Source organism: Aspergillus tanneri (genome assembly GCF_003426965.1).
Source record: "Aspergillus tanneri strain NIH1004 chromosome Unknown AapTan_3_pilon_pilon_pilon, whole genome shotgun sequence".
NCBI classification, from domain to species: domain Eukaryota; kingdom Fungi; phylum Ascomycota; class Eurotiomycetes; order Eurotiales; family Aspergillaceae; genus Aspergillus; species Aspergillus tanneri.
The window spans coordinates 4000502-4118174 of NW_022984630.1; the positions used below are offsets into that span (position 1 = coordinate 4000502).

Genomic DNA, 117673 nt, shown 5'->3' on the forward strand with positions numbered 1-117673 from the left:
CATGTAAATGACTTTAAGTGTGCCACTATTATTGCATTTCTAGGGATACGAAGCTCTGATAATAATCCTGAGGTATAAAATATTAGTAATATTTTATTGTAATCACAGCTAATTTAGTGTGACCCCGGAGACGGTAGATAAGTGAATTGGGAGCCAGACTTGGTATTACCAAGTCTAGTTGACCTTTTTGCAGTGGCGTGGCAATTGGGTGTACCCTGTAACCTAGTCTTACCCTTTTCGGACTAAGGAGATTACATTATAATTAAATTCCGCTCCCCCCAGGTCCTAAGACCAAATACTTTAATACAGCTGAAAATATTATTGATTTTATTAATTAATAACTTTACCCAATATTATCGCTATGCAGTTGCTAAAAAAGTTAAATCAAGCCATACTAAAAACTATTCGTCCAAAGTGCGATGATAAAGTAAATATAAAAATCGCGTGGAGGGCTACTAGGGCCTATCCTTATTACAGGAGGCAGTATCATATTTTCTTAGGTAATTAAGGAAAAAATTAGAATATGAAAATCTACCATACGGGATAGATCGTTAATCAGGTAAGAAAATTATAATAGTCCTAAGTAATCAAGGTGGGTGTAGGATTATTTCTAGACTAACTTTTAGGATTCCCAATAGAACCCTAACTCCCTAAGCGAATCCCTATATAGCAAAAAGGGGTAGGCCAGAATTATTGTGTAATCCATTACAGAGAGGCCATACAAGCCAATTCGTCTGGATATCTAAAGATAAGTAGCTGGATACCTTTAGGATGGTTCCCCGAGAACTTGGGGGGTGGTTGTTCCGTCCGAGCTTGGAGCCCCATTAAATCCATGGCACTTTATACCACCTATTTTTATTAATGCCTGGTGTTAGCTGGCCGTTGGGAGGGGATTTTCCCTTGGGATTTCCCTCCCGAACGGGACCAGGACGGGAACAGGACTAATTTTAGGAAATTTATAGGAATTAAAGATCTTAGGGAGTATACCATTCCCTAGGTCAGGATTTTTTTTAATTTTTATTTAAAAATAAAACAGGAAATAGGACCAAACTTATAAATAAAAAAATAGGAATATCCTAATTCTAGGGAAAATCCTATAAAAATTTTTTTTATTTTAATTATATAATAAATAACTACTTTATATTTTTTTATATAGTAAAATTTTTTTTTTTTTATATTATATAAATTTTTAAACTAATATTCTATTAGAAAGTAGGACAGGATTCGGGATTCTTTATTAAAAAGTAGGATAGGATTCAGGATCTTAGGTTAGGAAATAAGACAGGAAACAGGACCTAATTTTTAAAGTAAGTAGGAATAGGAATCTGTCGGAAATAGGAGCCTAATATATCAGGCACCAATTACTACTGCAAAATATCAGCAAAACCATGGAAAAATTATGAGTCATAATTTATGAGTCACAGAAAACTATAAAATATTTCAATCTATTTCTATGAGATTCTATGAGAAATTGATTGGTTATATGACTCTGTTGATTTCAAAGCAAGTCTTACCTGAACTTCAATACAGATTTAATTACCCAAAAAGGAAACCAAAATGCGAATATAAAAGCAGTTCTTTGGAAGCAATTTTTATGATTAGGAGACGAGCAATTCAATCCATTCTTTCTTCAATATATTATTATTATAAGAATATAAGAATCTATTAAAGATATTACTAATATTCATTATACCTTACTTCCCCTACCGCCTTCCTCCGACAGAATCTCCTATCCTAAATCCCTTGTAATAGGAATCCCTTCCCAAAAGTCTTGGCATGGGGTGGGAATCAAAATGTGATTCCTATGGGAATATAGGACGGGACTGAGACTTGCCCGGGATCCCAAATCCCGTCCCAACGGTCAGCCTACTGGTGTACAGGGATACTAGAGGAGGGTTTATAAGAACCCTAAATAAAGAAAAACTTTTGGCCCTTTTCTTACCCAAAAAAGAGGACAGGAATATATATTTTTAAAAAAAGGAATAGACTGTTACTAGACAGTTGCAATAGAAAAGAGTATCGCGGTAGAATAGAAGGGATTAGTTAGTAGAGGAATAGAACAGTATTCAACAATACTCTATTTTAGGATTAGATATATATAGAAACTGAAGCTTAAACTCCTTAAGCTAGGGAACGCTTGTATAGGTAATAGGCACAACAAAGATAAAAGTAATATAAGCTATAAACCTGTCACGGGCTAAACCCAGTATGCTGCTTAGACTAAAGCCTTTGTTACTATATAGGGCGTTAATGCGATTGATTTGTCAATTAGACTTGTACTTTTTATTTGGCCGAGTCTTTTTTTTATCTCTACTAGCGCAGAGATAATCAAACCATCACAAAACCTTTCTATATTATCCCACTGTAGATTAACGAGATAGGCAAAGAGTAAAAAATTTTTAAAAAAAGTAACAGTCCTAGGCTGTTCTATCTAGAAACTTTATAGGCCATTTACATATATGTATTTTTAGTTATTTTAGGTAGTTTTTCTCAAAGTGTTATTTTTGTATATAGTATTTTTTTTAAAAACCTATTAGCTATATTAGCAGGCTATGTAGTTTATCAACGAAATGGTATAGTTATCTATTAATAATTGCCTTGTTTTTGGTTTCATTTAAAATTTTATATACTATTATTATCCTCCTAGTCTGGTATCAGCATAGTGCCATAACGTAAAATAATATTTCTTTAATAAAAAAGTCAGTAGGCCTGTAATATAATTTGTTCAAAAACTTATAATAATTGTTAAACCAACAGGGCTGGAGTTTCTTGTCTTTTAAAAATGGATTTCTTATAAAACGTTTAACACCGTTCCCTTTCTTAAATGCTATTTTTATATTACTAATTATAGTTTTTGCCCGCCTTTTTTAAGCTTTTAAATATTTTTCTCGGATTTTTATAATACATATAGTTGCTTAACTCAATTCTGTGCAGCTGGTGCCTCCCTTTTATAATATTATTTATAATATTAAAGTATAGTTTAGAATTATAAATATATAGGGCTTTAAAAGGGCTTATTTATGTTACAGTATTTTTATATAAATTTAGCTGCAGGTAGGAGCATTGTTTAATCTATTTAAAGCATTTAGGGGTATAAATGGTTTTGTAAAATTATTTAAAATTTTAATTAATTTATGGGTAAAAAGCAATGCTTATCCCTATTTAAATAATTAATTTTAACTACGGCATAAATATCAGTTTTTTTTGGTACATTGAATTTTTTTTAGTCTACCTGTATATTTTCTTGCTAAGCTTATATTACTAACGTGACCGAACCGAGCTGAGCGCTCTGTATAGAATATAAAATAGCACTTTTTATGGCCTTAATATTTTAACAACATAGAGTTATATTGGAAGTATTCCTTAATATTTATATATTTTAGAATGGTTATATAATTTAATTAGAATTTTTAAGATTTTTACTGACTTATATGGCAATATTATTTTAAATACCACTTTATTTAAATGTATTTTGAAATACAGTAAACTAGAAATCCTACCCTTGAAGGATATACTGTAGGCTTAGTATTTATATATTTAATAGATTTTAGGCCCTCTTGTCATGTTATTGTTAAGATATTGGGCTTGTAAAAAGTGCTATTTTATATGCAATACAGAGGCGCGCAGCTCGGCGGCCGGTCACGTTATATGTAAAGATTTTAATTTATTAAACTCTTTATTTCCACCCGGCTTGGCAATGATTAATCCGTTCATTATCAATTTGATTACAGTGATTTTGTGTAAGATTTGTATTTTAGCCTTACCTTATGCATAAATTTGGCAAAAATTTTATATACTATAAATTGTTGGAAATCAGGATGCCTAAGGCACCTTCGTATATCCTAGTCCCGCAGCGATGTGATATATTATATTCAGGGGCTAAGGGACATGTAGATATAAGGAAGCGTTTGTCTATACTCTCTCTCCTAGATAAATAAATATACTTACCATGCGATACTAGATTGCACTAATAGTTTAATATACTATCTAGTTACTGCTATCCTAGCACCTCACGACATAGCTTCTTCCCCGAGATTCTTAACAGGTTATAAGCCCGGCTGCGCGCTGGGTACTGCTGAGGTTGTAAAGCTAGTAAATAGTTGGGCCTAGGTAAGTCTGTAGTAAACAAACTACAAAGAGTTATTATTAGTGTTGTCAAAGGGCCCTAACTTTGGTAATAGACTGCGGAGCTAGGAGTTTTGGTTAAAGAAGGTTATATTCCCTTATTATTAGCTAGCTTTTATAAGGATATAATATTCCCTCGAAGTGTTTACCAGCCAGCAAAGCCTATTATAATATATAATTATATTACTAGGATAATAAAAAAATATTCGCACCTAGACACTCCGCATTATTTAGTTATTAATAAAAATTACAAAGTCAGATGTACACAGTGTTTTAATAAAATAAATAAAGTATACAAAAAATATTCTAGTAATTTTATAAAAAAAACTAAATATTATACTTATTTTATTATTATTTTACTTTGTTACTCCTAATATCTAATATATATAATTTTACTGAACTATAAAAAGTTATATTATTAATTATAGAATTAGACTTACCTAACTTGCCTATTAAAAACTATAGTTTATAACCCCCTACTATACTAGTTCCAGAAATAACAACACCTGCATTAAACATGACCTCGCAGGTTTAATCTAATTATAATAAAAATAATACTAAAAGGCCTTTTATAACTAATACTTTACCTCTTTAAATAATATCTAATAGCGTGAACCTAAATAATATCTAAAAAATAGTCCCAAAACTGTTAAAAAATAATATAAACTAATAGTTTAATATCTTTAAAAAAGCAGTGGATAGTAAAAAACCTCTAGTAAATTATTATAGGTCCTAAATAATTAGACTAATATGCGAACAGAGCTATTACTGTAGTGGAGGAATTCGGGGGATTGGCACGTGACATTTGTATGGATAGCTATTATCTTCTCGTTCGAAGAGGTAATAGACAATCAACAACCTTCTCACAGACCACGGGACGCAGTTGCGTAAAGGGCATATTCGGGACGCCTATAACTAGCTTTGTAAAATAGTATAAAAACTACAAGCCAGGCTACTATATATATAAGAAGCTTTAAATAAAAAAATAATATTTAATTAGCTTCTTGCATTACTCCTGGAGGAATATAAAGTAGTGCGAGATATATTTAATATTTAAAAAGTTTTTAAAAAAAATATTAATAATACCCTTAAAATACTAGAAAAAAAAAATTAATTAAAAAATATAAAAGTTAAGAATACATACCTAGCTTAAAACTACTAAAAAGGTTAAAAGGGATTTTAATACTAATAATATAATCGTGATTATAGCTATTTAAAATACTGAGATATATATAATTAAAAATATAATAAAAAATTATATTAGTAATATAGCATCTCTAGTAAAAGCTTTAACTACAAGCTAAAAAAGCAATTGTATTAAGCTGCTACTAAAAAAAATAAAAAACCTTATTATATTATATATAATAATAAATACCTATAGGATAAGTACCTAGATTACTCTAAACTTAAAAAGCTATATATAAAACTTTAAAAATGCTGCTAGAAAAAATAGAAAAAGGTATATATATATAATATAAACTTGTAATCTAGCTTTAAAAGGGAGAAATTAAATTTAGTACCTAAATTATTTTAATTAGACCCAGATTTAATTTTAACTTTAATAATAAAAAAATATACCTAATATAGCTTATAAAAGCTCCTAAATTTACCTATAAAGCTTTGTCGGACTTAACTATGTTAACTAATAAGGAATTTATTCCCTGTGTTAATAAATATAAATAAATTATAAATACTAGTGTAACATCGCATATAACTAGTAATTAAAAGCTATTTACTAAGCTTTATATAATTATAACTAAATACAAAATATAAACAGGTGCTGGATAACTACTAATCTAAGGTTATAGTACTATATAGCTAAGTAATACCTATTATAATAAGATTATATTGCAAAATATTCTATATATTCCTGGCTTAAGTGCAAATCTAGTTTCTATTTATATTTTATACAAACAAGGACTGCGAGGTATTATTACTAAAAAGGGTATATTATTTTACTGCAACTAAATATTAGTATTACAGGTAATAATTAAAAATAACCTGTATATTATTAAATAGTTTTTATTAAATATTATAAAATACGCCTATACAATATAAAAAATTAGTAATTTACTAGAACTAGGACCCCATATATATTATAATAAAAAGAAAAAATATATAACTTATAGTATTAATAAATAGGCTATTTTTATAAAAGCAAGCTGTAAAACCTTTATAAAATTATAAATTTTAAAAAACTAATTCCTTGCTAAGCAGAACCTAAAGTATGCAACATCTACGTGAGGATAAAAATAATTAAATATAAAAGCCAAGAGTAAAGTAATAAAAAGTCTAAACTACTAAAATAAATATATTTAAATATCTGCAGCCTTTACTAATAATAATTAATAGCAATTACTAGTTTATTAAATTTAAATAGCTATACCTGCAAGACTAGTACTACTAATTTCTAAAAGAGAGCACCCACAGTACTAGAAAAATAAAAAGAAGCAATTAAATCTAATTAAAGCTAAAGCTGGCTTATTAACAACACAGGAGAACTTATAAAAAAATACAAAGTATAAAAAAAAAGTAATAAACTAAAAATTTAATTAATAGTTTTATACACCTTGTACTAAAATAGTCCAGCTAAATATATAATATAAATAACTAAAAAAAAAATATAAGCTATATTTAAACAGGCTTTATTACTAATAAAGTTTTAAAATAAAGCTGTAAAAATACATGTATATATTATAATTAATCTAAAGCTGTAAATTAAGTCTACCTTTATTATATTACTAGATAGATCCTGTAGGTTAACTAAAAAAGCAGGATAAAAGATTACTAACTTTGCAGGATAGCTTGCTAGAACCAGCTAATAATAAATAATACAAGACAGTAGCTAAGAGTTTTAACTATAATTACTTGGATAATTACTATTAAAAGTATTAAAACTTAGTAGGAGCTAGTAACAAAAAGCTGATTCCTGTAAAAATACAAGAAATACTAGAAGTTTATATACTAAAAAAAAAAAAATATACTAATAATAAATTAGTATAAAATATAAATCTCTACTAATTAAAAAGATTAAAACTAAAGAAACAAAAGTAGTAAAATAAAATTAATAAAATAATTTATTTTATATTATTAGTTAAAATTATCACGAAAACCGTGCCTAAAATTAATAACCTAATTCTAATCCCTTGTATATACAAAGAAGCTATTAATAACCTAGTTTATAAACCCAAGTAAAAAAAAAGGCTATTTAATTAAAATTTTAATTATTATTAACAGCACCTTTTATAAGACCCACGTGCCTAACAGCGCTAATATTATTACTATAAAATAGGTTTTTATAGTTAAGTATGCGCTAAATAGGGGAGTTAAATAATTTAAAATATAATTAATTATAAAAGGTTTTATTAAAAGTTTAAAAAGTTAACTATAAAAAAACCTTTATACTAATAATTTATATTAACTCCCTGCGAATTATGCTAGCTATTATTATATTTAAAAACCTTAAAATATATTAGGTTAATATTAACAATACTTTTACTAAAGTAATACTACAAGAGCAAATATATATATATTTACTAGCTAGTATTAAGCTATTTAATAAATATATACTTAAAGTAGAGCTTGTATAGTTTAAAATAAGCTATATAAAATTAGTATAACCTATATTTAAAAATACTTAAAAAAATAGGATTTAAAGCTATCCTAAGTAAACTATATATATTCTGTAACTATACTATAAATATTTTTATTAGACTATATATAAATAACCTGCTTATTATTACAAAGAATATACACAAAATTAATAAATTTAAAGTAAAATTCACAGAACACTTTAATATTAAGGATCTAGGGGAGATTTTAAAAATCCTTAGTATTTATATAACCCGTGACTATTTAAACTATATAATTTACCTAGACTAGTTAGTATATATCAAGCAAATACTGTAATAGTATAATATAAATTACAAAGTAGTTATACTAACCTGTTCCCTAATATTAAGTAGTAAAATATTATTAAAAGTATAATAAGATAATAAACTTGTATTTAAATAAGATTATTAGCAAAGAGTTGGTAGTATAATATTTATAATAGTTTATTTATAATCTAATATTATATATATATAACAAGCGTGCTTGCTTAGTTTATAAATAAACTAATTAAAAAGCACGCTTAAGATATAAAAGCCCTTTTATATTACCTGTAATTAACAATTAACCTAAAGATTTACTATGGACCAGGTTCTAGGTATATAAATTAGGTTATTAGCTATTTAAATACTAATTATACAAGAGATTATTTTAATTTAAAGTTAAAATCTGGCATGCTTTTTATACTAGAAGGAGGACTAATTTTATAGCAAAGCTATAAATAACCTGCAGTATTAATATTAACAACCAAAGCAAAGTATATTATATTAGCCTTATATATAAAATAAACTAAGTGGATTATATAATTTATAATAAATATAGGCTATTTAAAGTATATTAATAAAAACCAGTGTACTATTTTAATATATAAAAATAATATTTCTATAATTATACTTATTAATTAACTATTATTAAATAAATATTTAAAATATATTAATATTATATACCACTTTACATGTGATTTAAAGGAGCGTAATATTATTACTACTAAATATATCCAAACTTGTAAAATACTTGTAGACAGTACAACAAAGCTACTACTATAAAAGCTACTAGAACAACATCGCAGCAAGATAGGATTGGTAGACAGTGGGAGATAATTAAAAAAAAGGTAGAGAAAATAAGTGTGCTGGATAAAAATATATAAGCTATATTTTACAGGACAAGTCTAAGTAAGAGTGTTGGAAATTAAGATGCCTAAGATATCTTTATATATCCTAGTCCCGCAGTGATATAATATATTATATTCAGGGGCTAAGGGACGTGTAGATATAAGAAAGCGTTTGTCTATACTCTTTCTCTTAGATAAATAAATATACTTACCATGCGATACTAGATCGCACTAATAGTTTAATATACTATCCAGTCACCGCTATCCTAGCACCTCACGACATAGCTTCTTCCCCGAGATTCTTAACATAAATAACTATAAGAATCACGTATCTTAAAGGTATTATAAAAAAAGACTAAAAATTGGCTGAGTAATAAGGGAGCGAACCTTGGGATAATTATCCCGGATTAAACTGGACAATACGTGATTCTTATAGTTATTTATAGTATATAAACTTTTATTGTATTTAAGCATAGGGTAAGGTTAGACTACAAATCTTACACAAATCACTGTAATCAAATCGATAATGTTCGGATTAATCATTGCCATGTGATGGTTTGGTTGTCTCTGCGCTAGTAGAGATAAAACCACTTGCCCATATAAAAAGGTACAAGACAGTCTAGGAGCGTAAGGCCATGCCTGAGAAATACACTGGGTTCAACCCTTGACATAGTTATCAAATTAATTAAATACTAATAATACTAACTGTCAGAATATAAGATATTCTAATTATCTAACAGAAAACGGAAATCTCTATAGTTCGGTCCAAAGAAACCCAAATGTGGTATGGGCTCTAATCCCGATTCCCAAATTAATTCGGAAAGAAGCCCGAGGATTTTAAAGGTGTAAAAGCAGCTCAAATCTCTGCTCAAAAGAAGGGAACAATTATTATTTAATATTCTTAAACAATATACCTTCCTGAATGGGAAATATTAGTTATTTTCTGTTATTATATTATACATTTATTATATCTTACTTATACTTGTTTAATATAGGTTGATAACTTATCTCTCTATACTATTATAGAATAGTATTCAAACCCTATATCCTCTAAGCTAGTTCTAAAAAGGTATATCTTTTAGCTATTCCTATTATGGTTAGTATAGTGCTTCAACATCCTCTAGCTTTAACTTTATATGTATATTAATTTAATTTAAAACTATGAAAGATTTATCAGTGGAGATAGAATTCCATGGGTTTATATAATTTTTATAACAATTAAATTTTTTTAAAAGGCCATTAAAGGTTATAAGTGTTGAGAATCTCGGGGAAGAAGCTATGTTGTGAGGTGCTAGGATAGCGGTGACTAGATAGTATATTGAAACTATCGTGCGATCTAGTATCGTGTGGTGAGTATGTTCTTCTATCTAGTAGAGAGAGTGTAGACAAACGCTTCCTTGTGTCTACGTGTCCCTTAGCCCCTGGATATGATATATCACATCGCTGCGGGACTAGGATATACGAAGGTGCCTTAGGCATCCTGATTTCCAACAATAAGTAGTTTTTAAACCACAAGGAGTTATTTATTGGGCTGTAGTTATGGTCTGTTGGATGCTCACCGAATAATGGTGTTCTCATTGATTAAAATGTGAAGCGTAATAGAGGAAAAAGTTGGATCCGCGACGGCAGATCAGCATCTATGTGGGTTAGTTACGTGACACTCAGCCGAGCTGGAAGTATGTTGAGGCGCAGGGCCCTACATTTAAAATTATTTATATCTCTATATATTACCCTGTGAAGAACTGTACCCTAGAAAACCTGTAAGTTATATTTTTTATTGGTAAATTGAAAACAGCCTGCTGGCATTGAAATTATTGGGGTTTACTACCCTGGCATTTCGTAAAATTACCAATATGAGGACAGGGACTGTATGGAGTGGAGCCAATAGCGGCGCGTAGTCACACTATTATTTCTTTTTTTAAAGGAGAAAAATAAGATGGTGGTTAAGAAAAAGTAAAACTTCACTTTGAACAAAATCCAGTATAAGCAAATTTTGAGCTATTCTGTTTTCATTGCTTATATAGGGATTTACTGTACTCATAAATTATATGGCCTCATATGGAGAATTTAGCCATGTTCCAATTCAAAGTTGGAGTCCGTTCCACTCCCACGATTGGCTAGAACTGTACGACTTGCAGACCGTACCCGTCCATTTTGCGTCCTTTATAAATATTTGCTTCCTTTCGCTCCACACTTCGTTACGAACATCGATTTAGACTACGGAGCACCACCGACTTTCTTTAGGTTATCTTGATAGCCTTATGGATTACGGCCGGGACCATGGCCTTGATGCGGCTCATAGTAGCGGAACAGGAGGCATGGAAAATAATGTCACTACTTCTGGAAATACAGTTTCTGATCAATCAGACAAGCCACCGTTTAGCTTACTCTACGATTCAGCAGCTCCCATCTCGCCAAAGGAGAATTCGTACGGTCTGCAAGCCAATCAATCCAGGATGCACAGGCCTGACCTTGGGATGGAGAACCAGAATATGGATCGGGGCACCCACCCCTCTACTCGTTCTTCCAGCCGCGCAGGGCGACGTTTAAGTGGAAGCACAGCCACGAGCTCTGTCAGCGAAGCAGAGTACACATTTCCGAGTATTGGAAAAATTGGTGTCTGTGCCCTGGATGTAAAAGCCCGCAGCAAACCAAGTCAAAATATTCTGACCCGCCTTCAGTCTAAAGGTGGATTCGAGGTGATAGTGTTTGGTGACAAGGTGATTCTCGACGAGGCTGTAGAGAATTGGCCTGTATGCGACTTTCTTATTGCGTTCTTCTCTGACGGATTTCCCTTGGATAAGGCTATTGCCTACGCTAGGCTTCGGAAACCGTTTTGTGTTAATGACTTGCCTATGCAGAAGGTTCTATGGGATAGGCGTCTTTGTTTGAGGATATTAGACCATATGAATGTCCCCACTCCGAAAAGGTTGGAAGTTAATAGAGATGGCGGGCCGACTTTAGAGTCCCCAGAGCTTGCCCAGCACGTATATAGGTTAACGGGAGTTAAGCTTGAAGGCTCTGCAGATGGAACTGGGGGTGGTGCTTCCAAGACGAAGAGTGTTGTATTATCAGAGGACGGAGATTCTCTTATTGTCGACGGCAAGCTTTTCAGGAAACCGTTTGTTGAAAAGCCTGTTAACGGGGAGGATCATAATATTCATATATATTTTCCTAACGACCAACAGTATGGTGGTGGTGGTAGGAGGCTTTTCCGAAAAATCGGGAATAAAAGCTCCGAATACGATCCCGAGCTAGTCGTTCCCAGATCGGTGACTGACAATGGTACAAGCTACATATATGAACAGTTCCTGCGGGTGGACAATTCAGAAGATGTCAAGGCGTACACTGTTGGGCCTGACTTTTGCCATGCCGAAACACGGAAGTCACCAGTGGTTGATGGACTTGTTCGACGGAATACGCATGGCAAGGAGCTAAGATACATAACAAAACTGAGCAAAGAAGAAGCAGCAATTGCCTCGAAAATATCAAATGGATTTGGCCAGAGAATCTGCGGTTTTGATATGCTTCGTGTTGGAGAGAGAAGCTATGTGATTGATGTTAACGGCTGGAGCTTTGTCAAGGATAATAATGACTACTACGACCGATGTGCCAGTATACTGAGAGACACCTTTCTAAATGAGAGACGCAGATGTCAAGGAAGCTCAGAACCACATGATGTCTTTCCCTCAGACCCTGCGCATCCCTGGAGGTATTCTGTATCTCACAGGCACGCGCTGAAGTCTTTGCTTAAGTCTCCAAGCGTGCCAAAATTACATGAAAACATGCCTGCCAACCAAATTTCTGAGACGTCAGACTCATCGGGCTTGCCAGTGCCAACTTATACTGTTGAGAACAAAGATAATGGACATGGCTGTAATCTCTCATCTACGCATGAGAAGTTCGCATCTTCCAGTACCTACATGTCTCAGAATACAGAGTCACCTGCCATGTCAATCAACCCGAATGAAGGAGGTCCAGCGCCTCCTCCGGCCTCCAAACACTCTTGGAAACTAAAGGGCATGGTCGCAGTCATTAGACATGCAGATCGCACTCCAAAGCAAAAATTTAAGTTCACATTTCACAGCCAACCTTTCATTGACCTATTAAAGGGGCATCAAGAAGAAGTAGTCATCAAGGGAGAGGCCGCATTGGCTAGTGTCTCTGATGCTGTCAAAGTTGCAATGGAGAACGGGCTTGAGGATATGGATAAACTGAGATTACTTCGTACGTCGCTTGAAAAGAAAGGAAGCTGGCCAGGAACAAAAGTTCAGATTAAGCCAATGTTTCGCAAAAGGGAGCCAGAACAGCCATGCAGCCAGGAACCGCTAGCAAACCCGATGGTTTCTACAGAGATTATTCAGGATACACTGGTATCCCTTGATCCTACGGAAACATCTCCAGAAAATGAGAGTCTGGGTAGACCTCAAACGCGAAGTGATTCGATATCCGGTGCAACATTTTCACGATTCTCCGCTGCCGAGAACCATCTTGTTTTAGACAAACTTCAACTTGTAATCAAATGGGGAGGAGAGCCTACACATGCAGCACGATACCAAGCACAGGACTTGGGGCTTAATATGCGCGATGACTTAAAATTAATGAACAAAGAGGCGCTAAATAATGTTCGTATATTTACTAGCTCAGAGAGAAGAGTTAGCACTAGTGGTGAGTTTGCTTTGCCTTGTTTCATATATCATCAGCTAAGCAATCTTCATAGCCCAAATCTGGGCTTGCTCATTTCTTGACCAAAAGGAACTTCCTGAAAATTTCATACAAGTACGGAAAGATCTTTTGGACGACTCTAACGCAGCAAAGGACCTCATGGATAAGGTAAAGAAGAAATTAAAACTGCTTTTACGTGAGAGCTCGGCACCATCACAGTTTACCTGGCCCAAAGATAATATCCCCGAGCCGTCAGTTGTCTTGGCTACCGTTGTTGAACTTATGAAGTTCCATCGTGATGTTATGAGACACAATTTTCAGCGACTTGAATCATCCCCAGATCGTCTAATGGACATGGGTGATATCGAGAGCTTGACTACCTCGTGTACATCTAACCCCCTGTATGAGATTCCTACCTTATCTTCGATTCAAGGGAGATGGTGTACTGGTGAAGATCCGACATTGTTCAAGGAAAGATGGGAGAAGCTCTTCGCCGAGTTTTGTGACACGGAGAAAGTGGATCCTAGTAAACTATCTGAACTTTATGATAGCATGAAATTTGATGCTCTTCATAACCGACAGTTTTTGGAATGGGTATTCATGCCACCAGATAGTGATGAAAGTGATGCTACTGAGGATAATAAGTCAAGCAGCGAAGGGGCAAGTCATGAGAGAAATGAAGAACATTCCGAACACGGACCTTTTGCTCGTCGGTTTGGACTGAGAAAGCGGATGCATGCATTTGAATCAATGCCGCATTTTAGGGCACTTGATGACTCTTACGACCACTATTTCAAGCTATACTCAGGCTCCAGTTCAACGAAGGCGAAATTGGATGGGAGGCTCTCAAAGCTCAGGGAGTTATACAAGCTAGCAAAAGTTCTCTTTGACTATATAACCCCCCAGGAGTATGGGATTACAGACACCGAAAAATTAGAAATCGGCTTACTAACATCTCTACCCCTTCTCCAAGAAGTTGTTAGAGACTTAGAGGAAGTCCAGGCCTCCCAGGATGCAAAGTCCTTTTTTTACTTTACGAAGGAGTCACATATTTACACACTTTTAAATTGCATTTTAGAGGGCGGAATACAAACCAAGATAGCAAGGACGGCCATTCCTGAGTTGGATTACTTGTCTCAGATTTGTTTTGAGCTCTATGAGGCTAAGGACTGTGAATCATCGACAAATTCTTACTCCATCCGCATTTCAATCAGCCCAGGTTGTCATGCTTTTGACCCTCTCGATGTTCAGCTCGATTCCAGACATGCAATTGGCTGTGCGCCGAGGAGGAGTTTAACTGCCCATCAGGATTGGAAGGAAGTTATTGAGACTCTCAAGGCAAAATTTGATACGTGAGTGTGACTGGTCCCATACTTGGTTTATTTAAAAGTGCCTAGGAGCTGACAGTGATACTACCAGTGTTAAACTTCCACAAACATTCATTGCAGTAAACTTAAGTGATAAGCATGTACCCAGCCATTAAAAGGTATGTTATATGTTATAATACATACACACTATCGCGCATTGCTGGGCGGTAACATTTCGGCAGATTAAGTTTGTACTAAAAGATCAAAATGGATTCAATAGCAATTAGCTAATATATGTACTATACCTCGAGGACATGGCTGCCTAATAAGTAATTGCACGTGTACAATTTGTCCCAGTTCTGTAATTCCAGTAGCCAGCTCTGATTTTTTTTTTGTTTTTTTTTTGGATCTGTCTTATTTGTCACGTAAAAAAAACAGTGAATGTTTCACTGTTTTTTCAAGGCGCCAAGAACGAGGTACAAAACATAGGCCTAGACTAAATTAAAGTGCCGATATCTGACCATCTTACCCCACATAGTTACATATCAGTCTGTACAGAGTACCTCAGTTGCAACCTGTGAAGAGTGAACTACTCTAGCTAGTCAAGTTATAACAAGGTACATACAGTGGAAGTATCATATACTATTCTTGCCATTTCCCTTACTATTATGCTAATAGGATTACTTAGAATTATGTCTACTACGACCAATTACTCTTACTGTGACATCACAGGGAGCCATGTTCTATGCCATGATTTACAGCACCAGAGAGAGTTTACTGTCGCTATAAAAGACATAGTTTGCATTGTACCAACATGTGATGATAGCACAAATGGATACAACATGTTATTCCTTCGGGGAGGGCACAAGAATGCTAAATGTGGCCCTGAAGATGTTCACGCGCACCTTGAAAGTATCCAGCTTGTTTCTTTGCCATCTACGGTGCTGACATCTTACCTTTGCCCAAACATTCCCCATTGGCTTAAACCTTGCAGCGGCGAGAGTATGAATGTCCATGTTATCATATCCACACTCTCAGGCACAGGAATGGCCAAAAATTTTTACCAGTATATTTTGCAACCATTTCTGGTTCAGATTGGATTGGTAGATTATAAAGTCCATGAAACAAAGTCTGCACAAACTATTATTAGGCTGTGCAAGTCACAGTTTATTCCTGTTGCTCAGTCTGGAGTCCCGCAATTGTTAATTCTTCTCTCCGGGGATGGTGGTCTCAGTGACATTGTCGACACTTTTCACAGCGCTACAGCAGCACTGTTGGCCCCGCCTACTATTGCTTTGATCCCGGCGGGCACAGGAAATGCAATGGCAAGCTCCATGCAATTAAATTCACACATAAGTTCTGGGTTGGTGACATTGCTGCGAGGAAGACCAAAGCTCGTACCAACCTTTATTGCCGCATTTTCTCCGGGCGCGCAGCATATCACTGAAGAAGGTCATTCCCGAACTAGTATACTTGGCAACTCACGTCAAGAAGGTGATTGCCCGAAAATCCGCGGTGCGGTTGTTGTGAGTTGGGGTATGCATGCGGCATTAGTTGCCGATAGTGATACCACAGAGTATCGCAGGTTCGGATCGGATAGGTTTAAAATGGCTGCAAATGAGCTCCTCTTTCCCTCGAATGGTACCGAAACACACAAGTATGCTGGCACAATCACTCTTACCAAGTGGGACAGACAAACAGATAGTCGATATATGGAAACTGTGAGCAATAAGGAGCACATGTATGTGTTAGCAACCTTGTTACCGAGACTTGAAAAGGATTTTATGATTTCTCCTAAATCGAAGCCGTTGGACGGCAGTCTTTGGTTTGTCCATTTTGGTCCAATGCCTCCAGAACAAGCTATGCAGTTGATGACCCATGCATATTGTGGGGGTCAGCATGTTGGTGAGGAGGGTGTTTTTTATTCGGAGATTGAAGGATTTAAAATTGAGTTTAATGAAATAGATGAGAGATGGAGACGTGTGTGCATTGATGGGAAGATTGTTGTTGTTGAAAATGGGGGCTGGATGGAAGTAAGGAAAGAAGTTAAACATGCAGTTAACATTCTAGCCCCTCCAGGTATTGATGATATTAGACATTGATGGCTATAGGTTATCTTTTTAGGATCTCTATTTAATGCCTAATTTTGTTACTTTACGTTCCCCTTCAGTCCCCCGTTTATTTATCGCGGTTAAATGGTGATTCCAACAGCGAACTTGTAAATTAAATAAATGGAGCTAGCTCCGTTCCTATATTCATAAATATGGCTGCGGCCAGTAGTAGTAATAGTAGTAGTAGTATTCATTTACCTATCCTGGCTTACATACGAATGTCGCTCTGCAGGTCGCCCCTGTCGGCTCCGAGGAGCTGTGTGAACCCAGAAAGGAATGGCGCTAAACAAACAAGACAAATAAAAAGCTTGAGTGAACGTCAACTCTAGATGTCGGCACCAGCAGCGATGGCAGTATAGCAGAAGTGTCACGGTTTAAACGCAGAGTGTCAAGGGTTGAACCCAATGTATTACCTAGGCATAGCCTTCGCTCCTATATATGACGCTAGATGCGACTGATCGAAGATCAGTCGTCTTGTACCTTTTTATATCGTAAAGTGGTTTTATCCCTACTAGCGCAGAGACAACCAAACCATCACATTATTTATATACTATTTTACAATATTATTGAGCTTTTCAGTCAGAGACTATGCATGCTCAACCTACCACCCCTTTGTGATAGTGTTTAACTAACGAGTGGGTAGATATTGAATGAGAGGGAAATGGTAGAACTCTGAAGGAGTAGATCAAGGAGACAGTTTTAGACAGCTCAGAAGTTGTGGGCCCTGAGCCCACAAGTTCCTGGCAGGAGAGAAGACAACATTCCCTTTACGCAGGTGCGCTCCGTGGTCTGTAAGAAGGTTGTTGATTGTCTATTACCTCTTTGAACGAGGACTTAATAGTTATCCATAAAATGTCACGTGTCAATCCCTCTCGTTCCTCCACTACAATACATAATTGATAATACACCTTATTGGCTAGATTGTGGCTACATAGGGCAGCAAGATCCAGAGGTAATTACAGGTAGACCTCGGCATAATCGTTTGGAGTGTTAAACACTCGGCCCGAATTTACATAATTTTTTTGTGACCTTTCCTAATTAGGATACATAAATTGCTAAGTCATTTAAATAAAATACCCACTTATATACTAATCCTGTAAAAGAAATATGGAAAAATATGGCCCGGAAATTGCATAAAATATACAACTCACTGGGTCCGTATGTTTGTCCTATTTGTTAACCCTCGTGACCCTCGAGAACCGCCACCCTCCGAGGGTTGCGCGCGTGTTAAGGCGAGGTCTAGTTATAGGAGATAAGTAACTATTTTAATAATATTATAGCTAGCTGCATAGCTTTTTGTCAAAGGCTCCGCTGTGTATCCAACTTCCTCACCACGCTTCGCATTCTAATCAATGAGAACACCTATTATCGGATGAGCGACCCAACACTTTTTTTACTGTATAGGTATTAAATATACCAGGTCTAGTATCTGCAAATCCTTATTAAACCCCACCACTGGCTGCAGATAAAGACAGAACTAGTAATGACCTAATATTTTATTTATTTTAGCTTCCTTTGTATGGTTTGGTTGTCTCTGCGCTAGTAGAGATAAAACCACTTAACCATATAAAAAGGGACAAGACGACTAACCGACGCATCCAGCGCCCTGTATAGTAGCGAAGGCCTTAGTCTGAGCACTATACTGGGTTTAACCCGTGACATCCTTCTTCCCTTTCTTAGCCACTTCTACCCTTCCAACCAGCTTTGAGTTATCTTTTATCTTGTATAACTATGACCGCGCCAGATCCATGGAAAAAGCAAATATATAGGCTTGGCAGTAACCTATTTGTCTAGTCTTTAAAAAAAATTATGCAGTGCATCCTGGCGCACTTTATAAATTTATAAAATTTATATATTATATTTAGTTAGGTTAGGTTGCGGAAAGTGATTAATAAAATCTATTTAAGGCCGGTGACTGCAGCGGGACGCCGTTAAATAGTATAATTAAAAAAGTTAGAGCCTGTATAAAAACAAGGAAGACCCTTTCTGTATGGACTCTATTAACTTCTGCAAAAGGGAAAAGAAAAAAATAGATAGGTAGAATTAAATAATACAGCACAATAGTATGTAACGTATTTCACAAGCGAGCATCCCATACAAAACGAGCCTTCCAACCCCTTCCAATTTCAACATTGGACCCTTTCCTCCTTATCTGAATTGTTTGCATTTATACCCGCTCTTGATGGCATGGCGGGTGGTTAAATTGCTTCAAATAATTTGACTTGTTGAAATTGGGATTTGGGAGGGACGGAAAGCTCGCTTATGAAATTGTAAAGGGGCGAAATGCCTTGCTATCTAATGACTAGATATACACAAAGAGGAATCGCTGGGAGGAAGAAATTAGAAGGGGAAGACGGAAGAAACTTGGGAGTAGTCATGTGACTGCAATAAGCTGACCAACCATATGCGCCAATTGCAGCGAAGGTGAAGCGGAGCAACATATAGGTGTGTAGCCTGCGAGAGAAATGTTAATTGTTTTTTAAAACATTATCCCTTCGTCCGCTGCCAAGATATTTTCATTAGCGCGCTTTTTCCCTAGAGGATCGATCTAATTGGCCTACTAGCCCCGCCAATTCCTGATTGGCTTTCATAGCTCACCACCTAGAAATTAATATTACCCTTCTAGGAAGCAGGCGACTCTATTCAACTGATTTATTCTTTGATAACTCTATAAAAATCCTGGAAAAATGTTCGCCCTATCTATGGAGGGTATATTGGCACCTTACAGCCCCCACAGTTCCAAGTTAGAAATGCCTGCTTGTGTCACGGGCTAGTAGCCAATTCAATCTATAATAGATTTGGACTAAGAGAACTCGTTAGGAGTTTCAGGCTAGGGCGGCGGGGCTCGAGCACTTTGCGGGCCCTGCCCGCTACTGTCCTTTAAAAAATTTAAGTAAGCTAAGTTAAAGCTCTTGCCGGAACTGTGGCTGGGATATCTTTGCTTGATTATGCTGCTGTTAATATGTGTAATATAGCCGATATGCATTAACTATTGCAGTATTAATTATCAGTAGAGTTGTCAGGGCTGAACACGTAGAACCTATACCATAGGTTATGTACAAAAGGAATCGTTGAAGAAGGGAAGAAAGGAAGAGGAAATGAGTGGTGAACAAACAAAGTGAGGGTCACGTGATATAGATCGAGGGCCAATGGGGTTTCAAAAGGGACAGTAGGGACCATAGGCCCGAGAAGGTAAACAGGGCCCAGACCTTTACAAGAATAGGGGGCCACCATAAGCGAACTATATATTAAGAAGTTTTATAACTTTCTCGTAACTAGTTGGCAATATTAATGCCACCTATATAATGATTATAGTTATTAATATAGGTGGGAATCTTAAGCATTTTTGTATAAGAATTACCAAAAATTGGTCAGACATTTTTTGCACTTGTACTTGTCTTTAAAGGCCGCTTTCGTTCACGCTTAATTAAATTATTTGATTGGTGGACTGTATGCACTGTAGATAGCCTAAATAAAATAAGACTATTATCTTGCCATGCCAAGCAAAGCACCTTGCAAACCTTAATTGCATAGATTGTATTCCAACTGATATAAAGGATGTAATCGTTTAGCTTATTTATAAGTAAAAAAAAGTTCCTTGCTGTCTTTGCTTGTTTTGTTCCACATGCGCCGATGCCAGTTTGCGAAGTATCTTAAAAAGTGATATACTGGTGAAGTAATTGTCCAGATAAAGTGTATATTCATTAAGTGATGTGATGTATTTAATTACTTTATTAGCCAGCTTATTAGCCAGTTAACCATATACCCTGTCATGGTTAGATGCTTGTAAATAACAACCTTAACTAGATACTTTATGCGGCTTCTGGGGGTAAAGATCCAGATATATCTATAATCCGCAAGCGCAAATAGCTTATATTCTTGCGAAATTAGCTTATTTGGCATTATATATATGTGTTGGGATTGGCAAAAGTATTAAATTATAAGCTTATTAATCGATATATTAGATGCAGGTGAATATAAGTGCTAGGAAGCTGCGCGAAAGTTAGAAATTATAGGATCACCACTATATCCTCAAGCAGCTCCTCCGGATATGTATACTTGTCCTCTGGGGTTATTTTAACTTCTAGATGCTCTGGCACTAATAATTGGATTAACTCACACAGGAGATATATAAAGATATCTCTTTAGATTTTTATATCGATTAAGGTTTATATGCAGGGGAATTGTATGCATAGGGTCTTTGCTGCGGTTCCTCCGCCAATAGTATTTAACTTGCGGTTCTGGATATACCCCCATATACATTGGCACGAATAAGACCTTAATCTCGTTGGCATAGGTAGGGGTCCATTGCCGCTTGCACTTAGTAGGGTTATTCCACCGCTTTTTGTGTATATATTTGTATTTCACGCAATTATATCCCATATATTATCGGTAAAGAAAAGGTTAAAAAGGGCAACAGTATTGCTTATATTGATATCTGGTGGGAGGTGGAGGACCGGTGGCTTTGGTGGCTATATCTGTAGGGGTTCATAAAAACAACAGATTAAATAGTGAGGATCTGCCGAATTAGGTCCATTGCTTGTGCCTTTTAGCTGGTAGACTTTACGGTTGTAAATGCAGGAGTTGGTGAGAGCTCTGACTGGTCTATTTAAATACCAATATAGGCAGCTTTAGAGTGTTTTGATGTAAAGAATATTAATATATAGATGTCTAGAACGCGGTGGTTAAATGGGACGTGTTGGCTGTGCAATTATTCTGCCAAAAGCGGGGCGGCATGGCCGGAAGTTGAAAAACGCGCTAATGATAGTATCTTGGCAGCGGACGAAGGGATAAGTCCCAGCCTCGCCTGGTACGTAGAATTGCAATTATATGGAGGTCATATGACCAGGTGGGGCCAGATAATCGAAGGGGTGCGGGATATCTTGAGATGTCGTGCCCTTTGATACCTGTTACTGACCAGTAAGTGATCAGGCATGCCATACGTCAGGCTACAGGTATCCAAACCTCAAAAAGTGTGTATGAGGAACCGGAAGCAACCGTCGTAAAACCTAGTTTTACTGATATCTATTTATTGTTGTAGGTATGCAAATATGGGTATACCACGCCTTACACAACACCTACTTCCCTTTTCGGAGACAGTTTTACTTGGGAGGACAGGTGACGCCCAACAGGATGGGCCTGAGCGTATTCAGTCTGTTGTAATTGATGGACCTAGCCTGGTTTACCACGTGTTCTGGCGATTGCTGTCTTCGTCGGATCGGATGCTCAAATACCCAGAACTGCAACCCACATGCAATGAAGTAAGTTGTGGTGTTATGATTTATCTTCTACAGTTATCAATTGTTGGGGTTCAAATGTAAGAGGTGCCCTATATCTTCTGTATCTTGCCACTAATACTTCCCAGTAGCAAGATATGCTTCGACGGTGCCCTGCCTCATCATAAACGCGAAACGCGCCTCACTCGACTAGAAAAGTCGAGAAAAAAGCTCGAAGCATTTCGTTTTAGGACGCAGTCTGGTTTCCCGAATTTTAGCATCCCGCGCAATGATCGCATGGTAAGTCCTGAAATGGTTTTTTGCAGTCCAACTCTACCTACAAGGCACCATGACCTTCCTGAAAACCCCTTCATTGTCCCAGCGGTCTTCGAAGATCTCAAATATAGGTGGAGTAGGAGAAATATACTCGAGGTAGCCAAAGATGTCATGTGTATGCCTCCTGTTAATCTGGCAGAGTATCCGTGGGCAGAAATAACCGTAATGGTCACTGGGGAAGCAGATGCTCACTGTGCCCATGCGGCAAGGTGCACAAATTCAGCTGTACTTACGAATGATTCAGACCTCTTGCTCTACGACTTAGGTTCGCGTGGTTCTGTTTTGCTACTGGATTCACTTATGATGGTGACTTGGGACTCTCTGTCCCCCGAAACATCGCAAATCAAGTCCTTGAGATTATGCCCTGCCTCGATTACCAAGAGACTGGGAATTAGAGATTTAACGATTTTGGCCTATGAACTTAAGTCTCACCCGCACATGGGATTCGCAGAATTAGTACAGCGATCGAAGCAAATGCATGGACATCTGTCAGAGGTGTCTGGCCTTCACATTTTTCTTAAAGAGTATGAAAGTGGAGCCGACTATTTTTTTCCAGATGGAGACATGGGTACTCTCCATCTTGATGCTAGAGTCTCGGAGTTATTCTGGCAATATGAGCTGCGAGAACCGCATGGATTACAGCAGGCTCCACATATGTATCTGTCAATATTACTTGAAGATCATGCAAGAAAATGTGCGTGGGTAGCGGGCCGCTTGCATAGGGCTCTGGCATATTCAATTCTCAACATCTCACGCCCAGCACCGGAAAGATTCACCTATGTCAATGAATTTGTTCGACGAGGTGGTAGGATGATACCGGACAAAATATATCTAGGCGATGAAGGTTGGGTTGTGACTCAAATGGATAAACTTGAGACATGTCTAAATTTAGTCCAGACTACGCTTGGAAGCGACGTAACCTCACCAGCGTACTGGATAATGTTTGCTCTACACGAAATATTTGAGACTGAGGGGGGGGGGACTGTTCCCAAGCCATGGCAATTAAGCCGATTCCTTACTCTTGGATACATGGGTGATAAGTTGGAATGGGCTGATGTCCATCTTGCTGCACAGATACAGGCTGTGCTATACTCTTTGAGGATTTTAAAGCAATTACTCGGTGTTGCTAAAGGCACCAAAAAGGTCGTGGCGTCATTGCAGGACATACTTGCTAGCCTTCCTGCGTTATATATTACGATGAATTCAGTATGTCAAGTGAGAAAATGGTTTCCCTCTGAGGACTCTTCTGGTGAGCTTATAGAACGATTCTTTGGAATCAAGGGAGACTCGTCCTATTCCGTGACTCATGAACCGAGGGAAACAGAGTGGTCCTTTTCTAATCAACCTGTGGCACCGGTCTCAGTAAGTCAGAGTGTGAATCATATGGGTGGTAGGAAGATAAAGTGTAACATTTATGACTTGCTTGACGTCCAATAGCTTGGGTTCATTGTTATACTATATATGTATGTGCATATATCACTGTTAATAATTCTCCAAACCCCTTTCAATCTACACTTCACAAGAGACAAGTAACGATATATGATCTTGTAGCTCTGATTTGCCCTCGAGGATTGACATATAGGGACGTCGCCGGTGTTAACGAGATGATCGCAGAAATCCCACAACACCTCGGCAATAACCAACCAATTGAGCTAAACGTTGTGCCTCTCGTTGTTGCATGTTGCTCCATGCAAGAAGAGATTCTTTTAATACATTTTTCTTACCTAGATCACATGAGATCGAGCATTTTGCAATAATGTCTGCATGCACTTTCAATACTACCGCCATCCAAGCGTTGACGAGCTCGAAGTCTTTTCGTTGGTGAAGACGACTAGACAGTGCATGAATAAAATCCGATAGTTCCGAGCGGCCGTTTGATATCATCGGATCAAGCGATCTGATCTCGAGGTCTGCCTTTGCTGGGGACAAAGACTTTAAATAATCCACAAATGGTTCGAAGTCCCCAGACGCGTGGCCATTTTGCAAGAGAGCTGTGAATCGAGAGTTCGCAATATCTGCGCGTTTGGATTGCTGCATTTTGGCAATTTGCGAGCGTTCAGCAGCCGTAATATCGACTAATAATTCGAGATCAACGTCTGCTTTGGAATCGCTTGTTGCACTAATTGTTGGAAGAAAAAAAGGCGCTTTTTGAGAAGCTTTGGGAGGAGTATTGGGCTTATTGCGTTCCTGCTGGCATGTTAGAAGCTGGGTGCAAATGAGGGTATCAGATTGATTACCTTAATTAGATCCAAATTAATTAACGCTTGCCACTTGTTCCTGGGGACGACACTGAGGGTCATCATCTCCTGGCTGAGTTGTTCTGTGCATAATATAGGGCCGGCTGATTCTGCTCGCTCGTGTTCTGCACGGAATACAGCTTCGATGGGCTCGGTTCCATGTTCACCGGAAGCAGTCGGGATGGCCATGTCTGTAACATCATTTTCGCCCATATTTTGGGTTGAAGCGGGTATGAATAGGCATCTATTGGACCATATGTTTATTCCCAGTCCATTTGCATGAGAGGTAGCAAGAAATTCTCCTGTTGGAGACATTGCCAACGAAGTGCACGTATTAGGAACACGGAAAATGTCGATAAGATGCCCTGTTGGCATGTCCCATACACGAATAACAGAATCCAGGGAGGCGGCGATTATCCATCGCCCATCTGCAGAAAATGTGAAGTCATTTATTTGTCCTGCACAACCCCAGAACTCACGCACGACCTTTTTCATTTGGATATCTACGACGCGGATCGAAAGGTCGTCGCAGCTGAAGGCAGCCAAGTCACTGGCACTACTGTACCGGAGCCCAGTAATGGATGTCAACGGATGCCAGTTGAGCTCATTAAGAAGTACCCCAGACCGGAAGTCCCAGAACTGCAAGAATTTTTTTTAGAAACTTAATTTTCAATGGAATGTTGGAAGGTAATGTGCCGTCAACTTACCTTAACTTTTCCATCAAGACTACAGCTTATAACGGTCTGGTTAAGGCCATCTACCCATAAACCGGTGACTGATTTGGTATGCTTCGAACAATCCTTCAAAGCGACCAATGCGCCCGGCCTGACAGAATTATTTCCTTTTATTTCAGCAGTAGGGAAGCTCTGTCGATATGCTCCGGATTGCATATTGAACATATCAATGCTACCTCCAGCTGACCCGACCAAAGCAAAAGTTCCACACTGAGTAATCGCAACACTCTACATATACTTCAGTTAGAAAAAGACCACTATTTTTCAGTGACTCCACTCACCTTCACATCTGTCCCATCACTTGTCTCGAATATCCAACGCCCTGCCTTCTTTTTACCCCAAAACCAAGTTCGGGCATATCTATCTCCCCGATGACCAGTTACTATACTTTCCCAGCCCGTTCGATTCGAAGCTTCTGTGTTTTTAGATTTTGGATTTGCCCAGACTGATCCTGAGGTCGTAACACCGATCCCTCCGTCGCGATTTAACGAGCACGCGATGCAGGTAACCTCCGAAGCTTTAAAGTCCTCTTGCGCTATGATATGAGCTCTATTAGTCACAAGGGAAGCACCAGCACGCTTATTCGCTTTCCGCTCCACGGAACCTTGCGAAATTTCGGTATTCTGGCTATCTTTCCGGACACTGAAGCCCCAGAGACTGCGGTCCTTGCTTGCGCTCAATAACCATTTACCACGGAATTCTGAACCGTCAGATAGTGAGGGAAGGAAATCAAGAGTAGTTATTGCAGCAGAGTGACCGCGCCTTGAATGTAGAGGCCTAGGGATTGGTGAGAATGTGCTGTGGTCAAAAACCCAAGTCCTTAGTGCATTGTCTTTCCCAGATGAAACAAGGACAGGCTGGCCGGCCAAAAATTTTATGTGGTTGATCCCAGATCCTGCTTCGTTCTGGGACACTAGGTGAGCGCTGCGCAGAGTGCCTGTGACTCTGCTACCGCCGTTGAAATCCCACATTGTAATATCACCACTGTCAATGCAAGTTGTTGCCATAACTCCTGGCTTTTGGCCATCATCACCAGCACCTATTCCATCACTCCTGAATGCAATAGAGGTGATTTGTGGCATCTTCGAAGAATTTGTTCTTAATGACATAAAAACTTGACCTGTTTCAATGTTATAGATATAAAGTCCTCCGTTTTTGTATGCAACAGCAATGAGAGATAACACAGTGCTCGGCTCAAGTGAGGTCACGCCTCCTGCTTCCATTGATGCCGGGACAATGGAGTAGATCAACTTTCCAGTCTTCACGTTCCAAATATCAACCAGTCCGTCATGTCTTCCTACAAAAATTTTGTTTAGATACGTCGGCATAGTGCACATCTCCCTCGTATAAATCTCCTCTAGGGAAGAGTCCATGGCATGATATGGGATGAGTGTGGTGTAATACTCATATGATGTATTCTTCCATACCTGTATGCATTTTCTGCTGCAACCGACAATCCATGAACCAAAAAACAAGGAGCCGATCAATTGGTTCAAATGCAACTGGCGGAACTCCTAAAGACGCTATCTTCTTGCCACGTTTGAAGACCCATACGCCTCGGGAAGATCCAGGACGAACATCTCCCCATGCTGCGAAGACTTTGTCCTGCCATGCAAAAGTAGCTGTGATAATCTCCGGAGTCTGAGGTCTGCTGACGAATACCAAGTTGAGTCCTTTCCTCAAATCATAAGTTTGCAGGGAACGGCCAACACAGGTTGTAATCTGAAAAGTAGCTTTCCCAAGCCGAACGCACGTAAAAGGAACTATTGTTGGTGAGACCAGTCCTAGAGTCTTGTGCCCACAGTATTAGCAATACAGATAAAACAGGAATAGAGAATCCCAATAACTATCGTTCAAATCTATGCTTACTCTATATGGGGAAAAGATCTTGGACCCAGCTGTTTCTGCAACTCGCTGCGGACCCTCGTCTGCTTTCCTTTTCTGTCTTTTCGCAAGAGGCAGGTCGAAACCGGAATTGTGGAGGGACGGCATTCTTTTAGAACAGAGGGTACCGAATGTTGTGATAAAAGTGCCCAAAATTCTGGCCTAGGGCAGTAAGACCAGGAGCTGCTTGCCTTCAATCAATAGTCTAATGTGGTTGTTGATGATTCGTCCTGGCGTTCTCAGTTGTTCTTCATTCTTTTTTTTTTTTTTTTTTTTGAAATGCATACACCGCCCATGAGCCCCACAGCAAACTAGCTGGCTGTACGGAGTATTAATTACATTTTGCCAAGACCCTGACACAGGACAAGCTAATCCTGAACCACGCTGAGCTGCGTTCCGTAATTCTAGCATTGGCTTGCTAAATGTCGGCTATGACCACAGGCCTAAAACAATAAAAGTTGCCTCTATAATGGAATATATGAAGTCTGAAATAGATGCTTATCAATCCACGAATCTATTCTGCTTCCCAGATACCAGGCCGGGATCTTTCCCAATCTGCCGGCAATAATCGGTTCAGGTTCCATTCACTTACAGGGTGGCGTGTGGATGACGTGAATGAAAAGCAAGCTATTGAAATGCTTCTAATTCATCAGGCTGGTAGCGTCCGCGTGGGTGAGGTTGTTAGGTCTGTATACCATTCTAAGCTTTCCCTAGTTTTGGCTCTATCGTTGATGTTAGTTATTCAGATATACTTTGACGTACACGCCAGCGGCCGATACTATCTGTCCAACTCCTAAAGAGTTGTATGTTAAGGTCAAGAACACATCAGCAATTCCCCTGCGAGCTGCTTATCTTAACGGCCCATATACTCTCTATACGTCCTGTTACCCATCCACATTTGATCCAAACACCAAATTCATACAGCGAAGTGCCGAGGAAATCCCGCAATTCGAACCCTATCTGAAAGCAGGAGGGAGCTGGAATGCAGTTATCAGCGTTCCGCAGTATCATCAAAGCAACGCAATAGCTACTGTGGCCAATTCTGTGACATGGATTATTGAGATAATATCCCAGGTGATATTTTCAAGCTCTGCATCTGTCAGTTTCGAGCTCCTAGTAGGCCGTGATAAAAGGTCGGTGGAGTTGTCTTCCATCCGCGGAGCGTCGCCTGCTGGATCACGGCCGGCTCAACTATGCGAGCACTGGTCGCAGCAAACAAAAGGCAAACAGGTGGTTGCTTCCAAGGGCATATATTCCCGATCTATTACATTGATGATCGATGACACTGTTAGTCTCTGGAACTCCCCTCTTTTTCCATCTAGACAGGGGATAGGAGAAGCGATAAGGCCGAGCCCAAATCATTCGGCATTAGATGTCGAATCGTCATCAAGTGTCAATAATTCTCTCAGTCCAGCTCAATCCAGTAGGCGAAAAAAGAAAATTCACCTTGTTATACTGACGCATGGGCTACATAGCAATCTCGGAGCAGACATGCTTTATCTGAAGGAGAGCATTGATGCGGCTGCAAGGGAAAAGGGAAGTCGCACAGATGGCACTCACCAAAGATATAGAAAGAGCAATTCAAGCGACTATTCGTCAACAGATAGGTAAGAAGATTTTTTAACTTACATTTTATAAATTTCCCTATCGCTTTTTCTGATATGAGCTGCAATTAGGACCAACAGCTCGTTCACTGACGGTAGCTGTAAGATCGAGAACGACGACTGTGGTGACGGCGAGCAAGTCATAGTCAGAGGTTTCTCTGGAAATGCTGTTCGCACCGAACGTGGAATCCAATATCTGGGCAAACGTCTTGCAAAGTATGTCTTGCTGATGACATACCCTGACCAACCATATTTACCTAGTAAAACTGCGGACGCAAAAGCATGCCTTAAATCCTTCTCTAATTTTCAAAATTACTCGGGCTGCGATAATCTAGCAGAGCTGTCTGATTGCAAAGATCATGCCTACCAAATAACCAGTATCAGCTTCATCGGACACTCACTCGGTGGTCTGATCCAAACATACGCTATTGCATATATCCAGAAACATTATCCTGGGTTTTTCGATATCATCATGCCAGTAAACTTTATAACTTTGGCCACACCTTTCTTAGGTCTCAGCAATGAAAATCCCATGTATGTCAAATTCGCCTTAGACTTGGGGCTCGTGGGTCGAACGGGCCAGGATTTAGGGCTAAGCTGGACAGCCCCCAGAGTGAGAAGTGGCTGGGAAGCCATAATTGGTGGCAAGGGTGATTCTGCAAATTCGCAAGGGCAGACGGGTGCTGGATCTAAACCTCTGCTTAGAATCCTCCCTTGTGGACCGGCTCACGAAGTCCTAGCCAAATTCCAGCACCGTACCGTCTATTCTAACGTCGTTAATGATGGAATAGTTCCCCTGCGGACTTCCTGCTTACTTTTTCTAGACTGGAAGGGGCTAGATAAAGTCGAGAAAGCGAGGCGGGGAAACGGGATTGTTGGAACGATGGCCGAATGGGGATGGGCTGAATTGACAGGTGCCAATTCAAATCCACCCCGGACTATTCGTTCCCTTACGGAGCTGGGACAAAACAATTCCTCACATAAGGGCAAGACATCGGCAGTCTCAATGCGTGCGCAACACTCTACGACCTATAATACCCGGGAAGCTTCTGGTGGCAGTCAGCATTTAAACAAACAACGACAAACAAATCTTCCCGACATAGAAACTAAGTCAAAGGAAGAATCAATCAACCTATTCCCTAATAGCTCGTTGAGCAATATATTTTCCATATTCCGCCCCAAGGAAGTAACGAAAGCTTCTTCTATGCATAAACAAACTAAGGTCTATAAACGCAGCCAAACACTTCCACCTAATGGTGTCATTAACCGGGTATCGTCCTCAGGTCTTTTCAGTCAGGGGACAGTCGCCTGTGATAACGCATATGAAGAATATATGCCTTATGCACCCCCTAAGACCACTTTTTTCGAATCAGCAAGCGATCTTCTCATGCCACCTCTCCCCCCTACTGACTTCATTGTTGATCCTGATTCAAGAGCTCGAACCATTTTCCATGACCGAATTTATCATCCTGAAGACATCCCTCCACCTTCGGCTGTTAAGCGTCGAAATTTCACATTTAGCTCTTCACAGAATAAGTTATCTAGAGCACAATCTCCATCCGACGAGGCTCCAATTAATAATGAGAATGGACCTGAGCGCGGGCTCAAGGTCGAGGAGAAGATCGCGAGAGCATATCATCGCAACCTTTCATGGAGAAAGGTACTTGTACGCCTTGAACCTGATGCGCACAATAATATTATTGTTAGGCGGATGTTCACGAATGCATATGGCTGGCCGGTAGTAAAACATCTTGTTGATACCCACTTTGGGTGTGATCCTACCCCTGTGCATGGTGACGTTTCTGAGGAAGACATAGAGGCAGTAGACCTTGGAATTCAACAGGTGATCTGTGAGGAGGAAATGAAAGACCAGCAGAGCATTGTTTTTTCTAAAGAGTGAGGCTCATCTGGCATGTGCAGGGGTGCGCTTAGCAATGCTGGTGCCATTGGACAGGAACAAGCTCTACTTTCTGCCGACTCCGAGTATGGATATGGAAGCCCACTTGCACAGATTATCCATATGAGGACGGGGCTGTGTAGTTCTGTGGGGAGTTTCACTTATACGTCACCATGTTGCAATGTGAACTAGTTCTTCAACCAAATCGACTGATCGTGATTTTGATGATGCATGAGCCTGACCTTGTAGAGCTAATTAGGATTTGGAGAATTTGAATTATGATAGGGTTGACGCACCCAGTGATGCTTATTATTATAGCATCTTTTTGGCTTTTCTAAAGTATGGGTACAGGCACATATCCTTTTACTATATGTGTGGCTGGAATATATATGGGACTGAACCATGACCATTTTCCTATATTGTTTATATTACATTTCGTAAGTACCTGGATAAGGCTGATATCGGCCCAATTAGTATTACAGTCCCTGGCCTGTATTCTCTTAAATCACAATGGTTTGAGGCCATTTCTAAAAATATACTTGAATACTTGTAAGCAGTTGTTTTTACGGCATTGAAAAACAATCTACTATATATGCTATATTGAGTATACATAATATAGTAGTCTAAATGCAGGTCGGTGGCAGAGTATTGTTATACGGAATAAGTAGCTATATCAAGTTATAGTTAGTACTTAGGGCATATACTGTCCCCGATCACCAGACGAATGATGTTACATGACACATATTTTTTATCTATCTTTCTATCTTAAATAAAATTACATCGGACTAAAAGATACAATGGCCCCTTATTAGTGATGATGATTCTCTAACGTAACCGGAAAGCGAGCGAGACACCGTATTGCATACGAAATGGCGCTTTTTGCGATCTAAATAACAACAATTTATCAATACAGTCTGGAATATAGAATCTAGGCTACCATAATAGTGTGTAAACAGTTATTAGACTTTAGAAGCTTATAATATAAACAGTTCTCTATAATACATATAAAGGGTATTAAATACAGTTGTGATAGAGATTTTCCTGTATTATAGTCCAGGAAAAATTATAAAAATTCCAAATAAATTAAATGTATTCTAATACATGCATATAATATATAGAATGTAATACTGCGCTGCAGCAATAAGATTGGCTGCGATATTAAATTGCAAAAAGTGCAATTTTATATGGAATACAGAGGTGGCTCGCTTTCTGGTTACATTAAAATATTAATATATATTCGTGATGACAAACAAATTAATAAGGCTTAATCCAAACTCATTTAAATGTATTTTAATATACAGAGTTATATGTACAATTTTTTACATGTATTATGTTCCTGTATTGATTATTATTGTTTATTGCTGCTGTTATGTCCTTACGTCTTCCTGATTTTTTTTTAAATAAATTTCTTTTTAATTTTTTGTTTTTAAAGGAGTCACACAAGAAAAAGCCAAATTGCTTAGAACCCGGTCCAGTGAACAAAAATCCTTAGAGATACGGAGCACCTAACTTGTTGCCTCCTGTGTATGTGACATCAGTGGAGGAACCCCACTTTCAAGGGCGGGTTTTTCCCTCACACTTAAGCACTGCAACAATTGCCCTTCCTAGATTTTTTTCTACAGCTTAGTCCAACAACTACTGTTGGAATATTACACAATGCCGACTGAATTGGAAGAGGTGAGTTAAGGGCCCTTCTCTTCGAATATAGTTTCAATATGAATTGCCCTGAACGAGGGGAAATAAAGAAAAGAGACTTACTCCCTTTTCAGCTGGTTGAATTTCTTCACCATGGCAACTCTCAAATAAGACAAATTGGTACTACCCAGAAGCCGCATATAAAATCTATTCCCAGCATGGTAATGCGTGAATTATGTGTGATAACCAGCTCTAGCATGTGAAAACCTTTGTGGCTTCTCAACTTGTCAGCCAAACCTCTTTAAACGTCAGCAACTCTTGCCAGTGCGTGACCTGAAGCTGTTGGTTCGCGATTACACAGTTAGTTTTTCCAAATAAAGACCTAGTTGGCCAGAGTTTGTTTTACTGAAGCCCCCTTGCCATATAGCCAATTGCAAAAAATGCCTTGACAATACTCATTAATCTCTCAGCCGATAAGGAAGTGCTGGCTAATCTTGTCAATGATGAAGCTTTTATAGATACTCTCCTTGCAAAACTGATGGTGAGTTTCTAAACATACAGTTACTTACTCCCCCATAAAACAGACAAAAAAAGGAAAAAAGAGAGAGAGAAATTAGACCTAATACATGTGGAGCAGAATATCAACGAACCAAATGCAGACGATGTCTCGATGTTAATGGCCAATGTTGCGAAGTCTGACAAGATAAACATGCTCCTCAAATTGAAACGAAAAATTCCAGAGTCTGTGTCTAGCTCCGCTAACGCCATTGATCAATTAATGGATTGTTTTGTGAAAGGCGCAGAAGGTGCTCTTAACAAACACGCTACCTATGACTACCTATCTTATCTGTTTGCCGATATTTCGAAATCCGAAGAAGGCCGCGCCTATTTTACAACGAGGCAGGAATATGACAATGTTGTACCTGTTACAAAGCTCATCGTCTTTACCGAACACAGCAGCATGATTAGGAGAAAGGGAGTTGCATCAATTATCAAAAACGTTGCATTCGATATTCCTTCTCACCCTATGCTTTTCTCTGAAGCGGATGCGAACGTTCTCCCCTACATACTGTTGCCAATAGCTGGACCGGAGGAATTTGCCGAAGAAGAGTCAATGGATATGCTGCCGGACCTCCAGTTGCTCCCAGCAGACAAGAAGAGAGATAGTGATAACAGTATTATAGTAACGCACCTTGAAACATTGCTGTTGCTAACAACGACAAGAGAAGGGCGCGACAAAATGAGGGCCATCAAAGTCTATCCAATAATCCGAGAGTGTCACCTTCATGTTGATGATGAGGATGTTCGAGAGGCCTGTGACAGGTTGGTCCAGGTCCTGATGCGGGAGGAAGGTGAAGGGGTAGACTCATCACAAAGAAACAATGCCAATATTAATACTCAGCAAGAAGGTGAAGATGAAAAGGTTGTAGAGTTATTCTGAGCCAATAACTCTCCTTTTCTTTCTTTTGTTTTGGGTGTTTGCGGGGAACATGAAGAACATGCGTCGGAGCCATCCACTATTTCTTAGGAATTCACATTCACGACTGCGAGCTCTCTTTGGGATATTGACATGAAGGGCAGGACTTGTACGTGCAGTGGCTCCGAGTATTTTCAATTTGTATACTGGGTATGTTTAGTAAATAGTAAGTTTCAGGTAAAAGTGATTCTGAGGAGTTCTATCGCTGATGGGTGCCAGAACTACTCTAGTAAAGTTATTTTGCCGAGCATTGCTGATATTGGGAATGTAATATATTTGCATATATGGAGTAGTCCCTTTTGTGGCTACATGTGACATGCTTTGGATATGAAGAAGTAGAGAAAAAGTTCACTAGACAGTTATGTGGTTAAGTATTCCTTCGCTAGTTGCTCAAATTAATTTGGTTTACAGAGTACCTTCCCACGCATTTCGTGCAGGGAGTTTCCAGCCTCTTGCGGCGATGGCTGAGACAAGTTTTCTCTTATTCAATTTAATTGCTCACTCACTTGGATAATACCAATATAACGTAACTGGAAAACGAAAAGACAACTCTGTATTGCACATAAAATGGCACGATTTGCAGTCTTAATATCTCAGCAACAACATATCAATAGGACCAAGAATCCATAATCTGGACTGGTATTATTGTTCGTGAATAGTTATTAAACCTAGAAACATAACTCAAGTAGTTCCTTTTTATTACATAGGGACGGACTAATCATTGCCAAGCGTGGTATTAAATACAGATTGTGATGATCCTGTACACCTTGGTAAAATGGGTAGATTCTATCTGAGGTGGCGATCTAACGAAACATCAAACGTAGAGAAGGAAGGAAGAAAGAATTCTATCGTACAGGAAATGTGGGAAATCTCTACATTGTGGGATCAACAGTGAATAAAGCAGACTTGGTGCCTCAGGCAGGTTTCGACCTAGGTCCTGACACAGATGTGATAGGGATTTTCCTGTATTATAAACCAAAAAATTTTTCTAAAAATCTAAATAAAATACTTACGTACTTTAGTATACATATGCAATATATAGAACTTAATTCAGCGCTGCAGCTATAAAATCGGCTGAGATATTAAGACTGCTCACTCGCTTTGATGTCCCATTTGTGTTCCGGTTACATTTTTCAGAAGGCCCTTCAATTGCTATTAGAACACGAAGGCTGTCAAATTATATCCTTATCTTGCAGCGGTCCATTCCGTCAAGGGTTTACTAAGGGATCAATTACGGGTATAAAACATGTGAAGTCCTAAGAAGGTTTAAATATGCAGGTAATATATTTCTTGGTAAAGAAAGTAAAGAAACTGTGTACTGTAGATTAGTGCGGAGAATTATTCCAAACTCGAACAAGTGGCCAACTATAGAGTAACTAACTAAACGTAGTTGGTAAGCAAGTGATAAGAGCAAGCGAGCGATGCAACTTTTTGATGCTTTAATTTTATAACCACAAGAAGATATAAAGAATTCAGACTAGAAAATAATAACTATATGTATAGGTTATGTAATAGTGAATTTTAATTTGTAAAAATTTACATAACTTTTCTAATTTTAATAATTACAATAGCTCAAGTACAAAAAATTACAGTGTAATTTATATTATGCAGAGAAATATCCAACATAATTGGCTGTCTACTTAATATATATAAATAGAGCACTGTAATATCATGTCTTAAATTTAGTAGTCCCTAGCTGCTTTGTTGTGGAGATATTAGAACATCAAAAACTGTTATTTTCAGGCTTGTAATCAAGTCGATAGTGGCAATCGATGACAAGCCTGGTTATTTTACCTGGAATACCGAGATCCGTCACTCGCTTACTGATTACGTCTAGTTACTTAATCATGTGATATTACATAAGCAACGAGGAATGCTGAGCTGATCTGCAGGTGTACTCAACAGCATTGCCATTTTGCCATCCCATTTGTCTACCCTTTTCAGGTTCAGTTTGTTCGTATACGATACACTGGATACTCCATATCCTCTCTGAATAATCATCTCTTTAGTTAAGTTTTTCTCCCAAAGGAGCGTATAAGAGCCCAGGGGCTAGACTCCAATATACATCTTTGGGGATCTCTTAGACTACCTGCCTCCTGGGCATGATGGCCACCCCTACAAATGATTCAAACTCACGGACGCCAACGGGATCAAACGGTGCCCCGCTCATGAGAATTCGTCCTAGGGTCGCAGATCCTTTAGTACGACCGAGAAAAAAGCCTACAACTAAACCAGCTGTGTCTACATTATTAGGGAATGGCACAGCCTCGAAAGCTTTTGTGGCGCAATCAGTTGGCTTTAGCAATCAATCCTCTTCTCTCCAGGACAAAGGTAAACATGCATTCTCAGCGAACGACTTTTCGGCGAATGGATTTAGTGGCCCTTTATTATCGGACAATTACGTGGATTACCCTCTCGTGACAACGAAGCGAGCGTTGAGAGAGGGCTTAAAGCACCATATTGCTAGATTTTCATCAAAGAAAATGGTTGATCCTCGCGACGAATCTCAGTTTACTCGGCCTGTCCGTCTCCAACGTCGGGATCCGCGCGCCCGGTCACATGGGATGGGTTCAGAAAAAGGCCAGGATATCCAGAAAGAGGCATCTGAATCTAGCAACCATCTGGAAGATGCTGAACGTGAAGAATTAGAGACTAGAAAGGCGGCCCGTGAGAAGGAGCGTGCGGAGAATTTGGCTCAAATAGCTCCGTCTATTGGGTCGGCGCCGAAGAGATCCAATGCACCCAAACAAAAAACACAACAGGTCTCAAAAACTGACATGACGCCAGAAGAGATAGCCAGAACTCGAATAAAATATGAAGAAGCTTTGCCGTGGCACCTGGAGGATTTTGATAATAGAAATATTTGGGTCGGTAATTATGAGGCTGCTCTGTCTGAAACGCATGCGATATTCGTACTCGAGAATACAGGAAAGATGAGAATGATTCCAGTGGAGAAATGGTATAGGTTCAATGCAAAAAATCAATTCAAGACCCTGACCATAGAAGAGGCAGAGAAGTTTATGGCGAAGAAGGTGAAAGACCCTAGGTGGTTTATGGAAAAGCAGCAAGAGCTAGCTCAGCGAAAAGAGCTTGAACAGTATGCCAAACAACGGAAAGTATATGCCGGCAAACAGGCTACCCCTGGTGGTGAAAGCCTTGAAGCTGGTGAAATGGATTTCGAGGAAGATCGATTTGCGGATGACGAGGAGCATGATGATTTATTTAACGAGGATGAGGAAACGAAGGCTGCTGAAAAAAGAATTAAGCAAGATCAATTGAAGGCCAATGTGTTTGACCTCAAAGAGGAAAAAGAGTATGAGGATGAGGAGTTGAGAGAGAAGAAGGAAAGAGAGGCGCGTCGAGTGCTAGGGAAAAAAGTAAGGAAAGCGCTTCAGAAGAGGGAAAAGAATTACGACTATAGCAGTGGGTCTGATGTCAATCCATATTCCGATGAGGAGGAGGTAGATTTTCACTTTCACATGCTGAGACATTTTACTAATATCTGCTTTGCAGAGCTCCGACGATAGTGACGCCGAACGACTGAAGGAGGAAGAGCGAAAGGTTGAAGAAGAGCGGAGCAAGAAAGATTCAGCAGTGTCTTCCAAGGGTAGCAATACCCCGTCAGGTCGTCCAAAGCATACTGATCCCTCCAAGAAAGGCACAGCTACTGCTCAACAGAAGCGTCTTGGGTCACCTAATGTATCTGATGCAAGTGGGACGGATAGTTCTCGTAAAAAGGGAAAGAGCAAGCACACATCTTCTCACCCTACACCTCAGCCAATTTCTCACCCCATGTCTCCAATTGCATCATCCGTTCCAGTGAGTCTTTGACCATAGCAATCCTTTCACCAAAGTTTGTCATCTGATCTCTCTTCCCCGTCCATAGATTGGAAAGAAACGTGTTCGAAATGGACCAGCTGGCGGCGCGGGATCTGCGAGTGACGTTGACCCTGGTGCAGGCTCAGGCGGGGAGATGAGTGAGAGGGGGAAGACTAAAAAATTGAAGCTTAGTCCTTTAGCCTCTCAAGGTGGAACACCACAAGGATCGCGAGCAGGAAGCCCTACACCTTTAGCTGGCAGGAGTTTCTCTGGGAGTCGGGCCAGCAGCCCAGAGCCATTCAAAGGTAAGCTTAACTGGTCTGGCGTTGGTGCTACTAGTGGAATAGTACTTTGAACTGACTATGTACACAGGCCAAACCCGTGTTCCCACCCCGGGGCCTTCCAGTGACCAAACTTTCCCAACACCTGCAGAGATTCATGCCGCCATTCCACAGTCTGGCATTCTTAGCAGCGACTTGCTGAAGATATTCCGTCCTCGCATCGGAGATTCCAAAGAGAACCATAGGAGGTTTATAGCGATCGTTAAAGACGTTGGTGTTTATGGGAAGGAAGATCGACTCCTACGGCCTGGGACTCTGAAGGAGAGAAATGAATGAAGGGCAAAAAAAAGCACATGTTGATCTTAAAGTGGAAGCGTTTAATTTACTTGTTTGCGACTGGTTGTTATTCTAACTCTTACCTGATTAGGTACAGGTGCCCTGAGGTATAATATTAACACAGGAGAATCAATTTAATTGAAATTAACAACTTCTAAATGCGTGGCGCTAAGATGAAGCATCTAAAAAAGCGAGAAGGGGTAGAAAGAGCTCGATAGAGAAATGGAAACCAAAAATTGTATGGGTAGAATCTGATTTTGATGCAAAACCACTTGGTTTCTCCTTTCATTCAAACTTCTCCCAGTTTGCCAATATATGAGCAATACGAGGTGAGTTTGTAAGCCTATACACATCCTCAAAGTATTCCTTTGTGATCTCAAATGGCCGTGCAGTGACGTTTGGAATATACTTCCCAATCAGCTTGCTAGGGTCAATGGTAGTCTTGTTAATCTTCTTTAACAAGAATGATCGGAAAGGCTTTACACCAGAACGGAGGAAAGTGCTATGGAAAGGAACATCAATCCCTTTAAGAGGAATGGTTGCAAAGCCCCGTTCAAGTGAAATTGGTGTAGTTTTGGACTCTGTTTGCTTGACACATTCATGGATAATTTTGACCAGGTGGGCTTTGACGTCGTCCAGTGACATGCTCTGCATAAGAGCAGGGATATCAATATTTTGAGCCTTCAAATAATTAAGCAGATTTGTAAGACAGTCAAGTGCACGCAACTATAAGGAAAATTAGAACATGGCTTCTTTCTTGATAGAAAAAGACTTACATCACCAGCAGCGACATACTGCATGTTTGCAACATTGTAATTGACGATTTCCAATAACCAACCTGTTTGTTCAGAGATATTCTCGACCACATACTGTAGAGCCTGCTCATTGAAGCTTTTTGAAATGCGGCTTGGATTGACAGCGCACATAGAGTAGTTGGAGCGACCTTGCTCATCTCTTTCTACAGCAACTTGCATAGTCAAGCCACGATAGAAAACCACAGAGACCAAGCTTTCTATAGGCATGACATCAGCCAATGCAGCGAGCGCCGAATATTCACCAAGTGAGTGGCCCGCAAAACTGCTATCTCTCTGGACAAGACCCTTGGCGCGCATATCTTCAAAACTAGCCTTCTCCATCAGAGTAAGAGCTGGTTGCGTGAACTGAGTTGCAGATAGAAGCCCTGATGGAGACCGATAGGTGTAAGATGACGTGGTTTCATCAACCTCTTTGAATATCTTCTCAGATTTGATTGATCCATCTGCATTCACAGTCTCGAATGTCATAGACATATAATTTTGGCGAATAGCCTTACCACGTGGGCCACCAAAATGGACAGTAAGCTCTTTGGGGTTGTTTTTCACAATGTCGATGATAGAGAGGCCATAATTCTCGATGAAATGGCGGTCTGCCCGATCCCAAACTTCTCGAGCAACAGGACTGCTGCTGTAAAGCTCCATTCCCATGCCTTGCTCCTGCGAACCTTGCCCTGTGAACACATAGGAAGTAGCCGGCTGTTCCACTTCAGCTTCACCCAGAAGCACTTTGTCTTCTGTCTCTCTGTTGTTCGCCTCCACCTTTATGATTTTACGACCGGCAATCATACCAACATGTTGCAATTTGACGTTTATCATATCGTTTGGTAAAACCATACCGACCAGGGATACATGGAAGCCACGCACTCGCCCAATGTTATTTTCAGCTGCCCAGGTCTCAACATAGCTACGCACAGCGGCACTGGTGTACATGCCATGAGTAATGGTACCCGGTAGGTTGGCATAGCTGGAAAAGACCCTGGAAACATGTATAGGGTTGTAATCACCGGATACGCGAGCGTACGTCTCGTTGGACGTGGGAGCCCGAAGAACCAACGGGGTCTTTCCACTGAGGGGAATAGGGTTTTCAAAATAGACAGGCTGTTCGATAGAGTTTCCGTTCCTTTGTAGGTAGTCAACAACAGGGTTACCATGGGAAGCGCCAGCCTCGTAGTCAACTGATGCGACCTGTATAATCTCTTTAGTGGGGAGTTCAAGAAGAACCTGGCCAACTGTTTGAACATGGCTGAAGACGGACTGATTCTTGAACTTGATCAAACTTTGAAGACGAAAGGTTAAAGTCTGGCCAAGAAGCTCCATGTCAGGTTCATCCATACGGAACCACTCTTTTGACCGAAGGACAGCCACATCTCTGCTAGAAGCGAGGTGCAGTTGCATCGGAACCTCATCCTTGCGTTGAAAAGTGTTCTCAAAATCCAGGTAGGTACCTCGATACAGAAACTGGCTTGTGACCTGCATGATTGGCTTGCCATCTCTTTGAATAGTACCGCAAACTTCGACCATCTTCCCAGAGTTTTGATTGATCACAGAATTTATCTGGGCGGTGGTGTCCAAGACATCACCAACCTTAAGGGGCTGGGCGCCGGGAATCATCCTGAATCCGTTGGACAGATGCACAAGCTTCAATAAATCGCCATCTATTGTGCGAGGGAAAATGGGCTGAATGATCGCTTTCCAGCCTGCAACAATAGCAAAGTCCATTGGAGCAAAAACCTCTTTCCCAGGGCGGTCAACAAAAGCCTCACCAGTATTACCAACAGCGTGCACAAAGTCAGCAACAGCTTGTGATGTAATGGTTTCACGGCCACCGTAAAAAGTTGCTGTTGTCGAGGTATCAAACGGAACATTCTTGTTACCGAACCATACACGGTGGTAGAATTCCTTTATCCGATCATTGCGGTCTTCCATGACTTCTCTAATTGGTGCGTATCCCGCCTCGGGGTGATAAGTAAATAAGAAACTCAAAGGAACAACACCCTGTTCAGCTGTTCTTCCCTCAAACAAGGTAAGGCTGATCTGCTTGCTTTCGTTCAATTTCACTTCCACTGTTTTGACCAGCTTCCCAGATTGATAAGGCTCCCTCACAACAATGGAGGTCTTCGAAGGGTCATTGGGATGAGCTATTTCCACATACATACCAGAGATTGGTGCCACGATTCTTCTCATTGGATTGGTCTGAAAGCGATGTCCTTGAACGAAGACGTCTGTCAAGAAGATGGCATGCCTCCAGGAGTAGGATGTGCCAGCAAGAAGACATAGCCAGCGCTCAAGGCTAGGCAGGTCTGCAGAAGGGGAGGTAGACAACCTATAGGTGACCTTGTGTGTGTCTGTGGAAATTGTAAGGCCGTCAATTTCCGGCTCGTCAGCAGTCTCGTTGACATGCCCTCCAAAGTATTCAACTTGGGGTATTTTTGTCTCGTCACCAGCATAAATATCTTTGATCAAACTCTTGATGTGTCCCTGGTGAATGTTATCCAGGATATCTCTGACGGGTTCGTCAATAACATTGGAAAATTTGGCAGCCATTGGCCCTTGCAAAATGCAAGTTCTCCCGACATCCTGGCCTACGACAGCCTCTAAATCCTCGCTTTGCCATAGAGAGTCCTTCTTGAACCAATATTCAAAGTTATCATCCAGCGCCGGAACAAAAGGCACTGGCTTTTGCCCACGTCTTTGGCATAGTAGGAGAAAGTGTTGAGCATCTTGAGCATTAATCAGCTGGGTAGCTGCTTCAGGGTATGTGGCCAAGATGTTGTCGATGGCTGGATAGGGGGTATTAAGCTCTGAATAATTCTGGAGCAGAGAAGGCTGGCCCTCGGAAACAGTAAACCGCTCCTCAACCCGTCGAATAAAGTCACCGGTCAGCCTCTTTAGCGAATCATCAATCCATCGTGATTCATGCTTGACATACATTAGATCCACCATGCGGTGAACAACCTCTGTGTATGTCATGTCTTCCAGGTCAACTGTCTCCCCAGCAGCATTGCGGCCGAACCAGACTTTTTGAAAATCATCATTCAGCTTTTGGATAATGTAGTTCCGTTGCTTCCTTAGTTCAGGGACACGCTTTGATCTGTCAAGTTTGAAAACCTTTTGATCCATTTCATGCCAGAACATGACACCTCTGGTAGCGAGCTTGTGGATTGGCTCTCCCATTTCTGAGAGGACCGTGACAACACCACCTGCTTGTCCGCTATATGTTTTCTCCCAATCTTGATCATTCAAGCCAGGAGCATCTGCAATTGCCTTCTTCGCATTTTTCGAAGTATGTGCTTCTTTTGCAATCATCATGCGGCTACCGAATAAGCAACCGTCAAAAGGCATGGGGGGATACCCAAATTTGGACGACCAAGTTCCCGAAAGATATGGGTACGTATCTTCGGAGCCGCCAAAGCCACTGCCAGCAACAAGAACAATGTTTTCGCAACGTCTAATACGGCTATACATTTGCAAAATGGGCTGATGAAAGTCTTCAAATGAATGGTGACCACCACCACGGCCTCCAGTCCATTGTAGAATAATTGGAAATTTAGGGTTTGCCTTCGCGATATTGATAACCTGCTGGATTGCGTCAACTGAGCCTGGCTTGAATGCTATATGTTTGATGCCGAGAGTTTCGATATATTCGTTGGCAACTTCAATAGATGGTACTCCGGCACCAATCGTAAGACCTTCAATTGGCACACCATCGGCCCGTAATTTTCCAATTAATGGGATCTGCCATGCCATGGCACGAGGATTAACGTAAATTAAGTTGACAGTGATACCTCGGCCAGGTGGAATGGCCTTTTCTATCTTGGTAATTGCATCAGTCAACGTCTTGGCACTATAATAACCACCACCCGCGAGTTCAACGTGGTAACCTCCATTCATAGTTGCGGCCACGAAATCCCATGGAACGGTAGTTGGGGTCATCCCAGCAACCATTATGGGAGGAATTCCTAGGATACGGCTCATCTTAGTGTCGACGAAAATCTCGCTAGTCATGTTTTTCACCAGGCGAGGTCCATACTCCTTAACCCAATCTATGGCGAACTTGACGGAGTGTTCGTCACGATCAAACAGTTCTGGCTTATAGCCAACTTCTGAATTGGTACCGTCCATGGCTCCAGCAAGTACAACACGGACACCTGTACCATCCTTGTTACGGTTCGTGAGCACTCCAAGACCAGAGATCCCGCCCGGTCCAAAATCAATGATGTGGGAGGCTCCTGGAAATACAGTTGCCTGCTCCCAGTTCACCGCATCATGTGTTATCATGCGAACCAGCTCGGGAACTATATTTGCATCACCAAGCTTCTTCAGATCATTCCCATTCTTGGTACCATAGACAGGGATATTTAGTGATTTGGCTAAGATCTCCACATCTTCTAGATCTTCTAGAATGCGATCGTATGCTGAAATGAGATACTGGCTGTGGAATGGGGCCGTGATTGGAAGGAATCGGTTGACGAATCGGACCTTCCGTTGTGTGAAAGGAACACGGTTTTGGTCCAATCCAGTAGGGGCTTTAACTTTTCGTAGACGCAAATTAAGACCGTAGAGAGAGAGTGGTGGCCCAGTGACCACAAAATTACGAGCACTATTGACCAAAGAAATAGAGATATGGCGGTCCTCCGGGAGATGCTGATTTGTGGTATCGATATGCTCTTGAACAGCAGATCTTGGAAGGTCACGAATTGAAAGCATGGGAGTAGGGGTGCCTTCTCCATTCTCGATGGAATCTTGCAACACGGAGGGAGCGATGGATGTGCGAGGATACGCTTGTTGACTGCGAAGGCCGATCCAAAATAGCATTGTCAATACGATTTTAGCGGCCTTCTCAAAACTTTCCCATGTGTTTGTGGATGCAATAGCAGCAGCGGTAACAATTCCCTGCGAGTGACCTGTTGTTCCACTAAATCTTTCCAGAATTTCACCGGGCTCTCTGCCAAGGACCTTGCAAGTGACCATAAAATGTGCCAGCTGAACCAGACCAATCAATGGCAGACTCACAGGAGCCGATACGAGATAGTCTGTGTCAGGCTGGGAATCGCGATCTTGGAGCCATTGAATAATGTCGAGGCCTTTGGGATAAAGCTTGTTGGCTTCGGGTTCACGGGATAGAGATTGCAACAACTCCGCTGAAGAGGAGATCAAGTCATCAACGAAGGACGAATAGGTGGTATTGATTTCCCTCAATTCATCGAAATACTCCTCGATATTGCCCTGCCCTCCAAAGACGGTGTAAATGCTTGCCTTCTCATCCGAGGCAGCTCGAAACAACGCCGAGTCATACGGCTTGGTGGGACGCCCAGCGGCTGCTCTACCTGCATAGTATGCCTGTACAACTGAAATTTTCTTCGCTATTATCCCAGGGAGTCCTGCGACAACTGCGTGAACGTCATTTCCACGCATAAATGCCCGTTCAAACTCATTAAGAGCAAGCTTCAGAACCTCTAGATACGTCCCATGTGCACTATCCTCACCCTCCTCAACCTCATTCGCAACGTGTCCAATATACCTGGCCACAAGTTCTGCTACTGAGGAAGGTTCATCGTCTTGAGCAAGCTCATCTGTCGGCTGCGGTAGTGAAGCTGTGAAGGTATCTTTCAATTGCGAGGCATGAAAATGGAGTGAGGTTGGCACTAGAAAAGAGAATTCAAGTGAACCATGAGTCAATATCAGCGGTCGCAGCGATTGTGATGAACGTGGAGTATTTATGCCCGTCTGAGGGCCTGTTGATGTTCCGTACATCTTCTCGTGGTCTCGTATCTGTGTGCACTTTCAATTGTATCTTAGTTAGCTCCTCACTTTATTAAAGTTGAAGAATCATAGCAAAGCATATTTTGAGGGAGTATTAATAATGTACCTATTGTTGAAAGGATGGTTTTCTTTAACCACCTTTTTAACCAGACGCAAATTGTAAGCTGGCCCACCCCTCGACCAGGTAAGTCAAAAAATAAATAATAAAAAAAAGAAAGAAATAAAGGATATTAAAGCAAATAGATTACAGAAGTATGCAAGAAACAAGAACAGTTATGAAGTAAGGTGTGTGGAGGGACAAAGACCTATGAATGGCAAAAAAGGGAAAAAAAAAAAAAGAGCACAGTAAGTAGTATGCATAACTCACAACCATACACTGTTGAACTGATCGGCGGACAAGAGAACCGACAGTTTTGGGCTGGTTGAACAAGAACTGTCTACATTAGGTATAGTGTTTTTGGAGTCACCCCAAAGGTCTAAAATGGTTGGGCTGGATTTAGAGTATTGTGACAATACCTGTCGTTTAAGTGTATCAGATCTGTATCAAAGCTAACCCAAGTACCATCTACCTAAATTAGGTAGTAGGACCTAATTAAGTGAAAGGGCTGGTTAAGTACTGTCTGTGGTGTAGAAATATAACAGCAGTATATAACTAACTATTTATTTACTTTTTTTTTAAGTATTAAAAATCTACATATAGTATTTAAACCTTTACAGAGTCATTAATTACTTCCTTGCACTTAAGTCTCAAGCTTTATTACTGTGCTAACTAGCTGGGTTGCTTAAAGACGTGAGGTGAAGTTGGTCTGCTAGGTAGGAACCAAGCCTGTACCCAAGTAGCTCTCCCTTCCGCCCCAACAACACCCACCAAAAGTTCAGCAAGAATCTGTTCTATCTCTTATCTCTTCTTTCATTTGGCGTTCCCTACCTTCTTTTGCTCTGCTTTATTTCTATTACACTGGTGAACCATCCTCACCGCCCATGATTTTAAACTGGGGTGATCCTACTTGGCAATTTCTTACTTAGAAGGTTTATTGATTTCATTACAGTGTATGTTGTGCCCCATCCCCCCAGGCATTTTTTTTTTTTTTTTTCCCACCCCTACATCACCGGACTTGGTCCAGATAACAAGAGAGACCAATGCAAGATCACACATTCCTAGTATCTATACTGACCTGTGCAAACCTAAATAGTTCGACATTGTTAAATAGGTTATTGTTTAATTACCCCCCCACCCCTTTTTTCCGTGTGATTCTGTACAGTACGTCTTACCGGCTACCACTGTTAAAGAGCAGTTCACAAAGGGACAGTCAAAACGAATCGAGTGGATTCTTCCTTTTGATAAGAAGACATAATAAACATAATTGGAGGGTTATACCTGCCTGCCACCTTTGAAATTTCAGCGTTTCTGTCATAATTGACATAAACTCCAAATATTTCAGCTATGCGACCGGAAATCGAGCAGGAGCTTGCTCATACCTTATTGGTAGAGCTTCTGGCTTACCAGTTTGCGTCACCGGTGAGATGGATTGAGACTCAGGATGTTATTCTTGCGGAGCAGCGAACCGAAAGAATTGTTGAAATTGGCCCTGCAGACACACTAGGTGGGATGGCAAGACGAACAATCGCATCTAAATACGAAGCATACGATGCCGCGACCTCTGTACAACGCCAAATACTCTGCTACAACAAAGATGCTAAGGAAATTTATTATGATGTAGATCCTGTGGAGGAGGAACCCGAAATGGCGGCGGCACCTGCAGCTAGCATTCCGGCGCCTGCACCAGCAGTCGCAACAGCGCCAGTTTCGCTGCCACCTGCCAGTACCGGGCCTGCCGCAGCAGTCGAAGACGCCCCGGTTACAGCTGTAGACGTCCTTAGGACACTGGTGGCACAGAAATTAAAAAAAAGCTTGTCAGATGTGCCCCTGAGCAAGGCGATCAAGGATCTGGTAGGAGGTAAGTAACGCGATAGGCGCGATGACACTTTCGCTGTATGCTAATTATTATTATTTAATTGCAGGTAAATCGACATTGCAGAATGAAATTCTTGGTGATCTGGGCAAAGAATTTGGCTCTACACCAGAAAAGCCCGAAGACACGCCTCTTGATGAATTAGGTGCATCTATGCAGGCGACTTTCAATGGACAGCTAGGTAAACAATCTACTTCTCTCATTGCTCGCTTGGTGTCATCCAAGATGCCTGGGGGTTTTAATATCACAGCTGTACGAAAGTATTTGGAGACGCGCTGGGGCTTAGGGACTGGCAGGCAAGACGGAGTCCTTCTCCTTGCTCTTACAATGGAGCCGGCCTCTCGCATTGGATCCGAGCCTGATGCGAAGGCATATCTAGATGACGTTGCCAATAAATATGCGGTCAATGCAGGTATCAGCCTTTCTGTACCGACAAACAGTGGTGATAATGGAGGAAGCAATGGAGGAATGATTATGGACCCGGCTGCCATCGATGCCTTAACTAAGGATCAGCGGGCCCTTTTTAAGCAACAACTGGAAATAATTGCGCGATACTTGAAGATGGATCTACGAGCCGGTCAGAAAGCATTTATCACCTCACAAGAGAGCCAGAAAACGCTGCAGGCTCAGCTGGATTTGTGGCAGGCTGAACATGGTGACTTCTACGCTTCTGGTATTGAGCCAGCCTTTGACTCCTTGAAAGCCCGTGTATACGACTCCTCCTGGAACTGGGCTCGACAGGATGCTCTGAGCATGTATTATGATATCATCTTTGGAAGACTAAGAGTCGTTGATCGCGAGATCGTGAGTCAATGTATCCGAATCATGAACCGCTCGAACCCGCTTTTGCTCGAATTTATGCAGTATCATATTGACAACTGCCCCACCGACCGGGGAGAAACGTATCAACTTGCCAAGGAACTTGGTCAGCAGCTTATAGAAAACTGCAAGGAGGTTCTTGGGGTCGCGCCTGTTTACAAGGATGTGGCTATCCCTACCGGTCCACAGACGACTGTAGATGCACGAGGGAACGTTGGTTATCAGGAGGTTCCTCGATCCAGTGCCCGCAAATTAGAGCACTACGTCAAGCAAATGGCAGAGGGTGGCCCTATTTCGGAATACAGCAATCGAGCTAAGGTGCAAGATGATCTTCGGAGCGTTTATAAATTAATCAGACGACAACACCGCTTATCTAAGTCGTCGCAGTTGCAATTCAGCACTCTTTATAAGGAAGTGATCCGCGCCTTGAGTATGAATGAGAATCAGATCATGCCGCAAGAAAACAGCCATACCAAGAAATCCGGACGGAACGGACACAAGCGTAATGGAAGTACGGGCAAGGTCGAAACCATACCTTTCTTGCATCTCAAAAAGAAGACGGAGCATGGCTGGGAATACAATAAGAAGCTAACTGGTGTCTACCTCGATGTTTTGGAGTCAGCTGCCCGGTCTGGCTTGACATTCCAAGGGAAAAACGTGTTGATGACAGGCGCTGGTGCTGGCTCAATTGGTGCTGAGGTCCTGCAAGGCTTGATCAGTGGTGGAGCCAAGGTGATTGTGACTACAAGCAGGTATTCGCGGGAAGTGACGGAGTACTATCAAGCTATGTATGCCCGCTATGGTAGCCGTGGCTCGCAGTTGGTCGTGGTCCCTTTCAACCAGGGTAGCAAGCAAGATGTGGAGGCTCTTGTTAACTATATCTATGACTCCAAGAAAGGCCTTGGCTGGGACTTGGACTTCATCATTCCGTTTGCTGCAATTCCAGAGAATGGTCGTGAGATTGACAACATCGACTCTAAATCAGAACTCGCCCATCGCATTATGTTGACCAATCTCTTGCGGCTGTTGGGCTGCATCAAGACTCAAAAACAGACGAATGGTTTTGAGACTCGCCCAGCCCAGGTCATTCTCCCCTTGTCCCCTAACCATGGTACTTTCGGAAACGACGGTTTGTATTCCGAGTCTAAGCTTGCTTTGGAAACGTTATTCAACCGTTGGTATTCTGAAAGCTGGCATAACTACCTAACTATCTGTGGTGCTGTAATTGGTTGGACTCGTGGTACTGGATTAATGAGTGGCAATAACATGGTTGCTGAAGGCGTTGAGAAACTAGGTGTGCGGACCTTTTCGCAACAAGAGATGGCGTTGAATCTTCTCGGCCTGATGGCACCTACAATTGTCAACCTGTGTCAACTTGACCCTATATGGGCTGACCTTAACGGTGGGCTGCAGTTCATTCCTGATCTTAAGGACCTTATGACCAAGCTCCGCACAGACATTATGGCGACAAGTGATGTTCGTAAAGCGGTGATCAAGGAGACAGCCATAGAGAACAAAATCGTCAATGGAGAGGACAGCGAGATGCTCTACAAACGTGCAATTGCAGAGCCACGTGCCAATATCAAATTTCAGTTCCCCAACCTGCCAAAATGGGACGATGATATCCAGCCCCTCAACGAGACCCTCAAAGGTATGGTCAACCTGGACAAAGTCGTCGTTGTCACTGGATTCTCAGAAGTTGGTCCTTGGGGTAACTCGCGGACTCGTTGGGAGATGGAAGCATATGGCAAGTTCTCTCTAGAAGGCTGTGTGGAAATGGCTTGGATCATGGGAATCATTAAGCATCACAATGGTCCACTTAAGGGGAAAACATATTCAGGCTGGGTTGATGTGAAGACAGGCGAACCAGTGGATGATAAGGACATTAAGGCAAAGTATGAGAAGTATATTCTTGAACATTCCGGAATTCGACTTATCGAGCCTGAACTTTTTAAGGGCTATGACCCAAAAAAGAAGCAGCTACTCCAAGAAATTGTGATAGAGGAAGATTTGGATCCGTTTGAGGCTTCGAAGGAGACTGCGGAAGACTTCAAAAGGGAACATGGAGATAAGGTTGAGACCTTTGAGGTTCCAGAATCAGGAGAATTTACCGTCCGTCTTAAAAAGGGTGCCACTCTTCTCATTCCCAAGGCTCTTCAGTTTGATCGACTTGTCGCTGGCCAAGTTCCGACTGGCTGGGACGCAAAGCGATATGGTATTCCTGATGATATCATTGAACAGGTTGACCCGGTGACATTGTTCGTTCTTGTGTGTACCGCTGAGTCAATGCTCTCTGCTGGCATCACCGATCCATATGAATTCTATAAGTACGTTCACCTGTCTGAGGTCGGCAACTGCATTGGCTCTGGTATTGGAGGGACACACGCTCTGCGAGGAATGTACAAAGATCGTTATCTGGACAAGCCTCTCCAGAAAGATATTCTTCAAGAGTCTTTCATTAATACCATGAGTGCGTGGGTTAACATGCTACTGCTATCTTCTACAGGACCAATAAAAACCCCTGTTGGTGCTTGTGCTACAGCTGTTGAGTCGGTTGATATTGGTTACGAGACAATTGTTGAAGGGAAAGCTCGTGTCTGCTTTGTCGGTGGGTTCGATGACTTCCAGGAAGAGGGGTCGTATGAGTTTGCCAATATGAAGGCCACCAGTAATGCTGAAGATGAATTTGCTCATGGTCGAACTCCGCAAGAAATGTCTCGACCCACAACAACAACACGTGCTGGGTTTATGGAATCTCAAGGTTGCGGAATGCAACTCCTGATGAGTGCACAGCTTGCTTTGGATATGGGTGTGCCCATTCACGGTGTTATTGCTTTGACGACGACAGCAACAGACAAGATTGGGCGCTCTGTTCCTGCGCCAGGCCAGGGCGTTTTAACTACTGCCCGGGAGAATCCAGGCAAATTCCCATCTCCTTTGCTAGACATCAAATATCGCCGTCGACAGCTGGAATTGCGAAGAAAGCAAATCAAGGAATGGCAGGAGTCTGAGCTGCTGTATCTCCAGGAAGAGGCTGAGGCTATGAGAGCCCAGGGTCACGAATCCTTTAACCAATCAGAATATATGCAAGAACGAGCCCAGCACATTGAACGTGAAGCTATTCGGCAAGAAAAGGACGCGCAATTCAGCCTTGGAAACAACTTTTGGAAACAAGATTCTCGTATCGCTCCCCTTCGAGGCGCACTTGCTTCATGGGGTCTTACTGTTGATGATATCGGCGTTGCCTCTTTCCATGGTACCTCCACTGTGGCAAATGACAAAAACGAATCCGACGTTATTTGCCAGCAGATGAAGCATCTAGGCCGCCAGAAAGGCAACGCTCTTCTGGGGATCTTCCAGAAATACCTGACGGGACACCCGAAAGGTGCAGCTGGTGCTTGGATGTTCAACGGCTGTTTGCAGGTCCTTGATAGCGGCCTTGTTCCTGGCAACCGAAATGCCGACAATGTGGATAAGGCAATGGAGAAGTTCGATTACATTGTCTACCCGAGTCGTAGCATTCAAACAGATGGTATTAAGGCTTTTTCAGTCACCTCTTTTGGTTTTGGCCAGAAGGGTGCTCAAGCTATCGGTATCCATCCCAAGTACTTGTACGCAACCCTTGACCGCGCACAATTTTTTGCCTACAAAGCCAAGGTTGAGGCTAGACAAAAGAAGGCGTACCGTTTCTTCCACAACGGGTTGATCAACAACAGTATTTTTGTGGCTAAGAACAAGGCGCCGTATGAAGATGACCTCCAAAGCAAGGTTTTCTTAAATCCTGATTATCGGGTTACAGTGGACAGAAAGTCCTCTGAGCTGAAATTTCCTGCTGTACCTCCCAAGGTCAACGACAAAGGTGCTGAGAGTACGAGACAAATGGTTGAATCGTTGGCGAAAGCCCATGTGGTTGACAACTCGAGGATCGGAGTAGATGTGGAAAGTATTGATTCTGTTAACGTTGACAACGAAACGTTTATCAAGAGAAATTTCACAATCAGCGAGGAGCAATATTGTCGCAAGGCGGCTTCTCCGCATGCATCATTTGCCGGACGATGGAGTGCGAAGGAGGCTGTTTTCAAATCCCTGGGTGTTTCAAGCAAGGGAGCTGGTGCTCCTCTGAAAGACATCGAAATTGTGAATGATGCAACTGGAGCGCCGTTCGTGAATGTAAGTTTCTAATTTGCCCGACTTGGGTTTTGAAATGTGCGGCTAACGTTTTGAGTAGCTCTATGGTGCTGCGGCTGAGGCTGCCCGGCAGAATGGTGTTAAGCAGGTCACTGTCAGCATAAGTCATAGCGATTCTCAGGCCGTGGCAGTTGCTATTTCAAAATTTTAATGTATTTATGAGTAAATTCTATGGTTTTGTTGTGTTTAGCATAGATAGTCGTCTATTTCATGATACAACTTTGCACACTTTCCTGGCTATTTTGTCTTGAATTAGCTTGTCATAGGGGCTAGGAAGTGTCGTACGAGGGCAATTGATCTACAGTTCTAAGCAAGGTGCGCGCTTGTAGCCATTTGTAGCTATGTACTATTTGCATTTAATTGAGATAAGTGGAAGTACGGGATAAATGGTGTGCTGATGCTTAATATGTCGCTGTTTCGCTCTGGTTTGAACCAAAATTGGACTACGCTGCGGGGAGATTTCTAGAATGTGCCGTACGTTACCACGAGTAATGGAAGGTAGCAATTAAGATGTTTATAAAGGTGCTCAATAGGCGAGACACAATGCACGATCAGTTGATAAAGCTTCAAACGATACTTTTCACCCTCATCCTCCACCAGATGCTCGGTTCAGGGGGCCCCAATTCGCTCGAGGATTGGTCTGGTACCTCACAAGTCGCCTTTTACTGGATGCTTCTCTACCTAAAGCCTCATCAAAAATAATCTCCAGTGTGCTTTCCTGTGAGTTTGGAACGCCCAAATCTCGATTTGTCTCAGAACTCTCATGTGACGGCCGGGCCCTCGAGCGATATAATGCTGCTTCCACTTTGGTGACCACATCAGAAACATTATCTCCACTCTCGACTGCAGACTTAATTTCATTCCTCAGAACCTCTAACAGCTGGTTTCCTCCATTGGATTCCCGCGACTGTTTTCGACTCTTAGCCATGATGGTGGCGCCAGCAGTTCCCGCCTTTAAGGCACCTTCTCTTATTGGGGACTTTTGCCGCACCCATTCTCTCATAACTTCCCAGATCACGCTCCAAGGAGCATTGGTACGCACTGTGTTGGGCTTTGCATGGCTACGGGCGGTCCGATAGCCAATATGTCGGAGAGCTCCGCAGAATGTATCATACGGAACAGTCGACGTGCGAAGAACTTTGGACAAAGAACTGAGGCTGAAATAGAAAGGATGTGGTTCTCGTTGTGCCGGATTCATTCGTGGAATAATAGCTGAACATTTACTTGGAGAAGAGTTACTGCCCTCTATGTCGGCAGACACTGGAGTCTGGAGTGTGGCAGAATCGTTGATATATAGGTCTTCCTCGAGTGCTGTGATCAACATGCCTTCTATCCTGTCAGCAGTCTGATAGGTATCCTTGTTTACTTCGGGGAGCATGTCGAGAATTTTTTGGATAAATTGGGGATTATGTAAAGGCCCTGCCCACATTGGACCACCTATGTGAGTCCTGAATCCGCATTGCTCACATTGCGTCCCTGCAACTGGACCTTGAGCGAACCCATAGTGATAAAAGGGTGTCCCCTTCCTGTCAAGCCTCTGCTTCGTCTGAGTTAGAGGCTGCGTTGACCAAGCCCCGCATCCTGAATCACAGTTATAAACCATCATTGTGTTACCCGAAACAAACTTGACCTCAGCCGGTGATCGATGAACACGAACAAACACTCGAGCATAAAAGTCAATTGATAAAGACAAAAGTGGCTCAATTGCAAGTCCATATTTGGTTGCAGACATCGCAAGACCGTGTAAAATCAGACGCAATCCACCCTCATGAGAATGTGAGCCTTTGATTGGGACACCGCCGTATAACGCAAATGACTTTTCGGGGTACCCATTTGATGCCCATACACCAGCATCAGTACAGGTTACGCAGAGCAGACCTCCATCCTTCACTCCTTGCAGTGCAGCATCCATAAATGGCGCTGCGGAGCCATAAGGGTCTAGATCAATGACATCAAACCTACTAGAAGAATTTCCGATGCTCTGGGCTCTGTGCATGTTTGAGCGACTGTACATATAAGCCCGTGCGTCGCCAATATTGGGTTCAATTAATTTCCCAAGCCCGTTGTACTCAATATTCATCTTCATCGACTGAACAGCAGAGGGCGATAAATCGTTCGCAACAATACGAGTCGTAAATGGAATTTCTGAAGCATATCGTAACGCCCGTAAACCAGTAGCTGAAAGCGCATCTAGAATAGTGAATGATGGCGAATTGTTCTGCTCCATATACGCCCGCGAATCCAACTGATTGGGACTTGGCACCAATCTCTCATCATTTTCACTTTTACTGTCCTGCACTTCTCCATATAACTCGTCCCTCTTTCGCTTTGTACCTTTTGTTAATATGGCTTCCGCGCTCTTCCGCGCTCTATTGGCAGCTTTCTGCTTCTTTAAAGACAGCAGATGTTCGCCATAGGCCTTGATTGCAAGCACACTTAGGTCACGATTAAATTGTTGTATCGGATTATAAAACACAGACTGAGTTGCCTCGCACGTTGTGGGATCTGTCTTCGTTTCCTCTGATGCTGCAGACTGCGTAGGTGGGCTCAGGATATAGGCTAATCCTTCTTTTACTGCCTTGTATTCTTTGCCATCGTGTTGCACGTATCCACCAGACATACGGGGTGGCAGTGGTGTTTCCATTGTCGAATATGGAGATAGAAAATACCGCAAGGCTGGTTGGTCGAAATGATATCGAGGAATGACATGGATGTTCTTGGGTATCAGGATGGGGCTGACAGAGCCAGAAAGTAAACGAGTGCTCGTGGATTTCGTAAAGCGATAAAGAATCCAGGGATTCGAACTCATCCGTTTAGACAGAGTAAAGTTGGAAGTGGACACAATGAGGAATGCAAGAATTGGCCGATGTCCATGGAATATTTGGATTTAGGCCAAAAAAAAAAAATTAAAAAAAATAAAGCACGGACCAAGTCATAGTTTACGGACTATGGAGTACAAAGGTAACATTAACTAAGAATCTTGGGTGACCTGACTAGCAAGGTATCTACAGATTATGCTCCTACTCCTTATAAGATGTATTTAGTATACTCTATCTCTATATTCTGCGCGATCTAGGTAGGTTGGTATATAGGCGCTTAAAAAAAGAAAAGAGGGGAGGAGTCGTAAAACCTTTAACCTCTTATTATATATATAGGTTTCTGTATATAAAACAGTACTATATTTAACTACGGTGGTATCGCTATATCATCTTCCTACAATCAATAAAGATACTATTCTAAATATAATAGATATTTTACACTAGCGATGCCAGACGTCAGGATGTTGACAGACAGAAATGTTTCCATGCATCCATGTTAGAACCAAGTTCCTAGGACAGGCACTTGGCTGTATATTTTATTCCAACTTGTAGTCTCCCAAGTAGTTCCTTGTCCTGCAGCACGCCCGATAACCCCTAGAGCTCCTGCCAGCCAGATGGACGTTCCCACTGCTGCAATACCATTGACTATCCACCATATCTTCTCCCATCTCCTGGTCCGTTGTTCCCTTTCATTGTGCCCAAGGTAGCCCCCGAGAGAACCTTTCTTGTTCCTCCGTGTCTTCTGGATTGTAGTGACTCTCCATCCCATCCAGGCGGCCCACCCTCCAACGATATGCCACACTCCGACAGAAACGAACAATAGATAATATACGCTCCAAAAAAAAGGACCCCGGGTGAATCCTTGCGACACATAGCCCAACCCCACGCCGGAGCTTCCACCATCCACTATCCACGGTGTAATGCGGTTAACGAGGACATGAATACCCAATAATGGGATCAACACATATCCAAGACATGCTTGTAAGCTCATGCGCGGCCAAGAGCTCAACAGGTATCTCTGCGACCTAGTATCTGCGCCGTACAACCGAGCCTGACGAGAGCAACGGATGCCGCGGAGAGCAACCCCGGTGGCCATATGAACTACAGCTGGGACAGTTAGGACCACATGCTCAAGTAATGGTGCCTGGTACACAGGTCTCGTGAGGAGAAGATATCGTTCACTAGCGGGCACTGAACGAGTTATCAGGGGAATTAGGGAAGTATTGGTAAAGTGTAACACGAGGAACAGTGTAGGCGGGTACGTGGAGAATTTCTGCAGCGCGGATACTAGAAAGATGTACGTAAGTATAAAGCTCGAATACAGTTGGGGTAGAAGGTGACAAAAAGTCCTAAACATACGCCAGGAATGCCATCCATGCGCACGGAGACCAAGTTTGGGGGAGGAGAAATAACTTGGGGACCAATTTTGTGATACAGACTGTGAGTCTTGAGTGGTAGCACATTCGCTACTTTCAATGTCTGGGAATTCATCCTGCACAGGAGACGGTTCTAGCTCCTGTAAGGAAGCTGTTGAGCGAGTGTCGACCTCGCTTGGCTTTTGTGGACTGCATTTCTTCGAAGACGACATAGGGGGGATCAGTCTCAGAAAAGAGGCCCAAAAAGGAGTCAAAAAGAGTAAAGGATAGGAAACGAGAAGTCACTAGCATAAGGGACTAGTATCATAAACGTCTATCTGTTAAGGCTTAGAATTGACGTTGCGGTTGGAATTTTTGTAGAATTAAGTAGGACATCCGTCAGCTCAGACCAATCCACCCTTTGAAGGGTTGGTGGCCCATTCAACTGGTCGGGGTTTTACCCGTATAAAACATGAATCAAATAAATGTAAGATAGATCAGTATCTTCGGTAATGGAAGATATATAATTTAAATATGAAGAGCAAGGTTACGTAGTCTTCTTTTAGAATGGCACGTTTGAAAAGCTTTGTTTAATTTAGAATGTTAATCTGATAAGAGGATGTACAACTGTGGGCAACAATCCTGCAAAAAGGTGGCTTGGCGGAGTCTCCATTTTCCGGAAGTGGACTTGTAATTCTGCTAGTTGGAAGCACCACTGGTGGGCTTAAACCATCCTTCTATAGGTTCATTTTTATAAACCAAATTCCCTTTGTTATTGTTAGTTACACAATAGCCATATTAGAACTTGGCAGTGGTTTTCAGTCGGCAGAACAGGTGCGCCTTTGGTGAGGCAGCTTGTCCTGCACCTTCATATGAACTCTTAAGGATTTGCTCATGTGGACGTATCACTCACTGGCGGATAAAGATGGCACCTGTATGTCTGCATATTACTATCCCTATGGCTCAAGTGTACTATGCCTGATTAGGTTGCTAAATCAGCTTGCTTTGATATATAGCGAGGGTTTATAAACCCAACTCCAAAGGTACGCTGGTTTCGAATCGCATTTTACGCGGGACAACGCGGGACACCACGTTAATGTGCCAACATTTCTTAGACTGAATCAGCGCGTTCTGCCTTAAGTTCTTTTACGTGTACCCTTTGCAATAAATCGTATTCTCGACACCCAGAATACGAAGCACATATTTCTTCTTATGACCATCAACATCGCAAACGCCTACAGGATCTGAAACAGTTATCACGGGACCCTAATGCTGCTGAGAAAGCAAGACGGGCAGAGAAAAAAGCCGATGCAGAAGCTGGGCTAAGAGTAATCGACACCAATAAGAATGGTACAACTACAGGAATAGGAGGGGCGACCAAAGCTGGAGGTAGTGGAGGAGGATTCAAGAAAGGAGGGTTCAAGAGCTCCTTTACAGCTGTGAAAGGGCCTGCAGCACCAACAAAGAAAAACGTGCTTGGGGATTATGATGATGACAATGATCAATTGGAAATAGCCGAAACGAATGAACTTGTTCAAGATCGACTGCTTAATGGCTCAAGTGGCTTCCAACATGACAATACACAGAGCGACACCGATGAAGAGTACGAAAATAATGGGGGAGGCGGTGAATGGTATGACCCTCGGAGACCGACAGATTGTTCTTCAACGTGCACTGGGGCTAGAACAGTGAAATCCACCCCTACTATGGTGTAGGAACAGCCCTGGCCTTCGTACAGGTTGGCGTTATTTCGGTGTGGAGTTCGCACTAGGTGTTACCCTGCCAGGAGTTCTGAATAATTGAGTCCTTGATGTTTTTCAGATACAAACAATGGTTTAGAAAAAGAAAGGTGTTTTGCCTACGGGTTGTTACTAAAGCTATCCTCCGGGGAAATATAGGTATATGGCTCCACTATAGCCCGATTTCACTGAGACTGTTGCATCGAACTTCCAGAAACAACCCAAGACCATACCTTGGACATAAAATCTATAAATGTAAATTGAAGCTGAATCTTTTGTTGTACATATTTCAAAATAAGAACTGGACCAAGAAGTCCTCGGGTAGATGGTCACAGCAGAAAGGGGTACTAAGCTGATGATTCTATTGCGGGTTTTATTGAGCTCTTCCCATTCGCTGCTCAAGCAAAATTAAATTACAGACGGAGTAGCTTTGCAGCTTGACCGACAATCGTGTCCTCCTGGGGAAAGCTCAGCTGCTCAAGGCCAACGGCGTAAGGCGTCGGCACTTCGGCACCAGTTACACGGGCAGCAGGGGCAGTCAGGTAGTCGAAACCATATTCCATGGACAAGGCCATAATTTCAGAAGAGACGCCAAACATTGGGAATCCAGATTCGACGGCCATGAGGCGGCCCGTCTTCTTGAGTGACTGAATTATCGTCTCCACATCGAGAGGCTTAATAGAGCGCAGATTGATCACCTCGGCTTCGACCCCGTATTTCTGCTTGATGGTGGCAGCAGCGTTGAGGGACTGTCCAACGCAACGAGACAGGGAAACAATGGTTAGGTCTTTTCCAGGGCGTTCTATCTTTGCTTTGCCGATAGGGAGGACAAAATCATCTTTCTGGGCTGCCTCGCTCATGGGGAAGGCCTGGCCGTACATGAGCCTATACATTATTAGTTTCTCCTTTGTATTCTTTTCTTTGCTTAGTCAGAAATCAACATACTCATTTTCCAGAACCACGACAGGGTTGGGATCACGGATAGCAGCTTTCAACAAACCCTTCGCATCCTCGGAACTCCAGGGCGAAACAACCTTCAGTCCAGGAATACTTCCGTACCAAGCTGAGTAATCCTGCGAGTGCTGAGCGGCGACACCGGCGGCGAATCCATTTGGCCCACGGAATGTAATGTTGCAAGGCTGGATACCTCCAGACATATAATGGGTCTTCGCAGCCGAGTTGATGATCTGATCAATGGCTTGCATGGCAAAATTAAAGGTCATGAACTCGCACTAACCACCCAATTGTCGATTAGCTTGCTGGCCACTTCTAGTAAAAGAATATCTAGAGTATTGGTTCGATATAGACTTACAATAGGGTGCAAGCCAGCAAGGGCTGCACCAACTGCCAGACCGCAAAAGCCTGCTTCTGTGATGGGGGTATCAATAACCCGCCTAGGTCCGAAACGATCCAATAGACCTCGTGTCACTTTGTAGCTGGAGATCGCGAGAAGATCAGCAACGCAAAGTGATGTTGGGGGCATGGCTAAAGCAGGGATGCATACGCTCCGTTATACTGTGCGACTTCCTCTCCAAGGATGAAAGTCTTTTTATTGCTTTCCAGCTCTTCTGCGAGAGCTTCGTTCAGTGCATCTCGAACAGTGACCTCCTTGACATTGCCTGCCGTAGCATAACTCCGGAAACGTAGAAGTGAAGGAGCGCATGCAGATTGCGAAAAGGAAGGGCGTAATGAGGTAGAATGGCGCGAAGAGAGCAGACGAGCTGCTGGGCGGAAAACACGGGGAGCAGCCATAGCCGATCGAGGTCACAAAATCCAACAGATGGGACGAGATAATGCGCACAGATCCTCTGCTGTAAATGCAATTCGAAGTTGAGGTGATTATAAGAAAAGGCACCAGACCGCAACTCCGATTTGGATCTTTTGTCGTCAATACCCAAGTTTTTTTGGTTTTGGTGAGAACCCGCGCGAGTCTGTTGGGTTAAGCTGACTAAGACCCAATATCTCACCGGCGGCTTCTTCGGTCGTGCGACCTCCGGTCTCCGATTATTGATAATAACAAAGCTGAAGCTCAAAACATGATAACAGTAGGTACCTAAGTACTCCGTACTTTGGCCTTGTTTTATGGACATAACCTTGACCAAAATACCTCTCCATAAAAGAATGACTTGCAACCAATATGCTCCTGCTCTGCTCTTCTTGAATCTTTTCTTTGGCTCTCCCATTCTCGCTGCTCAGCCCACAGCACCTGATCCAGTCCCAGCACCATTACGCGACTTAAAATGGGGACAACTCAATTTTCTTCATACCACTGATACTCATGGCTGGTTGGCTGGCCATTTACAGGAGTATGACCAGGAAGCTTTCACGAACGCTTCTCTAATCCTGTACTAATTGAATGAGCTATAGGCCTTTTTACTCCGCAGACTGGGGTGATTATATCTCCTTTACATCACGCATGCGAGAGAAGGCGGACGCTCAGGGTGTCGATCTGCTGGTGGTAGATACAGGCGATAGAGTGGAAGGAAATGGACTATATGACTCATCTGAGCCGAAAGGCGTCTACATTTCCAAGATCTTGCGGGAACAGCATATCGACCTCATCTCGGCCGGAAACCACGAACTGTACAAGCAAAACACATCCGAGGCTGAACTATTCACCACCGTGACCAACTTTCGAGGGAATTACCTAGCATCGAACATCGATATTGTACATCCCATCACCAAAGTACTTGTGCCGCTCGCTCCTCGCTTTAAAAAATTCACTACTGAAAATCAGGGCATCCGCATCACTGCTTTTGGATTCCTTTTTGATTTCAGGATGAATTACAATAACACTATGGTATACCCCGTAGAAGAAACTGTCAAAGAGGTTTGGTTCCAAGAAGCAGTTAGGGACAAGGATGTTGACCTTTTTCTTGTGATTGGCCATGTGCCGGTTCACTCCAAAGAGTATAATACTGTATTCAAAGAAATCAGGGCCGTCCATCAGGATATACCAATCCAGTTCTTTGGTGGTCATTATCATATCCGTGATTTTGCCAGACTCGATTCTAAAGCATATGGGTTGGCAAGTGGGCGCTTTATGGAAACTATAGGTTTCATGTCGATAGACGGTTTATCTACGAACAAGAGGCAGAGAAACCCCTCTTTCACAACCCCCACCTTCCACAGGAGATATATTGATAACAATATTTTCTCCTTCCTTCACCATACTGGTCTTGACTCTGAATCATTTACAACAGAACTGGGTCGGAATGTGTCCCGATTTATCCAAGAATCTAGAAGCGCCCTTCAATTGGACAAAATACATGGCTGCGCCCCTCGGGATCTTTGGATGTCTCGAGTTCCGTATCCTAATGAGAGTAGCATTTACTCTTGGCTTGAGACACAGGTACTGCCTGAATTCTTGAAAGATAAATCTCGAGTTGGGAAGCCCACCCTTGCCATCGTTAATACTGGTGCAATCCGCTTTGATATATTCAAGGGGCCCTTTACCCAAGACACTAGTTTTATAGTATCTCCATTTGAAAGCGGATTTCGTTATCTGAAAAATATTCCTTATCAAAAAGCAAAACAGATTTTGGAGATATTGAATAAACAACCCCAGATTCTTGACAGTTCCGACAGTCAAAGTCATTATATATGGCCACTTGCCCCCCCTGAACAGTCAATATATCACCATGATTCGATTATTTACCAGGGCATCATGGAGCGTGATCAGCACACAGACCAATTCCCACTGATGAGCGATAACCACCCTCAGCCTGTTATTCTACCTGGGTATACCACAGCTGACGATGGGGGCAGAGACGGCGATGACACCATCCACTCTCCCATCCCTTTTTATCGCATACCAAACTGCATTCAGGCCCGAATGTCATTAAATGAATCTGCAATCCCTGAAATAGTGGACCTTGTATACATTGACTTTATAGAGTCTTACGTGGCTCTTGCAGCTAAATTCGCCAATCTTGATGTTGATATTTCGAGGGATAGTGATGTGTACATGCCATCCATGACATTCACAAGACTCATTTTGGACTGGGTGAAGAATAACTGGAGCTGTGGTGATGTCTAAGTTTATTCACATTGTTCTTGGCTTCACGACCGTCATTCTTTCCCACACCGCGTCATGTTACCCTCACATATTTTGGGTTTGGTGAGGAGTTTCCATTCTATTTCGCGCAGTAATTTTAGCGACCATAAAGACAAATATTTTGTAGTGCAGCCGGGCAATGTAGCAAAACCTCTAGTCTCCGCCTTCGAACTTGAATAGACCCTTTCCGCTGCGGTAGCCGCTAAGGGTCTCTTGCACGCCTGCCACAAGTACAGGCCCTTCTGTGTCCCAGCTCCATTTGATCTCATCCACAGGAATATCTTTGAACTTGCCTGCTCGAGTCAGTTGTAGCACATCATTGATGGTGTTTTCTTTAAGCTGCGGGTGCTTGTCGCCCCATTTGCTAACCCAGAAGCCATCAAACACGAGGTTTTTGAAAATTAGAAGCCCGGAGGGCAAAGAGACCGGTTGCTTTGACATTGCGCCATAAGTGACCAGGTGCGAACCTGGAGCAAGAACTTTGGCTAATGCGGTCGCGCTCTTACCACCAACACAGTTGAGACCAAGCCTAATTGTCTCCTTTCCCTGACGAGTAAGTTCATTCACGAGATGCTTAAATTGAGCAGAAAGCAATTCAGTTTCTGTCACCACAGCAGTCGCACCCAGTTCATACAGCTCCTTCTTGAGCACTGCAGTCATTTCTGGGCTCTCCCTCTCTCTGATAATATTGAGGGTTTTGATACCCCATTCGCGCGCTAGCTGGATAACAGCGCGCCCAACACCACTGTTTGCGCCATTCTGGATAAGCCACTCTTCCCCAGTACGCATCCAGTCCCAATTGCAAAAGTCCTTGATCATTCGGTATGCTGTGACCGGATTCACACTGACTGTACTGATCTGGAGCGAAGACAACCCGTCTTTGTTCTCAATCTTAATCAATTGCGACTCGTCCATTTGAGCGTGCGTGCGCCAGGTGCCCTGGCCTGTTTGTTTCATTACCACCCAATCCCCCTTATTAAGGTTCTTGACACGAGACCCAATTGCAATGACCTCAAATGCGCCTTCATTTCCCGCAACGGCAGACGGTTCCGAAGTGCCGAGCGCTGTTTGGAAAAGCGGTTTGCTTGGGTACACGCCCTGGATCTGGTTCACGTCGGCCGGGTTCAGAGGCGCAGCTAGAAGGCGAAGTGTGACCTGAGTACCATGAGGAGGGGATATGGAGTGTCTATGAAGCCTATAAAGTTTCAGTAAGCGGTATACATGGTGGTAGTAAGGGAGCAAATACTGTAAGACATCCTTCGGCTCTCCGTATCGCGAATATATAAGCGCCTGGGCTTGCGTATAACCGTAAACGGCGATGCACCTTATACCTCCCACTAAAGAATTCGGAAAAATGCCGCCTCGACCCCGATGTGTAGCTGCGGAGGGCAAGGGGCAGGCGACTCGGGATTTCAGAGAGAAGATCGCATCGCTTCGAGAGGTCGTAACTGCAGATTGAACTGCGGTTCGTGAAAACATAGTTATTGGTGTTATAGAAGTACCGACCAAAGGAGAGTCGGTACATATGATCTAACTGATTTTAGTAAGGGAGCTGGACGGGGAGCTGTTGTGTTCCCTAGCAAAATCTGGATGATGTTCTAAAACCGTCGTCGGGCCAACGGAAAACCAAAGATGCCGATAAATTTGTATTCCGATCAATTATCCAAGGGTGTCTGTAATTTCTTGCTTGTGTATCGATACTGATGCCGATGCCTGTATCCTTTTATATAATTCTTGTTTCTTCCTCCCTTAGATGTTGGCTATAACTAGGCATTTCACTATGAGTGCTGACATCCATCATATGTAACCGACAGCCGTTGAACCAATCACGGATGTGCAAAGACCCACTGTGAGCCCGCATGGGCGAACTGCCTATTTTGGATCCACCGTTTTGCTATGTGGGCTCATTTTCCATGTATTTTAGACATCTAAATGTCCCTCTTGCGTGAAGCTGAGAGGTGTATAGCCAAGCAAAAATCCCAGGTCGCCCTCAATGCTTTCATAACCACTTTGCGGCCCTCAGGCCAGTGGCTGGAGCGGGTGCGGGATGCGGAGATCCGCAGGGAGAAGGGTGAGAATGCGATTATGTGCCCTGACCTGAGTGTTTTGACTTCAGCTGACAGGTGTTCCCCTTATCCAGGAAAGCCACGATCGAAGGTTGATGGTCGTCTAATCGCCATTAAAGACAACATATGCACTCGCAACCTACCGACGACATGTGCCTCTGGGATTCTACAACAATTCAGCAGCCCATCAAATGCAACGGTGGTGGAACAATTGGAGAGCGCAGGGGCTGTTGTAGCAGGAAAGACGAATCTCGATGAATTTGGTATGGGCTCGTATTCAACCCATTCGCACTTTGGATCCGTTGGAGTTTTACACAACGGGGACATTCTTTCCGCCGGCGGTAGTTCAGGAGGAAGTGCTGCGGCTGTCGCTACGGATCAATGCTATGCGTATGTCGTTTTCTGAGTCCGATGGTAAAAATTTGTTTACTAAACAAATCCTGAATTGTCTGTAGAGCGCTGGGCACTGACACAGGGGGCTCCGTCCGGCTCCCCGCCGCATATACTGGGACTGTTGGCTTCAAGCCTTCCTATGGGCTAATTTCCCGATGGGGCGTGGTTGCATATGCCAACTCGCTGGACACCGTTGGTATTCTAGGGAAGAGCACGACTAGTGTCCGTGATATCTTCAGTATGTCTTCTTATATATCTTGTTATTCTCTAAGGCGCAAAGGTTGCTCATGGCTGTTCGCATGCAGGTATCTTGAACAAATATGACCCACGCGACCCAACAAGTCTCTCGCCGTCTTCTCGTTCCCGAATCGCTTCACATCTAGAAGCACCCTCTCTCTCTTCCCGGATGAACACCGTGCCTCTTAAGATCGGTGTCCCACTTGAGTATAACATATCCGAGCTTGCCCCTTCTATTCGCCTCGCCTGGTCCCGCTCCTTGAGCTATATGCAACAACAGGGACATAGCATTCGCCCGGTTTCTCTTCCCGCAACTAAGCTAGCTTTATCAGCTTACTACGTGCTCGCACCCGCTGAGGCCTCTTCAAACTTGGCAAAGTATGATGGCGTCAGGTATGGAACGCGTTTCGAGGAACCCGATTATCACCTAGAGCAAGATGGCTATTTGTATGCCAATACGAGAGGTGGAGGACTTGGCCCTGAAGTCAAGAGAAGAATCCTGCTTGGTACTTTCAGCCTGAGTGCTGATGCTATTGACAATTATTTTATCCAGGCTCAGCGCATCCGACGTCTCGTCCAGCATGATTTCAATGCCATTTTCAACGCCGCGCAACCCTTGACTTTCTGTCTACCTGGCGTTGGGATAGAGCCAAAAAATAATGGTGTGGATATTCTTATTTGCCCGACTGCCCCGTCATCACCACCTCGCATATCAGACTTGATGTGCTCTGATACAGTAGTGTCACCCTTGGATGCTTATATGAATGACGTCTTTACTGTACCTGCCAGTTTAGCTGGTCTCCCATCCGTTTCTGTTCCAGTTACCATAGCGAGTGATTGTCAAGCTTCTGAAGATGCAGATTCAGCAGGCATCCAGATAATTGGTCAATATGGAGATGATGAGCTTGTGTTGAAAGTAGGGAAGTGCCTAGAGGGAAGGGGTTTCTAAACATGGCCCGTGTCAATACCCTACATGCATTGAGATTATATGTTTTTGAATGAACTTGTTTAATCACTTGCTTACTCTTATTATACAAACATACTTCAGTCGGTGCCATCCATGCTTTTGCGCTCTGTTACATGATTTCTGTGGAGCTAAAAGTTCGTAACCTAGGATGAGCATGCACAAGGACGCTGTGCATTTGCGCAGTGAGGAAACATGAACACTTAAAGAGGACTTCAATATGCTGGCGATGATTAACGCCAGGACTGCGAATAAGATCCTCCCATTTCCTGGCTACAGATATATTTGCTGATCTGTGTTATATGCCCTCGTGATCCCTTTGCTACAACGAAGGTTTATCAACATCATCACCAACGGCTGTATTTTCAGGAACCGCTGAAGATATTTCTGCCTGGGGCATGTCTACTGCATCCACATCCATTGCATCCTCAAGTGTATTGCCAGGGTCTAACTCTGGTAGCCCTGTCGTTCTATGAGCAACGATGTTCTCGGTAGTCGTACATTCGGTTTTGGCACCTGGAGACAAGGCCGATTCATATGCTGCTCCAACACCCGTTTTAAGCACCTCAGAACCTCCAACAGGACCAGAGTTGGAGCCATCAATTTCGGAGTTGTCGACAACATCTCCATCCACACCACTCCAGATCAGCATCGCTTCGACCTCGTCAACAATATCAGCCACGATGTCCTCTACAATCTGCTCGTTAAAGCGTTCTCCTATTGCTCGAATTGGCTCTCCAGTCTCTGTATGAGACGGCGGGCCAATCCACCAAGGGCCCTCAAAGCGGCATTCAACCGCACCACCGCCGTAGCAGCTCACAGCAGGGAAGTATCCAATCATTCCGTCATCTGCATTCTCTCGTTCCCCAAGACCCAAATTGTTAGTGCCATTCGCAAGCCGACTCGCTGGTGGAAGAAATGCGTAAAGCTCCTTAAAAGGTGTACCCATTTTTGTACCATTCTTGAAAATTGTGATACTCGATCCTGGAAGTGTTCGCAAAGATGCGTCTTCACTATTCAGCGGCGAGGGAGGCCCAAAAGTTGGTGTTTCTTTGAGATTGAATGCGTAATCACGTAAATGTTTTGTGGGAAACACATTTGATTGCTGCCAGCAAAAATCAGACTTATAGTGGAAAGGAATTCGGTCACGGATAATGTTCACTGCTGACGGCATCTCTGAGTTTGACACGCTGGTATTCTTGTCGGTTGCAGGATCATAGGTGCCTTCGACTACTTTCCTATGGAGTGAAAGTGGTGGAAGGGAAATGAGCATTCCGATAACGTCCCCTTCGCGGATTGACTCGCCCTTTGGGAAAAAGTACTCGCAGCGCATTCGATTAACTACTTCACCGTTGACGTCCCGAATTCCGTACCCATAACAATCAACCCCAACGTTAACGTCAAGGTCCGCTTCCCTTCTTGCGAATCCAAGACGGACATGACCCTTGGAAGGACCTCCGGAAACGCCGTTGGTAGTGCATGTTTGCGAGTCATTGGTGACGCCGTTGATGATACGTGCTTCATAGTAGAAGTTTCCTTCCCTAGCGCATACATTGGCGCGTGCCGTATGCCATGGTTCGCTGGTTGTAACTGCGAGCGCATCTTTACTGAAAAAGATCGCTGCTGGCGAGTCCTCGAAGCTGAATCGTGCATGATAAGGACAAACGTCGGTCTGACGGTATTTAATATGTGGAAACGCTGGATCAGCTATAGCATAGCCATAGCGAAAGCCATTCTTATTAGTGAGCTTGTCAACAACTTCGTAAAAGCTCCACGTTTGTCCAATGACATCTGACGTTCTCCGGTTCACAAGGTTGAGCTGGCGAGGCTGTGGGGGAAGTAAATCCGACGGTCTGGGCTCGGCAAGCAGTAGCGGTCGAAGAATACTAAGATCTGAGCTTGGAAGCGCAATATTGTGGACAGCAACTGCTCTCTTCTTTGGTGCATTTTCCTGGTCCAATCCCTTGGCCTCACGTTTCTTCCGACTATCACGTTTGTTGCGCTTCGATCTTGCAGTATCAGCTGGTACTGATGCATTACTCGGGGGTGCAGGCGAAGATCTTGCGTTTGCATCAGGTAAAGAGCCGTTAAATAGCGTTGTATTACCGGTCGGCAATATTGGTGAGTTAATGTTAGATGAGGGCGCCGAAGACCCGTTTGGCTGTGTTGATGTCATAAATGGTGGTACTGTGCAGAGAGAAAAATAAATATTAAGAAAAAGTATTAAACAGTTCCGCTCCAATTTTAAAGCTAGATATTTTCAATCATGGGATTACTGCAGTATCGGAAATGAGCAATGAAAGTGAAATGGTCTGAAGCCCAAAGAAAGTAGATCAAGTATGCCTGGGGTTTTCGCTTTTATTGAATCGATTTAAGCTAAATCAGCTATGTCAAAGTCGAGTTTAGAGTCCAGGAAGTCTATTTAAATATGACAATATTCCTTACCTGAAACCATTAATGCAGTTCAATCCTCGGTATGGATTATGGTTTTTAAAGGAGTAGGGGTAGTTTTGTTGTGTTGGCTTTAAAGGCGGTCAACAAAAGGTAATGGTGGCAGAAAATTTAGGCTTGAGACAATGGCATAGCGGGGCATTAAGACGGTCAATAATATTTACCAGTCCTAATTATCAATTCAAAAAGCGGTGAAGCTAGTACCAAAAAAAAAAAAAAAGGTCGAGGACTACATGACCCAGAAATTTACACACAGGTCGAGGTTGGATTTACTGAATAAGGCAAAACGTGTTAATCTTTCTTTCAAATCACCTCGCAAAAAAATAAAGAAAAAGAAAAAGAAAGAGAAAAAGAATAAAATTTACTGTATGCGATAGTCCAAAGTCCGACTTTTATATTGTCTCGCAAAACGCGAAGAGGACGATCAAACATGCCGAAAGCTACGCCTTCTCGCTCCGCCGCTGCCCGAAGGCATAATCCATTAGCGGAGGATATTATGTCTGCAGGCCATTTACGGACCCAATCCAGTAAGAAAGGCAAACAAAAATCGCGGTCAGATGTGGTCCAGGAAGATGGCGAGCGCTTTGTGGATGCAAAGCTGTCTCGCAAAATTTTGCAGATTGGACAAGAGTTAGCGGAGGAAGATGCGGCTGAGCGCAGGGAATCAATGGGCACTACGGGGGATATGGTTAATTCGGCTTTCAACTTCGAATCGCGGTTTGAAGAGAATGGAGTTTTATCAGATGACGATGAGAAGTTCCGAGATGACCAGTGGGATGAGGAGGAGGAAATTGAAGAAGTGGTATGTCGACAAGTCCGGGCCATTCAATCTTCTTGCACATCTTAATCTTCTAATAGGAAGTTGATCCCAATGATCTCGATATGTTTCATAAATTTATACCCGGCGGTGACGAGGACCCAATTTTTAATCCCCGCGAGCAAGAAACTACAAATTTGGCCGACCTCATCCTAGAGAAGATCGCGGAACACGAAGCGAAGCAATCTGGAGATAGTGGTCCATTTATTCAGGGTGGAGGGTTGCCAGAAGATGCTGTGCAGATACCGGCAAAGGCCGTTGAAGTATACGAAAAGTAAGCGTTGTCGACAGATAGATCATTCTCACCGATGATTCCTTCAGTATTATTCTGACTAAACAGCAGAGTCGGCATGATCCTGTCCCGCTATAAATCTGGTCCTCTCCCAAAACCCTTCAAAATTCTACCTTCCGTTCCCAATTGGCCGACTCTCCTCTCTATCACTCGTCCAGAATCATGGTCAGCTAATGCTGTATACGCTGGGACGAGGATCTTTATTTCATCTAAGCCAGCAGTTGCGCAAGAGTTCATCTCTACAGTGCTGCTAGACCGTGTTCGCGAGGAGATTCATGAGACGAAGAAGCTCAATGTGCATACTTACAACTCGATGAAGAAGGCCCTGTACAAGCCCGCTTGTTTTTTCAAGGGGTTGTTGTTCCCTCTTGTCTCTAGTGGCACCTGTACCTTGCGTGAGGCTCATATTGTCTCTTCGGTCATTGCGCGGGTCTCCATTCCGGTTCTCCATTCCGCTGCTGCTCTACTTCGCATGTGCGACCTCTCTGCAGAGCAATCCTTAAGGTCCCTGGAAAGCACTGGGGCCGTTAATATGTTCATTCGCGTCTTTCTTGAGAAGAAGTACGCACTCCCTTACAAAGTGATCGATGCTCTTGTCTTCCATTTTCTGCGCTTTCGTGCGGGCGACGGTGGCGAAGATTCAATGATGACAGATGGGCCACTAAAATCGTATAAGCTTCCGGTCCTCTGGCATCAGTCACTGTTGGTCTTTGCCCAGCGCTACCGCAATGATATCACTGAGGATCAACGAGAGGCACTTTTGGATTTGCTTTTGGTGCGTGGTCATAAAGACATTGGACCCGAGGTTAGGCGGGAGTTGTTGGCTGGCCGTGGACGAGGCATAGTTGTTCCAGACCCTGAAAAGCAAGGTGCTCTAGATGCTGGAGATGACACAATGGATGTTACGCTTTAAGAATCATTTAAAAAGAGCTCTCCCATTTTCTCCGTCTGGGACCATGGAGACAAGAAAGTTTTGCACATAACTCTATTGGATATGATCTTATCATGATCTGTGATTGGGATAGGCGTTGGTTTTTTATTCTTTTCTTTTCTTCCCCTTCTCTTCATGTTCCATCTTGTTTTTATCGCATCTGCTTTCCAGTTTCCAGACGCAGTCACACGCTCTAATGATGATCGTATTCCTCGATGGAAAAAGCTCGCTTTAGTGGACTCCTATTCTTCCAATATTTTTATTACTTTTAAGAGTATCTAGGTACCTGTTAAATACGATGTACATCTTGTTCAAAGCGAGCAGCCTGGACACATTCCAATGTTTAGGGATCAAGACATAACTAACCATGGTTAGAGCAGTTTGACATCTGAGCACGCCAAATGTGATCGGTGTCTATGCTAGAATCCAGGTGGCCGAGAGAGACCATTCGCCTCTCTACAATATAATAAGTAAAATCTCGAAACGATGTACGGGAAGCCCAGTGAGATAGGTAGAACTATACATACTTCGGTAGTTCCAAACTACCTAGAAACAGTGCACAGAGCACTCTGTAACAGTGTTCCACTTCTATTTTTTACTTTCATATTTTTGTTTGTTCTCTGCTGAAGCTTGCTTGAATTTTATATCTGGATGTTTGATACCCACAAGTGCGGGCTTAAAGTACGAGTAGAGAATAAAAATAGAGTCTAGACCCTCAGAATGGTTTCTATTATTTGGTTTTCTGTCCTTGGCATCATCACAATTAGAGCAATCTTCTGCCTCTAATGGACTGAGGCCCATTGCTCCACAGATGAATTTAGGCCATAATATTAGGGCCTGTACGTATAGGTAGGGATAAAAATGGCACGAAGATCTTTCCTGCCGGAGCCCGACGGAGCATTCTCAATCTTGCCAACTTGATACAGTGGGCCCGGTGTCACAGGTAGAGCCCACTGAGACTGCGGATCGAGGCCGCCCAGAAACGAGAACCACCGGGCCAAATACGATACCACCACCGTACCAACCCGGAAAGGAAAAATTACCTCCAATTCTATCATTCGGAATGAGAATTACTGGATTCCAGGTAATATTACCGTTCCATAGCTGACGACAGCAACTCCGCCCCCTTACTGCAGGCGGGCTGATCTGGCCACGCTGGCCTTTTAAAAGGGACAACCATTTCCCTCCTACACTCTGGCTTCTTCCTCAAACTTCTGAACACTTGTCCTCTTTTTACTCCGCTACCCGAAAGACTGCCTGACCGCAGTCTACTTCGCGGCGTTGATCATAATGACAGCTTGGCTTCTGTCATACTGATCTCGGCTAGTGGATGTCTTAAGTTACTACCCGAACACTCTGTGCCTTTTGCCTACTACCCCTCTACGCAGCAATAGATTTATTCCGACTTATCATTTGCTCTTGACTTGGCAGCGCAAAGCAAATCTTGATACATTTCACCATGGAAGACGACTTCTCAGTCGACTCCTTGCCCGGAACTCCGGCATCAGATATCCCAGTGCTTACCGTCTCTCCGGCGGACACGTCGTTGCAAGATCCGAGTGAGAAGACAGCGGAGGTGAAGACGGAGGATAAGAAACCTGCTAAGAAGAGGAAGTCATGGGGTCAGGAGCTACCAGTTCCCAAAACCAACTTGCCTCCTAGGTATGCCATACATCCAGAACCGTCTTTGATGAACTTTCCCTCTAATGAACCTACAGGAAACGAGCAAAGACGGAAGACGAAAAAGAACAGCGCCGTATTGAACGGGTTCTTCGAAACCGCGCTGCCGCCCAGACTTCCCGTGAGCGGAAGAGGCTCGAAATGGAGAAGTTGGAAAATGAAAAGATCCAAATGGAACAACAGAACCAATTTCTTATGCAGCGCTTATCTCAAATGGAGGCTGAAAACAACCTATTGAGTCAACAGGTTGCCCAGTTGGCTGCTGAAGTCCGAAGCTCTCGCGGTACCACACCGAAGGCCGGCTCTCCTGTTACCGAGTCTCCAACTCTTACTCCAACATTGTTCAAACGTGAACATGAAGAACTTCCTCTCGAGAGGATTCCATTCCCTACTCCATCTTTAACAGACTACTCCCCTACCCTGAAGCCTTCTACTCTGGCTGAGTCCCCCGATGTGGCACAACATCCTGCAGTGGTGTTGTGTGACCTGCAGTGTCCGTCGGTGGACTCGAAGGAGAAGGAAGCGCTCTCCCGCTGTTTGACCTCGGCTCAAGCGTTCGAAATCACGCTGCAGATGATGTTGCAGCTCCTCTTTCTGACGATGACTTCCACCGCCTATTCCACTGTGATTCTTCCGCTGAGCCAGATTCTTCAGTCCTTGAAGATGGGTTCGCCTTTGACATTCTCGAAGGAGGAGATCTATCGGCATTTCCATTTGATTCTATGGTTAATTTCGACTCCGAGCCTGTCGGTCTCGAAAGCAGCGAGCCGTCCACACTTTCGGATGAGGCTTCTCGCCAGACTTCTAGCATGCAATCCAGCCTTGGCGCGTCCACTTCGCGATGCGACGGGCAGAGCATTGCAGCTAGCTGTTAGCGATAGCTTGTCCCAGGTGTCTGTGTCGGCAGCTGGTACTGAGGGGTGCCTTTACACCTGGGAGTATTTATTAACCTTCGCATGGACGATAGATCGCCTCGAGAAGTCGGGACGACGCAAACCAATTTTGAGTGGTTTGAAATCAGTGCAAAATGGTCAGCGCTTGAGTATCGTAAAGCCAACAAGGAGGAGTACACGGAGTTCTAGGAGTTCAAATAATAAGAGCGAGACGTTGACGTCTTTGTTTATGGGAAAGGAATGCTGAGATTTTGGTGCTGTATATGTACAGTAATACTTGAAATGATTAGCTATTTGTTGAATTATGACTAGCAATTGATTGGCTAGTTGGATTTGAATGTAATAGGGTAGTTCTACTGTAGATTTCTTGGGGCGTGTTTTTGCCTAAGTATACCCCGCAGTGATTGGTGAGCACAGCACTTTCGGAGGTGGCTTGGATGACGTTGCCTCGTAAGGCCCTCCCTCCTATTCTAGAATGTCCGTCTGACCCCGCCTCTTGCCTTCAGGTTTTCATTTCGGATCTCAACCCCAATTGTAATTATTGTAAGTCCCCTCCCTCACCTCTATTTGTCATACGGGATTGTTCATATATTCTAGCGAAGTTTTTATAAATATACTCCAAAATACCATTTCTTAAGTTCTTTGCCACACCCGGAGTATTGTCAACATGGTTCGAAAGGATCCCATTTTTGAAGCTCGGACGAATGTGAAGGTAGGTGGCTCCCTTACTGCCTCCGCTCTATTGTTGATTCATTTGTCTACCCTACATTCATCTTCGCGTGCCTTGACTAATGAACTGAATCTGAACGATTTTATCAAGTACAGCTACACTCTAATCGGCTTAAGAAGGAGGCCGCTCGTGCCGAATCGACATTCAAATCCGAGAAGGCAAAAGCCGACAAGGCCATGAAAAATCGCGAATTTCAGATTGCTCGTATCCACGCTGCCTCAGCTGTACGTGAGAAGCGAAGACAAGTGACACTTAGAGCAGAAGCAGCCCGCGCCGATGTTATCATCAACGAACTCAAAGCAGCGCAGAGTACTCGTGACACATCGCGTACTCTTGCGCTGGCATCACGAGGCTTGGATGCTGCATCAAAAAGTGTGAATCTCGAAACTTTGGTCTCCCACGCAAATAACTTTTTGGCACGCTCGGAAGATTTCAAGATCGCAAGCGGCGCGATTGAGGACGTTGCACAAGGGGTCTCCATGCAGGAGTACGGTGCGGAAGGCGAGGCGGAAGTTGATCGTCTTATGGAGCAACTTGCCGATGATGCGGGCGTGGATATGCGTATGGCCTTAGAAGCCGATACGGCACCAAAAGAGGATGTCAAGGAGCAGAAACAAGCCGATAGCGAACTCGAGGACGGCTTAGGAGCGCGGCTTCGAGCCCTGAGGGCTGCCAGCTAAGGCCATGGTCATCCCGGTTTCTCGCTTCATCTCCATCTGGCCTTTTTTTTTTTTTTTTTTCCCTCTTTTTCTTTTAATATACACCTCTCGCTCTCCGTTACCTCGCTTTTAGTAACACGAAGATTTAAGGGTTTTTTTTGCGACTCACCACAACGGCTTGCGGCCGTACAATTAAGCGACTTTTGCATGTTTGGTTACAATACTTATCCACAGATTTTTACGAAGTTATGCCCCCTAGATGTACTCTCTGCTGTTGTCCTCTACTTACTATTGTTTAAACGGTGTGTTCAATACTGGTTTGTGGCGTGCTTTAATTGCAATGTACATTTCTGTATACTGCACTACTGAACTTATTGCACATTTCCTTTTCGCATAATTTGGCAGACAGTTAAAGTTAAACCTTTAAAACTTTAGTTGCAGACTTGTACGGAATAGTGAATAGGCCATTTAAAGCTACGAACGATGGCTGTGCCGCCAACCGGCATTAAGTCCACCGCTTTATTCCGTCATGGCCTCAACAATCAGCCTGGAAGCTAAAACTAATTTATGATGTCCTAACCGTCGACTAATACCTCGCTGCTCCGTATCTCGATTAATTTCAGATTGGCTCGCTGGCCACAAAATAAATTAATGAGGAGGGACGTGTCGAGGCAACTGTATCCTATGGAAACTGTTCAACCCCCGCGAGAAGCCCATGTTTCGTGTCGAAGACATGGATGGCCCGACGGCACCACCCCATTTAGACATGTCATCTCACACTAGGCGGGCGGCATGTCTTAACTGTAGAAGGAGCAAGATCCGATGCAATCGAAGCACAGCTAATAACGTACGCTGTGACAAATGTAAGCAAGCCGATCTCGAATGTATTGTCCCCAGTCACCACGTGGGCAGACAAAAAGGCGTGAAAAAGTAAGCGATATCCTAAAGACTGCTACTACTTTGGATCTATTTTAAATAGATATGCTAACTACCCTGGGGCGTCAGCAAACGAAAAGGTCTTGAAAAAGCATTGCACCAAATAGAGCAAGCTATCAGGCGACCCAAGACCCAGGCCTCGGGGTCCGACTCTACTCAACATATTATATCAAATCTCCAGGATCTTCTCAACAAGACACAAGGGCAACAATCTCCCAGTGAGGCCGATGATCAATTACAGGAACTTGATCCGTCTCGTTCTTGTCCTTCTCCCCATGACATCAACACCCACGACAGCCTGGCCTTGGATGATGCGGAGAATCCTCTCCAGCTACTCGCACGTGCATCCGATCTCCAACTACCACCAAATGAAGTATCCGGTACACATAAACGGCCTTTACTATCTTCGCTAGAAACCACATCTACATGGCAAAGTGGCCTCGAATGCAATGCAACTACGGCAAGGTCCTTTTTTGTTCCTGCAAGGGCGAGTCTAGACGTTGGCCTGGAAATGGACCCCATCGATATTGGACTTGTCACTTTCAATGAGGCTAAAATGCTCTTCACGTTGTGTGTTTGACTTGGGATTACAATAAGGCGTGCGGTGATATGGCTGACTTGTTTCTAGTTTCTATCAAAACCTAGCACATACTCGATGGGGTCTTGACCCTCTCGTCCATACGGTATCGTTTGTGCGCTCCCAATCCGCTTTCCTTTTTACATCGATCATGGCCGCGGCCGCCCTCTTTCTGCCTTCTGCGGCTGCCCTGTCGAGAAGGCTGTCTAGACACTGCAAGTCCTTGGCTCAAACAGTCATAGCCCGGCGACTTAGATCAGTTGAAATTGTTTTAGCTTTCATGGTAAATATTCCTTGGATGGCTCCGGGTAGCCGTCTTGGTGATGATGATACCTGTTTTTATATAGCAATGGCCCTCACGGTTGCTCTGGACTTGTCATTGAATAAGACCATACTGCCATCTACAAGCTTTGATGATAAGGTTCTTAGGAGACTAGCCAAGGCAGATTGTATTGATGTCAGGAGAGCATTAAACATGGATGGATTCGATGACGTCGACCCGGGCTCTGAATGGGGTCAGAGGCTACTACGAAGAAGAGAAAGAACCTGGATTGCTTTGTTTGTTCTTGAAAGAGGGCATGTTTGTCAATCTAAGTGTGTGAAAGATGGCCTCTACTGACATCATGTTCAGTGTATGCCTAGCCCACGGGAGAAGCTATACCGTTCCGCCAACATTTCTAATTAAAAACTGTGACTGGTGGCATATTTCCAATATTGCTAACTCTCATGATGGAGCCCTGAATTCAATGGCAGTTCTCCGCAGAAATTTGGTAAGCCAAATTGATTACCATCTACCTTGCAGGGACATCTTCCGCTGATATGTGCACCTAGGATGAGCTCTTCCAAAAAGTCAAATCGAACTGTGACAGCCACAGGATTGCTGGCACTGGAACGGAAGCTGCTCAGGCGTAGGTTTATTTCCGGTATGGGAGATCAGGACAAGGACAGCTTACAATAGCACCAGGATCGAAAGGATGATAGAGGACTTCTATGACGGGTGGTATGATGCTTGGGCACCAGCAATCGGAGAAGGTCCTAGTAAGTACTGCGACATTACCCCAAGGAAGGCAATTGGCATAGGCTATGTAGCTAAAGAGATTAACACGACGAAAGCACGCTGTTTACCACCTTACGTTGAAATTTTGGTCACCCATACTCGGTTGTCAACATACGGAGGTGTGATCAATCACCAGACGGCGCCTCTTGAAGTCAGGCGATATTTTTGCGCTGCTTGCCTTTCTTCTGCACTGAATGTTTTAAGAGCAGCTATTCAGGGGGAATCACGACTAAAATCAATGCCGAACAATACAGTTATCATGATCTCATATGCTGCATGCTCTGCACTCAGACTCAGTATGATGCCAGCTGATAGTAGGTCTAGTCTGGCTCCAAGTGTGCAGAACCTGGTCGAAGAAACCGCTGGCGTCCTGGAGCGAATTGGAGTAAGTCCACATCATAGAGGCGGTGCGTCCGTCCTGTATGGGCGGTTTCTACGAGAGCTAGTCCGGCGTGTCCCTGGAGGTTCGGGTTCGGGCCATTCGGCTCAAAACGAATCAAGTACAATTATATCTATAGAGAATCCTCAGCCTCCATCAATACTAGATGAATATGGCTCTATACGTTCAGCGACGCAGCCACCGTTTGCTCCGACTTTATTCTGGTCGGAACCACTGCAGTTTTCTGCTATGTCTGATGATGAGATCATTGATGCAGTGAATCAAGCGGGTACAACATTTGGAACGAGCATTCCCAATGTTCCACTGGATGATATGATGAATTGGGAATGGCCAGATACTGGCAATGCCTCAGAGTTTGGCTTCTAAGACTCTCCGCTTGTCTGAACCGTAAGTGGGTCCCCGCCGACTGTCGGCATCCAAAAGTAGCCCCGAATGCTGGAGAGGATTTCGTCATTTTACGACTCCGTGTTAATCTTACCAGGCCGATAGAGACTCTGCTTCTATTTAATTTCAACTTTTAGTTGGGGATGGATATCAATATCTAACGCTGCCTCGCTATTCCCCAGCGCCCCTTTGTAGTGACATTGCGAGAAAATTGATCGATCATTCTGGTTGTCCCGTTTTCCAACCACGACAGATTTTCAGGTACAATGGCGATACTCTGGATCTCGGCATTAGCCTTGTCGCGGAGGGCCGTTCCTGTATCCCTCCAACATTTACAGCTGGTGACATACCAGAAAACAAACGTGCGACCGCTGTTTAGGCTAAGAGATATTGGGTCCCTGAAATACTCTACTGCCGTTACTGAACAGCCCTCGCTGGCACCCAAGATCAATCGTGGTGCTTCGAAATTATTCAAGAATGCCGATGAAGCTGTAGCTGATCTCAAGAGCGGATCCACAATCCTCAGTTCCGGGTTCGGTCTCTGCGGTGTTGCAGGTATAATGGGCTCTTTCATGTGGTACAACGTGAATAATTTGATTTAACTAACATTATCTTTGCCAGAGACTCTTATATCGGCGATGCACCGCAGAGGGGCCGAGAATCTGCACTCTTTGACCGCAGTTTCGAATAATGCAGGTGCTGCTGGAAAAGGCGGCCTTTCCACACTCACAGATGCAGGACAAGTTAGTCAGTTAATTCTTTCGTACCTTGGAAACAACAAGGCTCTTGAGAAGAAATATCTCGCCGGCAATATTGCCATTGAGCTGTGTCCTCAAGGCACGCTGGCAGAAAGGATACGTGCAGGAGGGGCAGGGATTCCTGCATTTTTTACTCCTACGGGTGCGCGTGAGTTCCCACTGTTCCTCTTCTCCCCTCTAGCTATCTATCTTCCCCCTTCCGCCCTGCTTTCCTGGATCTTTGGGTTTCTAATCTACGTTTCTGTAAACATAATAGACACCCTTCTCCAAGAGGGTGAAATTCCGGTCTGTTTAGATGAATTTGGCAAGGTGTTGGAGCATGGCAAGCCCCGCGAGACCAGGGTGTTTAATGGAAAAACTTATTTGATGGAGACAGCACTGACTGGTGATGTGGCCATTATTCGAGCGTGGAAGGCAGATGAAACTGGAAACTGCGTCTTTCGGTAGGTGGAAGAAAACGTAATTCACAGCCAAGCCTACTAAGTATCGATGAATACAGCTATACCACAAAATCATTTGGCCCAATTATGGCAAAGGCAGCCTCTGTTACCATAGTCGAGGCAGAGAACATTGTCCCCGTTGGCTCCATAGACCCAAATGATGTTGATCTACCAGGAATATTTGTGGATAGAATTGTTCCTGCTACCGACGAGAAACACATTGAGATAAAAAAACTACGCTCGGAAGACGATGAGGGTACACTCGAAACATCCAAAGATTCGGCGATGGCGCAGAGAATTCTGATTGCCAAACGAGCTGCAAAGGAGCTAAAGCATGGGTATTATGTGAACCTGGGTGTTGGTACGTGTGTTGACATACAGCATAAAGATGGACACTTAGAATGCTATAGGAATACCCACACTTGCCCCTTCATTCTTGCCTGAGGGAGATACGGTTTGGATACAATCAGAGAATGGTATCCTGGGGATGGTAAGCACAAAATCAACGAGTCTTATTGGTGACATGGCTAGATGGCTAATTAAAAACCAAGGGACCGTATCCTACAGAAGATGAAGTCGACCCGTAAGTGTATTCCTGGAAGTTGAGCTCCGTCAGCGGACTGTTGTATGCTGTTTGGCTTTCTAACTCCTGTTGTTCAGAGACATCATTAACGCTGGAAAAGAGACTGTTACCCTGGTTCCTGGCGCAGCAACCTTTGACAGCACCGAGTCATTTGGCATGATCCGAGGTGGGCATGTGGATGTTTCCATTTTGGGGGTTCGTCGAACCAATCTCTTTCTCTTCGTCATATACATACTGTAGAAGAGACCCCGCTAATTAGCAAACAGGCAATGCAAGTTAGTGCGACCGGTGACCTGGCCAACTACATGATTCCAGGGAAAGTCTTCAAAGGAATGGGAGGAGCCATGGACCTGATTTCGAATCCGGAGAAGACCAAGATCGTGGTGGCTACTAGCCACACTGCCAAGGACGGTTCACCAAAAATCGTAGCTAAATGTACTTTGCCCTTAACGGGTGCAAATTGCGTCAGCACGATCATCACAGACTTGGTAAGTGTCTGGGTGTATAGATGTATTCGGAAAGGCAGCTGGACTCGAGAACTGACGATAAACAGTGTGTCTTCCAGGTGGATCGGACCAAAGGTGCACTTCTGTTGACGGAACTCGCACCGGGGGTCGAGGTTGAAGAAGTACGGAGCAAGACAGGAGCCAAGTTTACTGTCGCCGAGCAGTTGGAGCTTATGGAACAGTGATCTATTGCGATCTCCATTGATCTGTTTTCTGGATTAGCCATGCAGCCTGGTCTTGTTTCGGTGCGTGTTCATGATTTATATAGATCGATCGATAGATAACAAACGAACGATAAAAGACCTTACGATGGCCTATGCTACTTAGGCATAGCAGAGCTATAGTTTGAAGCTTAATACTGTGTCAAAGCAACATACGATTGGATTGTTGAGTCGTACAGGAGTAAGCAGCTGAGGCACTAAAATCGATACTAGTAGTGCCAGACAGCCACTCATACACAATCGTAGGAGAGAACCGTCACATTTTTTCTTTGGGTCTGGGAAACAAACAACAAACGCGGGGAAGCAAATCAACTCGAGATGGAAGGACCGGTCGGAGGCAGAAATGGTGTCCGAAGCGCGGTAAGCTGCATGCTTATCGACAGCTCCCCTTTCATTCCGTCTTTTATGTATTAAGGAATCCGGGGGTACTATTTGCATTCACCCCACCCCCGGATTATCGCTCGTCCTTAATTTAAAGGCTCTGTGCTCTGGTCCCTTCTCTCTCCTCTCAAATCTTCAACAATGGATTCTGCCAATTCAGATACAGAGAAAGCCGAATATGCAACACAAGACCCCCCCGAGAGCATATCCGTCGACTACGAGACCAGCCAGAAGCTAACTCGCAGCCTCCTACTCAAATTAGATACTAGGTGACGACACAACCACAAAATCTTTAGATTCTGGGCCATAGATCGCTCACTGCTTCCTTCATACTTTTGTATAGGATCCTTCCGACTCTAGCTGCTCTCTTTCTATGTTCCTTTCTCGACCGGACCGTAATAGGCAACGTCAAGGTGTTAGGGTTTGAGAAGGACATTAACATCACCAACCATCAATATGACATTGGCTTGACGGTGTTCTACCTCACTTATGTTTGTAGGTAAGTAGGGGAGCGTAAGGGATTCATAATATGCCTGGAGGGGCTTTCTTTTAGATGCTGACAAGATCCCTTCTGCTCTACCAAGCGAGCTTCCGAGCAATCTGATACTCAAGAAAGCGTCGCCAAAACTCTGGTTGCCATTTCTCACAATGATCTGGGGCATAATCACTATGTGTCTCGGCTTTGTTCACTATTTTGGGGACTTTGTCGCCGTTCGTGCTCTCCTCGGAGCTGCGGAGGGAGGGCTACTTCCAGGAATGGTGTGTAAATAACCTTAGATTCCCGTTGGTCTCTTCCTTCACTGGGTGTATTCTAACCTTCTAGTAGATTTTATACCTATCATCATTTTATCAGCGCGGCGACTTGGCCCTGCGTATTGGCTTGTTCTATACCGCGGCGTCTTTATCAGGAGCGTTTGGAGGTATGTCTCTCTGAACGAGAGTCGGACGCTTCTTAGTTTTCTAGGATACCTAATATACTGCGCTGTAAAATTGCGACGACTAATGTGCACTAGGTCTTCTGGCCCGTGGATTGAATGAAATTGGTCCCCGAGGAGGTCTTCAAGGTTGGCGTTGGATCATGATTATTGAAGGGTTGCTGGTAAGTGTTTCAGGCCAAGTAGTCTGAAGTGCTTTCTCATTAATAACTCAGACATTTACATGCGGTGGATTGAGCTATTTTATTCTACCGAACAGCGTGGAAACGGCGCCCTTCCTGACTCCCGAAGAGCGGCTGCTTGCCCGCCAGAGAATTAAGCTTGATAGTGCACCTGTATCAGAGGGGTAGGCTCACCTTCGCTGAGTTTGCCTTGACTCTAATAGGACATATCTCCATCTTTTTACTGTTCTGAGACATGCTAACTTATGGGGATAGAACGTCGCCAGAACATGAAACCATGAGATGGTCTGAAGTTCGACGAGGGATTTTGGACCTGCGGATGTGGCTTTCCGGAACTGCCTATTTTGCAATCATATCAGGATTGTATTCTTTTGGACTTTTTGTACGTATTCTGATACTTTATCATGCATTGACTTATAGCTGACCGGGGCTTGTATCACCTAGTTGCCGACAATCATTAATGAAAGTGGATTTGCCCAAAATGCGAACCAAGTGCAGCTATGGACTGTGATTCCATATACAGTAGCGGCGATTTTAACAGGTAGGTTTTCTGAGCTGTGTGCCTGTCGTGTTGGATCTTTTACAGATGCTCGAGCTCACAGTATATGCCGTTCTTAGTGGTCGTGGCTATTGTCTCGGATCGCTTAAAGCTTCGGGGTGTCATCATGCTTTTTACTCTACCACTTGCAATTGCTGGATACGGCGCAATTGCCAACATTGAATCAGCCAAAGCGAAGTATGGGATGACGTTTCTCATGGCCACCGGCATGTACAGTAGCGTTCCCTGTATCTTAGTCTGGAACTCCAACAACTCTGCGGGGCATTATAAGCGAGCAACCACTTCTGCTATGCAGCTGACGATCGCGAACTGTGGTGGATTCGTCGCCAGTGAGATTTTCCCTGTGGCTACGCGGATGCCTCCGACATAAAGGATGGCGAACTGACTAATCCGGCTCCAGCATTTATTTATCCTAACCACGACAAGCCCCAATATCACCGAGGCCATACTGTAGTATTTGGGCTTCTTATATTTGCATGGTTAATGTAAGTTTTTGAGGACAAGGCATACACTACGGCCGCTGACCTTTCGTTTAAGGGTGTTGTTGAATGTTGTATACTGTGCCAAGATCAACCGAGATAAGCGGAAAGGCAAATATGCGCGGTATGCGGGCTTTAACGATGACAGAGACCCCGAGTTTAAAATGATGCTGTAGGCGCTTTATATATAGCCCAGATGCAGAGCGACGAACATTTCCTTAATGGTGGGCAAGCCCTTCGGCCAGGAAACTGGATATAGGAGGATCGGAGGGACTGATAACGGCCTGGTATTCCTTGCGAAGACATTGATTTCATATATATCTATATTCTATAAGTCTATATGGCTGCTTATATCCACCCCAATGTGCCAGAAATCTTCATTTGGCATAGACGAATGCTGCGACCTCACCCGGATCTATCATAGGAGTTAGTCCTATCAAGGCGGTGTATCGGTTATATAATATAATATAGGATCTTTGTGTGGTATGCTGTTTAAAAACGGTACTGTAAGTTAATACCTAAGAATCCTTTTAGAATGAACCATTCTACCAACCACAAACTCGGGCTACTAGTGAAGCAATATAGTGAATCAAGTTATATGGAGTTTCCGCATATAGCATTTCTCAACAATTCCAGTTGGATAGTTCTACAAAGCAAATCTAAAGATATGAACTTGTCCGAGGAAGAACCCATGTTCTTTCAGATCCTAAAATTATTTGTCAAGAGCTATATTGTTGCAATATCGAGTTTCTTGGGCACTATGCCGGATAAAATGATAAAGCACAGAACCGTTAACTACTTAACTATTATTATCTTCCAAAGATCACTGGTACCCAGTTCTGGTACGAAAAACGGCGACAGATACTGAGGCTGAAATTCCTATTAGGGGCGCTGGCACTAGGTATGCATACCATTAGGCTGAATAGGCGAGGTAGGTCACCTGTACAATATACTACTCACATCTTGCAGTAAGCACTTGTAAACCTTTCGAAATTTGAAGCTGCATATAATGGAGCGCTGCCGTTGCCCAGGGACAGGTAAACCGGCAACCCACCATAGCCATTTTGGGGCAACGAGCCAATATTATCACCGCTCCCCCCACTTGAAAAGCGATAGAAAAATATCGGGATTCTGGATCCGATTACTCCTACCGCCTTGGTGAGCGCTCGGCGTTATCCCCCTGAATCGTTAAGAGCATGTTTGCTACATTGGTGAAATCAGTTGATTGTTGTTACTACCATGATAAAGATCCTAAGTAGGCTGGCTACTGGTGTGTAACTGGCATAGTGTTCTTCTACCCACAATTCCTTCCCCTAAGTGAAAGGTCATAACAAAAAGCCCCACAGACTGTGTTCATTAGTCCATATGCTTAAGATACCAGATTTTCTTAGTCACGACAGCCTGCGTGCAATACTTGGCAAGGCTCCTTGACTAACTTCATCTGTCTCCTAAGTGTCTGGCGATGCTCACCAATGATCACAATTGATTCTTTTCTCGCTAGTCCTATCTAGATCTCATCGGTATATAGGGCTTATTTTTCCTATGTCACCCGCTCAGATGCCGGTGGAGATCTCTCGGTTGGAGGATATACACCGTTGCCCAATGTAACCCATTATTTATGATAAAATCGACCTTGCCCCGTACCCTTTTTTTTTTTTACTCCCTGAAAATAGTCTGTTCCTCTACTTCCTGCTCTACGGAGTACTCCGGCCTATAATCAATCTTTTTCATTGGTTGTCCAATGCGCCATGCTGTCTCTTTTCTACTCCTCCTTGGTCGCAGCCCTGGCCACCACCATCTCAGCCGAAACCACAACGATACAGGGCTTCAATGCCGGCAGGGAAACATTGACCCTGCATAGCGCTCAAGCAAGTATCGTCAACGTCAACGCAGACGCCACCACCTACGCCTTAGCCTGTCAATCCGGCGCCCCGCTAACAGAATGTCCGCTGCCTACGCCCGTCACAGTAACCGAGGGCACTTCCACCTACACCATAAGCGCCATCTTTGCGACCATAACGAAGGGCGTAGACATCAAATTCACCTTCATCCAGGACTGCGATATTACTTCCTCCACGCAGGGCGCCTCCTGCTCCGTTTCCATGGGTGCAAAGTTCAAGGCGGGCGATATGGAAACTTCCACTGGTTCATCCACCATCACTTCCTTAGGCTCAGATGATATCTTTTATATGCCTTTGACGGTTACTGCGGGCGCCGACAAGCTTAATGCTCCGCAGGCGACACAGACGCCGGGCGTCGCGGCTCATAATGCCGCGGTGGGTGGCGCGGCGGCGGCCGCCGTTGCTGGCGCTGCTCTCGGATTCTTGTAGTTGGAGTCACTGTTGTTTAGAAATGTTCACAGCTAATGAAGACTCTTATATGATTGATGCGCTGATAATTTGTGTCTATGATACTCTGATTCCAGCTTGATAGATCATTCGAGAGCTGTAATATTAATAGATATGATTGACAGGTCTTGGGACGCATATTGTACGGAGTGTTCTTAACCAAATTTCTAATGAAAAGACCTCCCGGTCGGTACTCCAGCCTTGTAAATTAAATTAATCGCCTTGTCAAATGTCAAGACATCCTTTACTCCACGCGTTCCCAGACCAGACGCGAAGTATCTGCATCACAAATGCGAAAAAGTATCGTTTGTAGACTATCCCGCGTCATCAGGATGCGTGCTTGCGCAGCCTCGAACTCCTCCCCATCACGAAGGGGAATACAAAACCGACGCTCTCGAAATAGGCACGCAAGTGCGGCGACAAACTCCACCTGGGCGATCTTCTTTCCTGGACAGTTCAGGGGCCCATGAGACCAAGGAAAGTAAGCTCCGCTAGGCGGGGTGTAGACTTCTTCCAGTTAGAGGGACTCAGCCAATTTGTTCCTGCTGTACCAGAGATCCAGCGTTGCAGACGCCACTGAAGTGGCTCGTCCAGCGGTTCAGGAGAAGAGGAGCGGAGAAGATAGTTCTTTGTCTCGTCGTCATTTATCTGCGTGGCGCAGCGACTAAGTCGAACCAAATCACAGATCAGGTACTCCGCACTTACTATGTATGTTCCTTGTTCAGTCATTATCATTCATGCTGTATATAGATCATACAGAGCTAGCAAGCTATCTATTTGCTTAGACGCCTAGCCAGGGATAGGCTTGGAAGTCGTCAGTCCATAATTGAGATAAGGCTCCAGGTCAGAAACTCTTGAATGGTCTCGCTATATCAATCAAACAAGATTTTTTAACTTTGCTCTGGGTGACAAGTTCTGCTCGGACAGATCCTCTGTCAAATGAATCAGATATTTACCCGTGGGTTGACAGGATTAGACAGTTCTCTTTCTATACCATATGTAGACATTCCAGACTGCACGCAATCCAATTAGGGCTTCGTTGAGAAATCCGTCCCAAGTTAATGGTGTGATTTTGGCAAATGTATTGGGTATCTGGGGGTAAGGTGATCGCGTAGTACTCCTCTCCCAGGTGTTTTAATTAAAAACCCACCATACTGAGATCCAGAAAATAAATACTGTGGGTTGTGTCAAGGGCTGAACCCATAGAACCTACAAGATAGGTTATGTACAAGAAGGAATCGTTGAAGAAGGGAAGAAAGGAAGAAAGGAAGAAAGGAAGAGGAACAAGCGGTAAACAAACAAGGTGGGGAGTCACGTGACATCGATCGAGGGCCAATGGGGCAAAAAAAAGGGTCAGTAGGGACAGTAGGGACAGTAGGGACAGTAGGGACAGTAGGGACAGTAGGGACAGTAGGGACAATAGGGACAATAGGGACAATAGGGACAACGGGGACAATAGGGACAATAGGGACAACGGGGACAGTAGGGACAATAGGGACAACGGGGACAGTAGGGACATTGGCCCGAGAGGTCAAACGGGCTCTAGCCCTTTACACTACTCCCTCCCTACCGGTTCTTTGGCTTTTGGTGTTGGGCCGCTCATCCAACAATAGTGTTCCCATTGACTGGAGTGCGAAGCGTGGGGGGGAATTGGATCCATGGCTCCGCCATGGATCAACTTCTGTGGGGACACCGTCTGCCCATGTGACGCACTTCCGAGCTGGACGTATGTTAGGGCGTAGGGCCCTAATATTTGGCTTTCCTTTTCGGTTTCTTTTTGGCTTCTTCTTCTTCGGCTTCTGTGGCGGTTGGGGGTGATCCTTTCGCCAGCGGTCAAGTGCTTCGGTGTCCTCCATTGCATCAGCGTGATTCCATTCAGGTTGCTGGTAACCGGTGTATTTAACTAGGAACTCATGGCGAAAACCTCGTCCTACACGTGCAAACCGTTCGTCTAGGATTTCCTGTACCAGATATTCTTCTTCACCGTCGACTAGCTGGGGAGGGGCTGGTAGTCGTCATTTTGCTGGCTCGGGAAAGGGTTAGAATTGGCAGGTCGTAGTAACATGACATGGAAAACATTATGAATTCCGGGAGGAGTGTTAAGCCGATAGGCGTGTGAGCCTACTTTCTCAATAATTGTATACTTGGCATTTTCGGATATCTAGTTTCTTGCTTGGTCGTTCCGTGCGTATATTACGTAGGTCAAGCCATACTTTATCACCCACACGGTAAGCCGGTGCGGATGTACGGTGGCGATTAGTATAAGCTTCATATTTTTGCTGCGCAGCGGCGAGCTCGGCCTTAGCAATATCCAGTGCGTGAGCTAATTTAGTCACAATATCATGTCCTTGTTGAGCTTTGGTCCGTTGGGTTTCTGTGGGCACTAGATTTGTATCCTGTGTATTATCCAGCTGAATTGTCTCCATGTCGTACCCATGGTCTAAGAAGAAAGGGCTAATTCCAGTGGCTGTAGCGTTTCTCCCGTTAACTGCGAGTTGAGCTATGGGGGACAGGGAGGCCCAATTAGTTTGTGTACGGTCACAAAAGGACCTGAGATAGGCTTCAATTGTCGCATTCATGCGTTCAGTCTGTCCATCGGTCTCCGGGTGGTAAGCAGTAGATAGACGTCGTCGAATTCCTAGTTGTTTGCAAAAGTTTTCCCACATATCGCTGACAAATTGGGCACCGCGGTCAGACGTAATAGCGCTTGGAATACCATGGTATCCAATAAAGTGTTGGATAAGTTTAGTAGTAACAGTGGGCGTATCTATCTGCTCGCAGGGTATTAATATAACACCTTTCCCTAGGCGATCAACAATAACCATAAGATTCTGGCAGCCATTAGACTCAGGCAGCTTCTCAATAAAATCAATAGCTATTTCTCTCCATTTTCTGTCGGGTATCGGCAAGGGTTTTAGTACTCCATGGCGGCGATCTCTCCATATTTTATTGGCATTGCATTTGTCGCAATTTTCCACAAAGCGGCGGACATCGGCGGCAATATTAGGCCAGTAAAACTGCCTAGCAAGGATCGCGTACATTGTATTGCGGCCTGGGTGTCCGGTGATCACCGAATCGTGTGTTTCCTGCATAATCCTGGTCCGAAGGGATTCGATGTCAGGGACCCAGCGGCGGTCTCGGTATAGCAAATAGCCCTCGGGTGATATACTGCAGTCAGAGATACCGGTTTTAGGCCGAGTTCCTTTGGAAAACGGACCGCACCCTCATATACAGCAGCTCGAATAGCGCCATATTTAACATCCTGTTGTTCTGCGCTTGACCAGTGTTCACCTATCGGAAGGTTAAAAAGGTCTTCTCCAGGTATTAACTGTTCGGTGGATTTAGTAGTTATTGTACTAATCCTGGCAGTTGCAGGGGTAAGACTTGGTTTCCTCTGAAATCTAGATGGGTCTAAGAGACACCGATAACGGTTCTGTAGCCGCTCGTCTGAATCATCTTGTGGGAGGTCTTGTTCTCTGCGGGAAAGTGCATCAGGGCGTCCTGCAAGTTCCCCGGCCGGTAGTCCAGTGTAAAGTTATACCTGCTTAACAACGCAGCCCATCGCATTTGTCGTTCATTTAACCGTCGTAGTGTTGTGAAGTATTTTAGGTTTTATGGTCTGTTAGTATACGAAAACCTTCGATACTGCATAATTCTGCTTCCCATTCCCTTAAAGCGTTGATAATAGCCAGTAATTCCTTGTCATGAATCTCATAATTGCATTCCGCCGGACTGTTTTTCTTAGAGAAATAGGCGCAAGGCCTTAATAGTCCGTTATCGTCGTACTGTGATAATGTTCCCCTGTAGCCCACATTGAGGAATCTGCTTCAACAACAGTCTCCCTCTCGGGGCTAAACTGTATAAGAATCGGGGCAGTGGTAAACATTGTCTTCAGTTGCTGGAAGGCCTTCTCGCATGATTCGGTCCATTTGAACTCGTGTCCTTTCGCGTTAACTGATTTAACGGCGCAGCGATATCCGCATAATTCCTTATAAAGCGGCGATAAAAGTTTGCGAATCCTAAAAATGATCGTACACCCTTAACAGTCGTGGGGACAGCCCATTCCAGTATTGCTTTAACCTTTGCAGGGTCCATGCGTACGCCTTTACCCGCTTCAATAATAAATCCCAAATACTTGGTGCTTTTGACTTCAAACTCGCACTTGTCAATATCCAATTGTAATCCGGCCCTTTGTAGTCGTTCCAATACCTTGTTAACATGGCTTCGGTGCTCAGCAAGTGACCCTGATGAGAAAATTAATATATCGTCTAAGTATGCCGAAGCGAACTCGTCTAGAAAGTCACGCAGGATCCAATTAATATACCGCTGAAATGTGCTTGGAGCGTTCGCCAAGCCGAAAGGTGTTACTAGCCATTCGTAAAGGCCAAATCTAGTCCGGAAGGCTGTCATCCATTCGTCTCCTGGCGAGATCCGGATTTTATGAAATGCAGCAATAACATCAAGCTTGGTAAACCAGCATGCCTTCCCAATCCTTTCCAGTGTCTCATTAATTAAAGGAAGTGGATATCGGTCCTTTTTGTGATTGCATTTAAGCCTCGATAATCACAACAAAACGTAGTCCTCCTCCTGGTTTCTTTACTAAGAGAACCGGGGCTGCAGCGGGCGAATTGCTGACTCGTATAAACTGTTTGTCCAATAATTCTAAAAGGGTCTTCCTGAGGACTAGTAATTCATCGCGAGACATGTTGTACAGCGGTCCATGTGGGGGTTCACGAGTATTTCCGTTTTCGTCTTTTTCCAGCTCAATTTTATGGTCGACTCCAGCTCCACGGAGCGGTGGGAGTTTGTCGGCTTCTTCGCGGCTGAATACCGGGAGAAATTGGTGGTAATGAGCTGGTAGTTTGTCTTTAGGGTCCGTGTATTTCTTTACTGTAAGTGCTTTCTCAATATCTTTTAGGCTTGCGGCAAAACTCGTATCTCCTTGTTCTTTCTTCTTTTCCTAGCCCACATATTAAAGGAGTTGGCGTTAATGGGAGCAATTTTAGGGATTCCGGTCTGGTGGTATTCGCTGCTGACTTCAGTTCCAGTGTCTTGGAAGATTAACTTTAATCTATCAGTGGATATATTGGCTCTTTGAGAGATTAGCCATGGGAGTCCTAGTATAATATCGTGGCCTATATCAGTCGGGGCCACGTAGAGGAATATCCTTCGTTGGTAGTGACCTCCAATATCTAATGACATGTAGGCTACCTCGGTGACATACTCTCTAGCACCCCCAATTCCTTTAATAAACCGTGGCGGGATGGTAATGCGCTGGAGACAGCTTTTTGGGCAAACTTGGAAGAGATCATCCCATAAGGGTCACAGCCTGTATCAACTAAAGCATTTGCATTGTATTCCTTGTTAACCAGGGCTGTAATTATAAAGGGTGGACCTTCCATATTTTCCTTAAAGTTTTCCCATTCTTCTTTTCGCCTCTATCCGCTCCTGTTCGCGACTTAAAACAGGAGCTACACTTTTCCCGCTTTGTCTTTGTCTTCCAGGTTGTCCTCGTCCTCCAGCACCGCACCGGTGATATTAGCGACTATGGGGATCCTAGGCGGAGGTGGTTGGGGCCTCCTGGGAGGTTGGAAGGGACAGTCTTTAACTATATGGCCTGGGGCTCCGCAACGTACGCACAGCCTTTCACTCCATCGTCGGTTAATCTCCTCCTGAGTTACCCATTTGGCACGTCGGGAGCTGGCAGTTTTCACTGCTGGTTCCCAGTCCATAGTATCACTAGAAGGGATAACAGCTTCACCGGAGTTTTTGTAATATGGTGGTGCCCATGGTCCCTTCTCTTTCCGCTTAAAATTCTCAAGGCGATGAGAGATCTCCTGCACTTGTTGGCAAAATCCATCATAAGTCTCTTTTTCCTCGATATTTATTAATCGGTTCTCAATCGTTCGGTTTAACGCGCTCTTCAAATACCCCTTTTTAACTCTATCTTCCCAACCGCTGCCACCCGCTTCGAGGAGTAACCCATTGAGTTCTGCGACCAACTCTAGTACAGAGCGGTTTCCTTGGCGTAGAGTATTTAGGCGTACTAGGGCCTTCTCTTGACGGGTTGGGTCACTAAAGGCGCTTTCCAGCTGGCTGTAAAATCCTTGGAGCGTGAAGCTTGGAGAGGACTCATTGGCTGCGATCCATGCATGGATCCTTGCTGCTGCCTTGCCTCCCAGGCGGCTATAGCCGTACCATATTTGTTCCAACTCTCCTCCAAGAGAGGCCTCGTCTATCAGTAACTTCGCTTTCAGTTGGCTTTAAAACTGTGGGAAAAGCGTAAGGTCTGTCCCGTCGAACCGTTCGGGGTCGGCTAGCTTCGGGCGAGGGCGCTGTTGTATAGGAGGTAGGGGGTAGGTACGGGTGCTGCGCTCGGTGTGGTGTTCGAAGTTGCCGGGGTTGGAGTCATTTGGAGTGCTGCTTGGAGCTCCGCGCGTAATGTCTGGATTTGCCCCTGGAAGTGATCCCGTTGCAGACCAAGAGCTATCTGCTGTTGTTCTATCATTTGACGAAATAGGGGTTCGGCCATGTTGGTAGTTCTGTACTCCCACTTGGTGGGTTATATTCTCCTTCCATTCTGTTCGGTATTAGTTGTTTTCCGTTCTGTTCTATTCCATCCGTTTCAGTATAAGATAAGTGACGAACGATTCCTAATGTCAAGGGCTGAACCCATAGAACCTACAAGATAGGTTATGTACAAGAAGGAATCGTTGAAGAAGGGAAGAAAGGAAGAAAGGAAGAAAGGAAGAGGAAACAAGCGGTAAACAAACAAGGTGGGGAGTCACGTGACATCGATCGAGGGCCAATGGGCCAAAAGGGTCAGTAGGGACAGTAGGGACAGTAGGGACAGTAGGGACAGTAGGGACAGTAGGGACAGTAGGGACAATAGGGACAATAGGGACAATAGGGACAATAGGGACAACGGGGACAATAGGGACAATAGGGACAACGGGGACAGTAGGGACAATAGGGACAACGGGGACAGTAGGGACATTGGCCCGAGAGGTCAAACGGGCTCTAGCCCTTTACAGGTTGCCTAAATATATATAGAACAAATCAACCATATCTAGCATGGAATTAGATCATACAAAACCCATAACCAATAACCCTATAATTTATAAATCATATTAAACACCTATACCAGCAAAATAGATGAATGGAAGTACTATTGATGTTAAACCTCTTATTCACCTCATCTATCTGAAATGAGATCACGGGAATGAACTAATTAATTCATTATGCTTTTAAAATAAACCCTATCTCAACAAGGGCAAGATGGCCGAGCGGTCCAAGGCGCTAGGGTCAGGTTATCTGATCGCAAATATCCGTCTAGCATGGAATATTCCTAGTCTCGAAAGGGGCGTGGGTTCGAATCCCACTCTTGTCATGACTTTTTTTGGAATTTTTTTCTCACCCTCTCTCTCTCTCTCTCTGTCTCTGTCTCTCTGTCTCTCTGTTTTTCTCTCACTCAATTAAAGCAAATCGCTGTTTATTTATTTATTTATATATATATATAAAAAAAAACGGAGACTAGACTATATTCCATGCTGTTGAAAACCAGGATGCCTAAGGCACCTTTGGGTATCCTAGTCCTGAAGCCATCTGACATATCACACGCAAGGGGCTAAGGGGCTAAGGGACACGTAGACATAAGGAAGCGTTTGTCTACGCCCTCTCTCCTAGATAGTTGAACATACTCACCACGCGATACTAGATCGCATGATAGTTTCAATATACTATCTAGTCACCGCTATCCTAGCACCTCACGACATAGCTTCTTCCCCGAGATTCTCAACACATACTACATATATGGCGCTTACTATATCCAAGTCATGTGAAAAAAATATCTATTGCTATACATATCGATACGACCCCGAGGTGGTCAGGCAACTAGTAAAAGAGCGCAAGAAATCGTCGGTAAACTCGTTTGATACCGACCGCATTCGCTATTTTGACCTTATCCTCAGCCTCTTTCTGAGCCCTCTCCTCTTCAAAGGGTACGGGGGAAACACCAGTTGTCAAGTCTGCTTCCGTGGGCCGGACACGGTGAGTTTTATAGCAGATCTTGTAGCCGAAGATGAAGACGAGGTACACTGGGATGTCGATGTACAGGACGACCAAGACCCCGTAGTCAAAATCTTGGATGAATACCTCAGCTCCCTTAATAAGAATAAAGATGCATAGGAACACTAGGGCAGCAATGGAACCCCATACCCTGAAGGCGGCACGACATGGAAAGCGATCAGACGGGATGTTTTGAGATTTTACAGCCCGACAGAAGGCGATATGTGTTGTCAGAATAGAAATCCAAGAGAGCACATCTGTTTCTATGTTAGATAACTAAACTGAATCGCGGAGGAAAGATGTTGCTCAGTTACTAAAGCCTACTACCACTTGAGTCAAATACTTGAAAACCGGCATGGATCCCGTCCTGATGCTTATGTACGCCAGCATGCAAAACAGAAAAGGCGCCACTGCCGCGAGGATGGGGGTTCCGCGTTTATTGGTTCTGGCTAGAAAGGCCGGTGCTTTCCCGTCCACTGCAATGCCGTAGATCGTGCGCGTTGCGAGGTAGAAGTCTGTCTCAGTCAACAGCGAGCACACTCAGCTTCAAATAGGAGAAGTAGGAAGGAATATACCAGTCGTGGCAGTGGCCACAACAAAGATGAGCATGCAGGCATTAATTACATGGGCAAGACCACCGATCTTTGCCAGCTTCATAGCAGCAACAAAAGGCGACGCAGCGGCACTGGTTTTCGAGTCCGATGAAAATGCCAGCTTTGGACTGTTGTATGGTACGACCAATCCCAGGAAGAAGATCGACAGAATATAAATCGAGAAGATGCGAAAGAAGGTAAAGCGCAGAGACCCAGCCATTGCAGTTCTTGGATTCTTGGATTCCGCCAAAGGTGCTCTCACTAGCTCTGTTCCACCGTAGGCATAGATCCTGATATGCATTTAGACTCCAGACAGGAGAAGAAGCAAGACAGTTAAACTCACGCGTGCACCATGGTGGTCCAGGCACGGGCAAATGCCCCTCCAGCTCCCTCAATTGGACTTTCTGCGAATGCGCCAGGGCTCTTCCAGTATCTAAAACCAAGGCGATCTTGACTGCTGTCCGTGAGATTGCATGACTGACAGAATTTAGCAGGGAACATACTTTGGGCCTCCACCGAGGACTACAATAAGTAGCACAGTTATGCTTCCACACAGAATAGTCATTTTCAACAATGACAGCCAAAATTGGAATTCACCGAAACCTTTCACACTGATCAAGTTGATGAAAAGCACAACAAGCAATGCTACGGTGATGAAAACCGAAGGATCAACGTTGTTTCTAACCCAGAACTATCCACCCCGTCCGTTAAATCCCATGTGTTAGCTACACTGGTTGTGCAAGGACGCTTGGTAGAAGCAACGTACCGTCATAAGTAGAGAAGCAGCAACTAGGTTGTTCGGAGTTGATAGCATGTACCGGAGCGCATAGCAATACCCAGTTGCAAAGCCTAGAGCAGGGTCTACAAAGCGGGATGCATAGCCTCCTAGGCCACCTAGTATTGAGGAGATAATGGTAAGCTGATGTTGGCAGTGGATAAACTACCAGCCATAGATCCTCACTAACATGGCATGGGCGCAAATGAACTCATCTCGCCGAGGGCTGACAGAACCATGAATGCAACGATGCCAATAATGCTGTAATTCAGGAGCATACCAGCTGGACCACTGCTTGCTAGTCCGGACCCTCTGTATTATAGGAATTTAGCATGTAAGTCTATCAAGAAGACGAAGTAGCCCCTTACGACCCAACCAGCAGGCCAGTGCTGACGGCTCCACCAATAATGATAAGACTGAGATATCGATCTTTCAGGACTTTATGAGGTTTATTCTGCTCCATTTTGTTAAGACTTCTCGGGGTCTTTGAAACCCATATTCACTATCAAAAACATTACCATCAGCACTTTATTCCCGTAACGCATGGTCCATCCAGGGTGGCACGAGGAAGGTGCGTGGGAGCATGGAGTAACTCCGACCCTTTCTTTTTAAATTGCATGGTACCCTCCAGATTGGGGGTAACTAAACACAATTTATGAAGAGTTGAGCATCTTTTGAGAAGTGATCGACTACTGATCCAGTGATCTCCTAGTCGCCACCCAGTCCTTTGGAAAAACGTTCCAATCAACTGTACTCTACGATAACCATATATGTGCATCTTTTCCAGGCCAGCCATACATCCGTGAACCAATAACTAAGACAAGAAATCGTCCATGACCCATCTATCATCAGCAATCAGACCCCCCACCAAATACTCTTTATAGCGAAGGGAAAGTAACAACGCCCAATGTGGCTGGACCACAGCCTTTCTGTTCCCTTGGAATGTACTATGTATTGATTGCCTATTAATATGACGCTAATAGGACTCTCTTGCAAGCCACAGCTGTATCTGCATGCTTGCCAACCAGGACCTGCACTACTCTGTACCTCAGGTGATGGTGTTTTGATGAATGTGAAAAGTATAATCTATTCAGCTTAGTCTACGGGGTATGGAGTATCAATTAGTTGATGCATAAGGTAGCCAGGATGCAGGGAAATACCTTAGATATACGGAATGTACCTGGAAGAGGACAGTTCAGCTTCCTACTTACATACAAGAATAGCTGGAAAAGCGCAGTGCAACGACCCCTTCTTGAGCTGATTCGCTAATATGTATATGCACGGTACTTTTGTCATGCACCTTCATCTCCGCACAGTGGCCCTTGTTCGGCTTCTGGCTAATCAATTCAGATTATGGCTGCCGATAAGTGGCGCAAATATATGTAACAGGTATCAGGCATTCAGCTTGTTGACGATCGGTGGCGAACGGTCTAACCCAGGTGCCGACGGTATTCCTATTCAGCCCTCAACAGTGAGAGGCCATCCAGGTGCGGGGGAATGACGAGGTATCCAAAGAAAGAACGGATACATTCAATGCACTGTAGCAGCATATATGATACAATTATACTGAACAATGTCAACTGAGACAAGGCATTGTTCCTGTGAACGCGACTCCACAAGGAGCAGTATACTTAAGAACTGATATAATTTACACTCCAGTGTCTCAGCATAACCTCGTTCTCACTTTGCCAAAACACATCGAGTATTCTGTAATATCAAGGATGCAGTTGTCGAGCTGATCAAACTACTGGCCGGCAAGGCCAAGCCATAGGGCAACTTCAGTATCCACTCAGCTCTTCGGACGGGTTCTTACAAGATGCCGATGTCACATACACCAAAGTCCCGGTACGACACTCAGCAGCCAAGTGTTAAACAACAGGACTAACTGACTACCTTCCAACCAGGGCGAAATTTGCGGAGGCACAGACTAATGCTCAGGCTACGTCAACTTCCCACTAAACTCAATGGTGGGAACCGACCAAAGCTATCCGATCCATACTATATTCTTCTGGTACTTCAAGGCAAAAGAGAATCCAGAAACTGCACCACTAGTGATATGGATGAACGGCAGTCCAGGCGCCTCCCCTATGTTTGCTTTGTTCACCGAGAACGGACCGTGTCATGTCAACCCTAATCTGACAACAAGCGAGAACCCGTGGTCTTGGAACCAGCAGTACAACGTTCTGTATCTGGACCAACCAGTGCAAACGGGGTTCAGCTACAATGTCCCGTTTGTCGGGACATTGGATCTGACCACGGCGAAATCATGCTATTGGACTCAGAGAATCCAACGCCCTCGGGCCCAGCAGTTATCCTTGGCGTGTTTGGTAGCCAGGATGCGAGCCAAACCGCGAACACGACACCCAACGCCGCCAGGCACTGGACAGAATCTTATGGTGGCCGATATGGTCCTGGATTCGCAGCGTACGTCGAGCAACAGAACAAGCATATTGACGAGGGTTTGCTTCCCGTCAATCTGACAACACTGGGAATTATCAATAGTTGTGTTGATCTCTTGACCCAGATATCCTCACGTCCTGAGTTTGTGTATGGTAGAAATGCGTACAGCATCCCAGGTCTCACGCGGCAAAACTTCAGGGACTGCTGGACTCAAATATAACCGTCGCTATGCTGTATGGAGACCGGGATTTCGCATGTAACTGGGTTGGGGGCGAACGGTCGAGCCTCAGTGTGAACTATGCAAAGTCGGATGAATTCCAGAAAGCTGGATATGCAGATGTATCTATCGATACTGGCTCGCCCGTGGGCCAAATCCGTCAACATGGATGATTCTCGTTCATGCGTGTCTACCAGTCCGGACACATAATTCCTGCATTGCAGCCAGAGGTTGCATATCATATTTTTGACCGAGTGATGAAGAACAAAGATGTTGCTACGGGAACTATTAAAGTAACTGATGGGTACTCAACTGATGGAACCTGGATCTCAACCACTACACTCGATCCAGCGCCGACTCCGTCTTCGATGTGCTACTTGCAAGCTATGCCGGCTACATGCGCACAGAACTAGATTGATGCAGACAGGGATGGGACAGCTACGATCGCGAACGGGGTTGTTACGAATCCGAAGTTTCCGGAGGGAATCTGCCCTAGTCTCCTAGAACCATACTTCTAAGACGACACCTTACGTCTCTTGGATTTTAGTCTAGGCCCATTTTTGTAAATCGTGCAGGATTGTTGCTAAATGTCAGGCATAGTATTCGTGATGGCTGGCATCCTTTTAGTAGTTACTGAGTAGCAAGGCAGTTATATATGGTCTGAAGCTTATATGAGAAGTCTAATAGATCTCTTACTGAGTAATTATGATTCTGTTCCAGCGATAATAGCATTTCACGCAACTAATTGACATTACCACTATGAAGCGTCCATCATACCTTCTTTGACGACCAAAGACTTCTACATCCTTCGATGACGAGTACATCTAACCCCACCAGTAGGCAGACCCTCTCATGAACCACCAGCAGCTGAATTTGCAATGACACCTCATACGCATGTTAGGAACCCCGCAGAAGGTATCCCAGCCTCGGGTAGTACTGCAGCTTCTAGCCTGCATGCTCGCAGCACGGTGCTTTTGCGCTACACACGTCAAGCAACTTAGAGGGTTTGAAGGGAATAAACAAAGCAGGTGTCTGTACTATTAACTAATTCTCGGATGTATGGAGCCCGGTAACTGCTGTATACCAACTAAGAATCACATCCCGCACGGCCAGCATAAAGGTTCAGCAGATAATGAACTGGATTCAGACAGATAAACACCCGTACGTATGTCTCAGTCCGCCTGATCTACAAAGCCCCGCGTTTCGATTAGCCTGTGTCATATGGATCTTGTCGAGAGCGCGACAAGGATCCAAAGTGGAGAGCGTCATGCTAATTATCCTGAGGTGAAAACCCCTCACTCGAGAGAACGCTCATCTACGCTTGTAGGAAGCTGAGAGAAACAGGTACTGGAAACAGCAAGTGATCGTACCAACATATTTGATCTGAGCCATTTCAGCAACGCCACCACCCTCAGAAAGAATATTCCTAGAGAGCCTTGACAGATACCTGAAAAATGTGGGGGTGGATCCAAGGCCAATGTCGAAAAGGTCAATTAATTGGCTGTATGATCAATGAAATTCACATGTCGGAAGACGTGTGCATGCAGGAATACTGCAGGAGTGCAATGTGGTGGCAATTTACTCGCCATCATCGAAAAGCAACGTGCTGCGAGGATTTATTTCCATTGCGTCTGTTGTTGACAGATGCGAATATAAAAAGGCTCAAGAATCCTGTTCTAGGAGAATTTCTGGCTCCTGTCTTCCTCTTACCAACGGTTTTCTTTATTTCTGACCACCCTCTTCTTAGTATACTACTTTAAGAAAGAATTCAAGCAAATAATGGCAACAGGAAGCATCCTCCATGGTTATGGCCGGTGGATGCCAGAGGACTTCGGGCTTCGTCGAGCCTGGATATCAACGCTTCTTGACCAAACTGATGGATTGATTCCTCCAACTCTGGGGGACAGACAACCAAACCCAGTTGATGAGTTCCGACAGCTAATTGAAAACGATTCGACTTTATACATGCTTGCCAATGCTATGTTCGAGGAAATCCCCACCAAAGCCCCCTATGACAAAGACCCGACCACGCTCAAGAAACAAGTCCGAAACTACAAAACCATGCTGTATCTATTCAATACTCTCCTGACCAGGGTTCCCGAGTGGTTTGTGCAGAATGGTGTACCGAGTGGTCTCATTGGCTTTCCGTTCAATATCATCGTGGACTGGCCTATGGGTACGGTAAGTGGGCGCCAGTTCTTCCTGGATCCTCGAGTCAACAAATGTCTCGAGCGTATCCTGAACAAGTGGGGTGAATACCTCAAAAATCGCAACGGAGGAAACCAAGCTCTGATTATAGCTGGGTGGAGCAAGCCCGAGGCAATCAAGCAGTTGGAGAATAAGGCAAACGAGGTCACAGGGATTGCCAGGAAATTCGATCAGTTGTTCGAATTCCCTGCCGGTGGCACTCCGCAAAACTTCTTCAACTATGCCTGCTGGGATGACTTCTTCACCCGCAAATTCAAGACTGATGTTCGCCCCTTAGATCCGTCGGCAGTCGTCAATGCCTGTGAATCTTTCCCGCTGGCATTTGACACGGATGTCTCGAGACGTAACACCTTTTGGTTGAAGGGCACCCCATACTCGCTCCGTGATATGCTCGGAGCCAAAGAAGACGGTGAGGTTGCAAACTATGTTCAACGGTTTGTTGGTGGCGCCGTCTACCAAGCTTTCCTCAGTGCGGATTCCTACCACTGCTGGCATGCCCCCGTAAAAGGTGAGGTTGTATATCGAACCGTTCTCAAGGGAACGTACTATGCCGAAACGGCAGCGGCGGGATTTGGAGGTTCAAGTGGCCCTGATCCAGCTGGTCCGGATCTATCCCAGCGGTATATCACCCATGTGGCCACTCGGGGGGTTCTTATCATCAACACGGACGTCCAAGATGGTGCAAATATCGGACTTGTGGCCTTTATTCCAGTTGGCATGTCCGAGGTATCGACTTGTAAGTGGGAGGATAGTCTTATGGTGGGGACGGTTGTCGACAAGGGGGATCTCGTGGGTGCTTTCCATGGTGGTGGCTCTACTCATTGCCTGGTCTTTGAAAGAAAAGCGGTGGAAAAGCTGCAGTTCAATCCCAAGGCACAGTACCCCGAGATAGCGTCGGTAAATCTCGGAGTGAGAAGTGAATTGGCTAAAGTTGTGTGATGCCCAAGAATTTTCCCACGCTGTCGGTGAAGTTCAATAATCTGTCCATTCTTGTTTGTTCACATCTTTGTTTATTCTCAATTTTGGTAGCAAATCCATGAAAATGAAAAACAAGTATACTTCAAGACTAGATAAGTTTGAGTGTTGAAATATGGAGGTTTCTCTGCCAGCATGGGCTACAGTAAGAAAATTGTGGACAGGTGGTCCTCTTGATATCCTGGGATGGGATAAATAGTATGACGAAACCTTCATTTTCAGGGCATCATAACTCAAGCAAGAGACAGAACTGTAACAGTTGGAACTCTCAGAAGGAGCTGAAATATCTACAATCCTAGCACCATCAGTGCGTTTTCTCTTGAGTCTATAGATACATATAATACCACGTTCATCCCATCAAACATGGTGCTTACACATCATCACCGCCTCAGCTGAATACCAGGAATTTACTGATAGACAGGGTAGACATTAAGCTTAGAACATTCATCTCTGTCCCTGTGGATGCAGGGTATTGGCTTGATGAACTATGGATCATTCAGGGAATTCCGCCACTAACGGGGACCAGAGATGGCCCAGTTCTCCCCAAGACACTATAAAGTATATTATAAGCATTTCACAGACGCGTGCGTCCTTTCTTCCCACCATCTCACCATGACAGTCCCTCAATCCCTCGAAATGCTGTGCTACCATGATAGCCTCCTGCAGGTCCGTACCGTCCGTACCGGCAAAATTAAACCCGTCTTCGCCTCTCCGTGCGATCCGCTATCTTTAAGACTCCCGGTCACGAGGCGATCCACGTAAACATTCTGGGCTGTGCGGGCACGACAATGCCTACGAATTCTACGGCGGACCCGACAAGGTGCTGCTGCAATACTGCGCCGACCACTACACCACTTGGACCAGGAGTATCCCGACAGTGCGCATCTCGACACGTCAACGGGCGCAACATCTGCATCGGCAATATCATACACATTGGTCGCGATGCCCTGGCCCAGGTTATTCGGCCACGCCAACCTTGTTTCAAGCTCAGTTACCGATTCCAGGTCCAAGAAATGTCATGGTTGTCGCAGGAACGCTCCCGCACGGGATGGTATTATCGGGTTCTGCAGGAAGGGTTCATCAAGCCGGGCGACGAGATGGCCTTGGAGGAGCGCGTGAACTCTGCATGGACGGTTTCTCGCGTGCAACACTATCTGTATATCGAGATGTGGAACTACGAGGCCCTGGGGGCGTTGGCGACACTGGAGCTGCTAGGTACGGAGACTCGCTCGATCTTCGCCAACCGGGTGAAGAAGGTCTTTGAGAATCAAGAGGCTCGTCTGCTAGGTGATAGCTCGGCGACCATGGATCTCTGGGCGGAGAACCGATTGGCGCAGAAACAGACAGAGACCGTGTGGATTTGTTCGTTTAGAGTCCAGGCTGTGAATCCGGTGGACAGCCCTGAAGATGTCAAGCCCGGGACGCATGTGCGAATTAAGTTAGGTAATGGTCTGATTCGTGCATACTCGGTAGTTTCAGGCAATCAGAATTGCTTTGAGCTGGGCGTCGCGCTGGATGAAGAGGCAAGTCGAGGCGGTTCAGTCTTCCTGCACGATTATCTCCAGGGAGTGACGATGTCCGTCTCCAAGTTTGCTGCGATGTTCTCTCTCTCCACAGAAACAGATAATCATGTCCTCATCGCCGGAGGGATAGGAGTGGCTGCGCTGGTTGGGTCCGCCCTCTAGCTGCAATCGATGGGCAAGATCTATCATCATTACCTGGTGCGTACCCCTCAAGATGTGATGTGGCCTTTGCACGATACCTCAAGACTCTCGGCAACAATGTCACCATCTAAGACAAATCCCCGAGGTAATACGACACCACCAAAACCCTGCGCCAAGCCAATGAAGATACCCATGTTTATTGTTGCGGGCGGACCGTTGTCTCATGACCGCAGTCCAGCAGACAACCAACGAGATCGGCTTCCCTAATGGAAACGTGCACTTCGAGGCCTTTAGCGTCGCTTCCACGGGAGATCCCTTCGTTGCTGAACTAGCAGAGTCCCTAAGAAGGAGCTCCACATTGGAGGCTCGGAGAGTTCTCGATGCGCTGCGAATGCCGGATTTTATATCCCTTCCTGCAAAGCAGGAGATTGTGGGACGTGTCGCGTAGGGGTGCACCGTGGAAGAATTGATCATAAAGATCGTACGCAATTGGAGTAGCCAGCGATGCTCAGCTGTGTGTCCAGGGGAGTAGAGAGGACTGTGTTGGGTTTATAATGAATCCTTGGAGTAAGTTTATTCTACATGGTATACGTCTCAATGGTTAACAATAGTATTGTGATTAAGATATAGCTATATTAGGGTTTGGTATATTGTCATTGCCTGAAGAACGGATATGCTTTAATGTACTTCTCATGTCCTTGGCCAGGAAGTTGATGACCAGCCATGCAGAGCGAAAGACTGGCCTTGTCCTTGGAGCTAAGGTATAAAGATCGTTAACACAATAGCCTCCTGGGCGCATTCCCTACCGCCCCAGGCAGAGACTCAGCAAACTTATCTCGCACTTGACATTGTATTAGCGTTACTTCTTTCTAATGAGAGTGGTAGAACAGTAGTAAACTCACCCGATGCATCTTGAAACAGAATCCCAATATCATCATGCTCTGTGGGAAAAGCCAACTCATCCAGACACACATAGTCTGATGTTTGAGTATCCGGCCGTGGTAGAGCATATTTCGCATCTTTAAATCGGATTCCCCATTCTCCCTTTTGATCTACTTTTTCAAACTCATCAGTGCTTTTTACGGCAAAATTTATGCTCTTCCACCGGTGGAATTGATAGAAAAAGGCCACTATTTGGATCTTGATGCCTTGTTGCACAACTTGCACGCGAGTGAGGTTGGCCTCCCATTGTTTATGTATTGGGATCATCTTCCGTCGTCGCGATATGAGGAACTGAGTTGCCAGGCTGCGTGGATGAGCTTGATCCTCTACTTGAGACATGAGCACCTACCCGTCAAAAAGGACTTTAAATCCAGTGATAGATTCTTGGAATTTGTGAAGATCTACTACATTAGCCGTGTCGTTTTATCACTTGGACAAAGAGGAACCTACCATCGACGCTTGCAAATTGGATCCTTCTGATTGATGGTTTGTCTTGCACCTTATGAAGCAGGTCTGTAGCCTTTCTGAGCATCTCCTCACTGACGAGGTCGTGTGCTACTGTCATTGTCAGATCCTTTTGGGGGAGTCTATGAATATTTATCATGGTGTCATCGATCACGGATAATGATATTGCCAACTGTCCAGGCCCTGCACTTTCATCAGCATGCATGTGTATCCGGGACACGAATCGGCTCACCTATATTGATCCGGTCTGTGATCGAGCTCCAGTCGCTGGCGATAACGACTCTCAGGCTTTCTGATAGAATCGTCTTTCCGTATGCGCTTCTTACCGGGTCATTCTTTTGCTCAATGACCGACGCCAGGCTCTCTCTCAAGTCGAGGTGTTGACCTCCTTTAGTTTCTCCCGACCCGTCCGCCTGGCTCTCCATGATCACATAGGAACGTATATGAAAGGCCTGTGTACTTGTTTCCCCTGCACCGGGGATTAAATCTAGCAGGAGGGAGTGTATCTGGCTGCGAGATTCAAGATCATAGAAGTATAAGAAGAAGGAGCGCTTCTGACCCTCCTCGAGAAGCTGTAGGAATATTCCCGGAGATCCATCGTCAGATTCAATCAAGCTACATGACACGGGTGAACTATTGTGCAGAATATTGGACACATGATTGACAGTTCTGCTATGCGGGGGCGTCGAAACGAATATGCGAAACCCACGATGCGCTCTGCGTTTGCCGGTTCCTTCAGCCACCGTTTCCCATTTTTTGAACAGGCGAACCCTGCCTTGCTTCGTGGGTTTGGCAGGAAAGTCGCTGGGGCGGGCATGATTGATGTACTGACAGTATTTGATCTCCTCGTCAAAGAGAAGCTGCTCCTGGTTATCGGCAACGAAGCTGGCATCTGTTGAGACGGCTTGGTGCGCTACCTCCCAGACAATTTTAAAATTCTCTTCGCTCAAGCGGACCTTCAGGAAGTATCCGCGGGATAGTTTGACTAGCATCGATAATCTGTCTACCTCCCACTCAATATCCTTCCATGTTGCTCCTCTTGATGAATCTGATTGTATCCTAATGTTAACCAGATCTGTCTGGCTAGAAATGACGCCGACCATATCCCAGCTGCACATTTCGCGAACAAAAGACAGGACACATTTCATGGACGATGGAAGTGCGTACCCTTCTTGGCTGAGTAGTGTCACCTCGACGAACTCGCTTCCATAGGAATAGAGTACGTCCGTGTCACCAAAGGCAATAGGGGGGTAAGGACTTCGTTGCACTGCCAAGCTACCACCGTCCAGCACAGCCGCGTCGTAGGCCGAGCAAGAGGGATAGAAAACCCATAGACTCTTATCCACTCCAAGAGTCCCAGCCAAGTCGGATCCCCCGCATAGGAAGTTCGTGATGTGCTTCTCGAACCGCTTTAGGTATTTAACAACGCAGCGAGATTGATCGAGCAGCGCACCGCGGGGGGTGCCTTCGAGACGAAGATCAGACGTCATGATCTTGAAGTCGTCCCTGGTGAGGATCTGGTGACAGATCCACCACGCTTTGGCAAGATCTACCATCCCTTGAGCTATCTCCTCCGAAGACGGCTGGCCTTCTGCCTGCGTGTGCAGAGCATCCGAATCCCGCCAATTCGTCAACGCAGCTTTTCCCCGGAGGGCCCACCAGATGGCAGCCTTCAGCCAGTCATCCAGAGCCACCTCGGCAGCTGGCTTGATTGCATCCACGAATGGCTGGAACATATCGCCAAGACACGCTCTTAGAGTCTTTACTGTCTCTGAGTCAGCTGACTCCGAAGCGCCGCTGAACTGTCTCATGCTGGACCGTATATCGGGGTGCGGCTCATTCCGAAAGGGGTTATAGGAAATGTAGGCCCCTGGCGAAGGGGTGTGTTGATGATCTTCCATGAAGGGGGCTATAGACCGCAGAGGCTCAGGCCAACTATCAGGAGGGGTGTCAGTCCTAGGTTCTAGAGCGACCGAAAGGTTAGTCGACGCGCGTTTGATTAATATGAAGAATAAATAGTGCAGTGAACTCACGTTGCAAGCGAAGGGTCTCGGCAGTCTGCAGCGTCATCTCAGAGGGGGAGTATGCTGGGGGCAGTTCCGATTCAGGGCCCAGAGTCTGATTCATGACGTTGGCAGCCAGGAACTCCTTGATTTGCGCCTCGGTGTTCTGGAAGTTCTCAATACTTGCGGAAGGACGGATCCATTGCGACAATCGGCGTTTAAATTTCTTCTCCTTAGTTTGAATTCCTAGACATTCGAACTGAGACATTGTGGCGATTCAGATATAAGGATAATTAACACGTAACATACGAGGATTTTATACCAGCCCGGAATTTTGTCCACTTAAACGATCCGAAGTCCTACGACTAAAATCCGTGATGTCTCATACTACTCCAACCAAGGATGACGGAGTATGATTCACTTGATCTCGTATCTGGGGCGTTGCTACTCCACAGTGTCTTATCCTAAGCTTTCACTTGGTAGGGTTTATCAACTAGTTCCGGTCGATCTCATGATTATATGAACTAAGTGTTTACCATGGTATAACGTTTCAGGGGTAACACTCAGTATATATCATCATTCTGTGGTATATTTAGCCCCGAGGTCTGAACCTTTCGAATCAGATTTCATTCTAAGGATTAGTCTTGAGGCTATATTTATTATCCCAGTGCAATCAGAGACATACAGCACTTAGTCCCAGTCTAATTCTCTACGAAGGATTCTATGCCGAACAGGCAACAGCGTGAACGCTACCCAGTAGATAATTAGCAGAGAAGGGTTCTAATTAAGACCAGACCAGCAGGTTCAAGAGGGCTAATCTAGACACGCTAAGCCCTACCAAACCCTACTAGTGGGCTGAACGGGATTCGGTCGGTACGGGAATCGACCGGGATCTGCTCTATTCAGAAACGGAGGTTTCGGGTTGAACACATTTTATGTAACGAGCACAGGAATCATCGACTCGAGGCGAGGAGATGTGGGCTGTTCTTTGAATAGTTTGGACAATGAATGATATTAGATAGGTAAGAGTATGGTACATTTGTTCTTGATACCACCGAATCATTGGAGGAACCTCTTAGAGAATTTGGAGAAAGTGTAGTTCTATGGTATACTACATGGTGGCTGTCCTGTACGGAGTGCTGTTAGAATAAAGCTAGTCTATGTTGGGACATCATGTGAAGTAATAAAGTGAAGTGGCTAGTTATTTAAGCCGTGGCTCCAGAGGGTAAACAGAGCACAATCCTGAACACAGTGACTATTCAAACTCTCATAAAATTATCCATATATTTCTGACAAGTACCGATGCTAAACTAGGCTATTCAAATGGACTCTCACCTCGGGCAATGAATCGTATGGGGTAAATTCTCTGCAGGTATTAAAAAATAGACTAGGGAACTCCATGTCTCATTTATACAACGTTACCATACCATAAATTACTCATTCCAAAAGTGGATATCTGACTCTCACTAACTCACTCTGTCCTTTAGTTCCTCTGTACGGAGAACATAGTGCCGTCCGTCTCTTACTCCTGCCCTACTGAGTTTGTTCAGTCTTTGCTTTATTCCCACGAACTAGACAGTCCCGCATATACGAGTACAGAGCGTGGAAAATAGAGCTTCCCGTCCTCCGCTCAGCCGTACCCATCTGCATTAACGTGATTAATAGTTAAATAAGCTCTAGGTCAAAGCTCATTCCGTTGTCTTAAGTCCATGTGGAAACTCTCAAGTCTAATAAGCTCAATGATATTCCGCCGCCGCTCGAAGTCGTGCCATAGACAATTGCGATACATCAGCAGGTTTGCTCCCTGGCTGTATTAGAATATATCAATCCTATCCAACTGATTAATAGCACCTGCTGGAAGTCGTCCGTATATGTGAATTTCCCCTTTAATGCGATTACCGCCAAGTTTGCTCCATTTAATTAAAAATTGATAGGGCAAAGCAAAGCCCCGCACGGCGGCTATAGTTAATATCTGTATATTGTTTATTGAATTTATATTTATTTACTTGTACGTACCAACACGAGTCTGCAAGTAGGGGCTCCGCAACGACAAGAAACGGAGATCTCGCATATGCCCAAGTTCATTTGACATCCACACGGCCGATAACAACAATGCAAAAGGAGGCTGCTGATGGGAAGGACCTCTGAGTGTACCATCCAGCCTAATTTTCTTTATTTTCTAAATTTTAATTTAGTGTAGGAGAAAGCATAGCCTCCTGGGACTGGAAGTCCCGGGTTGGGGGTCATGAGCGTCATAAAAGAAGCATCCACTGGTAGAATATACCTCATAGCCTCTTACGGCTCCCTTCATCTGGGATGTTCACTGATTTCTCAACAGTTAGCTTGTCAACTCTAGGAAAACTATCCTATTCTGTGCGCGATAGTGGTCTATCAACTTCCCCTTTTTGCTGCGTTCTTCGCAGCCTTCTTCGGAGCATTGCCCCTTTTTTTTTTAATACCATAGTTGTCACTTCAGTAAGCCCAGTCTCTCTGTCAGGGAGGAGATCGTGCTGGTCCATGCGGACCTTCTTTGCATCTTTCTCCACAGTGCGACCCCCACTGCTCCCACCCATATTTCGGTGGCTGATGACAAAAATCATCCTTGGCTCTGCTAAGTGCTACACAAAGCCTAGCATCTGGACGGCTAGTGGAGGCGCTGACGATTGTTTTGTCTTGCCTTGGGCGCCATCAACACTCAAAATCTCGATGCCTGGAAATTCTGTTTGTCGCAAAATAGTCTTTGGAGAATATTCCTTTCCTCAGCATAATATAAAAGAATTATAATTTAGGGGACATGTGAACGACCGTTCCTTGAAACCTCTCAAATAGGGACAGAATCTCGGACTCGTAAGCCTCGTTACGCTCAATGGGAATCATGGTGTGTGGAAGCTGGGCAGCGTCTGCGCTAAGTATAATTTTGACAACAGGACGCGAGAAACCAATCAGAGAGCTTAGACAAAAACCGTCTCTGTCATTTGGGAATCCTCTTCAACATGACGTCCTTCGGGTCGAAGTTCCTAAGCATCTTTCGACAGGCAATTAATGCTGTGCAGAGAATGAGCCTCACATTTTTGGCATGGAATGCTTGGAGCTCTAACCACTCTAGGGAGGATAGTCAGAGAGTATGCAATTACACTGTACTAAAAATCGTACCGGCTCTAGATAGGCTAGATAATTCTTCCGATATTTTGACAGAGAATAGCCGTGGAAGGGGAAATGGGGAGAAGATAGCCCTTAAATACTTTAATACGTCAATCAAACTTTGATTCATAGCGCTGTTGTTGTCCTTTCTAAGGAATAATGGATTAGGGTAAGCAACATTCATTTCAGGTCCGACTGTCACTTAGTTGCCAGGGAACAATAAGTATAAACAATGGCTTTGAGTATTAGGCATCTCCTCAACTGGTCTAATGAATTGTCCAAGGGACTGCTTTTTATATTACTAGAATAGTACTATAATAACTGCTAACTTTAATTTAGTTATGGAAATATCCTATCGCATTCTTGATTCTTAGTTTTGAAATCGAGGATGTTACTGTCTGATAGTATGTAGTGAGAATAGACCAGAGATATAAATGTATTACCACCAATTAACTATTCCACGGTCCCTGAGATACTAAAGCACACACACTTGGCGTCTATCTAGGTGATTACCATTTTCATAGTATCTCTTTATACCATCCTTGCTCGAGCACCAACTTATCTCAAGGGTCACTTATGCCGATTTGTCATTTCAACACGAATAAAGATATTTTACGGCTTGTCCGCCCATATCAGTGATACCGATAGGGAGGCCAGGATTATCGACACCGGACGCTGTATTATCCCTGATGATAACATATGGCCTATAATCGCACTTGAGATTGGGTACTCCGAATCATTCGATTTTCTTAAAGGAAGGCGCAAATTTTCTTATTTAAGGCTCGCAGGGCTATATTAGTATAGTTATTTTTATTAAATCAGAATACCTAAGAGCAAACCAAACGTATATTAAATTAGGTTTGTTGCGATTTATGCATACGACTCGGAGCCGGGGAAGGTAAGAAAGAGAGACAAAAGATTGGTAAGTCTACTCCTTAGCCTCTAGTCTACATGAAATTCTAATAGTATTTCAGCGTCTTCCCCACAATCCCCCGTCAACAGATTACACAGGTAGGAAGACGTAACTAGGCTGACTTGAGACGGTGGGTAGAGTTCCTGTTATCTATGCTTCTGGAACAGAGTGTCCCAAGGATTGCCTCAAAATATTGGTTTCCTCTCCTGTGATCGAAGGAAGAGTTATCTAAATGGTGCTGGCAAACTGCACGTCTCCACGCAAACAATGTCCATTGGCCAGCCGGCATATCCACGGATATGCTTGACCATCTACAATTTGAGAATTATATAATATCTTACGACATTATCGATGACGAACTGGGAAGCTTGCCCATTAATACTATTTATTAAAGACGGCTCCCCACTCTTTTGTCATTTCTCTGACTTTCCCAAATGTTTCTGTCCCAAACACTTCTTTTCATATGCTAAGTTGTTCTCTTCGTTTTCTAAGGCATTTCGTAGTAACCCGACAGTATTTAAGAGCCAGCGGCCTTTTACAAAGTCATATAACATCGAGTAGTCAAGAACTATTTTAATTTAGTTTGCCACGAGACGGCTCGGAGACTTTGAACACAGGGTGCGTCATTTTTACGAGCTCGAGGGTGTTTTTTGCTTTTCAATTTCTTCACCTGCTTCTCCGCTTTTTTTATATATCTACGTTTCTTCCTAGCCCTCTTTTAAATGTGTTCTGAGTTGATTTGGGATTTGTCGGAGATCTCTAATGATTTTCTATTATTGGGTACGGCCGCTTCTGGTTACAGCACAGTCCACCACGTTCTTATGTTAATATATACAGGTGATATATACCTGAGCTCGCTAAGCCCAATACCCCTTTTAGTCCAGTGGAGCTTTTTATATTCATCTCGGTTTGCTTTGATGGTTCAGTTTCCGAGGGAACTAAAAAAACGACCTACATGGGACTCGAACCCACAACCTTCGGTTTAGGAGACCGACGCTCTACCATTGAGCCAATAGGCCAGGTCTTTACAATTTTTTTAAAATTGTAAAGTAATATGAACTAGGCCTACAAAAAAACTATCCAACAACCATTAATAATTGTAGCGGGCTGTTAACTACCCACAAAGTGCTCGAGGCCGTATAATAATGGGCACTTGCAACCACTTGCAAGGTCGTGTAATACAACTCTCACGATTATGTGATCTCATTTACCTCGCGCCTGTTCGCCATCGCTGCCCTAGCCAGAAGCTCCTCAGCGAGTTCTCTTAGTCCAAATCTATTATATAGATTGAATTTGCTACTAGGCCGTGACAATAATTGTCAGATTCTATGGGATTCTGATTATAGGTCTGAATTGATTGTATTTAGAAAGATGATGTGTTGACAGTACTCCTCGTCTTCTGGAGGGACGGCTTATAGCCACGCCATTTTTATTACTTTACATGATCACCCCAATATGGACTAGCTTTACTCTGACAATAATCCGGAAATTTTCCTACAAAATAGGCAACATTGGTATATGTCGGTCAGCTAAATACGCGTATGAGCTAGTATCACCAATCATATAATCATAATATGGATCTACATTGAAGAATGAGGTCTCTAAGGTCTCTAGCTATCTGAATCTATCTCGGAGAGCTGGATAAAAAGGATGAAAACAAAGGAATAAAGTCGGACCGAGCGGATGCTGAATAATGGGTAATATTGGCCCACTTTGGTCGATATATTTCAAAGTCTCTTGCCCAGGACTACTCTTTTCTAAGTTTCAATCTTTTCTGGGGAGCAGAAACATGATAGTAAGTTCCAGAATTCAACAAGTCTTCGTCTCCCGTCTCCCTGGCGGGATTAAATAATACTAACCTGAATTCGAAAGGTGTAAATAGATGAAAGGGACACTGGAATTAGATGAAGCTCACGAGTGACAGGTTCAAAAAAAAAAACAAGTTCAAGGGGAGGAATACGCGAGATGTGCGAGAACTGAGCCAATTCATCAAAATCTCTTTCAGTATCTTTCTTAATAATTCATTTCCCAACTATTGCTTCTATGGTTTGTTGTGAACTCAGGGGAAATGGGGCGTAGGGAGCTATTCTATCAGCTACAGGCCAACTAGCCCAATTAGGAAGTAGATGTCATTCAGTGGAAACACCAGGAATCGCAGTGTCTCAACCAACTGAGCCCACTAAGCGGTTCCCTATATTCTCATTGAGGTGTTCATCTAAAGGATTCAGGGGTTGAATCGATCGTCAGATACTCCGCACCGCCAAGTCGGGCGGATTATAGTGTTTCCGTAACATGGTTTGACGCAGCGTGTCAGTATTCGACTCATTCATTCTGATCACGACTCAAACCTCCCGTTTTATGAGTAGGGATGGTACAGCGCCTTTGTTGTACCCTACTTTCCTACTATCCAACGCCCAGATCGATTTGATTTAGTTGACTCCGACGAGTACGAAATACCATTTTGGGACCTCATCGCTATTCTAAATAGCGAGGAAACTCCTATCCATGATATCACGTCCCTTTTTTGAAGTACTTCAGACTATCGCGTTTCGCGAATTTCTGGCCGCACACCACATGATGAAAAGCCTATTGAGTCCGGCTGTTCACCAGAACCTGGCCACTTCTAGTTGACGTAGCTTTGGAAATGCGGCACTCTTCCCCGAGGGAGCGCTGCCACAAATCGCCTTGGTAGAAGGAAATGGCTTGCTAGAATTTGCCTTCTCGCGTAGACAAATTGCTTGCCTTGTGGTTCACCGATTTCTCTACCCCTTCAGCCTTGGGACACGGAAACTTTTGTTGACCTGCGTCCCTGGTATTCACTGTCAAATGCAGCCCATGCAGTTGCCGTGAGTGCGTATTATATGACGGCTTTATTTACCTTTTTTGTCCGGCTTCAACAACGCCTAGAGCGTCAGAAATCCCCGGTTAATTTTTGCTTGATGAATGGCCTATCACATTCACAATTTGATCAATTACTGACAATATGGCTGATCAGCTAATCAACAATGAAACCCAAAAGTGTTAATCTTTCCTTGACCTCAATTGAGCCAATTTTCCTACGATCCCAGACTGTATCTCCCTATCTTGCCCTCCCACATGGAGCGCATGTCATTCAGCAAATAGATGTTTCGGCTATGGTCCAACAGGCGCACAAGAAGAGCTGCATGTCGGCATTTCCCCGGAAGCTTATCCTACCGTGCTACTAGCCCAGCCACTTTACTGATAATCAAGTGCTGGTTTGTTTTGGTGCGGAAGCAATTGTGTCAATCCAAGGCTACAGCCGGGAGGCAGAACTCAGCGAGGTTTTGCCGTCTTTAAACCATCCAACAGGAGATTCTCACATAAGGAATACCTAACTATGATATTTATGGACGCTTTAGGACTGGGTCTCTTGTATGGAAGACAGTTCTCTGATTCCAGATATTCGCCTTCCCTCTTAACTGTCACGGGAGATGATCGTTAAGGAATACAACGGCTTCTATAGTAGAGGTAACCCTTATAGTTACACTGTGACCGGGCTATGGGCCTGCGGAGCTTTCGGAGGAAACAAGTATATTAAGTGCTTATTACAGTGGTGTGCAGCAAGTCTGGCCCAAGTTCCGGTTCTTAGTTTCATTTTAGCCGGCTTGCAGCAGCAAAAAGTGTTTGGAGAAGAACTTTACCAGTTCGCAACAAAGGTTCAGCGAAGCAATGTCACTGTGAGGCAGGTGTTTGAAGTTTTAGTTGCTCTGAAGGACTCGGCACATGATTTCGGAGTAGATGATGTTTTTAATTATGTAATAGACTTGTTGGGTCTTACGTAGGCGATGTGTTGTCTTTATATAACTACAGATATGCATTAAAAAAATTCTCTTTTTTTTTTTATCCAACTGCCCATGTAATAACAGCACACCGTCTTTGCAGATACGAGTAGTAGTACGGCCAAAAGACAAGAATCTAAGAGGCATGGCAATCGAAGCCTTGTTTGCAGAAACGCGTTCAGATCTTTTGTTTCCAGGAAGCAGAAATTCTAAGACCCCATTGGGGAGATTGTTAGGGGCCACGCATTCATTAGGCAGGAAATGGAGGAATGATGGATGGGCTTGGGGTTGTTCACTTATGAACGCTCTAGTCACCCATCACGTCCCGCTGAAGTTCAGACTGCCGAACACCAAGACCTTCCTCTATGATTAAGGCCTTCAGGTTCTTGAGGAACTCATCTCTGCCGACTCAAAAATCGACTACAGGTCCTGTGAAGGAGGGCAAACCCGGAGATAAATAAGTATATTATTAACTTGACTTCCGTACATACAAGTCGACATCTCCACTACGTGTATGACTTAAGTATCGGTTCCCATTATTATATATTGTTTTTGGCAACAATTACAGACAACTACAAGTCTATGATGGAGACCTTGAGCCACAGTTCCATAAAAATGTATCTTTTGCTGAGGGAGGTGAAGCACTCCGCGTTTAATGGGATTTTAACAAAGGCAGTTTACGACGGGCAATCCAACGATCGAGAAGCCACTGATCTGTCTCCCAAGGGCACCAGAGAACTACGATCCGTTCTCGTCTTCTTAATCACCTGCATCATGTTAAGTAATTGTCAAATCGAAAGGCTCAACACCCAAGGAACCATTAAGACATTTTCCCAGGTAGCTGAGAGACCACTGGGAACTTAGGCATGATTTTCAAGTGACTTCTGTATCTAGCCTGCTACACTGTACTTGACATCCGAAAAGGTGACGGATGTTAGAATAATTACTTTCCATCTCAATATGCAATGCTTCTGGATTATAAGAACTGTGGAAGGGAGCCAAAAAAGGGCTGAATTGCATTATTAAAGATTACCCCAACTACTAGAATCTAGAATTAATCGTAATGCAGCCACTATACCCACAAAAAATCTGCAACATCATCATCTGATTGCTCCTCCTTTTCATGCTGAATAGCCTCTGCATCCCCTGTTTTGTCTAGAATAGCATCTTCCTGGGCTGGATATTTTAATCGTTCTGCATTGTGGATGGTCGCTTGTTTGATGATTTTGCAAATTTGACTGATAATTTTCTGCTGGCCATCGCTCCAGCGCAAAACTAATTTGGAGACCTTCACAGAAAGAAGTAGTTTAATTACATGCTGATGCTCCCAGAGATGAAAACGTACCTGACTATGGTCACTGAAGTGCAAGAAAGTCCACATGTAGCTATCTGTACAGATTCCATAGATCTCTCCGTTTTTGCCAGCATCTTTTCGGGTACGATGGACGATTGCTGTTTGAACATTGTTGTTAGTTCGTCAGTTTACTCTCGTAGTTTATATATATATAGATAGACTTACACATAGCTGCCAGAGCCCGCCAGCTCTCACTGTCCATGATGGTGTCACACCTGACAACGACCAAATTTGTTTCCAAGTTTCTCCGAGTCCCATACCATAAAACATAGTTAACTATAGTCTCCAAGGTATGAGATTTCCAACCAACAATGTGGGGAATGGTGAATGTTTCTTGGAAGCCCCAGTAGGGTGCTCCAGAGATCTGAATAGCTTCATCCCAGCTAAGTGTTGATTCGCCGGCAGATATCTCATGCTCACTGATCTGGTCCATTTTCTTCACTGCCGCTAATAGCAAAAGCAAAATAGAATCCAGTCTAGGTTGAATTAATCTCTCTTTGTGGGTTTCAGCATTAAGTGCCTGGGTATAGTCTGCCATTAGGGGCTCTGGAATTTTATTAGAATTGGAATCTCTCGTTGGTAGTGAGCACGAACCAAAACTGTCTGGAAGATGAGTTGCTTCATCATCCTGTTCTATATGCCACAGCCTTTCTTCTTCCACTTCCGTGCTGGGAGAGAGTTTGAGGCTATTCATAAAGTGGCCGACAATCTCTCTCTTCTTGTTCTCCATAGGTTCGCTTTCCTGGGAGTTCTGCATGATTTGGAGTGCCTATTTATCGAGAATGAAAGTGGTGCTATTATGGGTAGGTATGCGGCTCTTTGCCCCTCTTAATCTCGTGATGAGCACTACAAATTTGAATGAGTGATGCCATCCATTGATGTCATGTTTCCATAGCATTTCCGCTATTACTCTTCTCTTATCAGCACCGTCCGCATACATTCACCCACTCTCGCAAACCATTCTCCTACTATCTCTAAAACCCTAATTTATATACTAGTAGTTACCCAGTCCAACAACCATCTATTTAGACCGCTCTTATATTGATCCACTTGCACAAAGATTTTACCCTTTTTGGCCGCCGGTTTATCTAGAACAGTCTTTGAACCCCAGCTGTAGATATCCTCAGTAAATTTCGTTCCATTGAGGTTCGTCATTTATAAAAAAAATAGATGGCTAGGATTGCTGGGTGTCAGAAGAGCGCGACGTCTCTGTTTGCCCTTACTACATTGTATGGCTACGACCTCAGTCCAAGAAACTAAACAGGCAGGATGTTCCACTGAAGAGATCAGGATTCTTTCCTATTACGCTGAAAGGAATATTTTTCGAAGACTACTTCACAGTGAATTAAATTTTCTAGTCTGGTGGCCTAGTGGGCACTAAATTTCTGATCAGCAACTGCCGGTGCTACTTGAAAACAGAGACGAGAAAGTAAAAGCAGTATAGGAGAATCAACATCAACTACCTTCAGAATTGACAGACTCATCTAGTTAGGGTATATAAATACCCCTTGGAATACCTTGCTCAATGGCCTGCAGATTGATGAGTTGGGTAAAATCCTTGGTAAATTGACACCAAATATTCTGAAGATTTTGTGTTTCTTTTTATTTTTGCTTCCGCTGATGTTTCTGCAAAGTCAAGTAGTAAAGTACAAGGACATCTCTGGGTGTAAATTTGGCTGTTTCTACGAGCAAGCCATACTCCTGAAGAGGGTATCAAAATTTCGATTTTAGATTTCACCCGTGGTATACACTGCTGAACGATATTGGATACCGAGCCAGACGGAGTGCCAATTGGTATTGTGGTCGAATCTGGACCCCGAAGGGGGAGAGGTGGGTAAAGAGAAACTTGCTCGCTGTACACTCAGAGTGCAGAAACGATCTCTTGAATTCAACATCCCGACCCGAAGGCTCCCCAGCCCGGGGATGATTTTCATCTCAAGTTTATTTTCAATCGGGCACCTAGGTACATTGAAGCTGTCATTGTCAATCTCGAGGAAGGCGTTGGGAGTGAAAGTCTCTATCAGAATGGCTACAAATCATGTTAGCTTTGCTACCAACCGTGTCTCGAGTCTCCCCCAAAATGAAATTCACATGGGGTCCAGAATTGATGCGATTCTTCTAACTACACTGGCCGCCCAGAAAAGGGTCAAAAGTTCCAGCCGTCCCGCATCTTCGGTCTTCTACACGCGCTTTTAATTCAGGGAAATAAAATTACCATAGGCTCACGCGGCGGGGCCTACATTATGTATCTGAGAAGACGGACTATTCCTTTTGGTATGGAAACCCAGGGAAAGTAACAAGGATGCCAGCTTCTGGAAGCGGTGATTCCGCCATTTATGATACTGATAATAGTTATTTGTCTCCAATTTTTTTGGACACCAGCCCCTTGGAAATTGGAGTTAAAGCATAAGGCCAAGTGCAACATAGACACAGTATATTGCACCGAAGTCTACTATTATTGTACCCAGAACCAGGTACAGTTTTGTGCGACCTTGTTTATTAGAGGTCAACTTTCTAGTCTCCATGGCCAAGCAGCGGGGAGAATTCGGAGAATATCAAGCCCTAACATACATAGGTAAGCCCTGAAATCTATCCCAATTACAAAAGATTTACTAATATCAACAGCCATGTTACACCACGCGGGAAAACTGCCCGGGGTCCAGGACATCTCGGTTTATGGAGTTGCCACTGATAGATTTACTTGGAATTCTTGTACTTAGACAATCTTTGATTTTAAAATCTAATCCTTCTATCTATCTTTACAGAACATACTAACACTATAATCGCTATCGCCCAATGGAGCTTCTTATCTCCACTGCCACTTCAGCATCGGCTAACTGCACAACCGTCATTCAATCCGTGCATACCTAACCTGACACAACGAAAGATGACGAAAATGCCCTCCGAGAACTGTTGGATAGAGTCCGGTAAATGGAGCTCCAACCTCCCCACATACTAACGTCGACAGCGCACTCAATTCCATATCGAACACGACAGCATCATTCTGGAGACTCGGTCATCTCATCTAGAACCGAACTCGAATGAGCTATTAAACGTCATGCAAATGTTAAATACTACTCTCAACAACTGCAGGCTCACTTTGGAGCAACTACACACAGTTTTCGGAAATACTGCAGACTGTAGTTTATCGGGTATCGATTCGGTGGACTCAGGGAATTCAAACTTATTATGGAGCTGTAACGCTTGTTATGGAGGCAGTGACTGGGTAAGTATTCTAGTCCATTTACCCTCTATCTACGTTCAAATTTTAGGTCATTTAGTGGTTCAGCTATCAAAAAAATCGATGTAACTGAGTTGAAACCGCATATGGTAGAAAGTTGGAGAAAGGAAAGATAGCAGATGACGACCCGCATCTAGAGCTCCT

The 117673-nt window shown here is 43.9% G+C and overlaps 29 protein-coding genes and 2 non-coding genes across 31 annotated transcripts; 20 read left to right on the forward strand and 11 right to left on the reverse strand.

Moving 5' to 3' along the window:
* Nucleotides 1–11106: 11106 nt before the first annotated feature.
* Nucleotides 11107–14866, forward strand: ATNIH1004_005128 (inositol polyphosphate kinase VIP1; the record flags this gene model as incomplete). Its single annotated transcript, XM_033569788.1, has 2 exons — nt 11107–13513; nt 13566–14866. The coding sequence occupies 2 exons, from the start codon at nt 11107–11109 to the stop codon at nt 14864–14866; spliced, it is 3708 nt and encodes a 1235-aa protein (XP_033428594.1).
* Nucleotides 14867–15659: 793 nt separating this feature from the next.
* ATNIH1004_005129 (diacylglycerol/lipid kinase family protein) lies at nt 15660–16919 on the forward strand (the record flags this gene model as incomplete). The annotated part of the gene is made up of 1 exon (XM_033569789.1): nt 15660–16919. The coding sequence occupies one exon, from the start codon at nt 15660–15662 to the stop codon at nt 16917–16919; it is 1260 nt and encodes a 419-aa protein (XP_033428595.1).
* A 7157-nt stretch (nt 16920–24076) lies between these two features.
* On the reverse strand, nt 24077–27443 carry ATNIH1004_005130 (rRNA-processing protein UTP21; the record flags this gene model as incomplete). Its single annotated transcript, XM_033569790.1, has 7 exons — nt 24077–24667; nt 24718–24908; nt 25197–25356; nt 25425–25679; nt 25733–26808; nt 26879–27242; nt 27321–27443. The coding sequence occupies 7 exons, from the start codon at nt 27441–27443 to the stop codon at nt 24077–24079; spliced, it is 2760 nt and encodes a 919-aa protein (XP_033428596.1).
* Nucleotides 27444–27970: 527 nt separating this feature from the next.
* ATNIH1004_005131 (lipase ROG1 family protein) lies at nt 27971–30839 on the forward strand (the record flags this gene model as incomplete). The annotated part of the gene is made up of 5 exons (XM_033569791.1): nt 27971–28020; nt 28082–28758; nt 28825–28942; nt 29012–29155; nt 29201–30839. 5 exons carry the CDS (start codon nt 27971–27973, stop codon nt 30837–30839), a joined length of 2628 nt encoding a protein of 875 aa, XP_033428597.1.
* Nucleotides 30840–33141: 2302 nt separating this feature from the next.
* On the forward strand, nt 33142–33912 carry ATNIH1004_005132 (protein HGH1; the record flags this gene model as incomplete). Its single annotated transcript, XM_033569792.1, has 1 exon — nt 33142–33912. One exon carries the CDS (start codon nt 33142–33144, stop codon nt 33910–33912), a length of 771 nt encoding a protein of 256 aa, XP_033428598.1.
* A 2519-nt stretch (nt 33913–36431) lies between these two features.
* On the forward strand, nt 36432–38384 carry ATNIH1004_005133 (transcription factor IIF subunit TFG1; the record flags this gene model as incomplete). The annotated part of the gene is made up of 4 exons (XM_033569793.1): nt 36432–37409; nt 37462–37767; nt 37835–38072; nt 38140–38384. The coding sequence occupies 4 exons, from the start codon at nt 36432–36434 to the stop codon at nt 38382–38384; spliced, it is 1767 nt and encodes a 588-aa protein (XP_033428599.1).
* Nucleotides 38385–38669: 285 nt separating this feature from the next.
* FAS1 (tetrafunctional fatty acid synthase subunit FAS1) lies at nt 38670–44953 on the reverse strand (the record flags this gene model as incomplete). The annotated part of the gene is made up of 2 exons (XM_033569794.1): nt 38670–39110; nt 39161–44953. 2 exons carry the CDS (start codon nt 44951–44953, stop codon nt 38670–38672), a joined length of 6234 nt encoding a protein of 2077 aa, XP_033428600.1.
* Nucleotides 44954–46406: 1453 nt separating this feature from the next.
* Nucleotides 46407–52093, forward strand: FAS2 (trifunctional fatty acid synthase subunit FAS2; the record flags this gene model as incomplete). The annotated part of the gene is made up of 3 exons (XM_033569795.1): nt 46407–46920; nt 46985–51924; nt 51983–52093. 3 exons carry the CDS (start codon nt 46407–46409, stop codon nt 52091–52093), a joined length of 5565 nt encoding a protein of 1854 aa, XP_033428601.1.
* Nucleotides 52094–52528: 435 nt separating this feature from the next.
* On the reverse strand, nt 52529–54586 carry TRMT1 (tRNA (guanine26-N2)-dimethyltransferase; the record flags this gene model as incomplete). Its single annotated transcript, XM_033569796.1, has 1 exon — nt 52529–54586. The coding sequence occupies one exon, from the start codon at nt 54584–54586 to the stop codon at nt 52529–52531; it is 2058 nt and encodes a 685-aa protein (XP_033428602.1).
* Nucleotides 54587–55257: 671 nt separating this feature from the next.
* Nucleotides 55258–56349, reverse strand: TRM1 (MCP1 family protein; the record flags this gene model as incomplete). Its single annotated transcript, XM_033569797.1, has 2 exons — nt 55258–56048; nt 56121–56349. The coding sequence occupies 2 exons, from the start codon at nt 56347–56349 to the stop codon at nt 55258–55260; spliced, it is 1020 nt and encodes a 339-aa protein (XP_033428603.1).
* Nucleotides 56350–57041: 692 nt separating this feature from the next.
* ATNIH1004_005138 (putative C2H2 finger domain protein) lies at nt 57042–57831 on the forward strand (the record flags this gene model as incomplete). The annotated part of the gene is made up of 3 exons (XM_033569798.1): nt 57042–57050; nt 57133–57159; nt 57232–57831. The coding sequence occupies 3 exons, from the start codon at nt 57042–57044 to the stop codon at nt 57829–57831; spliced, it is 636 nt and encodes a 211-aa protein (XP_033428604.1).
* A 437-nt stretch (nt 57832–58268) lies between these two features.
* On the reverse strand, nt 58269–59607 carry PDB1 (pyruvate dehydrogenase (acetyl-transferring) subunit E1 beta; the record flags this gene model as incomplete). Its single annotated transcript, XM_033569799.1, has 4 exons — nt 58269–58740; nt 58801–59087; nt 59168–59291; nt 59360–59607. 4 exons carry the CDS (start codon nt 59605–59607, stop codon nt 58269–58271), a joined length of 1131 nt encoding a protein of 376 aa, XP_033428605.1.
* Nucleotides 59608–60271: 664 nt separating this feature from the next.
* On the forward strand, nt 60272–61894 carry ATNIH1004_005140 (uncharacterized protein; the record flags this gene model as incomplete). Its single annotated transcript, XM_033569800.1, has 1 exon — nt 60272–61894. One exon carries the CDS (start codon nt 60272–60274, stop codon nt 61892–61894), a length of 1623 nt encoding a protein of 540 aa, XP_033428606.1.
* Nucleotides 61895–62065: 171 nt separating this feature from the next.
* ETR1 (enoyl-[acyl-carrier-protein] reductase) lies at nt 62066–63437 on the reverse strand (the record flags this gene model as incomplete). The annotated part of the gene is made up of 2 exons (XM_033569801.1): nt 62066–63107; nt 63244–63437. 2 exons carry the CDS (start codon nt 63435–63437, stop codon nt 62066–62068), a joined length of 1236 nt encoding a protein of 411 aa, XP_033428607.1.
* A 407-nt stretch (nt 63438–63844) lies between these two features.
* Nucleotides 63845–65557, forward strand: HER2 (glutamyl-tRNA(Gln) amidotransferase subunit HER2; the record flags this gene model as incomplete). Its single annotated transcript, XM_033569802.1, has 4 exons — nt 63845–63983; nt 64053–64368; nt 64434–64609; nt 64677–65557. 4 exons carry the CDS (start codon nt 63845–63847, stop codon nt 65555–65557), a joined length of 1512 nt encoding a protein of 503 aa, XP_033428608.1.
* A 337-nt stretch (nt 65558–65894) lies between these two features.
* Nucleotides 65895–67748, reverse strand: ATNIH1004_005143 (SPRY domain-containing protein; the record flags this gene model as incomplete). The annotated part of the gene is made up of 1 exon (XM_033569803.1): nt 65895–67748. The coding sequence occupies one exon, from the start codon at nt 67746–67748 to the stop codon at nt 65895–65897; it is 1854 nt and encodes a 617-aa protein (XP_033428609.1).
* A 705-nt stretch (nt 67749–68453) lies between these two features.
* On the forward strand, nt 68454–70045 carry ENP1 (snoRNA-binding rRNA-processing protein ENP1; the record flags this gene model as incomplete). The annotated part of the gene is made up of 3 exons (XM_033569804.1): nt 68454–68825; nt 68882–69114; nt 69184–70045. The coding sequence occupies 3 exons, from the start codon at nt 68454–68456 to the stop codon at nt 70043–70045; spliced, it is 1467 nt and encodes a 488-aa protein (XP_033428610.1).
* A 1477-nt stretch (nt 70046–71522) lies between these two features.
* Nucleotides 71523–72825, forward strand: hacA (transcription factor HAC1; the record flags this gene model as incomplete). Its single annotated transcript, XM_033569805.1, has 3 exons — nt 71523–71725; nt 71782–72642; nt 72711–72825. 3 exons carry the CDS (start codon nt 71523–71525, stop codon nt 72823–72825), a joined length of 1179 nt encoding a protein of 392 aa, XP_033428611.1.
* A 478-nt stretch (nt 72826–73303) lies between these two features.
* Nucleotides 73304–74046, forward strand: DID2 (putative SNF7 family protein Fti1/Did2; the record flags this gene model as incomplete). Its single annotated transcript, XM_033569806.1, has 2 exons — nt 73304–73348; nt 73462–74046. The coding sequence occupies 2 exons, from the start codon at nt 73304–73306 to the stop codon at nt 74044–74046; spliced, it is 630 nt and encodes a 209-aa protein (XP_033428612.1).
* Nucleotides 74047–76893: 2847 nt separating this feature from the next.
* Nucleotides 76894–79851, forward strand: ATNIH1004_005147 (3-oxoacid CoA-transferase; the record flags this gene model as incomplete). Its single annotated transcript, XM_033569807.1, has 10 exons — nt 76894–76980; nt 77348–77382; nt 77759–77934; nt 78001–78580; nt 78637–78938; nt 78988–79067; nt 79129–79160; nt 79238–79355; nt 79427–79648; nt 79714–79851. 10 exons carry the CDS (start codon nt 76894–76896, stop codon nt 79849–79851), a joined length of 1770 nt encoding a protein of 589 aa, XP_033428613.1.
* A 558-nt stretch (nt 79852–80409) lies between these two features.
* Nucleotides 80410–82599, forward strand: ATNIH1004_005148 (putative MFS transporter; the record flags this gene model as incomplete). Its single annotated transcript, XM_033569808.1, has 11 exons — nt 80410–80537; nt 80612–80767; nt 80853–81027; nt 81095–81188; nt 81282–81367; nt 81419–81549; nt 81641–81767; nt 81830–81926; nt 82004–82273; nt 82345–82429; nt 82482–82599. 11 exons carry the CDS (start codon nt 80410–80412, stop codon nt 82597–82599), a joined length of 1467 nt encoding a protein of 488 aa, XP_033428614.1.
* Nucleotides 82600–84171: 1572 nt separating this feature from the next.
* ATNIH1004_005149 (uncharacterized protein) lies at nt 84172–84753 on the forward strand (the record flags this gene model as incomplete). Its single annotated transcript, XM_033569809.1, has 1 exon — nt 84172–84753. The coding sequence occupies one exon, from the start codon at nt 84172–84174 to the stop codon at nt 84751–84753; it is 582 nt and encodes a 193-aa protein (XP_033428615.1).
* Nucleotides 84754–85015: 262 nt separating this feature from the next.
* ATNIH1004_005150 (uncharacterized protein) lies at nt 85016–85500 on the reverse strand (the record flags this gene model as incomplete). Its single annotated transcript, XM_033569810.1, has 2 exons — nt 85016–85278; nt 85323–85500. 2 exons carry the CDS (start codon nt 85498–85500, stop codon nt 85016–85018), a joined length of 441 nt encoding a protein of 146 aa, XP_033428616.1.
* Nucleotides 85501–92043: 6543 nt separating this feature from the next.
* On the forward strand, nt 92044–92161 carry ATNIH1004_005151. Its single transcript has one exon. It is a non-coding gene; the product is annotated as a tRNA-Leu (tRNA).
* A 4105-nt stretch (nt 92162–96266) lies between these two features.
* Nucleotides 96267–96996, forward strand: ATNIH1004_005152 (uncharacterized protein; the record flags this gene model as incomplete). The annotated part of the gene is made up of 2 exons (XM_033569811.1): nt 96267–96630; nt 96848–96996. 2 exons carry the CDS (start codon nt 96267–96269, stop codon nt 96994–96996), a joined length of 513 nt encoding a protein of 170 aa, XP_033428617.1.
* A 1606-nt stretch (nt 96997–98602) lies between these two features.
* On the forward strand, nt 98603–99970 carry ATNIH1004_005153 (phosphatidylserine decarboxylase family protein; the record flags this gene model as incomplete). Its single annotated transcript, XM_033569812.1, has 1 exon — nt 98603–99970. The coding sequence occupies one exon, from the start codon at nt 98603–98605 to the stop codon at nt 99968–99970; it is 1368 nt and encodes a 455-aa protein (XP_033428618.1).
* An 824-nt stretch (nt 99971–100794) lies between these two features.
* ATNIH1004_005154 (uncharacterized protein) lies at nt 100795–101691 on the forward strand (the record flags this gene model as incomplete). The annotated part of the gene is made up of 1 exon (XM_033569813.1): nt 100795–101691. The coding sequence occupies one exon, from the start codon at nt 100795–100797 to the stop codon at nt 101689–101691; it is 897 nt and encodes a 298-aa protein (XP_033428619.1).
* A 96-nt stretch (nt 101692–101787) lies between these two features.
* ATNIH1004_005155 (uncharacterized protein) lies at nt 101788–102118 on the forward strand (the record flags this gene model as incomplete). The annotated part of the gene is made up of 2 exons (XM_033569814.1): nt 101788–101815; nt 101904–102118. 2 exons carry the CDS (start codon nt 101788–101790, stop codon nt 102116–102118), a joined length of 243 nt encoding a protein of 80 aa, XP_033428620.1.
* A 325-nt stretch (nt 102119–102443) lies between these two features.
* Nucleotides 102444–105348, reverse strand: ATNIH1004_005156 (uncharacterized protein; the record flags this gene model as incomplete). The annotated part of the gene is made up of 6 exons (XM_033569815.1): nt 102444–102511; nt 102573–102916; nt 102962–103013; nt 103063–103260; nt 103310–105040; nt 105111–105348. 6 exons carry the CDS (start codon nt 105346–105348, stop codon nt 102444–102446), a joined length of 2631 nt encoding a protein of 876 aa, XP_033428621.1.
* A 4733-nt stretch (nt 105349–110081) lies between these two features.
* ATNIH1004_005157 lies at nt 110082–110153 on the reverse strand. The gene has a single exon. It is a non-coding gene; the product is annotated as a tRNA-Arg (tRNA).
* A 3819-nt stretch (nt 110154–113972) lies between these two features.
* Nucleotides 113973–115045, reverse strand: ATNIH1004_005158 (uncharacterized protein; the record flags this gene model as incomplete). The annotated part of the gene is made up of 5 exons (XM_033569816.1): nt 113973–113975; nt 114031–114222; nt 114280–114386; nt 114454–114834; nt 114883–115045. The coding sequence occupies 5 exons, from the start codon at nt 115043–115045 to the stop codon at nt 113973–113975; spliced, it is 846 nt and encodes a 281-aa protein (XP_033428622.1).
* Between the last annotated feature and the right edge of the window lie 2628 nt (nt 115046–117673).